At 41.8% G+C, this 144,179-nt stretch overlaps 3 protein-coding genes across 5 annotated transcripts; 2 read left to right on the top strand and 1 right to left on the bottom strand.

Annotated features, from left to right (window-relative positions):
• The first annotated feature begins 60,147 nt into the window (after positions 1-60,147).
• Zdhhc17 (zinc finger DHHC-type palmitoyltransferase 17) lies at positions 60,148-122,734 on the top strand. 2 transcript variants are annotated; one of them, XM_057757594.1, is made up of 17 exons: positions 60,148-60,319; positions 79,486-79,589; positions 86,235-86,357; positions 90,265-90,342; positions 90,855-90,999; positions 95,302-95,366; positions 95,898-96,060; positions 102,419-102,544; positions 105,559-105,701; positions 106,779-106,881; positions 111,088-111,210; positions 112,006-112,068; positions 115,348-115,441; positions 116,492-116,575; positions 117,569-117,726; positions 118,481-118,575; positions 119,709-122,734. In XM_057757594.1, the coding sequence occupies exons 1-17, from the start codon at positions 60,227-60,229 to the stop codon at positions 119,845-119,847; spliced, it is 1,899 nt and encodes a 632-aa protein (XP_057613577.1). In that variant the 5' UTR covers positions 60,148-60,226; the 3' UTR covers positions 119,848-122,734. The 2 variants fall into 2 exon arrangements, with proteins under 2 accessions (XP_057613577.1, XP_057613578.1); XM_057757595.1 differs by lacking the exon at positions 79,486-79,589 and having other exon boundaries at positions 60,165-60,319; positions 119,709-122,731.
• On the top strand, positions 103,771-104,194 carry LOC130866290 (60S ribosomal protein L34). The gene has a single exon (XM_057757596.1). It carries the CDS (start codon positions 103,813-103,815, stop codon positions 104,164-104,166), a length of 354 nt encoding a protein of 117 aa, XP_057613579.1. The 5' UTR covers positions 103,771-103,812; the 3' UTR covers positions 104,167-104,194.
• A 2,129-nt stretch (positions 122,735-124,863) lies between the features above and the next one.
• On the bottom strand, positions 124,864-143,565 carry Csrp2 (cysteine and glycine rich protein 2). Of its 2 annotated transcripts, none has more exons than XM_057757883.1 (6): positions 143,547-143,565; positions 131,601-131,713; positions 128,823-128,991; positions 126,339-126,468; positions 125,649-125,742; positions 124,864-125,164 (listed from the first exon to the last, which is right to left on the bottom strand). In XM_057757883.1, the coding sequence occupies exons 2-6, from the start codon at positions 131,710-131,712 to the stop codon at positions 125,088-125,090; spliced, it is 582 nt and encodes a 193-aa protein (XP_057613866.1). In that variant the 5' UTR covers position 131,713; positions 143,547-143,565; the 3' UTR covers positions 124,864-125,087. The 2 variants fall into 2 exon arrangements, with proteins under 2 accessions (XP_057613866.1, XP_057613865.1); XM_057757882.1 differs by lacking the exon at positions 143,547-143,565 and adding an exon at positions 143,216-143,334.
• Between the last annotated feature and the right edge of the window lie 614 nt (positions 143,566-144,179).

Here is a 144,179-nt window from a genome sequence, read left to right as displayed (position 1 = left end):
ATTGTTTGGCCAATGGTTTAGGCTTCTTATTGGCTAGCTCTCTCTTATATAAATGAATCCATTTCTACTGATCTGTGTATCACCACATGGCCGTGGCCTCACCTCTGTTCTGGTATCTTTCTCCTCATGGCATCTCTCTGTCTCTGCCTTCTCTCTCTCCCTATCATTGTTTGGACTTCCTGTCTAGCTATATTTTGCCTATCCATTGGCTGAAACAGCTTTATTCATCAACCAATAAAAGCAAACATCTACAGAAGGACATCAGGTAGTGGCTGTTGTGACTCATGTGTTGGTTACTTTTCTCTTGCTGTGATAAAAACACCATGAAGAAGGCAACTTATGAAAGAAAGTGTTTAACTGAGCTTTTGGTTCTAGAGGGTTAGAGTCTATTGTGGATGGCACAGCGAAGGCATGATGGCGGAATGACTAAGTACTCACATTTTGATCTGCAAGCAGGACTCAGAGAGCACTCTGGGAATGGCTGGAGTCTTTGAATCTCACAGCCCATCCACAGTGGTGCAAGTCTTCCAACAAGGCCACACCTCCTAATCCTTCCAAAAAGTTCCACCAACCAGGGGCCAAATATTCAAACATGAACCTGTGTCGGGGGGAACATTTTCATTCAAACCCTCTACAACTTGTTCATGAGCTCCTGTGTGCTACCACCTAGGGAAACATGAGTTACACAAAATTACAACCACATATGAAGCTGATGAAAAAAAATCAAATAAATCCATGAACAACAAAGAAAATATGGTTTCCGTTTTTTTTTTTTCTTTTGGCAGAAGACAAAAGTACAGCATCAGCTGGGGTTACAGATAATAAAAACAATTCCGGGCTTGTTTTTTTTTTTTAAACTATGTTTAGAACAGGCAAGTGATATAATGCTGACAGATGGCAGAGAAAGTTTCATTACTTAATGCATTGCTTCTTTTTTAGATAAAGAAAATGTTTTTCAATGTGGGAAGCAGAAAACACAACCAAGTAGGGGCAGATGGAAATGGTGTGACCGTGAGGGATCTTAAATGGAGACAAACTGGAAATCCTTCCACTAAAATCAAAACAAGCAAAAGAGGTTCACTCTTTCCACTCTAGTTAGCACAGTGCCTTAAGTCTTAGCTAGAGCAATACGACAATAGAAAGAGACAGAAATAGTAAAGGAAGTCGTCAAAATATCTTTGTTTGCAGATGATGTGATCCTACACATAAAGGACCCCAAAGACTCCACCGGAAAACTCCTACAGCTGTTAAACACGTTCAACAAAGTGGCAGAATAGAAAACTAACATAAAAATCTGTAGTCTGGTTGGATGGTGGTGGTGCACGCCTGTGATCCCAGTACTGGGAGGCAGAGCAGTCAGGTCTCTGAGTTCGAGACCAGCCTGGTCTACAGAGTGAGTTCCAGGACAGCCAGGGCTACACAGCAAAATCCTGTCTTGAGAAACCAAAACAAGCAAAAAGGAATGTTTCAGGAATATTCTCTCTTTTCAAGCCTTTATAAAGACATGTTGGAAGTCTCCTTTTATTTCTTTCCTCCTCTTCTTCTTTCTCCTCCTCTTCCTCCTCCTTCTCCTTTTCCTCCTCCTTCTCCTTCTTTTTTTTCTGAGACAGGATTTCTCTGTGTAGTCCTGGCTGTCCTAAAAATCACTCCATAGACCAGGCTGGCCTTGAACTCATAGAGATTCACCTGGCTCTGCCTCCATTGTGCCGGCATTAAAGGTATGCATCACCACTGCCTGGCTGGAATTTTCACATAATAAAAAAAATAAATAAATAAAAACAGCTTAAAAAATTTCTCGCAGGCAGATCTCTGTGAGTTCGAGGCCAGCTTGATCTACAAGAGCTAGTTCCAGGACAGCCTCCAAAGCTACAGAGAAACCCTGTCTTGAAAAAAAACAAAAAACAAAACAAAAAAAAAATTCTCAGGACAGCAATATTCCAGGTTGCTGTTGGATCTCCACATTACTCTGGCTTCCACATTGAGAGTGGCTTGCGTTACTGGAGGACATCCATCTCAGAGTCTCTCCACAGGGATCCAGGGCTGCATCCATCATAGCATTCCCACCGAGACCTGAAATATGGCATCTGGGCAAGAGTCAGATCCTCAAAGCAGCACAGTTCTAGTCCCAGAGGTAGTTGGATGACTGTGAGTTCCAGACCGGTTAGGGCTGCGTAGTGAGTGAGAGCCTGACCGAAAAAAGCACCAATAATCCCAGCTGGTCTCACCATGTTGTGTCATTGTTCTCTCTAATGTTGGGGAAAAAAAATCAATAAAAATAATTTTCTAGGAACTGAGAAATGGTTCAGTGATGAAGAGTATTCCTGCATTCCTGCCCCCGACTCTCCTAGGGCCCTAGGTTCAGATCCCCTATATGACAGAGAGTTCCCAATAATCTGTAACTCCAGTTTTAGGGGAATGCCCTCTCGTCGCCTCCATGGGTACCAGGCTCACATGTGGCACACAGAGATATATGGAGGAAAGTGTTCATGCGTATATAGATATTTTTAAAGTAGTAATAATTTCCCAGTCAAAACGTTGGAGACTGTCAGTACCATATACAAAGCAGGGCTGAGCCCCTGGGGAGGGGGCTGCGTCTCTGAATTTGATAAATACTGAATATTCAGATTCTTAAATATTTCCTGCTTGCTCCTATGATCTGTACCTTTGTTTTGTGAATGTTACAAGCAGAAGATAAAGGCTACATTTTTACAGTTCAGTCCCTTGAAGTTACTGGGCCATTCACGCTGTAACAGCCTTGAATGCCACCTGGGAAGGCAGTTTTGGACTGCCCCCTCTCCCCCCAGCAGGAAGTTCAGGAGGTGGGGCTGTTCAGTCCACATGGAAATAAGCTCTCTAGGTGATTTGAGTGTTGTTTTATTTTGTTTTTTGTTTGTTTTTCTGAGAACCACATATTGGGCCTAGGGATATAGCTCAGCGGCAGAGGTTTTGCCTCATTTGGATGAGGCTGTAGGTTTAATTCCAAGCAATACACCTATACACACACACACACACATACACACACACACATACACACACACACGAGAACTAAATATTGCTCAGGACTAGAGAGGTTGAGTAGAAATAGTTAGAACCGAAGGTATCTGTTTCTTTTCTTTTTTTTTAATATTTATTTATTTATTTATTTATTTATTTATTTATTTATTTATTATGTATACAATATTCTGTCTGTGTATGCCTATAGACCAGAAGAGGGCACCAGACCCCATTACAGATGGTTGTGAGCCACCATGTGGTTGCTGGGAATTGAACTCAGGACCTTTGGAAGAGCAGGCAATGCTCTTAACCTCTGAGCCATCTCTCCAGCCCCGGTATCTGTTTCTTAATACTAAAATAATGATTAGTATAAAGGACATTTAAAGTGTTCTTCTCAGGACTATAATACAGTTTTACAACTCCGTCATGTCCCGAGACCAAGAGGATTGTCTTTCCAGAAGTTTGTTAGAAATTTAGAATCAAGGGGGCTGGAGAGATGGCACAGAGGCTAAGAGTACTGGCTACTCTTCCAGAGGACCTGATTTCAATTCTCAGCAATCAAATGGTGTCTCAACAACCATCTATAATGAGATCTGGGGCCCTCCTCTGGCTTGCGGGGATACAGGCAGGCAGAGCACTGTATACATAATAAATAAATTAAAAACTTAAAAGGAAAAAGAAGAAATTCAGAACCAAGGGTCCGCACCCTGACGTATGGAATCTGAACGAGCTTCCTGACAAGGTGATCCCCATGCAAGGTAGCACTTGACAGACTTGATACAGAGAACAGCTTGGAAGATGCTTAATGTGGAATCCATTTTTAAAACGCTAATTGTGTGTGGGTTAAGATCCAGTATCCTTGGCCCTTCAGCATCTGTCCTGTGCCCTAGCTTCTGTAACAAAAGGGATCGGAGCACCATCATTTTCCAAGCCTTCTTTCATCTTCGGTCATCAAATTATTCTTCTTTGAAGTGCCCTCCTTGTCTCCCAAGTCTAGGGCTTGCCTGTCAACAGTTTTCTGCGTCTCAGTAATTTTCCAACATTATGTTCACTGACTTCACGAGCCATATCTAAATCCACTTTCCAGGCGATTTCCAGTACCATGTTTATTTATATCTAAAGCGGGGGGCACTGCTTCCTGACAAACATGTTGACAGGATGGGTGGGGTTGGAACCTAAAATGAAGCTGCAGGGTGTTTGGGTGGGGACTGAATCCATCAACTGTATATCTGGAGTGTGCTGACTCTGGCTTCCTAGTAATACCCTAACTAAGCAGGCGGGAGAATAAAAATCCAGATAGCTACAATATAAATATTAGGAGAGATTGATTATCTTTGGCTTGCAAAGAGCCATGGCAATTTTATTTTTTTCTGTGTGTGACTGTATGTGTTTCTCTGTCTATGTCTGTCTATGTGTGTGTGTCTGTCTGTCTGTCTGTCTGTGTGCCCATGTATGTGTATATCTGTGTATTTTATTCATCTGTAGGACAATGGGGACCACATATAGGGCTCACCTAGAAAAGGTCTGTAAGGGGCAGTGAGAGGTATGTGTTTAACCCAGTGCCTTGCACGTGAGTCGCGTGTGGTCATTATATTAGTCAAATCTAACACAGTAGCTGTGTGAGCCTGTTTCTTTTTATGAAGGTTGGCATATGATTATCAAAAACAGCCTTCTAAATATCAAGAGATACAGGTGGGTGAGTCAGGTGATTTCACAAAAGGAACTCTAGAAATACATATTTTTTTTGTGCCTTTGAGACAGCAGGTGGTAAATCTTGGCTTGTCAATCACCACCCTGGAGGCTATTGTGGACCAGGGGAGCAGGCTCACAAAAACCAAATTGGAGGTTTTAAAAGCCTCCCCAAGAGCAGGTGGTTTGGTTTTTTCCCTGGAGTACATTGTTGGTGACCAACATCAAAGGAAAAAAGATACCGAGATGTAAAATAGTAGCATTAGTAACTTTTTAAAAAAATGGTTTTGAGAACTAATTGGTTTTGAATTAAATTGGCAGATATGGATATTGAAAACTCTGGCTTTATTATTTTGGAGATTTCACACTTTGATAAGTATTTCTTGCCATATCTCTCAGGGAGGAGTCAGAGAAAAGTGCAAAAGGGAGCGGGGGCTGCAAAGGGGTGATGTCCCCTGCTTTAAACCGTGATGGTTAGTGTACGGAAGGCCAGGTAAACTCATCTGTTTGTTACTCATCTCCCTCAAAGAAAAAAGGAGAGGGTGGAAGAGGAGAGGGGATGGGGGAGATGGAAGAGGAGGAGGGGGAGCCCTGCCAAATCTTCCCGAGTTGGCAGAGTTGCTGGTGACTCACCTAGCAGCAAGAACAAGATTGGGAATGAAGACAGAAGACTCAGGAGTGAGAGGCTCCCTTCTTGCATAGACATTGATAGATGGTGTAAGGATAGCTCAGGACGGCGGGCAGGGATCTTTGATGGAGACCACTTGACACTAAAGACAGTAAAACTACAGGCCGAGTTGAATTATATGGCCCCCAAAGCACTGCTTTACCAAGACGGTTATAGTTTTATATCTGAACAGTAACTGTCTCATAGAGGTGAGAAGTCTTGCGTACATCAATCAATCAATCAATAGAAGCCCAGCTGCTAGATGCATGCCTGAGAGCGGGCCATGGTCACCAGCGTGGACTCCAGAGTCCTGCATTCTGGCTCAGGTCCAGTGTGCAGCTATAACCTTGACAGTTCCGTCACTCTCTTAGTGCCTCTGTTTTCTCACCTGCAGAATGGGCATACTAACAACAAGACTTACTTTGTTAAACTTCATGTCATTTTTTTGGGGGGGAGGGCTTGTGCTCCCCAAAGAAAGACCTACAACAGGGAGGACTCAAGCTTGAGCTGAAATCAGCTGATGCCTTACGCAGACTCACAGAGATTGAGCCTGTCCTGTAGGTTGGCTCATATGAGCCTAAAAACAGGTCTTAAAAAGGATTTATTCAGGCCAGGCGGTGTTCGTGCATGCCTTTAATTCCAGCACTTGGGAGGCAGAGGCAGGCAGATGTCTGTGAGTTGGAGGCCAGCCTATGCTACAGAGCAAGTTCCAGGACAGGCTGTTATACAGAGAAACTCTGTCTCAAAACAAAACAAAACAAAAGAAAACAAGCAAACAAACAAAGAAAAAGGTTTATTAATTATATTTTATGTGTATGTGTGTTCTGCTTACATGTATGTATGTGCACCATGTGCTTGACTGGTGCCCATGGACTTCAGAAGGCATCAGATCTCCTCCAACTGCTATGGCTGGTTGTGAGTCATCATATGGATGGTGGGAACTGAACCCAGGTCTTCTGCAAGAGCAACACATGGTCTTAAGCACCATCTCTCCAGCCTTCTGGCAGATCTTATTTATTTATTTATTTATTTATTTATTTATTATGTATACAGTGTTCTGCCTGCATGTGAGCCTGCACACCAGAAAAGGACACCAGATCTCATTACAGATGGTTGTGAGCCACCATGTGGTTGCTAGAAATTGAACTCAGGACCTTTGGAAGAGCAGCCAGTGCCCCTAACCTCTGAGCCATCTCTCCAGCCTCTCCTGGAAGGTCTTTAGAAGGAATAAGAAGACGGCATGGGCTTCTGATATTTAAGGTTAGGTTCATGAGACCCTTTCTCAAAAGAACAAAACCCTTTATGTTGGTATGGGACAATCTTGTTTCAAAAATATTTCCAGTCGCTGTATTTTAACAGCATTGGTTCCTTTGCAATCCTGTGACACTGTTCACATATTATTCTAAAAGGGGCCATCAGCTTCACAGCTCACCCGAGGGGTTCATGGCGTTAGACTTTTTAAGAATTCCAGTCGAATTCCTTGTTTATGGCCCAAGCCATCAGATACTTCAAGGCGGGTTTAGCTCTGTTGTTTACAAACTGAAAGTCCCTATCATTCTATTTCAGGCCAGAACTTGTCATTAAGAAGCAGTGGCTTGGAAGGGGCTAGAACAGGAAATGGGATCCTCCTGCTCCAGAGACGTGCTCACACAACTGTGCTGTTCAGTAGCAGAGTTCCGGTGGGGGAGGGGAGGCCAGCAAAACTAAAAAAAAAAAACAAAAAATAAAAAAAAAAAAAAAACGGACGGACGGACTGAATTTAAAGAGCATCGTCCAGGTTCCTGGGAGTGTATGGAAATGTGGTTGATACCATTATAGGAGTTCCTGCTACCACACAAGGGAGTAGAAATCGTTCGTGGCAGTATGTTCCATGACTTATGTATGTTACCGGTTTTTAACTTCACAGTAAACCGCTTTGGTGGAGCAAACCCAAGTTCGGAAAAGATTTGGTTAACTAACCTAGTTCAACCTAGACAGAGGGGTGGGGGCATTTGGAAAATTCATTTAGCTGGGAAGCTGGATCCCGGGTGCGGTGAATGGTTGTCACGTTTTTTTCGGTGGTCGGAATGGGTGGAGCGATGTGGAGTAGGCTGTGGTTCTCAACCTTCCTAACGCTGCAACCTAATGTAGTTCCTCATGCTGTGGGGAGCCACAACCAGAAATTACTTTCGTTGCTACTTCATAACTGTAACTTTGCTACTGCTAGGAATTATCTGATATGCGTGATATCTGTTCTTGTGACCTCTATGAAAAGGTTGTTCGAACCCAAAGGGGTCACGGCCCGCAGGTTGAGAAACCCTGGGCTAAAGGAACTCGGGAAGTTAGGAAGATGCCCGAAGCACTTAGACCCAGGAAAAAGCAGAAGCCGTTCATTCAGAACTCATATTCCAAATGGTACCCGAGTCTCCACCCCAAGCGTAGCAGACTCTGGGCCTTTCCCTTCTATGTCTTTTCTTCTGGCTGGCTCCCAAGAGCTTCCCAACATACATCTAAATCCAATCCAAATGTTCTCCTCTGAGCAGAACAAACACCTGTCAGGAGTGCTGGAGATCTCTGTCTCTAGAGACCTCAGCTGAGCCCTCTCTGTTCCTTACCTTTTCAAAAACTTCACTCTCAACTGAGAAAAGCACTCAGAGTCAAGTAAAGTCATTCCTCCTCAACTGAGGTCGCCAGCTCATCTGCTCAATCCCACTGGGACGGCTGCGACCTAACTCACTCAGAGAAAAAATCTGAATGCACAATAAAAAATACGTTGAATATTTTCTGCTGTGTGTTTTTCCTTCAAGTGACATGAATTTTGCATAAATTCTGTTTTTACATATATGCTTGTTATTCATACAAAGGTTAACTGGACACACGTCATTATACAAGAAGCATTTCTCAAGCAAATGCCATTCAGGGAAGGAACTCTGGTAGATAAATTAGTAAAGAGGAAATATTCTCTAGCTGTGCGGTGGTGGCGCACGCCTTTAATCCCAGCACTTGGGAGGCAGTCGGATCTCTGTGAGTTCGAGGCCAGCCTGGTCTACAGAGCTAGTTCCAGGACAACCAGGGCTGTTATACAGAGAAAAGTTGTCTTGAAAAACAAAACAAAAAAACAAACAAAAATAGAATAAAAAAAAAAAAACAAGAAAAGAAGCACCTATTCTTTGCCTCAAAGAACTGCTCACTACATGATAGGGACAGACAGAATTCAGAAGTGCTTACAGAGGCTTACACAGTGCTATGACAGCGAGTTTGGGGTTAACAGGAAGGGTCCTTTCCTTCCCAGCTTTGTTCTTCTTTCCTATGGTTAGTTCTTAAAATCATTTACAGCATCTACGATACATGTTTCCTGTACGAGATTTCCAATAAACTTTAACGGATGGGTTGAACCCATGTATTCTCAAGATGACGGACTTTTTAAATAGTTAGGCAGTATTTGGTGTTGTATCTAGGTGAACACTGGATAAATATTTTTGTATGCTATGAGTTATTTGTTTATCCAAATTAAAAGATTATCCAAGACAATCTCTCTGGTGATTCTATTACTGTGCTGCTAGGATTTACCTTTAGAGACGGACGGAGTAGTATTGCCTTGGATCAGTTTCTCTGAACTCGATGTCTTTGCTAGTGAATAGCATCCCTGGATAGGTCATCTCTGAGGTCCCACACAACTCCAGTGTTCCTGCACTTCCTTGATGCCTACCAAGAGAGGCCCCACCTTGCTTGTATACCCACCACTCAGTTTTATAATGGTTATTAGCTTCCATGAGGTTTAGCATTCAGAAAGTGAGTGTGTGTGTGTTTCATTGACTAAACCAGTCTCTAAAAAAAGCCCACATGAAATAAAAGCCCTCTATAACTTTATTAACTGATTATGCCAGCAAGTACCTATTTGGCATAATTCTCCAGGCTTTTATTGAATTAAAGTAATTCTCTCGTGCGTATTAACATTTAAACTTTCAACCCCATCCGTGCAAATTCTTTTCGTGTGTATTTTGAGATGGAAAGCAGATGCGACTTTCGTCTTCAGATGGTTTAAGTTTACACTGTTGGGATGTAAAGTATGAGTAGTATTAAAATGGAAGTTTCTTTCTTAAAAATTCATTTCATCCAATCAAACCGTTGGGTACTTCGGAGTAAAATGGAGTATACGCTGTACAACTCAAGAGAGTTCTTTCTGTTTACAGAACTTTACAAGTGTAAAACAATATAGACAAAAGCATTAACTCTGGCTGTTCACAACACTTCTCTAAGGGAATGGAAAATGGCAGGCTTCAAAACGTTTTCTTTAAAAGATTCCAATTCCTTAATTATTAATAGCGAATGTCTCTGTTAAGTGCCATGCTTTCGTGTTAAGCCAACAATGTGTTTAAATCTGAGAACAAGCTATATGCAGAAGCAAAGGGTCCCCCGCACCCCAGAAGTGTAAGTGGAAAGGGTGTTCTCAGTCTTTGTATCCACCCTGGTTCCTCTAAGGCTGCTCCTTGGGCCCCAGCAGAGATTCCCAGTCCTTCAGAACACACCCAGGATTGCCAGTTGCTTCCCCAAGCCTGTGATTCGGGGCACTGGAAGCTGTGAAATACATAAATGTAATAATAATGACAAAGAAGCGTGATTTGCTGCAGAAGAACTCTGCCTTAGGCGTTATAAAAATGTCATGAGTTATCATATCCCAGCAGGACAATTCTTGAAAAACCTCACACTTCTCTACTTGCTCGTCCCTTGTCATTTTTTTTTAAACCAGGCACTCTCAAGAGAAAAGAGAAACAAACAAAAAAAATTAAACTGCTGTTCCAATAACATTCACGTGCAGTCACCATCAGTTGAAATGATAGCTCTAAATTACCGTGTGAGGTTGACCGGCCTGAAGGGACTCACAAGTATAGTTTGTATATCAAACTTTCTTGAAATTTACAGTCCTGGTAATAGCTACATATGCTGTCTACCGACGTAGATAAAAATAACAGCAGAACTACCCCCCCCCCCGGCCAGTGCTCCCTGTTGAGGGCTCTGTAATTATGAACGCTAAATGAGCTCTAGCGTGAGCTAATAATACCACACTGAGTACTCGAAAGCCGTAATTACATGGCAACTCGATGTGCACTTGGCAAGGTTTCCAGTGTTAGGGAATCTATTGTCAAATGGCATCTGGCAGAGTGAAAAGTCAAATTTGGGGCTTAGAATAATTGGTCTAGACTGAAGCGGGTCAGGGCACACTGTGGCTCAATTAGGGTGCGTCGTATGTCATAGACAGTCAACCCCAGGATGACGAATACGTCCAGCAATAGCTGCAAATTTTAGTTACATACAAAGCCTCTCTAGGCTTGAACACCTGTTACATCCCTGTGTGCCTCAATGCACATAGATTTAAAAAAAAAAATCCAAAAAGAGGGAGGGGGATAACGTCACAGTTAGTTGCTCATAGTGTAACATATAAGTGTGACATAGGACATACGACATGTGATCTGGACATACGTGCAGTCTCCAGTGAATCGGCAACACCACGGACAGCTCTGCTATCTTTAAAAACAACTCCACAGTAGACCAGTACTCTATTGGTTGGTTTGAAATCATTGCCATCTGCCCCATCCTTTTCCTGGTATAATGACAGAGAATTACCTTCACCACGCTGAGTGTTATGGTTAGAAGTTAGTCCTTTTGGATAAAACATTGTGTTTATACAGTGTGCTACCTCTTCTGTGGGCGGTAAAGATGTTATGTTCCTCCAAATTGGTCTTTCCCTCTTCCCTGTGGACGCAGGGAATTCTGTTTCCTTCAAAAGGGTTAATTGCTGTGTTTCCATTGTATAGTTTATCTCTGAATTTCATTTAACTTATGAAAAGCCTTATGTAAGAATCTGCTTGGTAGTGTTTAAAGGATGATTGCTTTAATTTCACCAGGTACCATCCCACTATTCTGGTAGAAATTACTTAAGGCTTCAGTGAATTTTGGGTTTCCTAGGAATGCCTGCCTTCCTTCCTTCCCTCCCTCCCTCCCTCCCTCCCTCCCTCCCTCCCTCCCTCCCTCCCTCCTTCCTTCCTTCCTTCCTTCCTTCCTTCCTTCCTTCCTTCCTTCCTTCCTGTCTTCCCTATCTTTGTTTGTTCTTCCAGTTTTTCTCTCTGAGTGTGTATATGTTTGTGTGTGTGTGCACTTGAGCGTGCGCATACCAACCTTGGATCTCATGTATCAGGAAATGTGTGCCTTGCCTTTTGAGATAGTTTCTCACTAAGTCTAGGGCTTACCAATTAGACCAGGCTGGCTAGACAGTGAGCCATACACTTTACCCACTGAGCCACCTCCCTAGCACCTGCCCCCCTTCCAAACTGATTATTTTCAAGAATTCACCTCTGAACGCATCTAGATTTCTCAAGACCATTGTGAGTCATACCCCACTTCCACAGTCACATGTTTACATAGAAATCTTTTCCAAGGTTTTTTTTTTATCTGCCTGAGCGAGCATAATTTGATTTTGTATATTTTGTTCAGTTCAGGAAATGACGCGTGTGTTTTGATGAAATTCATCCCTTAGCAATGAACCTGGATCATCCAGAAGCAATGATCAGTCTGAGCTGTCAGGTTTGAGAAGGTCACCATTCTGGAAAGCTCTGTGCTTCACTCCCCTCCCCCACTTAATATGGGAGTTTCCCATTGTGAATACTGGTGAGGATGTTGAGAGGTGAAATACAACTGTTGACAAGATAAATAAATAATAAATAAAACATGCTGAAGAACACTGGTTATCACTGCGCTTGCCGAGGTGAAAGATCACATGTCCTGTCTTTTTGGTAACATTGCACGTTCCAAAAAACACTTTAATTATCTATTGCAAAGGAATCCACATATGAATAAGAAAACTAAAGGTAATTATAGGGTTGTATTTGGCAGAATTGAACAAGCAGATAATTGAAATGCAAAGCAGAAACTACCCGTGCCCTTAGAATGGACCAAGTGACTATTAGAATATGCCCCTTGGAGGTTCGATTTGCCATGGTTCTTGTTATATGCTGACCACTATTGTTGGCTTCTCCTCCTCTTGAATTTCAGAAAGAGTACAGTTTCTTTCTCTTTTTACTTTGCCCCTCTCTTCCTTCTTCCTTTCCTCTCTTCCCTCTTTTACTTCTTTTAGAAAACGAGACAGTCTATGAGAAAGGCAACCGATCTGGTAAGGGAATTTAGTAAGAATGCTCAGACAGACGATCCACTCACAAAAATCCAGAACGTTCCCCCGCATCAGCACGAATCAGCAAGGACTGTAATCAGAGATTCTGTGATGTCATTCATCACAGCGAACAACTTCACAGTTAAACCAGCAGTGGGGGGCAGGGGTGAAGAGCGCTGGAGAAGATCATGGAGCCAAAATGCCATGATGGTGAAGGGTACTGAGTGCACTGATGCTTTCTCGGATATCCTCCGAGGTGAGAGGAGGTAACCGAGGGATTATAGATCACTTCCACAAGGACGTGTGACCGAAGGTGCTGGCTTTAGACACCAGGTGCTTAAGGAGGAGAGATACCATGACATAGAAAGAGTCCTCCGAAGACCTTGGGGTTTTACTAGCCTTGCAAAGCCGACTGCACTGTTTTGGATTACTTATCCAATCATGCCCTGCAGTGAGCTGCTTTGGAAGACAGAAATGACAAAGGGCACATAACGTTTCCAGAACACGATAGTAAAAATGATGTCTCTTTTTGGGAGGAAGATCAGTGGAGCTTATGAGTAAGATGTGAGATGCGGGATCAGTGCTGTTGGCCTGTCAAAGGCAGATCGTGGTGCATGAGTATAGTTAGGAGGAAAAGAAACAGAGTAGGATGTTTCCAGAAGGGCGCAGAGCTCTAGGCTCCTCCCCACGCAGCAGCACAGGCTGCCTGCCTCATTTTGAGGAGTTCACTCCTAGTAAAGAGACTGCAGAGTCCAGGGCGTGTGGGTAAAGGACTCTGAGTCCTGTCATGTGGGCGTCTTTCTCGTGATTATTTGCTTACAATCTGTAAATTGCAAATGCAAAGCAATACCATATTTTCACACAGATGCAGGGTATATGTGGCTGACACGCTAGGATGAGTTCTTATAAACGGAATAGGGGTGAATCAAAGAATGAGGAACAAAGCAGCCCTGTTATCAAAGGGCACCCTTACAAAGATTGATGACGGTGGTGTGCTGGAAGTAACAAATCCCCAAACCAGAGCCCATAGGTCTGTCTGTCTGTCTATCTCTATCTGTCTATATTTCCTATATTTTTTTGTTTTGTTCAGACAGTGTCTCCAACTAGCTATAGCTGAGGATGACCTCAAACTCCTGATCTTTCTGTCTACACCTCCTAAGTGCTGTAAGTGCTGGATTCAGGGATATAGATATAGATATAGATGCAGATACAGATATAGATAGTGTGTGTGTGTGTGCGCGTGTGTGCGCGTGCATTGGAACTAAACCCCATGGTTGGCATGCTCATGCACATCTGTGATTCAAGCTCTTGTTAGGCTGAGGCAGTAGGATGGCTGTGAGTTTGAGGCCAGCCAGAGCTAACTAATGAGATTCTATCTCCAAAACAAATGAAACAAAAAACCCACCAGAACTGATCCGTACCTGGGGTAAAGAAGAGACTAGGGATGTGGATCAAAAGCGAAAAAAGGAAAAGAAAGCAAAGGCAGACACAGGTGATGGTGATATACCAAGTAGTTTAATGATAGTGGTGATCAATGACTTTAATCCCAGCACTCAAGAGCCAGAGGCAGGTGGATCTCTGTGAGTCTGAGGCCAGCCTGGTCTACAAGAGGGAGTTCCATAAGTGCCTGAACTATAAAGAGAAACCCACAAAAAAATTCTATAAAAACTGGGGTTGGGACTGGGGCTGGGGCTGAGGCTGCAGCTGGGGCTAGGGCTGGGGCTAGGGCTGGGGCTGAGGCTGGGACTAGGAGATGGCTCAGCTGCTTAGAGCACTTGCTGTTCCTGCAGAGGACCAATGTACTAGGTTCTCAGCACCCATAGGGCAGCTTCGTCTGTAACCAGTGTTGGGGGATGTAAGCCTTCTTCTGATCTGCAAGAATATCAGACATGTATGTAATATACATGCATGCAGGCACTCACAGTGATGCATAAAAATAGATAAATCTTCAAAATAAGATTAAATACACAAGTCCAGTGAGATGACAAGTCCAGTGGGCAAAGACATACATGACCAAACCTGAGACATGTGACATGACACATGACCAAACCTGACAACCTGAGTTTGATTCCCGTGACCCACACAGTGGAAGGAAAGAACCAACTCCTGTAAGTGACCCCACCCACATCCATGCCATTGACCCATCCGTATATACACATAAATAAACGTAATAAAAATTAAGTAAAGAAGAATGTCTGAGAAGACAAACAAGGGGAACCAATCCCTCTGAGTCCTAAAGAGTCTCTTGCCAAACACCAAAGGATGAATTAAGTCTCAAAGGAATAAAAATACATAGGATTAAAAAGATATGGAAATTTAACACCGAACCAAATTTGCAATACCTCACAACTTGTAGTTGGCACACTTCCTTCAGTGGAATGAGATTTCTCAGCAGCTCTGATAGTATCGTTTTGGTAGCAACTTGGTGGGTAGTTGTTATGGAATAGTCTTTTTGTACACTGTGAAGATGTGTTGCTCTCGTTGGTTTAATAAAGAACTAATGGCCAATAGCTAGGCAAGAAGAGGTCAGGTGGAACTTGTGGGCAGGGAAAAAGAGATTGTGGGGAAGAAGAAGGGCAGAGTCACCAGGAGAGGCAGAGGAAGAGGAAATGAATTTGCCATGATAAAAAAAGGTACCAAACTACATGGTAGAATGTAGATAAGAAATATGGGTCAATTTACGTTGTAAGAGCTAGTTAGTAACAAGCCTAAGCTATCAGCTGAGCATTTATAATTAATAAGAAGTCTCCATATAGTTATTAGGGAGCTGGCTGGCAGGACAGAATATTCTGCCTACAGGTAGTAAGTAGTTCCCTTAAATATATGGCACATTTTATTAGTTCTGTGCCAAGGAATTCCAGGAACAAACGCCATCCCCTTCTGAACTATGACAGAAAAATGATTAAGAAAACTTGCTTGCTATAGCCTCAGAGAGCAAGACCACACTTAGGGAGAGAATTACCCAAATCCCTTGGTTTCTTTGGCCCTAGCCCTCATCAAAACAGGCCCTTAGTTATCTCTAGAGGCTTCAGAAAAACAATCCACCAACCAAACAAACACAAACAAGTATTTATAAAGGTCTCTAACCTTTATTTATAAAGGTCCCCATGGTACTTCTCCCATGTGCTCCCAAACAAGGCTGCTCCGTTAACTACTGTAAGATTCGGTTTCTAGTCCTGTGCCAATGGATATGCCTCCCTCTGTCTCTAAGAGAGAGCTGGTCTGTGATGCCCTGTTGCCACTTGCCTGCCTGTGCCTCCTGTGTTCCACTGGCTACTCATCCTTGCTGCTTCCAATCACAAGAGGCTCCCGAGTCTGCATTACCCTGTTAATACAGAGCCATCAGCGAGATATCTTTCTCCCACTAGAAGCTCATCCTTTTACCAAATTTGGGTGGAAAATCTCTTAGCTTTTGCTTTAAATTTCTTTCCTCCAGCTGCCAGCCAGAATGTGGGTCTCCAGGGTCTGATGAAATGGCTGAGCTGAGAACACCATGTAGCGGTCAGAATTTTCCATCTACTTTGACATCTGTTTCCTTTCCCAGCGCAGTTCTCTTCTCCATGGCTCTGCATGTATGCTTCCTGAAAACACACCTCCCTGTTCACCCGAAAACCACAGAGTAAATGTGAACACATGGAAAGATGCTATCACCGTGGGCTGATCAACTGATAAAACCTTCAGAAAAATGTGGGAAGTTTGGGATGTTGACTTTGCTGATCTCATGGCTCAATTATCATCTCTTTGGGCTAGCCTTAGCTCCTTAGATAGCCATTTCATGCACACCCCTCTGTTGGAACTACCATCCTGCGACTAACAGCTGAAAGGACACATTAGACTTTATTAACTGAATAAAACTCTAGTTTCTACCAACTAAAAAGTGAAGAATGTCATCAGATAGTGTCTGGGATCTGAGGGAGAGACTCCCCCATCTTGCCATAAGCACCACTATGACATATGCACTATTTTTAAACTGCCTTGATTTATGACTTTCCTTGTTCTGCTACCATAAGGCTTCGTAAAACTGCTTCCACCCTAGGAACACGGAATCTGGGATGATGTAACTTCACATGTCCTCGGGCATGGTCACTCAAAGTTGGCTTCAGAATAAACTCTTATTCCCTGTGAGGTGAGCACTGTGGGGTTCTGTTCTGCTTTGTGTTTTCTTGTTTCAACAACAGGAGTGTCTGAATTCCACTTTTGTTCGTAGTGGGACACTCTCCAACATAAATTATAAGAGCGGGAAGAGGAGCCTAGTCAGTCCCATTTCCTGTTTCCTGTCACTGCCTCTGGGCGCCAGCTGCCCTACCCCCACCCCACCCCCACCCCAGCTATAGATTAAAGATGGTAAGTTTCATCTGAAACTGCGACACCCACCTATGTTATTTTGGTAGAGAGCGACTTCACCTTTTCATATTTAGGTTGCCTTCCTTGCCCCTTCCTTATCCTAACTCTAGGAGTGTGTGTGTGTGTGTGTGTGTGTGTGTGTGTGTAGGGGCGTGTGTGTGTCCCTGCATGCGCGCACAGTTCCTGTCAAACAAAAAGAGGAAATAGCTATTTTTGTGTTAGGTAAGAAGAAGAAACCAAGGTTATGCCATCAAATGGGAGTGCCAGGTGCAGAAAGAGAAAATAGTTTATAATAGATTATTTTGCTGACAAAGCTGAGGGAAGCGTGAACGCAGTAGATGTCAGAAGCCTTGTGCCTCTTTTGTTTCGTTCATATTAATGGACACTTTGGTGGCTGGTGCTCTCCTCTGGTGTGATCACCTGTTACAGTTCTAACCAAAGTAACTGGTGTCTGGCTCTTGCCTAGAACTGGCCTTGATACCCCTGATGCTAGTTTGAATGATAAGGAGGCTAGAATAAACCCACATGAACGTAATGATGTGGATTTAGGACTTGCCATCAGTGGTTTAATTCATGCTGGCAAATAAAATTTTTCCATCTGCCTAGAGGACATTAAAAGTGACTTACTGGGATAGCATCAACTCTAAGTACCAACAGTGGTGCCTTAGTAGCGTGGAGAAAAGCTACAGCAGAAGACGGTACATTTCAAACAGTGGTTATACACTCAACTGTGAGCTTTTAGAGGCCAGCAGGTGTGAAACCGCTTACACTTCGGCCACACATTCTTTCTTTCCAAGGAGCTATTTATTCCATGGTTCATTTAACAGGCCAGGGTAGCAGGAGCCCTTGGCTGAAAGGAGGGGGAAGAATGACTTGAGCGATTGTCTCCTTGCTGGTGAGGAAGAAAGAAAGGCACTGTATTAATGAGTTCGGCATTGAGGAGCTGAATACATAATTCTCCCTCATTGAAACCAAGAGCAATAATAGCGATTTCACTTGTTCAGAACCTACCTTGCTTCCTTCCTCCTCGGAGGATTAGAAAGGATTGGAGCTTTAACAGATAAGGGGAATCTGAATCCTTTAACTAGAGCGAAGAGGTAACGATCTTTGAATTCCATCAGCGATCCATATTCCCTAAATAGCAGAGAGCTGCTTCCTATGAAGAAAAATGTATACTGGATGGAAATTTTATTACCTGGATATTACATCTGATGGCACCAAGGGCATCCTTTGTAGACGAAGGTACTTCTGCCGAAGGAGGACAGCTTAGCCTCTATCTTTGTACTAATAGATGCAATCAAACAGGGTTTTTGGAATAATGTTTGATTTTTTTAAAAAAATGGGATTGATATCTTAGACTTTTTTTTTAACATGCCAGTTGGACCAGTTTATTCAGGGTTTCAGTTTGACATAGCAACAGAAAAGGCCTATTTAGGGAAAACTAGTTCCTTCTGGTTCATCAAGAGGATGAACAGGACTTCCCTGGCCGTGGTACAAACCTAACATTTCAAGCTCCCCCAAAGATGAATAATCTAGAAATTCATCTAGTTATGCCAATCAATTTCCTGGCCTAGTGACCAGCCCTTAAGAAGAAAGGCCTGCTCTGAGACAGGTCTCACTCAGTCTTCCTAACGCTGCGACACATTAATACAGTTCCTCATGCTGTGGTGACCTCCTAACCACAAAATTATTCATTGTTTCTTCATAACTGTAACTTTGTTACTGTTATGACTCATAAGTTAAATATCCATGGCTTCCATTGTTTCAGGGGTCACTATCCACAGGTTGAGAACCACTTCTTTAAGCACTGCTGAAGAAACAGGTGCAATAATTATTCCTTTAATGAGATGCTTCTCCGTCCCAGAATTCCTGCTCCTAGGGCAGGAATCTTATGGTGTAGCCATGCAGCTTTGTAATTCTGCCTGATGCTCTGGATTAAGTCTGAGCAGCCAATAGCTAGGCAGCAGAGAGATAGGTGGGGCTGGCGGGCAGAGAGAATAAATTGGAGGAGAATCTAGGCTTGAGAGAGGAGAGAACTAGGGAGAAAGGGAGGGAAATACCTGGAACTAGCCAGCCAGCCGTCAGCCATTCAGACAGGGCAGAAGCAGGACAAGTAGGAAATACAGAATGAAAGAAAGGTAAAAAGCCCCAAAGCAAAGTAGACGAAGAGAAACAGGTTAAATTAAGTTATAAGAGCTAGCTAGAAATGAGCATAAGCTAGGCTGAGCATTCATAACTAATAAGAAGTCTCTGTGTCATGATTTAGGGGCTGGTGGCCCAAGAAAGCCTGCTACACGTTGCTTTACTTACTAGAGAGCTAGGAAGATTTACTCTCTGGTTTTACTTTTGTTAAATGTGGGAGTCTAGCTTTCTCAGCGATATATATCTTGTGCTGCTGAGGGGAGCACAGGGAGATTATTCAAGATGAGATTAATATTTCATAGGCATGTTTTAGAAAAATTACAACTGGATTCACAAAACACTGCAATTTTTGTTCACTTAATGAAAGATTTCTGGTATTCCTGTAGCTTCCAATGACTTGTATCTTGAGGGTGAATGTGTTTGTATGAGTGTGTGTGTGTGTGTGTGTGTGTGTGTGTGAGAGAGAGAGAGAGAGAGAGAGAGAGAGAGAGAGAGAGAGAGACTAGAAGTCCACCCCAGGTGTCAGTCCTCAGGTACCATAGCATTCACCTTTTTTTTTCGTGTTTCTTGAGACAAGCTCTCTCACTTGCTGGGACTTGCTGGGTAGGCTAGTTGGGTAGTGAGTGTTATTATTTATAAACATGGAGGACCAGAGGCTGGTCCCACGAGGGGCAGCAGCAGGTAACCCAAGGACTCAGAGGGTCCCCTTGGTGGGTGAGAGACCAAAGCCAATGAGAGACAGACAGATACATCATGCAGAGAGAGTTTGGGTATAGAGTTTATTTAATGGGTTATGGAGGGGAAAGGGAAGAAGGAGGGGGGAAGGGGAGAGAGGCAGTTGTTACCTCAGAGAGAGAGAGCAGGCTAGACTAGAGGCAGAGGTCTACTTGCCTTGGTGGAAGGTGGGGGTTAGGAGTGGACAAGGTACCCATGTGACAGACCAAGCCAGCAGATTATAACAGTGAGCCCCAAGGAAGTCACCCATCTCCATCTCACCAGCCCATTCTACTGCTACCGGTTCAGGGGATCAAACTGAGGGTCCTCAGGCTTGCAAGGCGAGTCTTTTTGACTTACGCTATCTCCATGCCCTCTTCTAGGGATCTTGGTCAGTGGTATTTGAAATCCCTGTCTTTGTTCCTCCCCTTGCCTCTGTGGTTCAACAGTGGGACCTGGCTATAAAGTGGATAGTTTAGAGTTCTTATCTGTCTGTGGTTTTGAAGGTTCTCTCCAGAGATCAAAATTCAGCCAACTCTATGATTTTCTTGGTCCAGAGAAGTGTATTCTTTTTGTTTCCTGTTTTTCATCCCTTTTATCTGTCCCTTGCCTTCTCTTTCTCCCCATCCTCCTTTCTCTGAGAGCTGTAGAATGTTCTGCCTTCCTCTGCTTCCCTTCCCGGCATCCTCAGTTTTCCTACGCACCCTCCTGACCTTTGGAACTTTCTTCCCGCTGGATGAAATACCTGAGCCATTTCAGGGAGATGAGACATGTTGTTTTTAAACCTATTGGTTTTTGACAAGAAATGGTAGAAGCCCATGTTTTACCTCCCAAAAGAAGACCCAGCAGGACAAGAGAAAAATCTTCCATTTTTGTAGCTTCAACATATTAACATATTTAAAGATTTTTAAACAAGTCTTATTGGTAGAATTGATATGCATCAAGCAATTTCTGGAAAATCATTTCATCACTGAGATGTTTCCCTAGCCCTGTGTCAAACAATTTTGAGTTCAGCTTTGCATAGTTCTTTGGGTTACAATGTCTCATCTCTGGTAGCCCAAACCTGTGTGTCAGTCTCTCCAGACCCCCCAGGAAATGGAACATAGTATAAAGCCTCCATGTTCCACACCTAACTAAGATTCAGTTATGGCAGGGACTTGACGGTATTGATTGCCTTGAGATAAATGTGGCCAAGGACACTTAATTGTGACTTGCAGACATACGATGCCACTGTCCTTCTGGCATGGGGAGACGCTGAATGCAAACAGGAAGGAAAATTTCGTCCTTGTTCCCTGTAGAGAATCCAAATAGAGAAAGGAGGTCAGACAAGAGGGTCTCCTTCGGGGTTTTGGGAATGGAACTGGTAAAAGAAGATGCTGCATACACAGGGCTGACAAGGTGGTTCAGTGGGTATAGGTATCTATGACACAAAATTAGCAGGTTGAGTTTGATCCCCAAAACCCTTCTAAAGATGGAAGGAGAAAACCGACTCAGCAAAGTTGTCCTCTTAACACTCAAAGGCACAAATACCACACCCTCTCCCCACACACATACACTTGAGGTGATAGTAAATATTCTTTTTAATGTGTTAGTCACAGGGGTGAGGTCTGGACCCAGGGCTGCTAATACCCGTAAAGGTCCTAGTTCCACAGTCTAGCTCCAGAATGAGCTTCTCCCAAGGCTGTGGCAGAGAAGGTCTCCTCCAGTGTGACTCTATAGCACCCCAGAAACGGATACTGCTCCGTTTCAAATAAAACAATAAAGCAAGGAGTTACTCTGAGACTTTGGCCCTTACCGAACAATATAAAGATTAAGAATATGGTCTTTGGAAAGAGACATTAAAGGTTAATTTCCTGTGCCTTTGTTATGATGTGGAGCCCCAGCTTTTAGATTAATCCTGGCTTTGTTACTGTGAGAAAATAAGTTTCTGTTGTTTAAGCCCCACACCGTGTAGAAGACCCTTAAGGTCACCAAGCAAACTACTATACCCACACATGCAGTGGGCAATCCTGAGCTAGATAAAAGGACACTAGTGGAGCAGTTGGTAACATTTGAATAAGGGCTGTAAATTAATTAATACATCAACAATAATTCCCTAGTTCTGGTCATTGTACTATGACCATGTAAAATGTTAATATTTAGAGGATTTTGAGAACCTCAGAACATTTAAATTCTGATCACTTCCCACTTGATTTGGTTTTTGTTCATCATTTTGTCTTAAAAAAATAATACCTTACAATTTAGATAACTTTTTTCACACAACAATATTTGTTTGGAGTTACCATGTTAATTTTCAATTTCTTTATTTGTGATTCTTTGAGCTTAAGTTTTCTTTTGGATCTAAGAATATCCTTGGCTGGGTGGTATGGTGCATGCCTTTAATCCCAGTACTTGGGAGGCAGAGACAGGCAGATCTCTGTGAGTTCGAGGCCAGGTTGGTTTATAAGAGCAAAGTAAAAATAAAAGAAAAAGAAAAAAAATTTATTAAAAATTCCTTTTATGAGATACCACATAATTTGATCAAGGTGTACTGGATTAAGTAAAATGCTGTAGGTCTCCAAAGTGGCAGCAGTCAGAAGGTCCTGAGAGCAGTCCCAGGCAGGGAGCCACATGGTAGGTAAGAGGCCTCGATGGGGCAGCCAGTCCCACGAGGAGAGACAGATAGATGGACATGCCATGAGACCACACCACAGGTCTCCGATGGCAGCTGGTCCCAGGCAGGGAGCCAGATGGGGATGGTGAGAGACAGAGACATGGATAGGCACGCCATGCAGAGTGAGGTTGGATATTTATTTAGTGAGTTATGGAGGGGGAAGGGGAGAAGGGAAGAAGAGGAGAGAGAGAAACAGAGGGTAGAAGGGGAGAAGTAGGAAGAAGGAAGAGATAGAAGCTGCCTCTGAGAGAGAGAGAGAAAGACCAAAAGGAAGGACTCAGGCTGGAAGCTGAAGATCAGCTTGCCTGGGTAGACAGGGGAGGGAGTGGGTGTGGCTTGTCTCTTAAAGGGACAGAGCAGACCATTGCACAAGGGACATATTAAAATGAAGCTGGAACAGACATCTTCTCTCTGATGGCTGACTTTGCCAGTGGCAGACAGGGCTATGAAGGTTGCTGGGGAGGAGAAATGTCATCCAATGACTGTCGTGCCCTGCTGTGAACTTCGCTGTCTACAATACTGACCCACCTGCAAGATGTACCCACTGCTCCATGATTGTTATGGGGGTAACCAACTGCTTTATAATTGAATTTGATACCTGTTCCACAGAAGGGAACTCATACTGTGCTGTGTTAGTATAGGAAACCTGGCCAAAGCCTGGGGTTAGGGAGGCCGTGGGGAACCTGTTACTGTTGTTTAAATAAAAAGGTGTGATGTCAAACCACCGGCTTCTAGATGCTTACGATTGTATGCATGCACATAGTGAGATTCTGTTTGCAGTGAGTGATGGCTAATATGGAGACTTACTGATATGTTTCAAACCTAGGACAAACAACTGAGGTATCTATTTAACACACATCAAAGTGGACCTGGCCCCCAGGTTCCCCCAGGATCCCTCAGTCCCTACCCAGTACCAGGTATAGATCACTGTATAACCATGTCCTCCACCCCAAACTCTCCAGCCCAGGGGCTCGACTGCCCTTCCCCCAGAGGCCCTTTCCTATATAATCCAGACATTTTGGTTACCCTTCCCTTTGGACCATTGGTCTCCCAGCTGCAGATACCTGGTTTCTCGCTCTCCCTTCTTCCTGACTATCCCTTTCTCCCCCACAAGGCCCAGCTCAGTCTGGTCATCACTCTGGACTCTCCCAGGTATCCCTGCCTCTGACTATATTCTCCCACATGTCTGTAATAAACTTTCTCCACCACCATATAAAGAGCAACCATACCCTTTCCTTTCCTTTTTATTTCTTTTTTTCCATCCACTTATAACTAGTCAAATGGCTGAGGATAAGAGGTTACTAAATGCTCAGTCCTGTATAGGCTGCCTATATTACATACTCTAAAGCTCAGACAACATCACGCAGGAGGAAATGGAGAGAATGTAAGAGCCAGAGGATGGGGAGAAAGCCCGGAAAGGCTGCTGTGCACATGGCACGGCCATTGTACTCATGAACTCATGGCAGCTGTGGTTAGCTGCACAAGACTTGCAACAGATGGTGCCTGTCAACATTCATCTTGGGTGAGGAAGGGTTCAAGAGGATCCACCCCTCCCCAAGGAGTGATAAGCAGTTAATGGTTGCTGGACGAGGGGAGTAATTTTCTTTAGTCTGCTGCTGTGTTCCTGCAAATAACCCTCCACCCATTCTCGTACAAGTGATGAAATTCTCTGGAGAGATGGGTCAGTAGTTAAGAACACTTGTTAGGCTGGACATGGTAGCTCACACCTTTAATCCCAGCACTAGAAAAGCAGAGGCAGCCTAACCTTGAGTGTGAAGCCAAACTGGGTCTACAAAGTGAGTTCCAGGTTGTGGGGATCCTGTATCAAAAACAAACAAACAAACACTTGGGACTCATGCAGAGGACCTGGATTCGGTTCCCATCACACACACTTTGGCCCACAACCTCAAATATCCCAGTTCCAGGGAATTTATCTTTTCTCTTTTGACCTTAGTAGGTGGCAGGCATACATGTGATTCATAGACATATGTGCAGACAAAACATATACCAACCAGGCGTGGTGGCACATGCTTTTGATCCCAGGCAGAGACAGGTGGATCTCTGCAGGTTAGAGGCCAGCCTTGTTTACAGATGGAATTTCAGGACATCCAAGGCACAGAGAAAACCTTGTCTTAAAAAAAGAAAAAAAAAGAAAGAAAGGAAGGAATTGACCGAATACATTATATACATGTATAAAATTTTCAAAGGGTAAAAATATAAATTAATTTTCAAAACCCTTTCAGTGTAAGTTACTCTCACCTAATTTTTATATTCATCATTATTTCATTTTCAGTTGAGAAAGGTAGTTTTTTTGGTGCACATTTCCGGGCTAGTGGTTACTTTCTTTCAGCAATAAGAAATAAATATTATTCTCCTGGGCATGGTGGTGATGCACACCTCTAATCCCAACATTTGGGAGACAGAGACAGGTGGATCTCTGTGAGTTGAGGCCAGCAAGGTCTACAAAGAGAGTTCCAGCACAGCCAGGACTGTTATACAGAGAAACCCTGTCTCTGAATACACACACACACACACACACACACACACGTATTATTCTATTGCATCCCGGTTTGGGGTCTCCTGTTGAGAAGTCTGTGCTCACCTGTCATTTCTTTGAAGTCATCTTTTGCTCTCCTGTTGTTTTTAAAATCTTCCATTCTTGCTGTTCTGCAGTTTTATTACACATTGATTCGGAATTGGCCTGTTTTGATCCCACTGTGCCTGCGGTAACTGTGTGCTGTAGTTTGGACATTGGCCTCCTCTTTTGCTTTCAGGCCAGGAGGTGAGTAGTTTTGCACCCCAGCTTCCTGTAATCACACACTGCTTTATCACAGCCCCAAAGCACTGGAGCCAGCTGGTCATGAACTAGAACCTCCAAAACTACTGGTCAAGATAGATCTTTGCTTTTCTGTAAGGTGTTCACCTCAAGTATTTCTTAGACTGATGGAAAACATGACCAAGTCTACCTTTTATTATCTGAAAAATAATTTAACCATTATCTTTTCAAAAACTATCTCTCTGTGTAATTTTCACTAGCTTGGAACTCACTATGTAGACCAGGCTGGCTTCAAACTCATAGAGGGCTACCTGGCTCTATCTCCCTAATGCTGGGCTCTAAACAATCTTCAAATCTTGCCAGTTAATTGAGTTTGTTAGTTGCTACTCTGTATCTAGCCCGTGCATTGAGTTTGTTAGTTGCCACACTGTATCTAGCCCATGCATTGAGTTTGTTAGTTGCTACACTGTATCTAGCCCATGGATTAAGTTTGCTAGTTGCTACATTGTATCTAGTCCATTGAGTTTGTTAGTTGCTACACTGTATCTAGCCCATTCATCGAGTTGGTTAGTTGCTACATTGTATCTAGCCCATTGAGTTTTGTTAATTGCTACACTGTATCTAGCCCATTGAGTTTGTTAGTTGCTACACTGTATCTAGCCCATGGATTAAGTTTGTTAGTTGCTACATTGATGTCTAGCCCATGCATTGAGTTTGTTAGTTACAACACTGTATTTCCTTTTTATTCACATGCTTTATTTACAGCTTTTTACATCCTTTGTCTGGTATCCAATAGGAGTTGCCCTTAGGTTTGATGTATGGATAACATACACTGACTCTTATTTGTAATCTTATATTTGACCCAGCACTACTCAAGTTCCCTTTGGTTTGGCCCAAGAGTCTGAGCTCACTGCCTCTGTACTGCTGGTCCTCCAGAGTTGTTTCACCTTGGTACTGGCATTGTTTCCCAGGCACCTGGCTTTTGTCTCTGCGATGAGTTAGTTGACAATATTGCACATGATATCTGCCCACAGTTCAAGTTCTAAACACCCTGAAGGGCCTATATTTTATTCTGGATATAATCACTTCATAGAGGAATGTTCCCTCTGAAAATTGAGTTCCTTGGGCTGAGAGATTGCTCAATTGGTAAAGTATGATATGGACAAGTTGGGGTTCCCAGCACGCATGCAAAAAGTGGAGTGGGTCTGCCATCCCATAATATAATCCCAGTAGATTAGAAAAAGAGACAGAGAACCCCCAGAAGAAGCTTACCAGACAGACTAGCCAAAACTGGTATGCACCAGGTTCAGATGGAGTCCTTGCTTCATTATTGAGAGTGATCAAGGAAGAGATATATCCAAGTACACACATGTGCATTCACACACACAAGGACACAAACACATACATGTACAACACACCACATAGACATACAGATGCAAGGGGAGGAAAAATTGAGTTCCTTCATATTATGCAAGGCATTGGTGTCTACTTACCTTTATATTGTATAATGGGTTGTTTATTGTTTTATGGTCATTTTCCGTTAGCAGACTATTAACTTCCTGAGAACAATGACTAGGTTTGCTCCTGCATCTTCAGTGACTGAAAAAATATAGTGGTTAATACACACTATAGCCTGGAGCTTGATAAATATGTCTTGTCTATTATAATGAATGAAATTCACGCCTCCACTCATTGGTTCTCCAGAGACAAATGTAAATCTGAAAGTTTCTTCTGTTTACGTACTGGGTAGGCGGGGTTGCGCCAACAGGACAGAAAGGTAACTGAGAACTTACTCTGGAATGTGATGCCCACTCCACCTCATCTGCTAAAATGGAATCATCAATGCCATGGTGGCAAGAGGCTGGGCCTTCTGGGAGATGACTATCATGAGGGTAGAGGTTTCCTGATTGGAAACAGTCCCCTTGTAAAGGAGACTCAAGGACCAAGGCAGGAACCCAGTGACAGAGGCTTGCCTAGTGTATACAAGGTCCTGGCATAGAGGAGTCCCAGAACAAAAATAAGAAAAGTTATTTTAGTCTTGTATTTGTCCCTTTTCCTCTGTAAGCACACACAAAACACCATTACTTACAAGAAATTTGCAATGACATAAGATGCCAAATCTGCGGATTCCTTGATTTGGGGTATCCTGGCCTCCAGAAATATAAAAAATGATCCTGAGTATTATAGACTCCCAAATGGAATAAGAAAGTATTATAGTCACACTTGTAAATGCATTGCAAATAAGGAGTATAATAGCAGGGTGTGCACAGCAGTCATATTCAGCGTCTATAAGCCATGCCCATCATATTCACTTCACTCTGTGAGCCATCATGGGGGACAGTCACTCACAGAAGAAGCACTGTGCCCAATTTGAAGTTTTAGAAAAACTCCAGTGGCCAGGCACTGATGGTGCATGCTTTTAGTCCCAGCACTTGGGGGGCAGAGGCAGGCAGATCTCTGTGAGTTCAAGGCCAACCTGGTCTACAAGAGCTAGTTCCAGGCCAGCCAGGGATACATAGTAAGACACTGTCTAAAACAAATCAAAACAAAACTTTTTATTTATCTATCTATCTATCTATCTATCTATCTATCTATCTATCTATTTATTTATTTATTTTTGAGATGGGGTTTCTCTGTAGCTTCGGAGCCTGTCCTGGAACTAGGTGAAGGAGTTTCTGGGGTTGGCTTCTGCTTTGACTTTAACGTGAAATGCCCCTGTAGGCTCGTGTTTTAAGCCCTTCATCCCCAGACAGTGGCACTGTTGAAAGACTATGGTGTTTGAAGGCTATAGCCCAAATCTGTTTCTATTATCTCTGCTTCCTCATCCACCAAGAGGCAAGGAGACCCACCACGACGTGAGCTGAGCTTCACGCTGTGAGGAGATCCTCGTGATCGATTTCAGTTCTTTTGTGGAGTGGGTGCCGTGTTCTCTTTCCAAGATTCCTTAACCGAGCAGATGGTAGGAAGATCTGGTGGTGGTGGCATTCCACACCAATACTCGTTGTTAGCGTCAGAGAACTACTTGCTAATGTCTAAGTCTCCCCTCAGGTAAAGGCCAATGGTAAATGACTGTCTCCTTCCTTGCTTCAATTCAGGGCCTCGGAAAAGTCACCCCAACCCCACAAGTCCTTTAGGATCAGCTGAGGCCTTAGGAGCAACTGTTTTACATGTTGGGTTTTTTCTTTGCTCCCCTTACATAGGTATCTCCAGAGATCACTTCCCAGTAAACTTTCTGTGTGCAGTCCTGTCTCAGGGTCTGTTTCCAAGAACACAAATTTAGAGGTTTGTGTATGTGTGTGTATGTGTCTGTGTATGGATATGGGAGCATGTGTGTATGTGTGTGTATATGTGTATGTATTTGTCTGTGTATGGATATGGGAGCATGTGTGTGTATATGTGTGTTGTCTATGTATGTGTCTGTGTATGGATATAGTAGCATGTGTGTGTATTTGTGTGTATATGTGTATGTTGTGTATGTATGTGTCTGTGTATGTATGTATATGTGTGTATGTATATGTGTATGTTTGTCTGAAGACCGAACCTTGTGCTGGCTAGGCAGCTGCTCTCCTACTAAGCAACATCCCAAGACCCTTTTTATTTTTTATTTTTACACAGGGTTTTACTAATTTGCCTAGAATTGCCCTGAACTTATCTTTAAAAGCAAGCAAACAAACAAAAACTATCTTTCTGTTGTGTGTGTGTGTGTGTGTGTGTGTGTGTGTGTGTGTAGAGGTCAGTGGACAGCCTCGAGTGTCAGCCCTGCCTTTTACTTTATTAGAAATATGGCCTCTGGTCCACTTCTGGCACCCCACTTCCACCTTCGTTTGCTCCATAGTTGCAATGTATCCTGGGATTGCAGTATGTGTTACCATGTCCGACCTTACATGGGTCCTGGGGATCTGATCTCATTTCCTCATGCTTGCATAGCAAGCACCTGACCTACTAAGCCATCTCCTTGGTTCCCTTGAACTAAGTCTTTAATTTGTAATGCTCCTGCCTCAGCTTCCCAAGTGAATGCCGTCGGGTCTGATTTTTGAGGTTCTTCTGAGGTGAACCCATTCCTTTCCTGCCTCCTCTCATCGCTCATTCTCCATCGTATGCATTCCCCTCTCAGCTGCCTACAATGGTGCTCACTGCCTGACAGATCAATTATAAGCTCTACCTAGTAATGTACTTGTGCTTTCTTCCTGACTCATCCCTTCTCATTCTCACAGACTCATCTGGTCTTCCTGGAAGCCTAAATATTAACCCCGTCTGAGATTCGTTCTGCTGTGCTAATATGCTATTTAGTATACATGCACACTCCTTGACTATGGGTAGAGTTACAACCTAATAAATCTGTGCAAACTGAAAATAAGTATCGTCAGCCAAGGATGAGTTTAATACATGCAACCCTGGAAAAATGAGAGCTCAACAAAGAATGTTGGCTATTTATCCTCATGATATTGTGTCTGATTAGGGATTTGCTGATGCTGCAGTCCAGCTTCTGCAAAGGGAGCTTCCCTCTATATTAGTAACTTCCTAGCTCGTACAGTAGGGAAAGCCAGATGGCTAAGATCAGACAGACTGCTGCCTCCAACTACAAGAATGACCCGAGGACAGTTCTAAGGATGAAGTGATATTCACCGGGAGAGGTGGGATGCTTGTAGCTGGGATGCTGAGATGTTTCTTTTCTGGTGGCATCATCAGTGGATCCCCAACCCCTGTGATGGTCAGAAGTTTGGAGGGGATGGAAGAAGAACAACTGATCAAATGATGTTCTAACCTGTGCCAGGTGCTCATCCCAACAGGACAGCTGGAGTATACTTTATTGACTTGGTTTGGGGGAAGGGAAATAAGGTTGGTCTTTGGTAGGAATCTCTATACCTTTTCTTTTTTTTCTTTGGAGGCGTAAGTCATAAACAATCCCACACCAGTTTGGAATTATGATTAATAGGGTAGTATTTATTTAAAGGGGAAAAAACTTACAGATCACCGTCCCAGACAACAGCCCTCTGCGCAATCAGGAAGAAGTCTAGTCACCGGAACCGGAGCAGGAAGTAAAGAGAGAGCGAGGAGGGAAGTAGCCGCTTTTTTAAAGCGAGAGAGACCACGCCCCAATGGGCTGGTATCTCAGCGGCTATTGGCTGGAGGAGCGTAAGGACCTCCTGCAACACCTCCCCCTTTTGTTTAAGTAAGAGAGTTCTAAACCTACTATGAAATTATATACAATAAGTACAAATATCCTATTCTAACTAGCTTATGTCTTGTATAATAAATAGCTTGGCCAAGTCATGAGTGGAAAGTAACTACATTTATATAGTCTTCAATCCCATCGAAGATCTGAGAAGGGAAATAATGTTACCTGAGTAATTAGGAAGTGCAATCAAACAACTTCCAAAACATGCAACAAATCACAGAGACAACTAGCTACCTGGGCAATCATCCAAGGTCACGTTTGCAGTGTTGAAGCCACCAACTTTGGCTAAGGCCTAACATAACTGACATACCATTTTCAAAGGCAAGAAACTTGTCAAAACTATCTTACCTTGTCTTGGCAGGATATGACAGTCCTGTTTTTTCCATTCACAGATACTCTGTATTTCTGTCAGTGGTTGAGGTATGGGCATTTCTTTGCCCAAAGGGCAGTTCAGCCAAGAAGAAAGGCTCCAGGTGGAGTGTCTTTGGTGCTCAACATTCTCTCGGGAATAGAGTGGTGTTGCCAGGAGCAATTGTGTCTCACTACCACAAAACTCTGAGTTAGATTAAAGGCCATTTTCTATAGCTCTTTGAAGAGGTTGAAGATTATCTATCTATACTGAGTATAACCTCTATGTATCTAAAGAACCTGATTAGTCTAATTATAAATGACAAACTTAGAATACTATTGATCTATATAATTCTCAATACCTATCTAACTTAAAGACTAAGACAATAAACGACTGTGAAAGAAATGAGGACAATGACCTCCAAATATAAACAATGTACAAATATACATTGCAGTATGGTAAATATATATCAATACACAAACAATATGTAAGTATCTTAATCAGAGGTAGAAATGTACACTGTAATATGGTAAATATATACAATATATATATCAATACAATATATGTCAATACATAAAAAATGTTTTTAAACAGAGGTAGAAACATGCATGCATACAATAGTCAATTATGATTAATAGGGTGGTATTTATTTAAAGGGGAAAAAACTTACAGATCACCGTCCCAGACAACAGCCCCCTGCGCAATCAGGAAGGAGTCTAGTCGCCGGAACCGGAGCAGGAAGTAAAGAGAGCGAGGAGGGAAGTAGCCGCTTTTTTAAAGCGAGAGAGATCACGCCCCAATGGGCTGGTATCTCAGCGGCTATTGGCTGGAGGAGCGGAAGGACCTCCCACAACACTTCTTGTCCTTTTTCTTCTTGTCTATTTTTTGTTGTTGTTTTGTTTTGTTTTTGTTTTTGTTTTGTTTTTGAGACAGGGTTTCTCTGTAGCTTTGGAACCTGTCGGGGAACTCACTCTGTAGATCAGGCTGGCCTCGAACTCACAAAGATCCGCCTGCCTCTGCCTCCTGAGTACTGGGATTAAAGGCATGCGCCACCACCACCCGTCTTCTTGTCCTTTCTAAGTTTCCAGTATTGCTCTTGTCATCATGGCAGATTGGGGAGGATATGACAGGAAGAGCCCTTAATTCTGTGGCTCAAAGTCACTGTGGAACTTGAAGCACAATTATGGCCTCTTTGTTCCTTGCTGCAAAATGCAGAATCCAGAAAGCAGCAAGTTTTTTTTTTATTTTTTTTAAATATTTATTTATTTATTTATTTATTTATTATGAATACAATATTCTGTCTGTGTGTGTGACTGAAGGCCAGAAGACCCCATTACAGATGGTTGTGAGCCACCATGTGGTTGCTGGGAATTGAACTCAAGACCTCTGGAAGAGCAGGCAATGCTCTTAACCTCTGAGCCATCTCTCCAGCCCCCAGCAAGTTTTTATTATACATCTATAATCCAGGTACTGAGAGGCTAACTTAAGTCTCATGTTCCAAACTCACTGGTCCCTTGGCCTCACATGGGCTTAGAGTCTCCCTCTGGCCAAATCCACCACGGGTAGGACGTGGAGCCATAGAGCATCAGCGGAACAGGCCCCTACTACTGTTATAGTAGGTAAAGTCAGTGGAGGTGACTGACAAGGGAGGGGCCAGGAAAAACATTGGAATCCTTGTTACAGGTGTTTCCCCAGGAAGTGCGTCAGATTTTTCTCAACTATTTACAGGATATGAGTTAAAATTGGAAGATGTACCAATAATGAATGGAGATGCAGTCTCTCAGCTTCTTCAGAGAGCCCTGAGACTCTAACTTCTTGAGGATTTTCATAGCAAGGTTTGCCCTGAAGAAGAAATGCCTGGGACTGATGGGTGGTCCATAGCGACTTATGTTTGTTCTTTTCCTTATATTAGGAGAAAACCACACCCACATCAGGAATCATATGGTTCGGTGGTTGATGTTTGTTTGTCCATCTGTTGATTAATAATGGACATCCAGTAGCTGAATCTTGGATAAATATAAACTAAAATGTATTAACACCCTGTCTAAGTCAGCCTGGTGAGTGGTACAAAAGCCTAATATAAACAAAAGCAGCAAGAGCGTTCTCTCCCCTGCTAGTAAGTGTGCAGATAATAAAATAAGCCAGTCGTGGTGGCGTACATCTTTAATCCTAACACTCAGGAGGCAGAGGCAAGTGGATCTCTGTGAGTTTGAATCTATCCTGATCTACAGAGCGAATTCCAGGATATCCAGGACTATACAGAGAAACCCTGTCTTGAAAAAAAAATAAAACGAATAAACAAATATAAAAGTAAAATAAAATAAAGACAATTTGCCTCATCGTAGCCCAGACTTGTGCACTCTTCCTTAAGGGGTCTGAACCCGGAGTGGCGAGACTTAGTATGTAGTCATAAGACTACATGTAGTTAACTGAAACAGTAGAGAAGTTTGCAAACCCTCTGTGAACGTTTTCTTTGGGGAAAAAAAAAGCACATTAGAACAGAGACATACCTCAGGGCATGGCCAGGTCCAGGAATTTTAGTAAGTTAATTGTGAGTTTCAGAGAAGGTGGGAAATAGTTATTTACAGATGGATAGATTTACAGACAGATTTACCTGTTACTAGTGCAGATGATCAATAATAATATGATGATAATAATAATGATAGACTATTTAACTCTCCCAAATACAACTAAACACAAAACATCACCCAATTCATTAGAAGTCCCAGCAGAGATGGTAGCTCCTTGACGTGGTCAAGAAGGAAGAGGCAGACAATTGTGTAGAATTGGGAAACTTGGGCCTCAATGGGGTCAGGAATAAAGAGGCAGACAATTGTGTAGGACCGGGTAATTGGAACTCAATGAAAGGGCTGAACTTCAGGCTTCTCACCCAGGGAACAGATTGGTTAGGTAAATTTTGGGCATAACAGTTTGGGGTTAATTGGCATACTGAAGTGAAAGTTTTGATAAGGAAGTCATGATTTGATCTGGGAGCTTTAACCAAGTGTGTCTCAGATGATCTCTTTTGCAAGGAGTCCCTGAGGCAAGCACTGAGGTTATTTACTGGTTTATGGTCTTCCCTTCTCTGGGCAAGTTTTCCTGGAACAAATGATTAAGTCATATTGACACAGGCCGTGCCTGTTTATAGACCTTATTGTCCCAGTAGATCACTGCAGGTGTCTGAGGTTCGTTCTCATGAGCATTGCTAACAGAAGGAAGTAGCCTAAGCAGAGAAATGCACCATGTCTACCGTCTTGAGTTCTGTGCTCAAATGTCCTGCTACCTCCCTGTTATCTCCTCTTGGATGTACTATGTAGTTCTCAAATTCCAAACAAAACGCATAGCAGTTCCCAGAGAGAAAATCCTCTTAGATTCCCCATTCCAGTAAGTGGTAAAACTACCTGCTGAGTTAGGTAAAGTCTCCCCCTTCCTTTGCAGCCCTACATACCATGATGGGTCCAGTTGGTAGGACCGAATTCAAGCACTTAGTAGAGTCAGTGTTAGGATCCCAGCTCAAGCCGTCTTTACCTCTTACCCTGAAAGCAAACAAACCATCACTCTCTAACATTCCGCACCAGTATTTTCATCTTTCCTAGAAGGTGCATACCTATTCACACATCAGGGCTCTTGCATGTGTCTTCCTTGTCTGGATTATCGTCCCTCTAAATTTTCCTGAGGGTCCTTCGCACTCTGAAATCTCCTCCTCTTGAAGTTATCTTTTTTGAGTCACTCTAACTCAATGGCTCTCAACCTTCCCAACCCTTTAATACAGCTCCTCATGCTGTGGTGACCCCCACCTGTAAAATTATTTTGATTGCTATGTCATACCCATAAGCCCGCTGTTGCTATGAATCATCATGTAAATATCTGATATCTGTATAGGTGGCCCCTACGAAAGGGTCATTCGAGCCCCAAGATCCCACAGGTTGAGAATCTCTATTCCAACTAAACTCAATTCCCTTCCTCCATTGTTGGAGCCTATTGCTTGATTTCACTTATTTTGTTGGAGTTAGAATGGTCTGGAGCTATATTATTCTTAAATTTGTTCCTTTGTCCCCATCTCTCTCGACCCAGCAAACACAAACTCCATCAAAACAGAGATCTCGTCTACCGTGTACCAGACCCTGTGTTCCCACTGCCTTGAAAGGAACTTGGTACGTGGCTTTCTCAAGAAGTAATTGTGAAATGACTCATGGAGATTTTTCAGGTAAAAGGTATTGATTTAGATGGATAGCAGTATGGATTAGCATATAAATTATTTAATAAGTAACTACCATTTAGTGGAACTATAAAGATACTAAATATATAATCATTTTATCTGCACTAATGGCTTAACATGCTTAATTCGTCATTTGAAATATGTTTAATGCCAGTTTTCACCCAGTGAATCCCAAGGATAAGTGATGAAATTTGCTGCACTCCTTGAAGAAGCAGGGAGATGAGAGGTTCAGGGAATACCTGAATGCATGAATAAACAGCTCAGCACCAAACCAAAATTGCTAAAAAAGGTTGCTTCAAATTTTTGAAAACCTGCTCAATTGTATATTTATTTTTAAAAAGGCAATAAATGTCAAAACAGTTTTTTGGAGGTTCCTGTGTGCATAAAATGCTGTTTCTGCTGAGTGTGGTGCCTTGAAGTTCCAGAACTAGGGAGGCAGAAGCAAGAAAAGTTCTGGAACTTCAAGGCCAACCTGATTTACATAAAAGAGTCCCAAACCAGTCAGAGCGATGTATTGAGATCCTGTTTCAAAACATAAATTAACAGGAGCTGAAGAGATGGCTCAGCAGTTGGGAGTGTGCACTGTCCTTACAGAGGCTCCAAATCCAGTTCCCAACACTTACAATGGGCCATAAGTTCCCAACCTCCATAACTCCAATTTAGGGAATCCCATGACTCTGATCGTCTCAGGCACCAAAACACATACACATCCCCCTCTATCTCCTCTTTCCTCCCCTCCTCTCTCTCTCTCACACACACAGAGACGGCTGGCCAGCTTACCTCCCAAAGGTGGGTCGGTGGTCCCTGAGTGGGGGCCTCGGTTTCCCGGCCAATGCACCAAAATGAAAGACCCCCGAAGGATGTCTTTTTTCTGGAGAGACCCCCTACCCAAGGATCAGTCGAGACCACTCGTGCGGATGCAAACAGCAAGAGGATTTTTATTCTGTCATGACAGGGTCCCTCAGGTTTGGGATATGAAGGACATCCACAGCTGTTACAGCCCATCTTTTAAAGCAAAAAGCCACAGAGACAAAGGGGGGGGGAACCTGTCCAACTTATTGGATTGGTTTATTTAAAGAGGCTATTACCAATAATTAGCTGGAGAGTGATTGCCAGATCAGATGAGGTAAAGAAAAACTTTTAAAGATCACTTTGCCCCTTCCCAGGGACTAAGTCAAAACATCAGTAACTGAGTCAACACCTAAGGGTTATCATGCCCCTATTCAGGGAGATAAAAAGTTTTTAACATCTCAGTACGTGCATGCATAGCTGTTATGTCCTTGGTTCCCAGAAGAGGTGAAAAAGTACTAAAAGTCATCAAAAATGACTTTAAATTTTTTTTAAAGTTTTACATTTTTTTTAGGGTTAAGGGGGCTTACAAATGTATTTAGAGTCTTTCACTTAGGGTTTGAACTCCTTTCTGACAACAATGGACAGTTGTTGAGAAATTCAAGCAGCCCAATAAAGTAGCATGATCATATATGTGTGTGTGTATCTAATACATATATGTGTATATTTATAACTCCTCTATATACATTTATTAATATATATATTGCAAACAGTGGCTGGTCCGTTAATATCTTAGAGACTGGTTACGGGTTAGAGGTTGGCACAGTGGGCTATAGGGAAAGAAACTGGGGAGGGACATCCAAGAGATGCCACTGTCAAACAGACCAAGAAAGGTGGCAGCCAGAATGAAGAGAGCTTCAACAGAGAAGGGGCACTGATGAGCACTGAAGTAGAGAAGAAATAGGGCCAGCAAAGACAATAGAGTACCTATCAGGGCACAGGAGCGACCGGGGTTAAGACTGGCTCCTAGAAACACAATGAAAGCTCACAGAAGAACAAAACAAACAAAAACAAACAGAAAAGAAATTACCCTATTATATATGTTTCTCTTTAATTCAATTTATTAGCATTCTAAAATGCCACCTATAGTAAGAATAGATTGCAGATTTTCATTACTGGCTAAAATCAGTTGTATTTTTTGTGGTTTTGTATGCATGTGCTATATGTGTATGTATGTGTTTGCATATGCATATACACATGAGTGTGTGTGTCTGTGTGTATGCAGGCCAGATGTAAAATGTCATCCTCAATCACTTTCCACCTTATCTTTTGAAGCACTAAGCCTGGAGCTCACTGATTTGGTCAGGTTGGCTGTCCATTTATCCCCAAGGATCCACCTGTCTTTACCTTCCTAGTGCTGGGATTACAGATGTGCACAGTTGTGCCTGTCTTTCATGTGGATCTGGGGACCCGAACTCAAGGCTTCAGGCTTGCTGACAAGGACTTCATCACCCAAACCATTTCCCTAGTGTTAATGGTGTTTTCTATCGCAGTATGCATGAGGGTAGTATCACAGCATTGAGATTAAATTAATTTGTTATAAAAGTAGTGTGTGTTGATATAAATGTTGTTGCAAGGGAAGATCTGAGCCCTTTGACATCAGATATGGAGCAGCAGGATTTGGAGTTTGTCCTGCTGCGTTTGGATCTTGCTTTGGTTCTGTCTGCCCTCCCTTTTGGAGCGGTAGTGCATATGCTGTGCCATCATATACTGGAAATACATACTTTGCTTTTTGATTTTACAGGGGCTTACAGTGAAGAGAGTGGCTTGAGTCTTAGAAGATACTTTGACTTTGAAAAAAAGAAAACACTTTTTTTTTTTTTTGGTTTTTCCAAACAAGGTTCCTCTGTGTAGAAACCTACTCACTGTAGGCGGAGTTTTTCTATGTTGACCACCTGCTTCCAAATAACCAGCAGCCGCTTCCCAAATAACTGACTCAGAGACTGAATATAAAGTATAAATGCTCGGCCAATAGCTCAGACTTGTTACTAACTAGCTCTCACAACTTGACCCACTTCTGTTCATCTCTGTGCTTCCCTGAGACTTGTGGTTTTTACCTCATCCCATCTTGTGTGTCCAACTCATTCTCTAGCTGCTGTCTCCTCTGCCTCTGCCCTTCCTTATCCCATCAGTCTCAACTTGGCTTTCCCACCTCACTGTAACTTGTTCAACTATTGGCCAGTCAGCTTGTTTATTGAACCAATCATAGCAACATATATTCCCAAAGTATACAGAAGGATTATTCCACAGCAACTCACTCTATAGAGTAGGCTGGCCTTGAACAGAAGAGATCCACCTGCCTCTGCCTCCAGAGTGCTGGAATTAAAGGTGTGGGTCACCTGGCTGACTTTGGACTTTTAAACTGTATTGAGGATAAAAGACGATTCAAACTTTTGAAGTTGGACTAAATGCATTTTGTATTATCATATGGCCATGAGGCTACGGGGGTGGGGCGGGGGGGGGGAGCAGATCAGGGAGAGGAATGCGCCAGATTGAATGAGAATGGTCACCGTAGGCTAACATGTTTGAATGCCTGGTCTTCAGTTGGTAGAACTGTTTGGAAAGATTAGGAGGTGTGGCCTTGTTGGAAGAGACGTCTCACTGGGGGTGGCCTTGAGGTTTCTGAAGAGTGATGCCATTCCCAATGTGTTCTTTGCCTCCTGCTTGGGGATCAAGATGTGAGCTCTCAGCTGCCGCTCCAATCATCTCCCTCCCTTCCCACCCACCACCATAAACTCTAACCCTCTTGGAATCATAAACCAAATTAGTTTTTTTTTAATCTGCCTTGATCATGGTGTTTTATCACCCTGTAACTAAGACAAATTATCCTTTTCTTTCTTCTCATTTAAATTCTACTCTGCACACAGATATGGTGGCTCACACCTGTAAATCTAGCACTCAAGGGGCTGAGGCAGGAGGATTGCCATGAGTTTGGTCAACCTAGGCTATCTAGTAAATTCCAGGCCTTCCTGGAGTTTATAGAGAGATCCCATATCAAGCAAGCACAAACAAGCAAACAAACCAATAAACCAATCGTCCACTTTGCAGAACTCACCGGCTCTTCTCTGTCAACTTGATGTTTAAGCACACATGAAATCTGCCCCCTCCCTTGTGGTCTTCCATCTAGCTTTCTCCACCTCACGTTCTGTGCCTGCCGTGCAACTTTCACGCCACAAATGTCCTATATTAAACTGCTTCCCTACTGACAAACTGTTAGAGTGGTTTTGGATTTTTCCTGTGACAAGTTGACATAGTAAATAACTTTATACTCCGAGCTCTTGCATGCTCCTGGGATGAATCTGTAGAGCAAATTTCTAGAAATGGAGTTTCCAGGTCAGAGACTAGATGTGTTTGAAATTTAGATAAATACTACAAAAACTGTCATCCAAAGGGCTTATGCTAACTTGAATTTTTGCCAGCAATATATGTCTGAGAGGGTCTGTTCTTAATCTTTTCCAATCTGTTAATAAGATATTATATAGTATCCTTGCTTTAATATACAGTTCAGTATAACCCTGGTTGAGACCTTATCATTTATGTATAAACTGTTTATATTTCTTTTTGTCTGAACTATATTTCTTATGGCTGGATTTTGTTTTTTATTTTGCAGATCACTTCCAAGGAATAATATATATGCTTTTGAATTTCGTGGAGACTTTAGAAGTTTTTAAAGCATGCAATTGAATTTAGAATTAGATTGACAAGCAGATCATATATAATGGATTTTTTTCATATGAGAAAATATACTCCGTTCACATTGGTCCCCAGGGAGTCTTCTCTTTCCCACAATGCAAAGTTGCAGCCTACTTGCCTCTCCATTGTTCTTAATATCCGGGAACTGCAGTCTCGGAGAGTCACATGCTTTTAAAATTCACTACCTCTCCACAAATACTATATAACAATATGATTTATTGTAGCCTCGAGGTTCAAACAATATGAGAATTACAGAGAGCGGGTTGCCTGACTATCACCAACACAGTTAGCAGCTTATGAGAGGTTACGTAAGAAAGAAGACACAAAATGATGATGTGTCACACTGAAAAGCTGGGCTCGGTTCAGATCTTGAGTGCAACTGTGAACGAAACAGAGGCAGCCAAGAGAAAAGTCACCAGTAAAGGGGAGAGTCTGAACATGGAGTGCCTCGTGAGGATGAAAAGAAGGTCTTGTTTGGGGTTTGATAAAAAAAAAAAAAACAAAAAAAAAACAGGATGAATACATCTCCAACGTGGTGAGGTTCCTGAGTGTGACAATCACCGGATTCGGTTTGTGGGTGTGTTGGTGGTGACAGGTTTTCTAGTGATCTTAGGAGCCTGACTCAAACGAGCTATGGCTAAAAAAAGAATTCCCTGGATTATGTAAAAGGAAGTTAGGTGACTGACCACGTTCAAGCCCCAGTGCCTAGAACTGGCTCTTGGGGCTTTCTGGTATCTTCCAGCTCTCCCTGACAGCGTTAAGACTTTCCTACAGAGCAACAAAGAGATGTTAGGTGATATCGTAAATGCTTTAAATGTAGAGTGAAAACATATGTCATCTGTATTCTTTCTTTCTTTTTTTTTGGTTGTTCAAGACAGGGTTTCTCTGTAGCTTTGGTGCCTGTCCCGGAACTAGCTCTTGTAGACCAGGCTGGTCTCGAACTCACAGAGATCCGCCTGCCTCTGCCTCCCGAGTGCTGGGATTAAAGGCGTGCACCACCACCGCCCGGCTGTATTCTTTCTTTTATTTAATAAAAAATATTATTAAGTTTATTTCCAGAGAATCCAAACTTTATTGCCTTTACCTACGCCAGGATTTCTTTCACTTTTGCCATCTGTCACCCCCTCTTAGACCGAGAAACTTTTAACATAACTATGGATATATGGTTATATATAACAAGTTCACAAATCAGACATCTGCTGATAGTAAATCATAAAGAAATATTTTTTTTTTTTTTTTTGGTTTTTCGAGACAGGGTTTCTCTGTGGTTTTGGAGCCTGTCCTGGAACTAGCTCTTGTAGACCAGGCTGGTCTCGAACTCACAGAGATCCGCCTGCCTCTGCCTCCCAAGTGCTGGGATTAAAGGCGTGCGCCACCACCGCCCGGCCATAAAGAAATATTTTAAAGCAATCTTTGTCGGCTGTGGTGGCACACTCCTTTAGTCCCAGCACTCAGGAGGCAGAGGTAGGTGGAACTCTCTGAATTAGAGTCCAGCCTGATCCACAGAGTGAGTTCCAAGACAGCCAGGGCTACAAGTGTGAGAACCTGTCTCAAAAAAGAGAAGGGCAAGCAGAACAGAACAAAATAAAAAACAACCCCATTCTTTGGTGTGTCTACAAGTTCACCATTTATTAAGGATGAAGGTAAGTTTCCCCCTCAGTGAGATGAAGAACAGAGTCCAAACACATGTGATTTGACACGTGCTGGGGAGGGTGGGTGGGGGATGGTAGTCTTTGCTTCCATAGTTAGACAATGTCGTAGTGATAAGCATGGACCAGTTTGCACACATGCCAACTGGTAACACAGTTGTCCTGCACCTGGGCTGGGCTGCCTACGGCAACACTCACCCACACGGCAGCTTGTGTGTAGAGAGTCCTGTCACTTGGCTTTGAATTCATTCTGGTCATGGGGTGTTCAGAAGCCTTTGACTCTTGCCAAATTATTCACAACCATCACATCCAGTCACGTGATCCCATGTGGAGTTGAGACCCACGGATCAAGAAACTTATGCTCAAATGACTTTCTTGATCTATTTTTCAGCCTCTTTCCAAATGTGAGTACTGCAGTCGATTCCAGGCTACATAGAATTTTTAACAAAAAAATAACAAACAAGCAACCAATGGTTGCTTATGTCTATTAACTCAACCAATATTCATGATCAAAGCCACCTTCTTTTGGAAAATACATGGCTTAGGGCAGAAGAACTCTTCTAAGCAAATTAGCAAAAGAAAAGAAAGTGTAGAGTCAGCTAAAACCTGCCCTTGCTTTGGTTCAATTCCCCTCTCATCTCTTCGTAAATGTACACATGCTGTCTTCTATGTGACAGTAAACATCATGCTAGGTGCTTAAGATAAAAAGATACATGCATACACATTTGTATATGTGTGTGTGTGTGTGTGTGTGTGTGTATATATATATATATGTTAAATATTTAAGTTTCAGCCGGGCGGTGGTGGCGCACGCCTTTAATCCCAGCACTCTGGGAGGCAGAGGCAGGCGAATCTCTGTGAGTTCGAGGCCAGCCTGGTCTACAAGAGCTAGTTCCAGGACAGGAACCAAAAGCTACAGAGAAACCCTGTCTCGAAAAATCCAAAAAAAAAAAAAAAAAAAAAAAAAAAAAAAACAAAACAACAACAACAAAAAAAATTTAAGTTTCATTTGGACATAATTTCAGTTTTTGTCACAGTATCTGTTCAAAGAACTGTCATATATCCTTCATATCTTCATAGGTTTTTAGTTTTCTCAAATTCTAAGTTTATCATCATTTTATTTGAGAATTTGAGAGATTTATGTTCTCCTACCCCTAACATGCCATCATGTATTTTCATAAAAACAAGGACCTCTTTAAATGAACCATAACGGAACAAAGCAGGAAATAAACATCCATGTAAAAGATACTGTTTAACCTATAGATCAGACTCAACGTTGGCCAATTGTCCCAATAATGTTGGTTTTAGCAACACAAACCCTTGCTCAGATATCACATTTAATTTTTGTGAAATGAATTCCACAGACTTTGTCTTTCCTAACAGTCACGTTGGGGGCTGGGGGTGGGGGTGGGGAGAAAGGAGCACGAGGTGACCATTTTGTGCAATGCTCCTTACTTTGTTCGTCAGACATTTCTCCATGGGTAGATTTGGGATCTGGCTTTTGGCAGGAACACCACAGAAGTGTTGAAATCTTCTCAGTGCTCACGATGCCAATCTATCCCATGTTCCTATTTTTAGCATCTGAGCTAGGTGGTAGGCAGAGGATGAAAACTAGGCTGTAGTCTGTTCGTGCAGCAAGGGAGGTGGGCATGTGTCTACCGTCTTTGATTTCTTCCTCACATTTTCCTGGTGCTCCCTTTTGCTGTGTCTTTGGTGCCACAGTGGCTGTGCTCAGTCTTGGCCTTGCCTCAGTGGATGGAGTAGCTCTTGCATTCTACCTGAGTCTTCTTTGACCTAACACAGAACGTCTGGCCAAGCTTGTCTACTTACTTTTAGCAAGGGCATCCTATGGACAGAGTCAGGGAGTCGGCCTGGTGCTACCTTTGATCAATGCAGAATAGAATCAACAGGTTGATCATTGTGGCCTCTTCTGTGTCACGTGATTTGTCCTAACAATTCCGAGGAGCAATTTATACAGGTCTTCAAAAGTTCCCAGCAGGATCGAGCTTTAGGTGCCAATGAAACACACCCATTGGAGTACTATCTTCTCCAATGTTTACCCTCGTTTCCTATGTTGTTCTCTTTAGTCATTTTCCAAAGGAAACCAATTATATGGAAACGCTTGTCTCAGAGTCTGTCTTTCGGAGGACTAAGGCATTTGACGGTAGAAGTAGAGTGGGAAGCAACTTCCCTACCCTACACCAGAAGGGTTCTGGTACTAATGTCTCACCTGTCAGAACCCTTCCACAGCTGGCAGAAAACATGGGTGGGGCTAACCATGTTGTCAACCATATCACTAAGACTTTCATTGATAAATGTTTTGGGGTAAGGTTCAATAGTGGGGTGGTTTGAATAAGAATGGCTCCCATAGGCTCAAATATTTGAATTCTTAGTCACTAGCCACTATTTAAAGGATTAGGAAATGTGGCCTTGTTGGAGGAAGAGTGTCACTGGCGGTAGGCTTTGAGGGTTCAAGAGCTTGTGCCAAGCCCAGAGTCTATGTCTCTCTGCTTTCCCCTCTGTCTATGGATGAGGATGTAGCTTGCAGCTACTGCTCCAACACCTGCCTGCATGCCACCAACTTCTCACCAGGATGATAATGGACTAAATGTCTGAAACTGTAAACCAGCCCCCAATGAAATGCTTTCTTTCATAAGAGTTGCCTTGGTCATGGTATCTCTTCCCAGCAATAGAATAGTGACTAAGAAAAATAGGAATGTTCTTGAAAAATTGAAGTCAATGGTAATTACTTTTTAGATGTATTTATTTATTAAGTATACAGCATTCGGACTCCATGTAGGCCTGCATGCCAGAAGAAGGCACCAGATCTCATTATAGATGGCTGAGAGTCACCCTGTGGTTGCTGAGACTTGAACTCAGGACCTCTGGAAGTGGTGTAGGTGGTCCTTCTGTTTATACTGCCTTGGCCTTTTGATAGGGCAGAACTTAGGTAGGCGGGGAAAATAGAACTGAATGCTGGGAAAAGGAAGGCAGAGAGACAGAGAGACGCCATGGATCTGAGATAGATGTGCTGAATTTTACCTGGTAAGCCACTATCATGTGGTGATATACAGATTGATAAAAATGGGTTAAATTAAGATGTAAAAATTAGCCAGTGCTCTTAACCCCTGAGTGATCTCTGCAGCCTGGCAATGGTGATGATGAGATCTGAGGATTGGCTCACTTTTGCCAAGGGAGCAATCAGATGAAAAAGAAAAGATGGGCTCAAGTAATCAATTTTCAGTCCTGGCCAGGCCATGAAAGCAGAAAGTCTCTGCTTTACTTTTATTTCCACTATAAAACACCTTGACCAAAGCAGCTTGGGAAAGTGAGGGGTCTGCTGTTCATTTTACAGTGCCTGGTTCTACATCGTCGATCATTGCTGGGGAATCACCGTGGCGGGAACTTGAAGTAGCTGGCTATACTACATCCATAGTCAAAAACAGGGAGAAATAAATGCGGGCACGCTGCTAGCTTGTGCTAGCTCGATTCTCTATTCCTAGACAATTTGGGATCCCTGCCTAGGGAATGGTGCTGCCCACAATGGGCTGGGTCTCCTCAATAGTTGATGCAATGTTTTGACATACATGTGCCAAAGGCCAAACTGATGTAGACAATTTGTCATTGAGACTCTCTACCCACGAGATTTCAAGCTGTTTAACGTTGGCATTCAAAGCTAACCATTACAACCTCTGGGCAACCTTTAAAGAGATGTTTGTCTTCCATATCCATAGAGCAAACGGTGCCAGTCATCAGACCCAAAATGGAACTGCATGGTAACAGAACTACATTTAGCATTTAGCCTATGGAATTTCCACTCACACATTCTCCTGTGCTCTTTTGGCATAAACAGTTCCCTCTGCTTTGCCTAGACCAGTGGTTCTCAACCTTCCTAAGGCTGCCACCCTTTAATACAGTTCCTCATGCTGTGGTGACCCCCTCACAAGCATAAAGTTATTTTCGTTGCTACTTTATGACTTTAATTTTGCTACTGTTGCGGGGCAGTGGTGGTGCACGCCTTTAATCCCAGCACTCGGAGGGCAGAGGCAGGCAGATATCTGAGTTCGAGGCCAGCCTGGTCTACAAGAGCTAGTTCCAGGACAGGAACCAAAAAACTAGGAGAAACCCTGTCTCGAAAAATCAAAAAAAAAATTGCTACTGTTATGAATTGTAATGTAAACACCAGATACACGGATGGTCTTAGGGGACCCCTGTGAAAGGGTCATTCGACCCACCCGCCCAAAGCAGTCTTGAGAACTACCAGCCTAGAGACTAGTCTGCTCTTGCCTGAGGGTTTTGCACTTACCTCTGATGCAGTCAAAAACAGTATCACTTGTTTGAACAAAGGTATGAGGAAGATCTGGATAGTAGTAAGTGGAGGACGGCAGGATATAAAAGTAGACCACATTATTATTGACAACATGGGCTTTTGTGATGGAGGAAGGACACCTGAGTTCCTGCTAATACACAGTTGGGAAGGGTACCTGAAGCAAGGATGGGATGAAGGGAACTTGCCAGTGCCTCCCTCCACTTAAGGAAAGTGCCCGAGGGTTAAAGGAAGTAGGATTATGGAAAAAAAATAAAATATAAGATCTAAGGCCTACAGCCTAACTGTATTTCTCCTAAGAGCCCAGAGTATCGATATATTAATTCCTAAGGTAGAAATTCCGTGATGAAGGAGCCATTGACTTCTTTGGGATAGTCAGTGGTGGCTGTCTACTGTACTCGACAGTAAGAGGTGCTGCTGCAGAACTGGACTGCCTAACAATGAATCAATAAGCATCCAGACTAGCAGAGGCCAGATGGCAGCCCTTGACAGACAGAAAGTGGACATAATTACAATAATGAGCCACAAGGCCCGAGTATCAACCCACGTGTCTCGCCCACAGGCTTCTGAGATAATGACTAACAGACCCGTGGGCCTCTGGGAAAGCTAAATGAGCATCCATCCACTGGAGGGCTGTTTGACCTACATGTGTAACTCCAAGGGTGGGCAGCTGGTGAGCAGAAGGCCCTCCGCTTGCTGTTTCCATGGCAGCCCCTTACCCACTACACAGCTAAGCACACTCTGACCTGGCGCCCATCACGTGAAGGGGAAACTGAGTAAAGTTCTTGGAGTTCTAGCACAAACACATATCCTGTGTCTTCCTCCAACAGTTTCCCAAGGGATGTGTATCCATTTATAGAGACAGCCCATTGAGAAAAGGGAAACGTGCAGATGTTCCAAGACTGACCTGGCATCATACTGAGAAATCAGAAGCACTGCCGTGACCTCCAAGCAGAGAGGGAATTCATGGAGACCAGATGGCCCAGGCTCACCTCACAGTGGTCCAGTGGAGCCGGAGATTCGTCCCGAACTCAACACTTCTAAATGCCAAGTTGTAGTGTTGATGTAGCAACCGGCAGAATTCTTATATTGTGTTCCTTATTCTAAAGCAAAGATTTATTATGATAGGGGGAAAACAGAATAAAACAAACAAAAGAAGTGCACACCACTGCTGGGCAAAACAATAAATCAGAGCGACAACAGTGCAGGAGGAAACAGACATCCGTCTCTCCGTGAGAGACTTACGTCGTGGAGATTTGTTGGTCCTGATCACATTCTTGTTCAAGTCAGTTATTTAGCCTGCTTGGCTTTTGCAAAAAAAAAAAAAAAAAAAAAAAAACAAAACAAAACAAAAAAAAAAAACAGCTCTGTCAGAGAAAATCATGGTTGGCTACTGGAAACCTAGCCTCAGAACAGCTAATTTCTGCTGCCGTTCTGGGGGGGGGGGGGTCTACTTACTATAAAACGACAGAATAGCCTTTGGTTACCTGGTATGAGATTAATGCTCTAGGGAATAGATTCTTCCCAGTCCTGCCAATAACGAGGGACAAAAGCTTTCACGTAGAAGGGAAGGCAGTACATATGCACTCGACTGCCACAGAAGTAGCTTAATATTTCTGTTCTCTGTCACAACTTATATAGTTCACAGGACTTCGAACAACTTGGAATTATCTTATGCCAGGGACGTGATGCTGAGTGGGATTCTCAGTGCAACCACCCTGAATGACAACTATAAATGGGTAAATGCCACAACCATCGCTCAGTAAGGCGAATTGCTCCATGCGCTTACATAAAGAGCCACCTAACCAGGGAGTGGTGAGGAGGGGATAAATAAAATCCAAGCCTTGAGTCGAAACAGCAATAGGCCAGCCCTTAGGTGGGTGGAGTAAACAGACAAAATGCTGGGAAAAAGAAGCCGAATGAGGAGTCACCATGATTCTCCCACTCCAGACAGACGCAGGTTAAGATCTTCCCTGGTAAGCCAGCTCATGGTGCTACATAGAATATTAGAAATGGGTTAGATCAATATGTAAGAGCTAGCCAATAAGAGGCTAAAACTAATGGGCCAGGCAGTGATTAAAAGAATACAGTTTCCGTGTAATTATTTTGGGTAAAGCTAGCTGGGTGGCGGGACGCAGCCCGCCACTCCTATTACAACAGAGTAAAAGCTAACTGGGTGGCGGGGACGCAGCCCCACTCCTCTTATTACAACACAGCACCGAAAGCTGTGCTTGTTCCTCTGTCACTAAGGAACTGTCTGCTTCGCTAACACTGCCCCCTACCACCTTGAAGGCCCTGCCACACACTCGCGAAGGCTACAATCAGATTGAATAATACACACTGTATTAGACACCTCATAGCCATTTTGTATCCATAGTTACCAGTTGAGCCAGGACGACACATGATCACTGCAGTAGGTATCTTTTGTTTCCTACCCTAAGGCTTCTTCTCTAGGCAAACGTAACAGTGTAAGAGCTCAGACAAAGAGTAGTACATTATCCCTTCTTCTTTGAGCAAACCGGTCTGAGTTCTGGATCCTGTGACTCCAGTAGGATCCGGTCTCCGCTGCCTGCAACAGGAAGTGTGTTCTGTCATGTAGTGCACATTTCGTTTTCTTTTTACTGGTTTTTACTCTCATTCTCCCATCCCCAATTCTTGTTCCCTGGAATCATGTCACCAAGTGAATAAATGCGAGGAAGCCCTTGTCCCTGTCTTTTCTTTCCAGGGAACCCTAGGAAAGATAACAAAGTAAGGTGGAACTTCAGGGATGTTCTGTATGATTTTTCAAAGGCAACAACACTGGAGTTAGGCCTTAAAGTTTCAAGAAGTTGGCCAGGCAGACATGAGGGAAGTGCATTCCGGGTAGAAGCGACAACAGGAATAAAGACTAGGAAAAGTCTTAGTGAGATCAGAGAATTGCAAACATTCCCCTGGAATGGAGCATCATAATCATGCGGTTGAGGTGTCAAGGACCACTAAAGGAGGAGATTAGCAGGGATCAGATGCAAAAGACTATGCTTACAAAGTTATTAGGGGCTCTCTCTTGCAGGTAACGGTGTTTAATAACTATGCCTGTCACTGCCTCACTCCTTGTCTTGAGACTGAAGCATTGCAAACCGGCTCTCTTTCCAGCATCAAGACGTTTTAAGCTGAATTTGCTCTCCACCAGTCGAAAGTTCTAGATAAAATCAGCAGACAGTGCTGATTTCTATCTGATCCATTTATTTTTCCTTTCCAGTATTTCTGGGAAGAGCTCAATTTCGTTTGTCCTTACTGACCACATGGTTTTGTGCGGGAAAACGCTGTGTCCCCAGTGGATACCGTGAGTGAGGGATGAGTAAACTTTTCCAGTCAGTAGCCAGATTAGTAAATATTTTGGTTCGTGAGCCCCATGGTCTCCCACTATCACTGTTAAACTCTGCTACTGCAGTGTGATAGCATCCTTTAAGATGCTTTATCTGTGGACACAGAACTTCGTGGTTTTTTTTTTTTTAAGCCTTTTTCAGCATCACAGCACATTGCAATGGTACCTCTAAGGCTCCTATGGATACAAAAATCTATGAAGGCTCAAGTAAAATGGCAAAACGGCATAGTGTCTGCCTGTAACCTGTACACATCCTCCAAGAAGGCTTGTCATCTCTAAATTGTTTGTACTGCCAAATACAACATAAACTCTAAACAAGTAGTTATATATCATTACTTAAGAAATGGCAAGAGAAGTGTGTACAGGTTCAATACACATGGAATTGTTCCTTGTTAAATATTCCCAATCCTAGGTTTGTTGACTCCACAGACATAGAGCCTAAAGACACGGGCCAGTATTCAGAAGGCAGAGACAGTCAGATCTCTGTGAGTTTGAGGCCAGCCTGGTCTACAAAGGGAGTTCCAGGGCAGCAAGAACAACATAGGGAATCTGTCTCAACAAACAAAATCCAAGCCAAACAAAAAGTATGTAAGATTGACTATTTCCCATTTTTTCCCTCATTTACAAATGCAATACCTGGAGCTGGAGAGAGAATTCAGTAGTTAAAAGCGCTGGCTAATTTTTCAGGACACTCCGTTTCAGTTCCCCGCTCCCACATATAACCATCCAAACCTCCAGTTGCAGGGAATTCTTCTGGCCTCTCTGGGCATCAGGCATGCATTCAGTGCATGTACATACATGCAGGTAAAACTCTTAAACATAAAAAATAAAAATACAATACCCATAGCTCATGGTCTGTGCAAAAGCAGACAATGAGGGCAGATGTAGCCCATAAGCCCAACCAGTCTCCTGTGCATTCAATGTGGTTTCAGTTCTTTTGCTAACGATTGGTTTAGCATACACCTGTATTTAAGTCTTTTGCAATGAGATCTGCAAGTGCTCCTTGGCTCCAAAAGGAGGCATACGAGGAGGAACAGTCTTTTTACTGCCTATATGAGCTGCTGTGTCATGAATATACACAGCTATGTTGAGGACATGAAATTTCTCACTTTTATCTGAGAACTGCAAAGCAGAGAAAGCGATCTCATAGAATCTTTATCACAGTACCGAGGTGTTGACGTAACCTGAAAATTACTTGGACCTTCAAATGTCATCAGATTGTTGCACTTCACTGACCCTAGATTTCTTGTATAATAGGGTTCTTACTACAGAAGCCGCCTTAGGGGTTGGAAAGACGGCTCAGTGGTTAAGAGCACTGACTGCTCTTCCGGAGGACCCGTGTTCAATTCCTAGTACCCACACGGCAGCTCACACCTGTCTGTAACTTTAACTCCAGGAGATCTGACACCCTCACACAGATACATATGCAGGCAAAACACCAATGCATGTAAAATAAAAATAGATAAATCATAAACCACCTTAATCAAGTTTTCTGTTGCTTAAAGCCAATACTTTTCCATTGATAAATGATATAAAATACCTAAGGCAATATAATGTAAATCATTATAAACATTGACTTTGAAATATATCTTAGAATGAATAAAAGTGTGGCATATTTTGCACAATTAAAATATTATATTTTCAGGATACATATGCAGAAATATATATATGTATATACACACACATATATGTATGTATATATATGTACTTCTCAGTCTGAGAGATCTGTGACGCAATTTTATCATTGCATAGATGGTACAAATTTTTACACAAGTAGGCTATATGGTATACCCCCTAGGATTGCAATGAAAAAGATGTGAGATTGAACTGTTTAGAAGAAATTCAGCAATCAAGCACAGCGTCTGGGAGATGCACGAGGCAGCTGAAGGGGCACTTGGCACGCCGCTTCACTACAATCCTGCTTCTTATAAGAGTTGTGAGTCCATTCCATGGAGTTGGAGAGGTGGCTCAATGACTAAGAACCCACACCACGCTTCCAGAAGACCCGAGTTTGGTTCTCAGCACCCATATTGGGCTGCTAGCAACCACCTGTAATTCAGCTTGAGAGCATTCAGGGCCTGGTGTATACACACACTTTTAGAAACAAAAATGAGCCCTTTTAAAAAAAAGTGTTATTAAAACAACAATACAGTATGATACATTGATAAACCAAGAACATAATAATCTCTTATCACTATTTAGTATTAAGCATATAATCATATTACTGTGTTTCCATGCAGCTGGCAGCATAGTTCATACAACATCACCACCCACACTAGTAACACAGTGCATCACAAACATACAATGGTTACAATGCCACTAAACTAGAGAAAAATTTCAGCTCCCTTATGATTTAACAAAACCACTATCATATGTATGGCTCCTCATCAACCAAAGCCTCTTTATGTGTTTCAAGGTTTTAGAAAGACTACGATCAATCATAATGAACTCTGGGAACTGCTGTTAGGTAAGTAGGGAGGCAAAGAAACTTAAGCTTATTTGTTTTCTTGTTCAAAAAAATTAAAGTATATGCACTCTTTCGATACTTTAAACACTGTCCAGTCTGGTCTATAAAGCGAGTTCCAGAACAGCCAGAGCTGTTATATCTAGAAATCCTGTGTTGAAAAACCAAAACCCAAAACCAAACCAAACGAAGGAAGGAAGGAAGGAAGGGAGGGAGGGAGGGAGGGAGGGAGGGAGGGAGGAAGGAAGGAAGGAAGGAAGGAAGGAAGGAAGGGAGGAAGGAAAGAAGGAAGGAAGGAAGGAGCTGAGAGATGACTTATTGGTTAAGAGCACTTACTGCTCTTCCAGGTGACCCGGTTCAGTTCTCAGCATCCATGTCAGGTGGCTCACAGCCACCTGTCCCTCTGTTTTACATTGCCTCTTTTGGTCACCTGTACACACGTTGGATATACTCACCCAGACACATAAGAAAATAAAATATTTTTAAATGTTTTATTATAAAAAGAGCAAGTTTTTTAGAAAAATAACAGGACGAACTGCTGACATGGATTGGTATTTTGAATTGGATCCTGTGAGAATCTAGGGATTAATTAATTGATCAATTAACTTAGAGAATGATCTCACTGTGTAGCCTATGCTGACCTTGAACTCTTCCTCTTTCTGCCTCCCTTCCTGGGGGCTGGGATGACACCTGGCTTTATTTTATTTTCTTAATAGGGTACCTTCAGCCATTCTACTTGCTCTGTGAGCGGAGCTTAGGAAGGTGCACTCCAGAACACATAAGTGTGTTTCTATACACCAACAACAAATTGTCTGGGAGGGAAATTAAGAAAATAATCCATTTATGATAGCCATCAAAAAGAACAAAATGGGAACTTTAACTACGGAAATGAAATTAGGGTACACTAAAAATTACAAGTAATTGATGAAAGAAATTAAGAAAGATATAGTTGGCTGGACAGTGGTTGCTCATACCTTTAATCCCAGCACTTGGGAGGCAGTGGCAGAGGCAGGCAGATCTCTAGGAGTTAGAGGCCAGCCTGGTCTACAGAGCAAGTTCCAGGACAGGCTACACAGAGAAACCCTGAGACAGACAGAGAGAGAGAGAGAGAGAGAGAGAGAGAGAGAGAGAGAGAGAGAGAGAGAGAACTAAATGGATAGATTTTCAGGAGTTTATTTTTGGAAAAATCAACACTGCTAAAATATCTATACCACTGAAAATGATATACAGATTTAAGTACAATACTTAAGTATTGTCCTTAGGTCACAGAATTAATGTCAGAATTGGGTCAGAACCCAGCAACTCTGTCTGACTAGCCTGGAAAACCTGTACAGAAGCATATTCAGATTTATTAAATTACCTCCTAGCCTGGTACACTCCTTTGATCCCACCACTCAGGAGGCAGAGGCAGGTCAGTCTCTGTGAGTCCAAAGACAACCTGGACTACAAAGCAAGTTCCAAGTCGGTCAGGACTACACAGTGAGACCTTGCCTGAAATAAAAGATTCCTGCTTCCAAATTCCAGTTTACTCTCAGGTAAAGAGGATAATTTAAGAAGAGACCGAGGTTCCTGCCATAATATGTTCCTTTAATAACAGAGGCTTGTCGAAGGGTAATGCTGGAGAACTTTCTAAAAATGACCTCATATCCACTAACAATCTGCAATACTTATCCTAATGAAGTCCTGAACACAAATACTAACAGGGGTCCAGCAAGGCCAAATCTTGTCACCCTTAGTACCATTGCTGTGGCTCCTTCCATTTCTAAACTAACTATGCTTGACACAAAGATCCATCCTACCCTAGAATCAGGGATGGCATGGTGGTTTGAAAAAGAATGCCCCCCCCCATAGGCTCATATATTTGAATACTTAGTCACCAGGGAGCGGTGTTATTGGAAATAATTAAAAGGATTAGAAGGTGTGACCTAGTTGGAGGAAGTGTGTCACTGAGGGCGGACTCTGACACACTTTAAAAAGCTTCTAAAAGCTCAAGCCAAGCCCAGAGCCTCTTTCTCTGCCTGTGGATCAGGATGTAGCTCCTACCTACTTCTCCAGCACCTGCCTGCATGAGATGCTTCCAGCCATCATGATAAGGGACTGAGGCACTGAAACTGTAAGCCAGCCGCAATGAAATGCCCTCTTTTAAAAGAGTTGCCGTGGTCATGGCGTCACTTCACAGCGAAAGAACAATGGCTAGGGAAGAAGTGCAGACAGTGAACGTCAGGTGGCTAGGACCACTTCCTCTGCAACAGCCAGAGTCATAGCTTCCTGGGTCAGCGAAGATGTCCGGGCATCAGTTCTGTAGCCCAGTAGTCACTGAGGAACATACATGTAACTAGCTGTAACATACATGTAACTACATGACGACAAACAAGAAGCATACAGGGGCTGGGTAGAGGTGGAGAAAGGACGTGCGGGAGTATGTAAGAACACAATGCTACTTTCAGCTGCTTTTTCTTAAAAGTTTAGTTATAATGCGTATTTTGTCTCCTCCTAAATGGGCTTCTTTATCATCAGCTACACTCATTCCACATTTCTCTTTGACTTTTCCAGTTTGATTCAGGCTCAATTAATGACTAATACTGCATATGAGGGGGAAATGGTTCACACTTCATCTAAAGCAGAGCTGTAGAGTATTGTTTTGCGTGGGTCCTTGCCTCAACCCAGTTCTAAGCAGCAGTATCTTTTAGTTCTACTGCTGGAGTTCCAATGACACACAGAAATCTGCACAATGGCTTATACGGAAATCTTATCATTAATATACTTGATAGAATTCAAAGCATTTTGATTACATAACAGCATTTAGCCAGTCCAAATAGTCTAAGAAGAACCAGGATGTAAGAATTTTAAGATTAAGAGTATATTTATGTTATGGTTACTATTTCCAACATTTGTGCAGGAAAAAAAAATATTTAATCGCCGTATCTTATAATAAAAAATAAAGTTACAGGGTGCGATATCAGTAAATAAAAATCACTCGTGAAGTTGGGTTTGGCGACTCACAGATGTAACCCCAGCAACTCGGGGAACTGAGGCAGGAGGATTGCTCTGAGTACCAGGCCAGCCTGGGTTACAGAATAAGGCTGTCTCAAAACAAAGAAAGAAACATACATTAGTGTGTTCCTATACACTAACAATGAACTATCAGAGGGGGAGATTAAGAAAATAATACCATTTATGGTAGCCATTAAAAAGAACAAAACAGGAACTTTAAGAAGATGAAATTCTAGTACACTAAACATCATAAGTAATTAACGAAAGAAATTAAGAAAGACATAGTTAAGTGGATAGATATTCATGGGTTTATTTTGGAAAATTAATACTGTTAAAATATCCATACTACTGAAATTTATGTACAGATACAATGCATTCCTCAAAAGCTCAATGACTTTTTTTTAAAATAAAGTACATGCTTTAAAAAGAATACTAAACTTAATATGGGACCACAAAATCTCTACATGTTCAAGAAGCAGGGGAGACAAAGATGTCCCTGGGAAAATATTCCACAGTCATAAAGAATAAAATTTGATTTATATTTTACACAAAAATCAATTCAAAGTGAGATGGACATGCAAGACTTTGAAGTGCACAGACTGCTGGAAGAAAGCGTATGAAATCTTTTAGACATGGGGCTTGGCAGTGATTCCTCAGACATAACACAAAAGCCCAGGTAGCAAAGGTAAGACCAGACAAGCAGGACTATGCTGAACTAAAAGCCATCTGCTTAGCAAAGCAGCCAATCAACAGAGTGAAAACTCAACCTGCAGAATGAGAGAAAACATTTGCAAACCATGCATTTGGGGCCCATATCCAAAATAGGCAGGGAATTCCTACAGGTCGAAGGAGAAACCACAGACAATCCCGTAAGAATAGGCAAAGCACGAAGCGTTTCTCTAAAGATATGCAAATGGCCAATAGTTTTATGCCAATAGTTTTTATGTCAATAGTTTTATGAAAGATGCCCCAAATTGCTAATTATCGTCAGGGATATTCGAATGGAAACCACAATGAGCTATTACACACTTGTTAGGATGAACACTATTAAAAAGCAGCTAAGCACTTACCTGTAATCCCAGCACCCGAGAAGTGGGCAAAAATCATGGGTCTAAATAGTGCGTTTGAGGCCAAGTTTGGCTACAAGAAACTCTGTCTCAAAAACAAAAAGAAAGCAAACAAACAAAAAGCCCACCAATAGTAAGTGTATAAAGTAATGAATGTGGAAGTTTCTCCAAAAGTGAAAATAAAACTACTCGGTTCTACCATCCGGAGCCTCTAATCAAAGGACTCTATATTCTACCATAGACATTTGCACAGCCAGTTCTACCATCCCGAGCCTATAATCAAAGGGCTCTATATTTTACCATAGACATTTGCACATCCATATTTATTGCAGCTCTATTCATAATAGCAAAGGGATGGAGACCGCTTAGATATACAAAAGAGATGAATGGCCAATGGAAACATGGTATGTCTACACAATGGAATTTAAATATAATCATTAAGAAAATCGAAACTATGAAAATTGCAGGAAAATGGGTAGAACTGGAAAATATTTTATTAAGCCAGTTTAGGATCAGAAAGACAGATAACGTATGCTCTCTCCCATATGTGGGTCCCATAATAGCTTCTCATTGTTAAATATGAGTATGGAGGTGGGAGGAAGTGTGGGCAGAGGACAGGAAACGAGAGAATGATCAAGGATGGAAAAAAGGAGGCTTTAAGGGAGGGGTGTAGAAGAAGCAATAGAACACACGAGATATGAAAACAGAAGGAAGATGATAGGAGCTGAAGGCTGTACACCAGGGAAGCAGGAACGAGGAGACGGGAGAGGAAGCAATGGGAGGGAAACTACATATGAAAATGTCAGAAGAAAACCACCACTCAGTAACCTAATAAAACTCTAAAAAGTAAAACCAACCAGATTTGGTTGGTAAAAACTGACCAGATACAGAAACTTTAAAAAGTAATCTATTTTTAAAAAATTACATCATTTGATGTGAGAAGACCACTTTTAGTCCGGATCTTTTGAGGTGGGAAGATCTATCTTTAGTCTGAGCCACACCTTCTGCAGGTAGTCTAAAGGATGTGGAAGAAGGAAGCTTGCTTTCTTTCGTTGCCTCCTTGCCCTTGCTGGGGCCGGCAATACCATTCCTTCACTGACATTACAACCTACTTCTTCAGAATTTTGGCTTGTACTTAAGATCAGCCAAGACAGCCAGCCTCGTGGGATGAACAGCTACTGGATTCTTGGACCTTCCATTGGTAGACAGCCAGTATGGGACTAGCTGGATCACAGCCTGTAAGCCGTTCTGATAAATCCCATATTCTGGTTTCCATAGTGAGCACACCACTGTGCATTTCAATCAATTGTTCCCAATAGCCAAGAGAGGAAGGACATGTAAACACTCTCTGAGGGGTGAATGGATGACACAAATGTGCTAGAGAAGTACAGTGGAATATTGTTCAGTTCTTAAAAAGAAGGAATTGCTATCCTATACAACAACACAGATAAACCTTGGATTGCGTTACGTTAAGCAGAAAAAGTCAGTCATAGGAGGAACTACTCATGCTTCGACATCTATAAGGAATATGAAGACAGGCAAATGGATAGAAGAGGAATGGCATGGTGGTTGGCAAGAGTTAGAATAGGTAAAGAGGAGGTGCTGTGTAGTGGGCATAAAGTATAGGATCTAGGGATCTGCAGCACAACACTGTGCCTCTAATTAACAGTGCGGTACAGTGCCGTTAACGATTCAGGTCTCACATAAATGCTTTCACCATTATTTTAAGACACCACTGAATAGGGGCTAGAGAGATGGCTCAGAGGTTAAGAATATTTGCTGCTCCTACAGATTGCTTCCAGAGTTTGCTTCCGAGAACCCACATCAGGGCTCACAGCCTTCTCTAATGCCAGCTGGAGAGGCTGGTCCTCACGGGCAGCTCCACTCACGTGTGTCTCACATGCAGACACACATACCTACACATTTTTTTAAAAGCACCTAATAAACTAAACAGTTCATGGTGGATAATTATAACAGAAGAAATAGGGGATAGCAGTGGAGTAGAAGGCAGGGAATTTCAAGAGGCTTCCAGATGTAATTATGTTACAGCCTGGTTCTCTGGCTTTAAGGAGGTTTCTAGGCTCCCCATCGTTGGCTACTTGTGAAATGGTGAACTTGGACTAGAATTAGGTGAGGGCTAAAGCTGTCTCTCAGGTTACCTGTGAAACCAGATCTACCCTGCTGGAGCCTATTCCTTCCAATCTCCCTGTCCCCCGCCCCCACTTCACTTTTCTCTCCCTAACAGATCAATACTTCTCTTTCAACTTTGTTCTTTCTTATCTATGAAAGCCATTCTTGCGTCATCTGTGCAATCAATATGCTCACTTGCTGTACTTACAGTCCCTTGAAATTATTATCTCAGATTCAGGCTGTGTAGATAAGAACCCTGTAATTACCAAGGTGGCGTCCGCTCAGCGCCAACAGCCTCGTTTTGGACCATGAAACCTAGTCCAATTGGATATTCTTTCCCAAGACTAGCTGCCCTTTTCTGTTGTTAATGTTTTGAGACAGGGTCATGCAATGAATTCCAAGCTGGCTTGTAAACCCTCTATTCCCTCTGGAGTGTGCCACCCGGTGAAGATGAGAACGGCTGCTTTAACTCCTGGTTTGCCAGTTTGTACTCTAGTAATTATTTATTTCAGCCTTATTGTAGGAAGGAAGGCACGGATTGTTCATTTTCGGTTTCATTTCCCTTTCAGCCCCTTTTAGCATTAATCGTTTCCTCTGTAAGTTGGAGGTTTCTCAGAAGTTATGTATACAAATGTCTCCGATAGGTAACCAGATACAGGGAATGAATAAAGGAGGTCTATAGGGGATGAGCGAGAAGGCTCAGGGAACCTACGTTCGAGACTTATTCACTTCTTTCAGAGGGGGAAGGTTTATTTTGGTTCATGGTTTTGTAGGGTTCAGCCAGTAATCTTTGTCTTTACTTATTGGTTAGACAGAGCCTCATGCCGGCAGGAGCAATCAGGAGGAGGAGGTGGTTCAAGGAATGGTGGACAGAAAGCAGAAGGAGCCAAAAAATCTACATTTTAAAAAATGGAAACCTCTTGATTTACTTAACTTGGGCATCTAGTTAAGCTATATTCCGAAAACTACCAAACTACTATGTGGGCTAAATGGCAGGGTTTTTTCTTTTTTTTCTTTCTTTCTTTCTTTTTTTTTTTTTTTTTTTTTTTTTTTGCTGACTCAATTTGGCTCTGATTCTTCTTCTACCAAAGCACCTTGGAAAGCCAGGGCTCCCACGGTGAACAACCCCTTTAGGAATATTCCCACCGTGCCCCTGCACTAACACTTCTAATTCATGGACACTCATGGAACGTTTTTGGGTCTCCATGCCTATTTTCCTCATTCATTCCATTCACTGTGGGATTTTTGTTTGTTTTAACGCCATGGCCTCTCAGCTGTTTCTTTCACTCGACTTTCTTTACTCTTTTCTCTAGATTTAATTAACTGCAAAAAGAGTCTGGGTAAGAGGACGCGGTCCGGAATATTACAATAAGAAGGATTCTGTCCATGTTGACTGAAGAAAAAAAATAAAAATTGGCGCTGTAAACGGAGAACTCAAAATTCTGTTTAGGTTTGCATGATTCCTGGTTTCTGCCGGGACTAAAAGACTGAAAATCGGTCCGTGCCGGAAGGAAAAGCCGTGCTGAGAGGACACACAGATCGTCTCTTTTCCCTCAGCAGAACAGCAATAAAACAGCGTATTCATCCTTTTCTGAGCGATCGCTGCTCTTTTACCACCGAAAACTAACTAGGTCTTCTTGTCGTTTGCATTTATTACGGGGAGCGCCCAGTTATTAAACTGTCCTAGGCTCATGATCACATCCAATGCCTTGCTATTCCCAGTTTTTTCTCACTTCCTCAGAATCGAGGTCCAATCCAGCTCTGATCCAAGCTCTCCCTAGACCCTCCTCAGAGTCTTTTGGCGGGAACCTAAATTTTACAAAGGGGTTTCCATCCCACTATTCTTTATTCCTCTCCCGTGCCTTCCTCCCGATTTACAAATAAATCTATTTTTGTCTGATTGCAGGTTTCTTTCTGGTGATCTTTGCCTACTTGCCTTTAACTGGTTACTATCAGGATCTCTAATTGGTCATGTTTCACGATCACTCTCTGCTAAATGTGCCCAGGCGCTGTAGAGATTTACAATTCCTCATAGCCCAAATCAGAAACAAATCCTTTCTACAATTGTTCCACCAGTTCCCCCTGCCCCCCGGCCTTAATATCCTCTTAAAGATGGCTTTAGTCATTTTTATCTAGGTCATACTGAGAGCTTTCAGTTCTGAATTCCTGGGTCATATTGAAATGTAGCAGATTGGGGGGGGGAGGGGGATGTGTGGGGCTTTGACCTTGTGAAACAATGATTTAGAAATATACTAGCTCAATACCGAAGAGGGCAAGACGGGATCACATAACAAAAAGCTTTTCCAGGAAGCCAGGTTTTGTCCTTGTTTCTTCGGGTGTCCCAAGGTACAGGTAGGGAGGCGAGGGGCAAGATGCATCCTCGATCCCGGGGGTCACGCCCGAGGCCCTCCGATCGTCCCCAGGAGGGGTCCCGGCCCTGCACGGCGCAGCTCTGGCGCTCGGTCCTCCTCTCCATCGAGCCTCCTTTCCCCGGGTGACCGGAGCCGAGAAGCAGCGGCCAGCGAGCCGGACCCGCCCCCGGTCCGCGGCGCCCACGCCCAGCGCGGTCCGTTGTCCCCGGCGCAGTGCAGCAGAGAGCGCACACACTCCCTCCCGGGGCCCGGACCGCGCACGCGCGTCGGGACCCGCGCCCTCGGCGGCGGGAGGGGCTACGGGGGCGTCCCGGGGGCTTTAGAGGGGGGCGGGGGAAGAGGAGGAGGAGGCGGCGGCCGCGTCGCCCTCGTCGGGGCTCGCGCTCGCCCTCGCGCTCGCCCTGCGCCTCGGCCGAGCCCCGCGAGGCTGAAACGCTTTCTCCCGGCATGCAGCGGGAGGAGGGATTTAACACCAAGATGGCGGACGGCCCGGATGAGTACGAGACCGAAACGGGCTGCGTGCCCCTTCTCCAACCCGAGGTGAGGGACCGGCGGCGAGCGCCTCTCCCGGGCCCCGGGGCCCGCGGTGGCCGCTCCCTCAGGCTCGCCGTGAGGGCGGCGGCCGATGCGTCCGCGCGGGACCCGGCGGGGAGGGAGGCTGAAGGAGCGAGTCCAAGCAGGCCCGAGCGCGGCGGCGGCAGCGGCGGCAGCGGCGGCGAGCGGATAACGGGGGAGGAGATAGCGGGGCGGGCCCGGCCGGGGCGGGCTCTGGGACGCCGTCCCTGGCGGTGCCTGGAGGACCCGGGGTGGGGAAGTGGTTTGGGTCTGCCTGGTCGCCGCGCTGTTGGTGGGTGCCGAGGCGACGGGGGCCTGCTGACACTTCGGAACCTCGGCGCGAGCCCCTCGGGCTGGCTCCAAGCCTCTCCGGGGGCGAGGCGGGAGCCGATCCGCTTTGGATTTCTGTCCCCTCTCCATCCTTTCGTCGCCGTGGAGGACACTGTCCTCTCCGTTAGTTCTCTCGTGGAGTGGGAGGGGGGATAGTAGTTGCTTGGGCGAAGTGATGCCCTGCCAGGATATGTCATAGCAACCAACTCGGCGCTCAGGACGTCGAATTTTCGGTGTTTGAGTATTTGCCCCCAAGCCATTAAAATTAAAAATAAAAATAAAAATAAAGGAAAAAGAGGGGTCAGAACTTCGGGATTACCCCCCACCCACCCACACATACATGCTAGCTTGTCAGTACAACTGTTTTAGGAAGGTAGACTGCAACACGTTCCCCACGGTTTCTTTTGTATCTTTCTCATGAAAAGTGCACGTCTCCGTCCCAGCTCGGTCACGTTCTGTAGTTGTTTACCTCCCAGTGTGTGGCCGAGTTTGTGTTTAGTTAAGACCTCGAAGCAGTTCTGTACGCATTCGGGGCACGGTGAGATGCGGGGCGAAAGCCAGGAAAGAGGAGCACAGCTCCCCGCAGAACTCAGATCGTGCTTTGAGGTTGAGTTTTGTGCACACATCTGCGGTGTTCACTACAGGGCGAACCAAGGTGGTTCCTTTGCGTGAAATTGATTTTCTTTTTGGATTTTTTTTTTTTGTACCTTGCGAAAATTGTGAATAACGGGGACCACTGTCTCATGTGTTCATTCTGCGTCATCGGTCATCGGCTCATTCATAATTTTATTACACACACACAACAAAACACATACACAAAACTAGAGTTTCTTAGAAATGTATGCCTGGACAAGTCTCATTAGAAAAAGTTATTATGCAGTAAGAATAAACTTTTTAAAAAAATTGAAGTGGGAGAGCCAGGAAGGATGGCTCAGTGGTTTGAGGACCCGGGTTCAATTCTTAGCACCCACATGACAGCTCATGCCTGTCTCTAACTCCAGTTCCTGGGGATCCTCACACAGACATCCACGAAGGCAAAACACATAAGGTACACATAAAGTAAAAATAAATAAATCGTTAAAAAATGGAAGTGGTAAAATCTTAGAATTGGCATTAGAGACATTTCTTTTGGTTTGCACTCAAGCCCTAAAAATATGTCCAGAAAGTTTTCAGACGTTGTGCTGTAAGTGTGGTTAAGGAATATTTCTATTCATCTGTTCCTGATGGTGTATTTCAAGCACTTAAAGCGTTTTATATATTTTAGAGTTCGGTGACAGGGCAGTGGTTTGGAGGCGGAGAGAGGGGAATGAGGAGTTGAAAATTAACCTTAACAGTACAATGAGTTGAGGCCAAGTTGGGCTAACTGATACCCTATCTCCAAACCAGACTATAAACAAACAAAACAAAAAGCTTTTTGCTTTGTAAACATGTCTTGTTTTTTTTTTTTTTACCCTAAACATGATTTTGCAGGGCGTGGCAGTTCACTCCTAGTACTTGGGAGGCAGAGTCAGGAATGTCTCTGAGTTTGAAGTCAGACAGGTCTACATAGCAAGTTCCAGGCGGTCTAGGGCTATATAGTGAGAACGTGTCTCAAAAACTTTTTAAACTTGAGCCTAGAGATTGCTCAATAGGACAGAGAGCTTGAAGTTTAGGTGTCATCAGTTTGTTATTTAATAGATGCTATATTACTAGAAAGTCAACTTCCCTCTTGCTCGGTTTAAATTGGTATGGTATATATTTCTTTTACCCAGTAAACACAAGGCCTACTAGTTTCAGTTCTGGAATTCTGGGGACTGACTGACTGAAGAGGTTATTTTCTGTGTTAGTTTCTCGCACCTGCTGTAGATCTGGTGTTCTGAGCCTTCGAGTGTGGTAGCAGAACAGGGCATGCTGTTTCTCTTGAGTTTGTGAAATTGGATGATGATGATGACAACACTTAGCTGATGGGCTCTTGGGTCAGAATGACTGGGGATTACATACAAATCTGCTGCTTCTGTTTTATTTCCTCCTCTTTCCGCTCTTCCTCTTCAGGTAGGGTGTCTTGTAGCCTAGTCTCTACCCAAGGTAACAAAGAATGACCTGAGTTCTGGCCCTCACACCCTGCACCGTGCTCGTTGTGTGCCTTTAAGTGTGCTCTGTATACGTTAGGCGAGCACTCTGACAGTGGAACCTCATTCCCAGGCCTACATTCCAATTTGGAATCCTCAGCAATTAAATGATATGAAGTAAAAATTTGTTTAAGCTTCTATTTGTGCATCAGAAAATTTCACAAAATGGTTTCTAAGTATTTGTTATATAGAAGAATTATTTGTAGGCTAGAGAGTTTAGCTGTTGCCAAACATGGTAGAACACAGCTATAATACAAATGCGTGAGGAACTGAAGCAGGAGGATTGTGAGCTCCCTGCTAGCCAGAGCTACAAGGCAAGACTGTCCCAGCCACTTTAGATAGAAAGACTCTAGATAGATAGACTCAGCTATTGCCAAATTACCAATTTCTATGTAAACTGCCCATGTCAAAACCTTTTTTAGACAAATATGGACAATGAAATATTTTAGAGGTTTTTTTTTTTTTTTTTTTTAAGAAAATCTTAACTTTTTAGATGAAACACCATTTGTTTAGTGAGTCAAGTAAATACTTGTTTACTAGATTTGGACCGGGTGTGGCACTGAATTCAGAATTGTGTGTGTTTAAGATCAAGAAGAGGCACTATAGAATACTGATTAAAAGTGAGTTTTGCTGTTCACTATCATGGTCAAATTATATTTACCTCATTTGTAAAGTTGGTTTGCTGTTACCTACCTTTTAGAGTCCTTGTGAGCATGAGTCTTAGGCAAGCTACACATTTGGACTGACCGGTAAACCTTCTGAAGGCCATGAATACCACGGTGTCTCCTGAAAGGGAAGTTGATATCACCACTGCTCTGTTGAAATAGGCGACAATTCATTTGATCACAGAGGAAGAATTAGAGGATATTTGGAAATAGATAAACTGCCCATCTGTGGAGTAGGGCTGGTCCTGGCTTGGTAACCCCGAGTTAGTAGATGCTTAACTGCTCCTAGTTTTTTTGCTTTTCAGATAAAGAGACTAGCCTAGATGATCCCCAATTTCTCTTTGAACTCTGGTGTTCTGATTGAAGTTGTGATTTTTTTTTCAGGGTAATCAACTTGAACATCTAATTGTTGTACACACAACACTGTTTTAGATCATGTGAGTTAAAATAAAGTGAAATGTACTGTTTTCCAGAAAGTAATACTCTTGTAAGGAGCATACATATCTATGAAACACTCTGTGGATCCAAGTCAGTGTTGAATGGAGTAGAAGAGCCTGCTAGCAGCGTCAGGTCCCCGTCACTCAGAATAGCTGCTGTAAGACTGGGAAAGGGACAGGGAGCCTGTGCTGGTCTGCAGTCCAGCTTCTCCTGATTCATAGTAGCCTCAAACCAGCTGAGCGCTTCAGCAGACGATCACAAACTCTTTCTACCTGAGGATCCCAGGAGCTCTGCACCTAGATGATCTGGGTTACTGCTTTCTTCCTTTCCTCCCTCGTCTTCCCCCAACCTACATAATGTGTGTGCTTTTTAAGTGGTGATGCTTAATTTTATATTTGTTTTTAATAATTTTTTTTCTCATGACTTGTTGTGGTTGACTATTGAAGTAAAGCATCTGCTGCCTTTACAGGTTTCCTTCTTAAAGGGTCCTTTCAGGCCTTAGCGATGATTCTGCTGTTTTCCATTTGTGCTTTTCATCCTATTATATATGCATTTAGAGATACATTGTTTATGTGTATAAGTTAATGCCTTGTTTTAAACAATACAGGAAATTTCTTTCAAAGTTGTTTTCTTCTGTTAGGTTATTGGCAGCTCTGTCATCAGATTCGGGTTTGCAGACATTAGGTAGGACGTCTTTTCTCTTTTTTTAAGCTTTTTTTTTTTTAAATTGGGTGTGGTGGTGCACGCCTTTAATTCCAGCACTTGTAGACAGAGGCAGATGGATATCTTGAGTTTGAGGCCAGTTTGGTCTACAAAGTAAATTTCAGGACAGCCAGGGTTATGCAGAGAAACCCTGTTTCAACAAACAAACAAACAAACAAACAATGCTTATTTTTATTATTTATTTATGTGCATGTGTTTGTGTGAGTATGTGCGCATGCGTATGGAGGCCAGGTGAGTGCAGCAGAGCCCTTGAGCTAGGCTGAGCTATGCCATGTGGGTGCTGGGAACTGAGCATGGATCCTCTGCAAGAACTGCAGGTGCTCTCAACTGAGCTGCCTTTCCTGTAACCACTGCTGTAAACTCAGATGATGGGGCCACGCCTCACCAACCTCTGATTTAGAAGATGATACATAGAAACTCCCAGGAAATTTATGTTAAAGAACATTTCAACATATTGAAAGCTCTTAACCTCTCATATCTTAACTTTATCGTAACTTCATGGGGGAAGACATGGGTTAGACGAAGACTATATATTTAAATCGGAAGGACAGCTTTGTCACAGGAAACCTGCTTCCATACAGAGTTCTCTAGAATAGGGGTTTATGTTGTATTTATTTTGAAAAAGTTCCAAGGGGATTCTTACAAGTACCCCTTCATTTTATCCTCCCATCTTCAATACCCATTTTGCTATATGGGTAAAATCGTATACAGGAAGAGAAGGGTACTAATTTGACATGTAATGTGTGAGACATTATGCCAAGTTCTTTTAATGTTATCGTCTCCGTGTGATACATAATAACAATAATTGCTAACACTGACATATAATAATGAGCTAAGCATTATTCTAAACTTTTTACATATGTGTTTATTTTCACTGCTTTTGTGTGTCTATTTTACAGAGAGATAATTGATGTATTTGGAAGCCATACTTGCTGGTAAAATGGCAGAACTACATGTAAATCAAGGTTGCCCATGTGTTTATATCATACTTAAATGTCTTAGAAATGACAGTTACAAAGTTGGTTGTGGTTTGGTAGGCACTAGCTATCCGTTGTTGCAAATGCCTTTGACTATGTTGTTTTTAATCTTTTATTCACTCATTCATTCATGTATTTACTTTTAGCTATTTTAGGTTTGGTTTAAGTTATATCGTATAAAATTGAGCAGGAAGTACAGGGAACTCCCATATCCTTTTTGTCCCCACTACTTTATAATTTTCCCCATTATCAGCATACAGCAACAGAGGGGTCCATTTGATAATGTTTCAGCTAATGTTATGAGTCATTGTCACTCAGAGTCCATACTTCTCACTCTTGGGGTTGTACAGCCTCTGGATTTTAACAGATGTGTGTTGACCATTAGAGAAGACTCCCTAAAATTTTTTACTTACTGTGGAGCAAAAGTCACATTAAGTAGAAACCATACTTCAGATTTTGTTCCCTGGGCAACAGTGTGTTGTGATATGTTTATAGCTATGGCCCTGGTCAATCAATGCTCAGGCTGGGCGTGATAGCTCACATCTTCTGTAAGCCCAGAACTCTGGAGGATGGCAAGTGATTATTGGAAATTTGAGACCAGCCTGAGTTATATATATGTTCCAAGCCAGGTTAGCTTACATTAGATCTTGTCTCAATTCTTAAAAAATGGAATACTACTCAGCTCTAAAGAAAATACAGCAAAATTTGGAGGAAAATTGATAGACTAATATATAATAATTAAGTTCATACAATCTCAGGAAAAATGTATATTCTCTCCCAAATGCAGGATCTAGACAACAATAAAGGTATATATGTAAACAAGTGTGCATGTGGATACAGTATACCATGTAGAAATGAGAGCAAGAAAGGCTAAATAAAGGCTTGAGGAAGGAGTGAGTGCAGGTAATGAACATGAGTTATGAAGGTATATAAAGCTGATTGTTTTTTGTGAAGTCTGTTCAGATTTTTTATTTTTGGTGATAGATTTCTGCATAAAAATATATTTGATAATGAAAGTACCAAATCCAATATAAAGCAACACAACTTTCATAGAATGACTACTCTAAGTGTATATCTATTGACTGAGTCTGGTTAATGGTGTGTGATTTTTTTTTGTTGTTGTTGTTGGTGGTGGTGTTTTGTATTTTTCTGAGACAGGGTCTTACATTGTAGCCCTGGCTATTCTGGAACTCACTGTGTAAGCAAGCTGGCCTCAAACTCACAGAGATTGGCCTGCTTTTGCCTCTGCCTCTGCCTTTCCAGTGCTGGGATTAAAGACATGCATCACTACACCCAGCTAGCTTGTGTTGTTTTTTATTTGGAAGTTTTTTTACAATAAAGGCAACCAATATGCTATATTTGATTTATTGAGGGGCGGGGGTACTCAGACACATATGTATGCATGCATGTGTGGAGAACAGAGGACCTTAAGTGTTGTTCTCAGGAACTGTCCACCTTGTTTCCTGAGAGGGGATCTCATTGACATGAAGCTCAGTGATTAGGCTAGGCTGCCTGGCTGAAGCACTCCAGGAATTTTCCTGTCCGTGTCTCCCCAGTGCTAGGCTTGCAGGTGCGTACGTGCTACTTTTTTATGTGGGTCTGGAGATCTGAACTCAGGTCTTTGAGCATTTCCAGCCCTTACTGCATTTTTCAACTTGTGATGCTGTTGAGTTTAAAAGAACATGGCTACTTATGACCCAAATTCATGTTTTCTTTCTTATACAGCAAAGGTTTGACTAACCAAGCCATCTTCCAGCCCTGTATAACACAGTTAAACTTACAAAATTATAGAAATGGAGAATAAATCCATGGTTCCCAGGGATTGATCAGGGTAGGACAAGTGGTGCTGGTTTTTTTTTTATAGTTGAAGAGTCCTGCATCATTGTGTGCATATCTGATAGAAAGATTTGTTGCCAGATACATTCTTGTATGTAAAACATCACATCCATTGCTAGAAACTCTGTTCTTGGGCAAATTACTCTTACTTTGAGTGCCTTGATTTTCTTTCCTGAAAAATGAGAATAATAGAAAACATATGTTTTAAGAGCTTCTAATGAAATTGAATGAGTTGGGTACTAAGTGCTGTAGGCTTAGCATTTCCAAACTCTGAAATTGAGATTTGTGTTGTGCAGTGAATGGTACCGTTTTCTTTGGTCATGCTGTAAAAGGCTAGTTGTCAGCCCTAGTACATGGGCTGTCTTTCCTTGTTCCTGACAACATAATGTACACCTACAGCCCCTCATTTCAGCCAACAACCCACTGAAAGGGTATTTGAGAACGTAGGATTCTCGGCTATGCTCAAACTATAGCTAAGTTCTAGTAAGAGCAAGAAAACTGCAGCATTGGCACATGTGGACTGTAGCTTGGAAGAAGAGCCCAGAGGCAGTACGTCTTCAGAAAATGCCCTAGTCCCTTGTTTTTGGTGGCTTCTAAGTGTTAAACAGTGAAGGAGAGGAGAGCAGACATTGACCTTGAAGACTTAGTACAGTAACCAATTGTACTTTACAGTGGGAACCTCTTTGATTCTTTGAAACTATCTGTTCCAAAGGAAACTCCACTCTTCAGTTTCTGTCAGGTAGAAAAAGCCAGCATTCCTCAGGGAACTTGTGAAGCTGTTTGGTTCCCTTCAACAATCGCTCCTACAGATGGCTATCTGTAGTGCCTGTTAGTATACCAAACCGTGTGGTAACCTTCAGGTACCCTCCATAAGACAAGTAGGTAGCTCTTCTTACCTTCTCCTGACTGTTTTCAACACCTCCAGCTCTGGAGCTCCGTCTTCCCCCACCCCCAGGCTCCTCATTTCCCTTATAACCTGTAACCCTGCTCTTGTTCCTCTGTCTGGCGCCTCATTCCCCGCCTCCACGGCCAAGTCCTAACTACTACTTTCTCTCGCTGCTGTGAACTCTTCCTGACGCCTTTGGCTGTTCTCTGCCTCTTATCTTCCATCAAGACCTTCCCCTCTACGGTACCTTGGAGCAGTCCTGTCCTCAGTTTATAGTCTCCAAATAAAGTTTAGAATAGCACCTAGGAAGTAAAATTAGCTGTCAAGTATTCTTTAGCTGTTTGCTTTTAAAGGTTTTATTTATCTTTTGGAATTCTGTGTCATTTTAGAATTGCGATGAGGGTTGTGCATGAATGCAGGTGTATCAGAACCCTGACGCTGGAGCTACAGGACTTGGGAGTTTCCTTACGGAGGCACTTCTCAACTGCTGAGCACTGATGGCTCACCTCTAGCCTGTGAAATTAGTTTCCTATGCATTTTAAGATGAGTGCACATGGATGAATATCTTGCTTTTTTGTTTTTGTTTTTTACTTTGAGATTTTGTTTGTTCATGAATCTTCCCTGAAATTGTAAATACTCATGACTCTTCAGTGTTTTGTAGGTCCAATTATGAATAAGTTGTAAACATTGAATTCTTTGGAACATTTGAATATGATAGTGTATAGATAAACAGGATCTTGTTTACTAAGAAAATTAACTAACTTGATTTAAAAATTTCCATTGTTTAACTTTTTTGTGTGTGAGACTAAGTCTCATTTAAGTCAGGTTAGCCTTGAATTTGTGGTGTTTTACGGAGGATGACCTTGACCTTTTGATTGTTTTGCTTTGCAAAGTGCTGAGATTACAGGTGCTCCACCACCCATCATTTATTTCTGATTGAACCCAGGGCTTCATGCACATCAGGCAAGCACTCTATCAGCTGAGCAACGTCCCCTCTTGTTTTTTTTTTTTTTTTTTTTTGTGCGTGTGTGTTATTGAATGTAGTCCAAGAAAAGGAGCATAATTCTGGGGGAAAATGGAACCTCCTAGAGCCTAGCAGTATAACACAGCTGACTCAATATGAACTTAAGCTTTTTGAATGATCTATCGTAACATGTGATCCGTTCTGTTTTATTGGATAGCATATGGATATTCAAGATATGAAAATTTTAAACCACAACTTTTTTAAGCATTAAGAATTAATGACATAATTATTGTCAAAAACGTTAACTGGTATGAAGGGTGTGTAGTAGGAGTCCTGCAGCTCCGCGTCCCCAGCAGGCGCATGCTCTTCTCTGCAGAGGTAGTACCATTACTGCTGTGCAGTATGCTGCGAAGCTCTTTTGGGCAGATACAAATATTTCAGGCACATTCTTACATAATTTTCTTGTTAACATGTAAGTAGTATAATATGTTTTAAAATTTGTAGTGTTTTTCTAAATGCTGTTGGGCATAGTTCTAGTTCAGAGTAAAATAATCTCACTTTTATGGTGTTTAGACCTGTATTTTTGCATGCAGTAGCCACTGGGTATAGGGCTGTTTGAAATAAGTAAAGTAAAAATTCAAATTTTTGCCATAAAATATGTCATCTGCACCACGGGACGGTTTGTGAGTCAGGCAAGGAGCTGGAGATTGAAACACACACACAGAGACAGACAGGCAGGCAGGCAGGCTGGCAGGCAGTCAAACAGACACTGCCTTGAAACAGGAATATTCCCTTTATTGTATTCCAGGGCAGCTTATATAAGGCTCTCCTTGACTAATGGCCATGCCCTAGCTCTTGGGATTTTTCAGCTGCAAGCCCATCAGAAACCACTCCCCTGCCATCAGGAACTCATGAGGGTCTCATGCTCAGAGCAGCTGCGAGCACAAGAAAACAAGCTGTTTACTCCGGTAGGCAGGGGTCATAGAAAATTCAGGGTCTGAGGGTCTGCAGTCCCCAACAATAAAACTGAAAACTTGAGTGTGTATTACTTTTATGTGGCTAGCAGCTATTCCTTGGCAGTACAGAATTAAGGGCTGTGTCTTAATAATAGCACAGATTCTGTTGGATAACATCCACCTATATAGATTTTCTACACTTTCTACATCTTTCAGAAACATCTTCTGGGGGCTGGAGAGATTGCTTAGTTGGTAAAACTTTGCTGTGTGTGCAAGGATGAAGACCTGAGTTTACTCCTTGGCACCCATGTACAAGTTGGGCTCAGTGGTATGTAAGTGTAACTGTGAGCGTGGGAATCAGAAATATGATTCCCAGAGCTTGCCAGCCCGGCCAGTCAGTCTAGCCACACGGTCAGCTATAGTGAGCTCCAGGTAACGCGATTCCCAGGGTTTGCCAGCCAGCCAGTCAGTCTAGCCAAATGGTGAGCTCCAGGTCAGAGAGAGATTGTTTCAGAAAGTAATGTGGAGCGGCTGGAGGCATGACTCAGTGGTTAAGAGCAGTGACTGCTCTTCCAGAAGACCAGAATTCAGTTCCCAACACTTACATTGGGTGGCTTACAAGCCATGTAGCTCCAGTTCCAGGGAATTTGGCACCCTCTTTTGATCTCTTAGGGTGCCATACATAAAAATAATAAATCAGAAAGAAAAGATGGAGAGCAGTTGAGACAGATCCCCGTGTTGTTACCCTTTAGCTACAAACTATCCACAAATGTATTACATGAATGCAATTATGTAGTATGTAGCCATAGAGGATTGATTTGATTTTTTTCACTCACCGTAATTCTTGGAGATTTGTTGGGTGTTTGTGGTATGCATTCCCTTTTGTTATTGACTGCAGTTTTATAGTATGACTATACCATTTTGTACATACATTATAATTACCTGGGTTGTTTTTAGTTTTCAGTGACTATAAAGAAGGCAACTTTAAATATTGTGTGCATAAATTTGTATAAACATAAATTTTTAATAATCTGGAGGAAATATCCATGAATGCGGTTACTGGATCACATGGTAGTTTTTCATTAACTTTTTAAGAAATCAAGATGTTTTCCATAGTGACAATGCATTTTACACCCCCTCAGCAGTGTAGGGATGCTAGAATCTCTGCATCCTCACAGGTGTATGATGATGATATTGTATTATTTCATTGTTGTGGCTTCTTTCCAATTTGATCTTGAGATTATTTTTGTGATGAAGTTAAGTTGTCCTCTGTAGGAGAGCCCTTGCAGGGATACAGGGTAGTAGGGTTAGAGTCAGGTATATGCCAGGAAAGACATGCATGTATGAAACAAACAATTAGTAGTAAGTATGAGAGATTAAAGGGTGAACTGGAAGTGGGGAAAGAGAGGAGACACTTTTGATGCCTTTATTAAGGATCATGGATATGATAGTGTTGACTTCTTGCTGGGGAAAGGCAAGGTTGTGGATTTGCTAGTTAAAAATTTAAAATGATTGAATGCGTGTGCGGGTGCATGTGTCACAGCACGTGTGTTCAGAGGACAGGGTTTGAATTCCAGTTCCCAGGCTTACCCAGCAAGCACCTCTATCTGCCAAGCCATCTGCTGACCCCGTTCATGAGTATTTTAAAGCAAACACACATGGATGAGGAGCTTATTTACCCGGTATTGACAACTGACCATTACATTTTATCATAGTTAGCAGCTGTGGGTTTGTTTGATTTGGGGTTAGGGAATAAGGAACAAGCTTGCTATATTGCAGTCACCCAAGTAGAGAAAGTTTTAACTAGGCCAAAGGTGACAAGGTATGATTTGGTTTCAGATATTTTATGTCAACCCTAAAAATAGTTGTTGAGGCAACAATTCTATTAAATTATGACTTTTTTTCTGCTCTTTTTTTCCATGTATGTTTTTACCCTTGTGTGTGTGTGTGTGTTACTGGTTGCCTTTCTTGATTGTTCTCCACCTTATACATTAACGGAACTCAATATTCAGCTAACTTTTTGGAGAAACTGCCCGTTTCCCAAGTGCTGGGCTTTAAAAGGCAGGTTACCATATCCTGCTTTAAGTAAGCAATCACTTTATCTACTGAGCCATTTCTCAGCCCCATCCCTACCTTTTTTTCTTAGTGTCTTAGTTAGGGTTTCTATTGCTGTAAAGAGACACCATGACTACAGCAACTCTTTTTTATTTTGTTGTTTTTGTTTTAGTTTTTCAAGACAGGTTTCTCTATGTAGCTCTGGCTGTCCTGGAACTCACTCTGTAGACCAGACTGGCTTCGAACTCACAGAGATCAATGCTTGCCTCTGCCTCTCTGAGTGCTGGGATTAAAGGTGTGCATCACCACCACCTGGCCACAGCAACTCTTATAATTGGGATGGCTTATCATTGTAGAAGTTATCATCATGGCAGGACATGGTGGCGTGCAGGCAGTTGTGGTGCTGGACAAGGAGCTGAGAGCTATACATCTTGATCTGCAGGCAGCAGGAAGTGAACTGTGTCACTGGTGTAGCTTGTGATGCTCTCCCCTCAGCACCCTGAGTGTGGGTTTGGGGCTGGTTATGGGCAACCACACCCTTGGACACTTTCAGTCTATCCTAATATTTACAATGATAAAGCTTTTGCCTGTTAGCCATTTCCTTAGTGTGGGAAGTGGCTAACAGGTAGTTGCTTATGATACTAAATTATGATATTAAATGATAATTTATTGAATGGTGATATATATTAAACTAATGATATCAAATATCCCTTCTCATGTATATTTTCATTCCTGTATCTTTGGTGAAGTGTCTCTTGTCTGCCCTAGTTTACTGGGCTGCTGCTGTAAGATAACAGGCTAGAAGGCTTAAACACAGTGCCCCTCCTCCCAGTTTTGGAGGATAAAAAGCACAGAGCTAGATTAAGCTGTCGATAGGATGCTTTCTCATGATGTATCTTTCGCTTTTAGATGTTGGTGGTCTCACTGCCTTTTTTAGTCTGTATTTTTTTAACATTTAGTTTTATAGTAAGTTTTGAGTTAATTTTATATAATTTGAATTATAAAAACTGGTTTGATCTTTTTAATCTTAATTTTTGCCCGTGGATGCCTATTTCAGCAAATTATCTCCTCTGCTGAATTGTTTTTATATTGTCAAAAAATAGTTGAGCATATATGTGGGTTTTATTTTCTATTGTTTTTTTTCTATTTCCCAGGATTCTAAACTAAACTCTCACTGTTTTGGTAGCTTTTGCTGTATGATTATTCCTAAAAACGACTTAGAAAATAGCAGTCACCTTCTTATATAAATAACCTTACTGTAGCCACAAAGATTCTTGGGGGAATCTTGGTAGAAACTGTATGATAAACTTGGGCATCTTTATGATGGATATTCTAGTCGATGTATATGGTTTATATGTCTGTTTATCCAGATTTTAATTCTTTCATGAGTTTTTAACTTAAAATGCTACATATGTCTGGCTATACTGACTTGAGTCCCTCATTCACTGACATTTCTTTTTTCTTGTGCATCTTCAGTTCTTGGCTTTACCATACCATTTCTACTAGTGAAAAAAGTCCCAGTTTTGAAAGCAAACCAAACACTATTATTTTTCCTAGATCTATTTTTGGGCTCACTTCTGCTCTTATTTGTAACAAAACTTCCCTAAAAGAGTTGTAGGTATTCTTTGTCTATAATTTCCTCTGTCCATCCGTCTCAAACCATTTCCAGACAGGCACAGGCCCCTTTGTCGGAATAATCTGACCTCAGTGGTGCTGAGTCCCAGGCCACCTTTCCTGTAGTGTGATGTTTGCTTCGTAAGCTTTCTTCATTTTGCTGCAGGGAAATAGGAACCAAAATGGTAGATTTGGGTGTTTCTTAGTCTCGCCAAATGAAGAAATCTGATCAATCTTAGTATAGCGGAAGGAAAACAGTTGGGTTGTTGGTGAAGAGTATAAGTTGGTACTACTACCCTGGAATACAATTTAATGATGACATTCCAGAAACTGAATCATTTCATCTGTAAGTGTTCTCCTAATCTGATAAAAACAATTAGCCTGCATAACATCAAGAAAAATAAGCAGTGCCCAGTAGGACCATGTTTTTTGCGTGATTTACCCTTGAGTGAAGGAGAGCTGTCAGTGCTGACACATGGCAGAAAGCTTGTGCTACTTTTTTGTGAGAGACACACTCCTCTGATACACCTGTGGAGGGTAGGGTATTCAGGACAACTTTTCTTTGCTCTCAGCTTGTTTTTTGGAGCAAAAGCACTGAGAACAGGATCTGATAAAGCTTCTTGCATTTTAAAGGGAGAGGCTGAGATGCTGAACTTGTAGGAAAGCCCGCACTTGAATATCTCCATAGCTATTCAGTAACTGAGAGAACTGCACAGTGCCAACTCTGCACCTTGGACTTTGTCTCTTCTCTAACTTTGTTTATCCTCTGGTCAACAGGAGTCCCCAGCCTCCACGATAGTGGAAGCAATAACTCTTACCTCTGAACGAACGTTTTTGCAGAGCTGGCATCTTGCTTTTAGCAAGCAAGCACAGTGATTCTGGGTTTCTGAACCAGAAGCCTAAAATAATAAATTTATGTTGCTTTAAGCCACTAGGTTTGTTAGAGTAGAGATAACAAACCGACATAATTCCTCCACACAGTGCTTAATGATTTGTTTGTATAGTAATGGGAGCTCAGGTGCTGTCTAGGTGCCCGAGGGAAACAAGGGGAAAGGGAAAGTGATATTTGAATAGTGAGTTGAAGGGTTTAAAAGTTGCCTAAGCCCAGTACTGTTTCTAAGTAGGATGACTAACATGAGCTAAGATAGAAGAGCAAGGATTTGAAAGTACACAGCATACAAATGTATAGGAGGAGGAGAATGGTAGATACAATTGAAAAACTTTGAAAAGCGTCAGCTGGGACAGGTTCATGGAGGATTTTATATGATTGGTAAAATGTCATAGAGGAGGAGTCTGGACAGAATGAGAGGGTGTTCCAAGGGGGGGGGGTCAGAGAAAGGAGCCAGTGAGGATTGGTTTAGAGAAAAGCATTTTGAGCTTTGGGATCAAGAATCGAGGTGGAATGAGTTTTCTAGCTAGGATGTTCCAGTAGGTAGAAATAAATGACTTTTAGCGAACAAGAAAGCCAAGGAATGTAGCTGAGTGGTAGAATATTTGTTCTACATAAAGGGGGCACCACTAGTGTCCTCCCCCATCGGACAGGAAGGAAAGGACGAGCTTGTGGGGGTGACAGAATCAGGAGGTGCTGTGCATCAGTTGGGAGGATTAGTTGTGTATCTAATCCTGTTATTTCTTGCATAAGCCTTGCTGATTGAACTCTGCTGCATATTGAACTAGATGCATAATGCCTTTGCTTAATTCTCAGAGAAGTGAGTTTTACATTCTTCAAAGAAATTATTCATAATAAGGATTTTAGCCCTGTTTCTGTACCACTCCGATGACATTTTCCTGAGTTTAAATAACAGTGTTTGCATGTATATAACTCTTAAGTTTTCAAAGAGAAGACAGCTTTTAATTCTTAAAAGGTACTTTCTCAGAGTCTTTCAGAATCATGTTGTATCTGACCCAGTGTTTTTGAACCTGTTGGAAATATGTTGAGGACTTGAGTTAGGATGCTGGCGAGTGCTGTTGGTCAAGGAGGAAAAGAAGCTCCCAAGATCATTTCCGTCCAATGAGCTGTATTAAAAGAATGCTGTTCAGAATCTTGAGTTAAGAGATAAAACTGATAATTACTCTTAAGTGAAACGCCAAAACACAGCTCTCATCTGAAAAGGAATAAGAAATAATTTATTTTAGATCTAAGCATGGCCTGGGAACACAAATCCCCCAGACACCATGTTCTAAAATGTAACAAACTTCACCAAGTTTATATAGAACTAGAACAGAGTCATAACTCCGGACTTCTTTTCTTTTTTCTTTTATTTATTTATTTATTTATTTATTTATTTATTTATTTATTTATTTATTATGTATACAATATTCTTTCTGCGTATATGCCTGAAGGCCAGAAGAGGACACCAGACCTCATTACGGATGGTTGTGAGCCACCATGTGGTTGCTGGGAATTGAACTCAGGACCTTTGGAAGAGCAGGCAATGCTCTTAACCGCTGAGCCATCTCTCCAGCCCTCCGGACTTCTTTTCAATACGTCAGTGGAAGCGTCAAGAAAGTGGGTTCAACAAAGCAGGGATGTCTTTCCCATAGGCCTCAGATGCTATCTGATGTCATTCTTAGTTTGGGGATTGATGAAAAGAAACCAGGGCTCTATTCATACAATCCAGAAGGCTTACCTGATAGTTAAAAGGTGTTAGGCTTTGTAGAGAATTACGTTGTATGTAGCTATTTAGGGAGCTAAGCTAGTCTAAGATAATTTGTCCGTGGACCTGCAGCATTCTTATGCTGCACATCATTGATAAGAATCAGTCTTGTAAAATGTTTAGCATAGGTGACTTGATCCATGAAAATGAGAAAACAATACCATGTATTTTTAAGAAATTAATTTGTACTTTAGATTATTCAAAGAGACATTATTCTAAAATAATTTTTTATATATGGCCACATATAAGAAATCTATAAATATAAATTAGCCAAAGTATATTGTGGTTACAACCATCGCTAAAATATAATTAAGATTTATAGAGATCTATTTGTATAGTATTTCCCCAAATAAATAGTTCTCATGTTTCTGATAGATAGGATAAACTAGATTTGCTGTAGCACATACATTATGGGGTAAACAGTGGCTGCTTTCAGACCCAGAATGACTATTTTTACTCTTTAAAAGGACTGCTGGTATCTGTGACACAGAAAGTGAGAGTGAAGTGTATATTCTTCATTCATATTCAGTTAAAAATAAAAGCCTAGCCGGGCGGTGGTGGCGCACACCTTTAATCCCAGCACTTGGGAGGCAGAGGTAGGCGGATCTCTGTGAGTTCGAGGCCAGCCTGGTCTACAAGAGCTAGTTCCAGGACAGGAACCAAAAAACTACGGAGAAACCCTGTCTCGAAAAATCAAAAAAACAAACAAACAAACAAACAAAAAAAAAACATAAAAAAATAAAAATAAATAAATAAAAGCCTATCACTTACTCAGACTTCTTTCAAATGGCCAGGGTTATACAATCTTACTGTGTGCCTGAGAAAGAATATTTGGTCAATAGCATTAATAATTGCAGTTGTATTTAAATATAAAAATTGAGAGCAGATAAGCCCAAGAAAAATATTAATGTGTGTAACTATTAATCGTAGAATGTCAGAAACACACTGAAGCCACCAATTAGCGATACTAAAAATGGGACTGACATCTTTAAGTGAGAAAATGAGTAATATCTAATATTGTGTATACAAGTCTAATTCAGACATGTTAAATGAATCTCAGGACTCCAGTAGAATAAAGTCCTCATACTCCAAAGAATATTAATAGGAACATTCAAAAGTAATGCAATAGAAAAATACTTATTTTTTTCTTTCTTTCTTTTTTTTTGGGGGGGAGGGGCGTCCTGGGACTGACTTGTAGACCAGACTGGCCTCAAACTCAACAGAGATCCACCTTCCTCTGCCTCAGTGCTGGGATTAAAAGCATGTAAACTGTTACTTTAAATAGGGAAGAAATTAAAAATAATATCCAGTACCATGGAAAAGTAGTTAATAATGTATTGTTGATGGGATTGCTAGTATTGTCCTTCCATACCCTCTTCAAGAAATGTTAAATGAGTGGAAGCTTTTCTGTTTGTTTTCTGTTGTTGTTTTGCTTTTCTGAGACAGGGTCTTTCTAGTGTCTGATTTTGGCTGTCCTGGAGCTTATTATGTAGACCAGGCTGGCCCATGGTCACAGAGATCCACTTGCCTTTGCCCCCCCCCCCCCCGTGTTGGAACTAAAGTGTTTTCAATACGAGAAAAGAAAAAAATCCCTTCTATTCTTTTATTTTCTTTAAGGCCACCAGTATAGATGCACATGGTGGCACATGTCTGTGATGGGAGCTCTTGGGAGTTAGAGGCAGGAGGATTGTGATTTTTAGGTCAGTTTGGGTTACCTGATGAGTTCCTGTCTTAAAAAAAGGGCACCAGTGTCATGCTAGGCTCTGCTCTGCTGGACAGTACTCACAGATATGTGTTCCTGCCTGTCATAGTTTAAAGTCTAGCTGTGAGGGGAATATGTGGAAAAGGAGTTCAAGACAGCATAGACAATGCGGTGCGAGTGTGTGGAGTGTCCAGGGAGGTGACGCTGCAGTGCATTGCAGTGTGCAAGTGTGTGGAGTGACCAGGGAGGTGACGCTGCAGTGCATTGCAGTGTGCGAGTGTGTGGAGTGTCCAGGGAGGTGACGCTGCAGTGCATTGCAGTGTGTCAGTGTGTGGAGTGTCCAGGGAGGTGACGCTGCAGTGCATTGCAGTGTGTCAGTGTGTGGAGTGTCCAGGGAGGTGACGCTGCAGTGCATTGCAGTGTGTCAGTGTGTGGAGTGTCTAAAAGCTGCAGTGAAAATACTAGGTGATAATATTTCAGCTTTAGTATAGTAAGTTTTTGAGGCTACAAGTTTGTATGGTCTGTTGTTGTTAACTGAAGTATTATAGGAGGCATGACTGTATTCAGGCAGATAGACGTTCTGTTAGAGCTGTTTATTTTCTTAGACAGGTTTAGGAAAAGCTAGTATCTGAGAATAGAAGTTTTTTGTTGTTGTTTTTTTTTTTTTGTTGTTGTTGTTCTTTTTTGTTTGTTTTGAGACAGGGTCTCACTGTGTAGCTCTGTAGACCAACTGGTCTTGAACTCATGGAGTTCTGCCTGCCTCTGCTTCCCAAGTGCTGGGACTAAAGGTGTGTGCCACCATAGTTAGAAGAAGAATGTTCTTGCATATTATATTCCTCTAAGAGAGCAGGTAAATCCCTTCCCTTTGTTAGTGGGACGTAGCATTGGAGCTAAGGTTATATTAGAGTAAGAGAAAAGTTTGTCACAAGAGAATGAGAATTTCAGAAAGATGTGAAGAGTCTGTGATACAAAAGACAATTGCTAATTTGTAATTTCTAACCTCAGAGCTTTTTAGTTTTTTTTTTTTTTTTTTTTTTTTTTTAGAGCTTTTTAGTTTTGAGCTGTGTGTACAAGGGGAAGATTTGTTTGACCATGCTTTTTCTCTAGATTATGGATTTTGAGTAAGCTAAACATACAAGTATTTCAATAAGAATATTTGTTAAATAGAACAAAAATAAAAATATTAAGCTATTTTCTGTAGTTTTGCTTTTCTTGCTTATGTACTTTTTCTCTTTAACAGGAAATCAAACCACAAAGCCATTATAACCATGGATATGGTGAACCTCTTGGGCGAAAAACTCATATTGATGACTATAGCACATGGGACATAGTCAAGGCTACACAGTAAGGTTTTTGTTGTGATTATTTTCTTCCTTGATATTCGTTTTAAGTGAAATATGAATATGAGTTATGTATTTTATTACCTGAGATATGTCAGTATCTCAGTTAAATTGCTGTAATTCCCATCAGCTGTTATCTTTTGCTACTTAAACTTTCATGGAAGTTATTATTTTACCTTAAGAATATTCAATGTGAACAACTAGAAAACATTTCCAACTTTAGAAGTACCTTTGAGTTAAAAAAATAAGGGTATATTCCATATTCCCTACCACTCAACCAGGTACACAGATATGATGTGGGATGCCTCTCTGTATGCTGTGTATATGTTTTATTACCATTTGTTAATAAAGAAGCTGCTTTGGCCTATGGCAGGGCAGAATACAGGTAGGCAGGAAATCCAAGCAGAGAGACAGGGAGAAAAAAGGCAGAGTGGGGGAGCTGCCGGAGGAGTAAGGTGCTAGAGCGTTATCAGTAAGTTACGGGGCATGTGATGATACACAGCTTATTAGAAATGAGTTAATTTATATGTAGAGCTAGCCAGTAAGAAGCCTAAGCCATCAGTCAAAAATTATAATTAATATTAAGCCGCCCAGTGATTATTTCATAAGTGGCTTCATGGAGTGGCGGACGGGAGAGAAACCAGACAGGAAACAGACAGGACAGAGAAAAGACTTCCAGCTACACAAATACAATGCAGTTAATTATTATATATGCATATGTATATATATATATATACACACACTACGGGGGCTATCACAAAAATGTTCAAAATAATGATTTACCATATGTCAGATTAAATTGGTCTTTGAGACTGGATAAGAAAATGATGACTAAGAATATTATAATTCAAATCATATAGAAGTTGAATACAGCAGGCTTTTTATCTGCAGACATAAGAGGAACATGAATTGAGTCCCTCAGCACTTTAGAGTTGTCTAACAATTAATAGTCACAGTATACTTACATTGTTCATGTTTTTCTTGGTCTTTTTGACCATTTATATATGTACTTCAAGAAGAAAATCCACTAGCAAATATGAATTATATAAGATAATATATTCATTATATTTTCACGCATCCCTATACTGTACTTTAACCCTGTACTGACGGTCTTATTGTCCTTCTTCCCCCGATCTTCTTACTAATAGGTTTCTCTTCTATTTTCTTTTTAAAAGTCTAGATATTGTGAATGAGAGGGGGGAAAGGGGTTTTTTATTTTGTTTTTGTTATTGAGACAAGAGTCTCACTATGTATCCTTGGTTGGCCTAGAAGTCACTGTGTAGTCCAGGCTGTTCTCAAACTCATAGATCTGCCTGCCTTTGCCTCCCAAGTATGGGAAGTAAAGATGTGCACAACCATGCCCTGCCTAAAAGGTTATAGTCTAATGTGTCAAGTTTCTAGAGCAGTTTCATACATGGGAAATGGAACATTAAGAACGTGTTATTCCAAAAATCTACCCCTCTAGCATATTGACTGGTTTGAGTTAGAGGTACTTGAGAAATATCAGACGCAGGAAGATCTCTCTTGATTTTTTCTCTTTCTACTTAAATGTTTTTATTAGCATATACTGATTATACATAATGAAAAGTGTGTGCACGCCTGTGTATATGAGTGTGTATCTGGGTGTGTGTACATGTGTCTGTGTGTTACAGAATGAGTTTCATTAGGATTGTTTAAAGGAACATAGGTGATGAGAAGAAAACCTCCCCCCCCTCCCCCCCGCCCGTCAACATTAACTAACTACCTGTTAATGTAGAGGTCTCTGGAACCTCTCCAGGACAGGATTTTTTTTTTTTCCAGATATTTCACACCAAGTTTTATTAGAAAATAGAGAGAAAATTCTGAAAATATCCAGATTGAAAAAAAAAATTCAACCCAAGGTTAAAAAGGGCATAGATTGCTCCAAGAAACTTGTGAATGAGGAAAAAGGGGGAGATATTTTTTAAAGAAGAAAAATTATTTCCTCCTTAGGAATTATAATACTGCTTGACCAAGTTTTTGAAAAATGACCTTCTCTGGATCCTCTCTCAAAGAAATGTGTGTGGATGGAAAAAATAGAAGCGTGGGAGAAGCAGAGGCTTCCCAGGGTCATGGCTAGGGAATGCAGGACAGGATGTTGATGCAGGTCTTGTGCAGGTAGGCATAGCTGCTGGGAGTTCTCGAGTGCATGGCTGTGTCATGCCCGAGAGCCAGCATCCCACCTCATCCTCTATCTCTCTGCCACAGTGTTCCCTGCTCTGTGGAGAGGGTAATTCAAAGTCTGACTCATGGTGTCTTCGGCAGTAGGGTCTTACCGTCTAGGTTTGTTGGGGGACCAACTGCAGTGATAGTAACAGTAGCCATTATTGTTTTGGGCTCCTTAGTTGATTTTTATAGTGAAATACTTAATACCTTTCTCATTTGTATAGGTATTTTTCTTTGTGGTTTCCATGGCTATTATTCTTAATATCCTAACATTATTATAACTTCTTTAATTTGTATTGATACTATAGAATTTATAGAAATTAATTTTAATGCTATACAAAAATGTATCATGGAGCTGGGAAGATGGCTCAGTGTTCAGGTTCTTGCTATCAAGCCTGTTGGCCTGAGTTCCAACTGTGAGAACTGATTCCTGCAGGTTTCAAAAGATGCGCTGTGACACACTAAGCATGCAACACACTAAATACAGTCTATAAGGTATGACTAGCTTTTCCCAGTACCCCTTTGGTTGTTGATTTTACAGCGTGTGTGTATGTGTGTGTGTATTTTTCCCTGAAAACGGAACATTCGAATTTAGAAATATAGTAACCATGGAAATCAGACACTCCCCTCTTCTCAAGATTTGCCGCTTTTTTTGATTGTTATCAGTGATTTTTCTCAATACCTCAGCCCGAATATAAATTTAAGGTCCTCTTGGATCTTTCTGAGCATGTGCCCTCCCTGGACATTCATTGTCACTTTTTAATTTTCCCACTATATGCAGTTTCCTTTGAATGACGTGGCTCTTATTGTTACGTCCCAGAAGAGAAGAGAAACACAAAGGGGAGCGGAAAGGGCCAGTGGCCTCTTGAGTCAGAGCAGAGTCCTGCCAGCCTGAGGGAGGCTGGGGTGTGGCAGGTGGAAGGCTGAGCAGCAGCAGCAGCAGCAGCAGTGGGCACTGACACCCCCCCGCCCCCCGTGACATCTCAAACGGCAGCCAGCCATCCAGCCAGCGTCCTTTTCACCTTCCCTGGTTTTGATGTGTTGTTTTGTGGTTGCTCCTGGAACAAGCTTATGCTGCCTGCTGGGGGTGGATGTTGATGATTTGTGTCTGCTGCTGTGCTATAACCTGAAATTAATCACAATTTGATACCCAAGAATTTGCCAGGAAGTTGGAAGTGTCCGGTAGATTCCAGAGTTCCAGGATAATTAGAGTACACAGATATCACCAGTGCAGGAACTCTTTAAGTAGATAAGTTATTTCTGGTGCTTCCTGTTCTACCATCCTCCAAGAATCTTTCCTTGTCTACTTATATTTTCCTTATAGACTTTAAAGCATGAGGAAATAGCCAGTGATTTTTGCATATATTAAAAATGTTTTTGTGATCATTTACCATCGTATTCAAGGTGAGATTCTGTTGTTTATGCTAATATGCCTAGAACTGGGTCTGGTGGTACAGACCTACTTGGGAGACTGAGGCAGGAGGATTTTAAGTTCAAGGCTTGTCTCAGGCTAGCCTGAGCAATTTAGTAGGGTCTTACTGCAAAATAAAAAGTAAAGATAGGGCTAGGGATGGCCAGTTTCAAGTTCTTACAAAAGTATGCTAGATCATAAACTGATAGTAGTGATACTCAGGGTCTTTCACCAGACACTTGTGCAAGAGAACAGCTAAAGATAGCAATGTCCTCCTCATCTGTTCCTCACTTAGGCTGTGCTCTGTGTGTGTGTGTGTGTGTATGTGTGTGTTTGCACACATGCATGATAGAACCAGGGATGGAGCAGTATGAGGTCTCTAGAAATATACCTATAGTTTGTTTCTCTATTAGGTACAGTATAAATACAATTAGAAGTGCTGCTGTTTGCTTTTAGTGTCTTCTTACTGTTCATTCTGTCTCTTAACCTTGTCTTATGGAGGACCTTTTTGAATTTGACTAAGAAATTATTTGGGTCTGGTGCCACACACCTTTAATGCTCATGCTAGTGCTCTTTGCAGAGGGTGAGGAAGGACAAAAACCCCAAAGAAACAAAAAGTAGAAATGTCAAATTTATGTGTTTAGTTTTTATGTTATATAATTCCAGAGATCTAATATTTTGGCTAGGAAATGATTGTGTGTAGATTGATGGTGTGTTGTGTGATATTTTTATTGTGTTCTGACAAATACTTGCTAGGAGTCAGAGGGCGGAGCTAGCCACTAGCTAACCAAAATTAACCATAGAGGTTTGGAGGACTGTAGACATATAGGAGACAGGAAGTAATAAGGCGGGCTGAGAGGGGATCTGGCCTCTTTTTGGAGGAAGGAACAGAAGAGATAGGAGGTCACTGGGGACTTCTTCCCTGCTTCTCTGACCTTTCAGGGTCTTTCCCTAATAATTTGACTCACGATTTTTTATTGATAAATAGTAATTGGTTAAGGCTTCAGTGGAGGATTTTTGGTGGCTTAATGTACTGTTTTTTTTTTTTTCTTTTCTATTTTTGTTTATCCTTGAAATTTTTCCTAATAAGGGGTAGCAGGGGTCAGGATGGTGGTGGCTGGAGAGATTGTTCGTGGTCAAGAGTCTACTGCTCTTGCAGGAAACCCAGACTTTGGTTCTCAGAACCCACATGGGATGGCTGTAGCTCCAGCTCTAGGGGGCTGATGCCTCTGTAGCACCTGTACACATGTGTGCATCCTACCACACACATAATTAGAATTGATAAAAGAAGATATTGAGGGTCTGGCTTGCCACCAAGCCTCACAACCCAAGTTCCCAAGTTCTATATTTTGGACTCACAGAGAGGAAGCAGAGAATTGATTGCTGTAAGTTGTGCTCTGATTTCCCCACGTGAACCATGGCATACCTATACATATGCACACAATAAATAGAATAATTAAAAACTTAATTAAAAGTTGTTAACTTTGGGGGCTGGAGAAGTGGCTCCTTGGCTGAAAGCGCCTGCTCTTCAGCAAGCCGGTCAGTAGCATTTTCCATGTCTGTGCTTCAGTTCCTGCCTTGAATTCCTGCTCTGACTTTTCTTAATGATGGGCTGTAACCTATAAGCTGAAATATGCCCTGAAGCCTATAAACTGAATAACACCCTTCTATTCTCAAGTTGCTTTTGGTCAGTGTTTATTTAATCTCAACAACAAGCAGCAAACTAAAACAATATTACTAAAATGTAAATGTTTTCTTTATGCAATTAAAACCATTATTTTCTACCTTTTCCTAATTGATTAAAAAATCAAAGCTCCGTTTTCATTTGGATTATTGACTTGGCTTAATTTTTTCTTATGACTTTTGTTCCATTCACAAAACTTTCTAATAGTTAAATAAATTGACTTTATACTTGGAAAATACTTCTAAATGAAAACCTTGGGGCAGGGGGTGAGGAACAGGGGCTCTCTTGATCTTTCAGAGGAACTGGGTTCAGTTCTCAGGACCTACAGGGCAGCCCATAATTGTCTGTAACCCCAATTCTTGGGGGATCCAAAGCCCTCCTCTGACTCCCAAGGTTATAGCACACACTTGGTAAATGCACATGCATGCAGGCAAACACTGGTCAAATAAAAATAAATCTTTAACATAGTAAATGTTGATGCTCAGGGATGAGGGTCAGTCTGCGCTTGCCTCCCTCTTATCAGATATGAGCCGCTGCTCGGAGCTTTCTCGTGGGCGTCCCTCAGTTATTAATGGGCTGACTGAGTCGCAGGACTTTCCACCCCATTCCTACCCCAGCACAGAGTTTTACTTTCCTTCAGGATTATCAGCTAGGTTTATAAATTGAGAATCCTAGTATTTGTATAAAACAGATTTTGTTCATGGTATTCCTCTAACATCTTATGTAGTCCCTGTTATTTTCTTATAATTTAATATTTTTTAGCTTCTGTTTAGTTTTAAAATCTGCATAGTTTTGTGGACTAAGTTTTGATATAAAGAAACTGGCTAATTTTGCTTTTTTTTTTCTGTCTTGAACCTCATGAAATTTTACATTATTACAAATGAAACATTTTCAAGTTGCAAAAAAGGATTAGTTAGTGAAAGATGTTGAAATGTTGTTATTTTCAAAGTAATATTGTTTGTTTGTTTTTTCGGGACAGGGTTTCTCTGTGGCTTTGGAGCCTGTCCTGGAAATAGATCTGTGGACCAGGCTGGTCTCGAACTCACAGAGATCCGCCTGCCTCTGCCTCCCGAGTGCTGGGATTAAAGGCATGCACCACCATCACCCAGCTATCAAAGTAATATTGTATGTTGGAAAATAGTTTTAATTTCTAAGTATGAAAATGAAGCATCAGGCCAACCAAGTGTGATGTCACACGTGTAATTCCAATAACTTGGGAGTTGAGGCTAGAGGTTGCTGTGTGTTTAAGGCCAACCTGGACTATCCCGTCTCAAAAAAGAAACAAAAAGCAAAAAACATTACTTCTGAAAATATTGTGCTCAACTTTAAATGCTTTAAGTACTTGTAGCATGACTTGTTCTCTTTTCTAGGTATGGAATATATGAACGCTGCCGAGAATTGGTGGAAGCAGGTTATGATGTACGGCAACCGGACAAAGAAAATGTTACACTTCTTCATTGGGCTGCCATCAATAACAGAATAGATTTAGTCAAGTATGTGTTTTCTCTGCTTCTCTTTAATAAGCTTTAATTAATAAGGTTTTCCATTACTATAAAGTTACTGAAAGTAATCATCATCGGAACTAACGATTTCTAAAATCCATAGCGTCCATGGTGTATATTCTGTTTACTTTGAAAGAAAAGAACTTATGTTTAACATCTATTGCAAGCTTACATGAGTTGAGTCATATAGAGTACTTTTCCACGTTTCCTTTTTGCCATTATTGTTGAAATAACTCCATTTGCGATGTAACATTTTTTATGAAGTAGAAATCTTAATAAATATGCTATCTGAGTATGGATTCTAGATGGGGAAAAGCAAGTCCTAGGCAAAAATGAAGCAGTGTCCCCGAGGGGCCGCGTCCTGCAGAGCCTGCCCTTTGCTCCTGACATTCTCAGTCTTCAGTGTATACTCTTGTCTGATTATCGTTTGTTAGGAAGTTTTTTATTTCATCTTTATGAAGGAAGCTTTCACATGAACGAGAAATCTGGGTTGATAGATTTTGTATGTTTTGTTTTCTCTGTCTTGCCCATCCCAAAGGTCACTGTGCTGTGTTCTGGTTTTTGTCACTGTTGAGAAATTCCATTTACCATTGCGCTTTTCAAGTTTTGTTTTGTTTGATTCCCCTAAGATTTTCCACCTCTCGTTCCTGTAGTCTGACATGAAGAATCCACAAAGTATGAATTTCTTTTAATTTCCCCTAAGATTTTCCACCTCTCGTTCCTGTAGTCTGACATGAAGAATCCACAAAGTATGAATTTCTTTTAATTTATCTTGAATAAGAATTCAAGTAATTTTGATTTTATGGGTTGACGTTTTTAATCAGAGTTGGAAAAATCTTTTCAGCTGTTGCTTTTTTTAATTATAATTAGATATTTTTGGCCTTCCCTTTCTTCCTCTAGCCCTTCCCATATACCCCCTTTAGTCATTGCTTCTTTTTTTAAACTAAAATTACAAATTTTGGCCATTCCTTTCTTCCTCTAGTCCTTTCCATGTACCCCCTTACTCTCTCAAACTCATAGCCTGTTTTTAGTTACTTAATTGAATAATTTATTTAATTTAAATAAAATAATTATTCTGTATTTAATAATTACTTAATCGTTAATTATTTATCTATGTACATTTCAAAATAAATAGTGCAACCTGCTCAGTCCATATAGTTAAGACTTGTTTTTAGTTGGGCGGTGGTGGTGCACACTTTTAATTCCAGCATTGGGGAGGCAGAGGCAGGTGAATCTTTGTGAGTTTGAGGTCAGCCTGGTCTATAGACTTGAGTTCCAGGACAGCCATGGCTGTTAGACAGGGAAACCCTGTTTCAAAAAAACAAAAAGGAAAAACAACAGCACCAACAACAAAAACAACAGACTTGCTTTTCATTCCATGGTTTGTTTTGGTTTCAAGACACTTGCATGTGTAGAGTGTGTGTTCTTTGGCATGGGGGTGGATTATCTGTAGATAGCTGTTTAGTTCCTTTGATGAATAATGTCGTTTAATTCTGATGTTTCTCTGCTAATCTTTGTCCAGATGACTTTTGCATTGGAGAAAGTGGGACATTGAAATCACATACTGTTGATGAATTGATGTTAATCTTTGTCTTTAATTCCTATAGTTCTCTTTTTTTATGAAATTGGGTGCATCAGAGTTTGGTGCATATATCTTTAGGACAGTAATGTCTTTATGGTTAATTGTTCCCTTAATTAGAATGAAGTGTCCTTTATCAGTTATGATTAGCTTTAGTTTGAAGTCTGTTGTCATTTATTAGGGTATTGACCCTGCTTGCTTCCTGTCCTCCTTGCTTACTTGGAGGACTTTTGTCCATCTTTGTACTCTAAGGTGGTGTTGAATCATTATGTTGAAATTGTTTATTGTAGACAACAGATGTATTTTTGTTTTTTGGTCCATTCAGCCAACCTGTATCTTTTGATTGGAGAGTTGAAGCTATTTTTATTTTAAGTTATTATAAAAGATGTATGTTGAATGCAGTAATTATGTTGTTGGCTTTGGTGTTGCTTTTGTTCTCAGTGGTACCTTGTGTTTCAGTAATTATAGCTTCATTTTTGTTGTTGTTGGTGGTGTTGTCATTTTTTTTTAAACAGTCTTGTTGGCAAAGCTTAATTCTTTAAATTTTTCACTGAAATTTGGTAACATGGACTTATTTTTGTTAGTTTCTTTATAACTTCTTTTTAAAGTATATAAAAATTCTTTTTAAAAGAATAATTGATTCTATGGGAGTTTCAAATCATGCACCCCAATTCCTCACACCCACCCCCATATCTTTCTCTCACTTTTTCAGTGCCCCCTCCACAAAAGAAAATGAAACAAAGCAAACAAGCACACAAAAACAAGAACAAAACAAACAAAAACAAACCTCTCTGCTTCTCCTTTCCCACCTTTCCAACACCTCTTCGTTTATGTGGTGTGTGGGGTCCTCAGAATATCGTGTAGTAAGCAGACCCTTACCAGCTTCACTAGCAATGCTCATTGCAGGGAGTGACTGGGCTGCTTTAGGGCCCTTGGTTTCTGGTACACCATCATCACTGGATCCTCACTGGAACTCCTCTGGAATATCCCATGGCCGTCCTGAGTCATGGAGATCCTAAGGGCCAGTCTCTTCACAAGCTCTAGTAGGCCTAGATGTGCTAGAGGTTAGGGTGGGCCAACCCAAGGCCCAGCCGTAGCTGAGCTGGTCATTCTCGGCCACTGGGGTTACCCACCTTAGGCTAGGAGGCCGTGTCACCTCCCCTACGCCCATGTCCTCAGGGTCCTGTACACCCTCGCCTATAGTGAGGAGTGGGGCCGTCTCTCCCAAGTGCTGGGGCCAGCTCTCCCCTGAGAGTTGGAGCCAGCTCTCTTGCTGAAGTGTCCAGCTAGAGGCAAGGCCAGATTTCCCTGGGCCTGCAAAGGGCAAGGCAGGCTCAGCATGCCCCTCTGATTTAATTTCACATGATTCCTAAGGACCCCTGGGGTGACATGGGCCACTGACATCAACACAGACCCTGGCTACAGCTGGACCACAGACCCAGACATAGCAACTCTTTTAAAGGAAAACATTTAATTGCACAGGCTTGCTTATAGTTCAGAGGCTTAGTCCATTATTGTCATGGTGGGAGGCAAGGCAGCATTCAGGCAGACATGGTGCTGGAGAGGTGGCTGAGAGTTCTACATTTTATGTAGGCAGCAGGAAGTGTTCTCTGGGCATGGCTTGAGTATATATGAGACCTCAAAGCCCGCCTCCACAGTGATGTACTTCTTCCAATAAAACCTCACCTCCTTATAGTGCCACTCCCTTTGGGGCCATTTTCCTTCAAACCACCATAGGTCCTGATTATTGTTGAGGGCTTCCTCTTGTAGGGTTCAAAAGAAGAAGGAACTTGGTTGTTAGGAAACAAAGTTCTAATTATCATGCTTAGTTCTTCCAACTTTTGCTCCCAGCCCGTGTCCCTTCCATTGATACACCTGATTTCGACTCTTCGTGTCTAATTATTATGCTAAGATGGTAAATGGGGAGTTCTCCCCAAAGTTCAGTTTGTCTTATTGTGTGTATACTCAAACTCGTTCACTCTGGATCATAAGCAACAAGAACTGCTGACACAAGCTTTCTTACTGATTGTATATACTATTCTTGACTCTTGTGTGTACAACTACCAATTCCAAAATTTTGTGTGTTGCTCAGATCCTTGTGATTGTCTAATCACCTTTTTTTTATATGGTTTCTTGGCATTTTTATAGCTTTAAAATCATTTCCTTTTTCTAGAAAAAAAAGTGCTATGTTTAATATGAAATTCTACTAAACACTTTTTATCTTCAAAGGCACAGAATTGATCGATAGCTCCAGTGGGAAACATTTTATTTTTCACATATCTAAAGTTGAAGATGAAAACTACAAACTTTATTTTACAGATACTATATTTCGAAAGGTGCTATTGTGGATCAGCTTGGAGGAGACCTGAATTCAACTCCATTGCACTGGGCCACAAGGTTTACATTTACTTCTACTTCACCCGTCCCCTTGGCTCCTTCATCTTTTGTTTTTAATGATATGCCTGAACTTGATATAGTTAATCGTGTATTTATTGCTGCCTAGTGTTGTCTTCATTGGAAACAGAGTTACAAGCTGTCCTCAGGGAAGCGAGCTAATCCAGTTCTAAAAGTTGATTACATTTTGGATTAGTAAATGTAATACTTTGGAAGGGTGCACGTGTTTACAGTTAAACAGGTTAGTTCTTGGGACTTTTAGGGTCATATTGGAATGAAATTAACATAGTAATTATAATATTTAAGGAGAAGTTAAGATTGTTTTCATTAAATTATCGAGGCTTTTGTTCCATTTAAAGCTTTCAAAAATCATACTCCTTTAAAGGTCTTATTTTAAGGCAGCTTCATAAAATACATGATTTAACTGCCTGCCATTACCTTCTCAAGTGTACTCTTTCCACAAGACTGTCTTTGAAATAACTTTATGTTTAAATGTTTGTCTTTCTATTTTTTAGACAAGGCCATTTATCCATGGTTGTGCAACTAATGAAATATGGTGCAGACCCCTCCTTAATTGATGGGGAAGGATGCAGCTGTATCCATCTGGCTGCTCAGTTTGGACATACCTCAATTGTCGCTTATCTTATAGCAAAAGGACAGGTAAAAAAAAAGTCCTAATAGTGTGTGTTTTAATTAGATGTTCTTAATGGCTTAAATGTCTGCTATTCTTAGGATTACATTCATAACACGTGGAAATACTTAAGTACTGTTTTCTGCTGTATGAAGACAGTAAATAAATGTAGTTATTTTTATGAGTTTTTAGTGTACTTAAAAGGAAATATATTCTCAAATTAGATAATATTCTGATAAGTTGGTTTTTAATTTATAAGTGTGATAGAAATAAATAGTAGAAAGTAAGGAAAAATTCGTGATCTATTAATTTTTTTCCTTCAACTATTTCCCTTAAATATTGTCTTAGGTTTTCTATTACTGTGATAAAACACCAAGACTGAAAGCAACTTGGAGAGGAAGGGTTTTAGTTTACTCACCTTCATACCACAGTCCATCCTCAGAGGGAGTCAGGAGCGGGTGCTGGTGCAGAGCCATGGAGGGCACGCTGCTCCCTGGTTTGCCTCTCGTGGTGTGCTCAGCCTTTCTTAGCACACTCAGGACTACAAGACGATCAGTGTGCCACAACCCATAGTGAACTTGGCCCTCCCCTGTCAATCATTGATCAAGAAAACACACCACAGGTTTGCCCATAGGACAGTCTGATGAGAACATTTTTTTTTTATTGAGGTTCCCTCTTCCAAACTGGCTGTAGCTTATGTCATGTTGACATAAACTAACCAGCACAATCGACCCTTTGTCGACTTGACATAGAATTATCACAGTTCAACTAGAATCTTTTCTTTCTCACTTGTCCCCAACATAACATGTTAATATTATCACAATATAAAACATATTCCAAATTTCCAAAATCCCAGTCCTTTAAAAATTTCACACTTTAGAAGTTGTATCTCTTTAAATATCTAAACACTCTCTTAGATATCCAAGGTCACATAACATCAGGCTCCAATAAAATAATAAAAAAAAGTTAAATACTTTCTGACTCCAAATAGTAAGAACTAGGGTATGGTCACCACCTGGACAAAGGAAAACCAGAGTCTAGCATTCAGTGTGAAGAGAGCGGGGTTGGGCATCTGGGATCCACTCATACCTTTTAGGCTCCTTCAACGGACTTTGCACAGCCTTCCATCTCTAAAGTGCTGTAGTCTCTGGTGCAGCTGGGCCACACTTATCAGCCTCTTCTGGCCTCACTTCAGGGTCCCCAGTCCTGCCACACAGTGCCAAGCCTCAGTTGTTCTCTGTGACCCCTTCATGCCTTCAAAACTATTACTACCTGCATGGTACACCACCATCTTTGACTATCAATCAAGTTCAGCTGCCAGTATAAGATTGCACCTCAGTCTTCTCTAGACCATAGTTTCTGTGTGCTGATCTTGAGGACACACTTCTAGATTTACTACCTTCATTATGCTGGTCTCTTCTTAATCACTGCTAATTTCTCAGGTCTGACTAACCAACATAAATCATTCTAGTAAAACAAAGCTTTCACTTCCGTGGTGCTGATCTCTTGTTAACCACAACCAGCTGTTCAGCTCCAGCCGAGTAGAACCACAGAGTTTTAAAATGTTGCATGTCCTTACAGGTTCTTTAAAGGACTTGTAGAACTTCATCTGAAGTTTCTCCATTGTTTATATTTTTTGAACATTCTCATCTTCCACGCTCCCACAGAACAGCCTCAGCACTGAGGCTCTCAGTGCTCAACAACTATTCCATCACAGAGGACAGTATCACCACAGCCTCCCAAACATGATCAGGTCTGTCACAGAAGTACCCCAAGGCAGGTACAGTTTCTGTCTCAGTTAGTGTCCCTATTGCTGTGATAACACACCAAGACCAAAAGCAGCTTGGGGAAGAAAGCGTTTATTTTGCTTACCCTTTCAGGTAACAGTCCATCATTAAAGGGAGTCAGGGCAGGAGGCTGGAGGCAGGAGCTGATGCAGGAGCCATGGAGGAGCACTACTTACTGGCTCATGCCTCATGGCTTGCTTGGCCTGCTTTTCACCAAGACCATCAGCACAGGGTGGCACCACCCACAGTGAACCGAACCCTCCCAAATCAGTCATAAAGAAAATGGACCACAGGCAAGTCTGGAGACATTTTCTTAGTTGAGGGCCCCTCTCCTAAAATTACCCTTGCTTGTGTCGTGTTGACCTCAAACTCGCCAAACATTGGAACTTGTCATCTGAATTCTTGTAAACTTCTGAAGCTAATTTTATTGACCTATTATATTCTGTTTTATATTCTTTTTTCTTTAAAGATTTATTTATTTATTATGTATACAGTATTTTCAGTGCTCTGCCTGCAGGCCAGAAGAGGGCACCAGATCCCAATACAGATGGTTGTGAGCCACCATGTGGTTGCTGGGAATTGAACTCAGGACCTTTGGAAGAACAGGTCGTTTTCTTAACCACTGAGCCATCTCTCCAGCCCTGTTTTATATTCTTGAGGAGAATGATTTAATATGAAACAAAACAAAACATGTTTCCTTTTTCGGCTGCATCAAATGGTGCAGTTTCTGTCAGGATCCGTGGGATTTAGGTTCTTGGTGTGCATCAGTAATCATAAAATCACATTAATTACATTAATTATATACCTATTCGTCTTGTTATGTATGCTTTTATAATAAATACATTTTGTTAAGAGAAACACCACCTAGGTTTTCTTCTGCTTCTTTTTTTTTCTGATAGTATTAAAATCAGAATTTGTTGTGTGTATGTTTCTTGTGTTTTGATAGAAATAGCTAGAGGCCTGTTCTTAGCTGGGATACTGGGACAGCTAGCCCACTGCCTTCCTTGATGCATTGTCCAAACTTTACAATACCGCTCTTCAGCAGGGAAGTAGACTTCTTATATGGAGCCTCAGAATTCCCTGAAGAACACATACAGAAGCTGTTCTGTTGACTTGAACCTACAAAGCAGCATTTCTTCTGTCATTGAAGCTGGGGCATCCTGCCTCGTGTTCAGTGTGGGCAGCATGAGAATGGGAATACTATAGGAACCGTCTTTGGAAACTGTCAGAGGAGATTATCCTTATTCTGGTTTCTCATACCAAGGCTTGGAGAATTTATATTTACTTATTTTTCTTTTCCCTTTTAGCTGGGAAAGAAAAAATGATATAAAATTTTGAGTGTTCGTTATCTTTTTGTTAATGCAATTGATTTGGAATTTTGGATCATTTCATTAGTCTTTTTAAAATCTGGGGAAGTAGGTAGGTTATAAGAATATTAAGGGAATGAAGCTGAGCGGTGGCTCCCTGTAGAGCACACTGCCGCACACAGGTAGAAGCTGGGCTGTGGAGGTAGTCCTGCTGTTGGGGCCATTTACTCTAGCTGTCCCTGTCTCAGGAAATCAAGTGGTGGCTTTAGAGGAAGACAGCCGATACCTGCTTTTGACCTCTACACCAGCAGATGTGGACAAGTGTGCTTGTAGAAACATACATATCGAGCACACAAATGAGAGGGACACACACAGATGCATGCAAATCAAACAGTGCTGAGTGTGTTGGCACTGCTTGGCAGGCTGAGAGGCAGGAAGGAACACTACCACAAGTTTGAGCCCAGCCGGGGCTGCATGGTTAGTGCCAGGCCAGCCTGGACTATAGGGTAAGACACCATCATAAAATAGAGTGACCCTTGAGGAAAAAAGTAACCCAAAGATCAAAGAACAAAACTTCACTAGTATGGTATTTTTTTTTAATATATGAAAGATAAAATATGATGGTCTAAGTTTTTAAATTAGTTTTTTCCTGAGTAATTTTTCTGCGTGAAAAAGCAATACATACTTAAAGTGTTTAGACATAATATTGTGTAACTTAATGGGTATAATATTTATAAATACCTAAAAGTTGTCAAGGAAATTAAGATATAAAACTATATATCTTCTTCCCTCTGGAAAATGAAAACTACAAAACAGTGTCACATAGCAAATTTCATCTTGTGAAAGATTAGTAAAAATTGTCTTATTTTAAATTAAGATCCTGTAATAATAGTGTTTGAGGACCACTTAGAATTCTAAAATATCTTAAATATAAAACATATTACATTAAATGTTTTTTAAATGTAAATTTTACATTAAATGTTCTTTTTATATTTTATGTTAAATATTCTTTAAATGATCTTTGAATATAAAATATTAAAGGGGAAGTCTGAAAGCATAATTTGTAAACCAGTTAGACTAATTAGTCATAGAACTTAGGTTCAATTTAAAGTTAAGAGAGAAGTTTTCAGGAAGCATTCTTGATTAATAGTAATGTTTCAGATTGTATAATGTATACATTAGATGTTTTCAACTAGTTTTGGTTAGGATCTTAAAATTCTGCTGTCTTTATTATCAGGATGTAGATATGATGGATCAGAACGGAATGACGCCTTTAATGTGGGCAGCTTATAGAACACATAGGTATGTAACCATCACTTCAGCATAACACTCTGAAACACATGACTAGAGAGCAGCAGATGCTACACTCAGTGCTCTGGAAAGCTCCTGCAGTAGTGACTAGTGCAGAACAGAAGTAAGCCTCTTAATTCTGAGAGGGCAAGAACAGTTGACTTTTTTTTTAAGGTAATTTACCTTTTCATGTGATCACACTGTAAAGTTTTATGTATTTACTTTTCAGTTATTTTAAATCATTTTTTATCAGTATGAATTGGAATGAAGTATGTTTTATTCTTTAAATGCGTAGGTGTTAATTACATGAATTCTTAGATTAAAAGTAGGGAAGTTGGGACCAAGTATGCTGTCTCTTGGCACCATATTACTTTATATAGGGTTGCACATTATTTAATTATTAATTGTAATATTAAGAGGCTAGAATAGATGTGTTCCAGGATGGAATGAGAATGCAGCCACAATCAGTATAGTCTCTGTAATGATTCTGATAATTGAAATTAGGGTTGTTGTTGTTTGTTTGTTTGTTTTTTTCCTTTTCAGTGTGGATCCAACTAGATTGCTTTTAACATTCAATGTTTCAGTTAACCTTGGTGACAAGTATCACAAAAACACTGCTCTGCACTGGGCAGTTCTAGCAGGGAACACCACAGTCATTAGTCTCCTTCTTGAAGCTGGAGGGAATGTGGACGCCCAAAATGTCAAGGTAAATACGTATTGCTGTTGAAGGAGGAGGACACTGATAGAGTCTTCATAAAGCATGTGGTTTTCTTGTTTGCTTTGTTAGGAGAACTTTTTATGTAGTTTAATCATTTGTTTCTGTGAAATAATTTGTTTTAAAAACTTGTCATATATTTTCATCTTATATTTAAATATTTTTAGTTTTAGGTGGCCTTTTATTAGGAAATTGTACTGGATTTTAAAAATTACATGCTTCTAACTTTTGTAAATGAAGGACAATAGCTTTCTAGTTTATAGTTACAAAACCCATTATCCTGTCAGAGAATGTCACAGCTGCTAAAATCACTTGTTTGTAAAAGGCTGGCCACCTAAGGTGAATGACTCCCAGAAGCCATCCCTGTGGAAGGAGAGCGTCAGCTCCCCCAATGTGTCCTCTGACCGTCCTGCATGCCATCATACCTTCACACCATCTAACAGCCATAGGAGAGACATCATTCATAATAAATTCTAGTATTTCTTTGACTTTGTCATTTTAGTAACTTATTTCTTTAAAGAATAAGACTTAAATTCGATTTAAAAAAAACTTTTATGATGTTTATAGAGTATATCACAAGTTAACCCAAGATAAGTACACAGAATTAATCTAAGCCAAGTACAATTTAGTATGTACACTTGAATTTGGGGAATTTATAGGCATCATAAATTGTCTATGAACACAAGGTTTTGCTGAGGGACTGGCAAGGTGACTCGGGGCAAGAGGCGCCAACTGCCAAGCCCGATGACCCGAGTTCCCCTTTCATGACATGGTGGAAGGGACAGCTTTCAAGTTGCACTTCAGCCTCCACGTGTGCTGTGTCATATGTTCGTGCACATGCAAACACAGCATAAATAAGTGTCAAAAGTTGGTTCTCAAGTTTTTGGTTCATCTTTTGCATTCTTAAAGGCTTATGATCCACTGTGTCCTTTAGCAGTAATTGGAATAGCTACAAATACTGTCAGGAATCACTGTCTTGAAAATGGTTTTAAGGATTAGCTGTAATGTGTAGTATTTTCTGAGCCATGTTTTATAAATGCATAAAGGATATATGCTAATTAAATGTAAAGGGAGCTTAAGCTAATACTAACCTGAAATAGCCAATCAAAAAGTGGGTACCTCTTGCTGGATCAAGGCATCTCTTTATGTTCTGGTGAAAATTCTTCCTTTCCTGGGTTACTTTAAGAAGAGAAGCTTAGTCTATTAAAAATGACTTGTACTGTCTTTTTTTTAAAAACTTTTATTTCATAGCTTAGGGAATTTCTAGAAATAGTCTAATTACAAATTTTGAGTTTAGTTTAAATATTATAAACTATAAATTTGATAGATTTTTCTTTCTACTTTTTAAACTTCTAAGTCTTTTTCCTACCCAGGATAATCAGAATGGTTCACTAAACACGTGGAAAAGGGAAAGTTGGTATTCCATCATACTGACATGGGATGGGTACTTAGCAAATATCTATTGGCTAAAACAGTGAAGATTTGCGTAGTCTTCAATTTTGCTTAAACTGACATTTATGACAGCCAGTGTACTGTTCTGCTACTTTAGAAATGTTAGAGAAATGTTTGTCTTTGCAAAAAATTCTTAACACTGGCTTTAGTGAACTGTGCTTAGCCCAGGCCAAAAGAAGGATTCCCCTTCTTTTTTTCTTTTTTTGGTTTTTCGAGACAGGGTTTCTCTGTGGTTTTTTGGAGCCTGTCCTGGAACTCACAGAGATCCACCTGCCTCTGCCTCCCAAGTGCTGAGATTAAAGGCGTGCTCCACCACCGCCTGGCAAGGATTCCCCTTCTCCTTCTTTTATCATTTGCCTTCCTTTCCATTTCACTCTCCTTGACTTCTAGATGTCCAGTCTTGAGGTTCATGTACTAGAAGTACATTTCAAGAGTTTGCTTACATCACTGAAAAAAAGAACCAATTTCTGTAAGCAATTAATTTCAATTTCCTTTTTCCTAATTGCCATATTAATGCATTTGACTTACAGTATACCAAATAATTTATGAAAGCAAGATGGGTATATGTAATTTGAAACCAGTGCTATATTCACATAAAACGATAGGACAGTCCAGTCGTGCTCTTTAAGTATTTGCAACATAAAAATTTTAACATCTTCTAAAATAATTAATGAAAAGTTGTGGTCCCTACCAACCATTGCATTAACCTTTAATGTTGGTAAGATAGAAAAGTTTATAATGAATTTCAACAAAAAGGTAATGATAAGAGTAGAGGTATTGAAAGTATTCACATAATGTTTAGGTTTTTTTTTTCTTTTTTGTACTTTATGTTCAGGCATATTACCTATGTGGAACCAAGATCAGAATACTTTGTAGAGTCTACAGTGCCAAATGATTGATCTTACTAACGTCCCTATAGACATTCTGTTTAAACTCATGCCTTTTTAAATTGTTTTATCTGACACAGATTCACTTTTGCCTATTGTTGACTATTGTTTAAAAAGAAAAAAGTCCCCATACCCATACAAGAGACTGAATCCAGGTCTTGATGCACGCTAGGCAAGCATTTTACCCCTGAGTTATACACTCTAGCCTAGCAATGTGATCAAGTAACGCCTTCTGGAGAACAGTCTGGCTAAAGGAAATAATTCATTTGCTCAAGCAACATTTATAGCTTTGAGGGAAAAAATATCTCTGTCCACTTTAGTAAGAAAGATTTTTTTTTGTTTCTAAATGTTCTTTTCATACAGTTAAAAGGAGAAAATAAGAATAAAATGCTCTTTCTATTAGGATCTGTCGTTCTCTGTATACTTGAAGTGTTAGTCACCACTTCAAATAGAAACCATTTTTTCCCTTTCATTCAATAAATATTGGTTCTTTGGTAGGTTGTCTCAATGTTCAAGACAGATTAAGGTCTGTGTTGTCTCAGAACATACATTCTGTTGAAGAATAAAGTAGTAAATTCATGATCAGATGCAGTTGAGTAGCAGGCTGAGGTAGTGCTAGCCATATTATGAGAATTCCTCGGGGATGATGTTTTCGTGGATGTTATGAAGAGAAGGAATCAGTTTGCAGAGGTAAATGGTCAGCAGGTTTTCCATGTGAAGAAGTACAAATACTGCAAGGCCTAGGAGGGTTGGATGCTGAGTTTTAGGGGTGTTAGCTGGGTTTGGCTTAGAAGTACAGATGAGCAAGAGGCAACTTGAGAGGCGTATAGATGCTCAGATTAGATGCTTAATTGTTGTTCAAGTCTAGGACACAGGAGGGTGTGTATAGACTGCCATAGGATGTGTTTTTTGTCTTAGAGACGATTTTGGTTGAAGCAGTCATTGAATCATTAAGATAATGGAGAGATTGGAAAGTCTGTTAGACTGGTGGTTTTTCTTAGCCAAGGAGTAGAGATGGAACTAACTGAAAGGATTTGAGATGATATTTATAATATTTTCGTGTAGGGACGACACGGCAGATCGTATTTGAGAGTCGGTGAGGCAGCTTCTATTTTAGCTGACTTGTCTCCTGACGCACGCTGAGGCTGTGAGTGCTGAAGGAAAGTCCTGTTTTGAGCTGAGTGAGATAGAGGTTCACTGGTTTGTTAGCTTTGCATGAAGGGTGCCTTTTTCACTGTGCAGTAGAAAGCTCATTATTTAGGTCACTGCAAATTTTGAAAAGGAAAAATTCATTGTAAAAGCCTCAACATTATCCTTTATCCATAATTTTGACAATATTTATTTATTTCTGTTTTCATTTTAAATACTAGGAAAGATCTTCTTAATAAAAATGAATTTTAGAGGCTGGAGAGATGGCTCAGAAGTTAGGAGCACTTGATGCTCTTGTAGAGGACCCAGGTTCATTTCCCAGCACCAACTCTCCAACTCCAGGGCATCTAACATCCTCTTCTGACTTTGGCAAGCACCTGGGCAATCATGTTGTGTGTATATATGTATATATATACACACTAATCCACATACAATAAAATAACTATATCTTTAAAAATATAAAATAAAATTGAATTGTAAGGGTAGGCTGTGCCTTTTAAATCTATAAAATGTTGCATTCTTCAACCAAGATCAAAAACATTTTCTGTGCCATAATTATTTAATTATTCAGTCCTTTCCTGAAATAACTATTTTAAAAACAAGATTAAATTTCTTTTAAATATATCTAGGTTAACTAGAAATTGCTTCTGTAAATTACTTGTTTGGGAAAGGAATTAGATTCCTTTAATACCTAAAATAAATTTCTTCCATCAAAAAAGACAACTTATTTTGAAGATTACTTTAACAATAGATAACTTTAAAATATTTTAAAGTTGATATTTAGAAGGATAAGAAGCAGCCAAATACATCAAAGATCTAGGATGACATAGACCCATAAACCCTTAGACTTTTAAAATATTATTATGACAGCATTTTGGTGGGGAAAAAGATCATTGGCTTTCATTGGATAAGTATCAAAAGAATATTACAACCACAGCACTAAAGTTATGGTTCAATATTAACCATAGGGTAAAAAAGTAATTTGTGTTCTAAGAAGAAACAAATTTGTTAATTTTTAAAGATTTTATCATGCAGTTGTAGTTATAAACATAAAGTTAGAAATTTTAATTTGGGAAGAACAATTGACCTGAGTGACCTAAGCATGCCCAGTCCTTTCTTTCTAAAACTGTCAGGATGTCAGTAGACAGAAGGTCTCTTGGAGCTTCTTGGGAGGAGGTGAGAATCCTTGGAGAATGTAGTTGTTCATTAGCTCTCGAATACCTGGACCTCGATGGTCTCTACCTAGTGTTAGTTTTGACAGTGAGATTCAGTCCCACTAAAGCATAACTTCAAGTGATCTTCCATCTTAGCCATGGTCATTTGACCAAAACCCCTGAAAAAAATGCTGTTTACACCAGTGACATAGTCTATAAATACTCCATGTGACTTCTTCCTCATGTAACATTTATTAATATTACTTACGATTTTTGCTACAGCATGGAGTAATCAAATATAGACTTGATTCTGAACCCTGGTTTTAGTACAACTCTTGAATTGTTTGTTTATTTTGCCAGCTGAATAAAAGAACTATACAAACATGGTCAGATGACTAGAGGAGTTGAAAGGTTTTTAAAGCTCCCTCAATCTTTCTGTCTAGGCAATCCTTAGGTGTCACATGGCCCTCTAGTGGAAGGGGTGCTCAGCTGGACCGAGGCAACTGCAGGATATTCTGGGAGTTGTTACCCAAGGGATTGCTATTATTCAGGTAATATTTATAGTTTGGATTAATTAGCTGGTTCTGAAAACTTAGGTGATGGAATTCTGGAATAAGCAAGGAATATCTAAAATAAATATCCCTATTTGTGGAAGGGTCACCTAGATTAGCCCGTTCCTTATTAAATACCATTGGGTTTTGTATTAAAAATCTGCTTGAGCTTTTGAAAGAAATTTATTGTTGTTGTTTGTTTGTTTATAATTCTTTGTTGTGGTATGTATACTGCTGTATGGTAGTGTTATGCTTAATTTCTGTTTTTTTTTTTTTTTTTAAAAAACTGTGTTCTGTACTTAATAAGTACCTTAGTACTCCCTGTTTCTTTAATCCACTATTTTGAAGTAAAATTTCAATTTTTTTAAAAAAAATAATTTTAGGATCATTCTTCAAATTTTGGCAGTTTTAATTTATCTTTTTTATTTAAAGAATCAGATAAATAGAGGACATTAAATAGATCAGAAATGTAGGTGTCTAATTTACAAAAGAAATACGAAATTTAAATTAATAAAAGTTAAAAGGAGCATCTAAGACTAAGTTGTGTACTTCTTGTTTCTTACTTGTTAGTGCACTCCTGGCATTCTTGTTTGAGTATTAAAGGACCTCGTAGTTTCTAGCCGGGATGCAGCGATTCCTTCCCATTGCTCTCCTGCTCTCTGGGAATTCCTCTGTGGTAGATGAGTTTCTGTAGGTTGAATGCCAGGACAGTGGTTGAAGTAGAAGTTGACTTGCCTTTTCTTTCTGAATCTCTTAAGACTCCCACCATCACTGAAGTAAAACAGACTTCTGACAACCTGGTACAGTGTGAGGATTTATTGTTAGTGAAGCTGTAAGGATTGTGCCTAACTGAAAAGCCTAATGATAGCCTCTGATCCAGCAGGTCCTAAAACACCTACTTTTTGATTTGCTCTGTAATTTGTCAAAATGCAAGCAAAAATAGAGTCTATAGTGTAAGATGAAAAAATGTATTTCCTGTTGTGTTTTGAATGAGAAATGATAACAGGTATGTAATGATTTAGATTTTAAATTGATTTATATGATGTCAGAAACCAAATGAATTTGGTCAATTTATTTTAATGGAATTTCTTTAAAAGGTATTAATGAAAATATTAGTTTTCTTTTTAATGTGAGTGTCTTCTATTTACATTACCAGGGTGAATCAGCACTTGATTTGGCAAAGCAAAGAAAAAACGTGTGGATGATCAACCATTTGCAAGAGGCAAGGCAAGCGAAAGGGTACGACAACCCATCCTTCCTTAGAAAGCTGAAGGCCGATAAGGTAACTCGTGACTGAAAAGCTTTCAGTCTTCAATCTGTAGCTTACTTGGTGTAAATACCTTAATTTTTACATTCCCCACTGTGATGTTTAAAGGATTACTTCAGCCAAAATAAAATGGAGTACGTAGCAGTTTCTTGTCTGTGTTGTATGATACTCAAGGAGGATGGGTCCTGTAGATAAAAGCACTCCATGTGCACGCGCATTTGCTAATGTGACAGCGCATTGCAGACCATCTCAGTCTCAGTGTGAGTCTTTAAGTGAGTGCTATGGTCTGATGAGCTGAGCTGCTTGTTCTTTGTGATACAGGGTAGTGTGGAGAGAGAGAGAGAGCTTCCAGTGTGGGCTGTTTCGTAGAAAGTCCATTTTCTTCCACAAGCCTTCAGTTTTAAAATTTATGACTGTTGGCTTAACTGTCTCCTTATAATAGGATTTTAAAATTTAAAAACATGTTCCTAAACACAGAGTCTGTGTTCCTTAGAAAACGTCATTTCCATAAAAAAGAAGATATTACTTAACTGACATTTAAAAAAATGTGCTTAAATAATTAAATAATAGCAGTATTTTTTAGCTTGACAATAGTCATGTGAGTGATATTAGTTGTTCTTTGTTATTAATTTTGACAGAAAATGGAGTATTAGTAGTGGTAATACTAAAGTACACAGAGGTTAACATGATCATCTGCAGTGTGACAGAAACAGACGTTTTGATGAAAGTGTGGTACACTTGAAAGCAGAAGCTCATTTGTGTATAAAAATTCAAGCTCCCTGATCAAGTGGAATGTCCCTGGTCCATCCCATTGATGTGATTATAGCTGTGTTTAGAGTTTGCCAACTTACACTCATGGTCTGTAACTTCACAGAGAAGGATAATGAAATTTTTTTCATGCCTTGTTAACACTTTCAGTCATTTACTAGCTGATGTAGAAACTTACTTGTTTTAATTTCACTGTCTTCTGTGCTTTAGAACACCTTGTTCCACACCATGCGGTGAGAATAACTTGTCTTACTCTAGAAAGTGCTGTGATCTTTGATTTTGCTGAATGTAAATATTCCAAACTTTTATTTTTTTCTATAGGGTCAGATGAAAGCTACTTTTAATTTAAAGATGATGATATATTAATATATAAAGTTCCTTACTACCATATTTAAGGTTATATATTTGGATATTGTTTCTCTATGAAAAGAGAGCTTTGGGGGCTGGAGAGATGGCTCAGTAGTTAAGAACACACAGTGTTGCTCTTCCGGGGACGGTGCTTAGAGGCACTCAGAATGGTCCAGCGTTTGACATACCGTCGTAGGCTCTCCTACAACACAGCCTCCAACAAAACTAGGCTGTCTCGAACTCCTGGCAACAGGATTGTTTACCTTTACACCAAGAAGGTTGGAAAAGCACCTAAATCAGCATGCGGTGTGTGCCCGGGCCGACTCCGAGGGGTTCGTGCTGTGAGACCAAAAGTCCTCATGAGATTGTCTAAGACAAAGAAGCATGTCAGCCGGGCCTATGGTGGCTCCATGTGTGCCAAGTGTGTCCGTGACAGGATCAAGCGGGCTTTCCTTATTGAGGAGCAGAAAATTGTTGTGAAAGTGTTGAAGGCACAAGCGCAGAGTCAGAAAGCGAAATAAATGTGCGGCTTTTTAAATAAAAGGTCAAGGCTTGGTCTGTGAAAAAAAAAAAAAAAAAAGAACACACAGTGTTCTTGCAGAGTACTTGATATGGCAACTCACAGCACCCTGTAATTCCAGCCCCTCTAGCCTCTAGAGACACCTGCAGTCATTTACTTCCTTCTGACACTTAAAATGAAAAAAATAAAAAGTAAATCTTAAAAATGAGAGAAAGAGCTTCAAGGGCTGGGGAGATGGCATGGCAAGTCGATTACTTGTCTCCCAAGCCTGAGGGCTGGAGGTTGGATCCCTAGAATCATATCCCACAACCCCATGATCCCAATGCACCAGAAGAAGGGGATCCATGGAGCAAGCTGACTAGTCAGAACAGCAGAACAGTGAAGAGGCTGTGACTCGGTACGTCAGGAAGAACACAATAGGGGAAGACAGCTGACCCAGGCTGGCCTTGAACTCACAGAGATCCGCCTGCCTTTGCCTCCCGAGTGCTGGGATTAAAGGCGTGCGCCACCACCGCCCGGCTATACATCATATTTTTAAATGAACTGCATAGGTACAATACCTTAAACAAGAATAGACATACATATACAGTATGTATATTTAATTTTGTACATAAATACAGAAATTAAATTTGTATCAATATGCCAAAAAAACCATACCAATATAAAACAGGTTCATGGTTGTCTTTTTAATCCTATATTCCTATATCCCCCATAAATAATGACGAACATTCATAACCCACCAAATAACCAAAGTAATATCCCACAATAACCTATTCTTCCATTCTGTGGTCTAGGAAACCCTGCTGATTGTTGTTGTTTTGTGTCCACACACGTTTACAGACATGGTACATGTGTAGAGGTCAGAGGACAAGTTTTGGGGAATCAGTTCCGTACTTTCATCGTAGGTTTCAGGGATCAGACTCAAGTGGTCAGATTTGTGTGGCAAGTACTTTCACCCAGTGAACTATCTTTTTGACCTTGGTTTTACTCTTTATTTCATTTTATAGTTTTAATATGCTATTAAGTTAAGCATCTTCAGTTTTATACTACATGATAAAGTTATGAGACCGTACGTAGTCATTCTGATTGTAGTTAGCAAAGCCTTTATTAAAATGTTAAGTTACTTTCTAACTAGCCGTCTTAACCTGTCCTGCTGTTCGTTGTCTTATGTCTGGCTGTGTAGAACTCAATCCCACAATTTCAACTTCTATTCTTATTTTCCACAATTTTAAAAAACTCCTTTTTAGGTGTTGTTTTTTGTGTACTACCTGAACACTATAGGCAGATTTGAGGGCATGAATTTTACTTTTGGTTGCATACTTTTATCAAGATAGCTGAGGTTAATGTTGTCATTTGAAACATACAAATACTTTGTAATGTTTGTGTTTTACAGGAATTTCGGCAGAAAGTAATGCTAGGAACTCCATTCCTGGTTATTTGGCTGGTTGGGTTTATAGCAGACCTAAATATTGACTCTTGGCTCATTAAAGGGCTCATGTATGGTGGTGTTTGGGCTACAGTACAATTTCTTTCCAAGTAAGTATGTTAACTTGAAATTTATGAAAGAACATAATTTGTACCTTGTTATGTCAAGTTAATATTTTCTATGTTTAGAATATTGTCTTTATTGATAATTTGTGAAATCTTTAGGTCTTTTAGCATTATTAAAATTATTCAAAAGATCTTTTAATGATAAAATTGTAGCATATGATTTTTGAAGTGAAAATAGTTAAAATATTCTTAGAAATAGTTAAAATATTGATTTTTAGGTAATTATTATATCTACTTTGCTATAGGTATTGCCTTTCTTCATTGGCATTAAAAGCAATGGGCTCTGACTTTACTAGCAGAGTGGACTATCATCTGTGCAATCTTGAAGCAAGCTTAGCCTTTTAAAAATCTTTTCTCTCCTTGCTTTAAGCACTGACCATTTCCTTTCTTTTTAAGTCTTTTTGCCCTAAAAGTTGCCCTGTTGAGCAAACCCAGGAAGGTGTCTGACCCACATCTTCCTGCCTCACTTGCCTTCATTTAGCATCTCATTTTCACTGGAGTTTTCGAGAACTAGTCGTCCACTGGTGTCAGTTCTCAGAAGAAGCTGGTTGGTTCATCTGATAGTCGGGAGCTCTGACAGGTCACTAGGAAAACAGCAAGACTACTTGGTCTGCATGGTTAAAGGGTTCTGTTTGTGCTGGCATTTATCAGTACTTCTTCCTACGGGAGTATTAGAAGTACAAGCCTGCAGTTGCAGTGAGTCAGCCAGTTCATCTTCCTTGAGAAGATGTGCCCGTCCTTAGCTGAATGGGGTGGGTTAGGAGGGATGAGAAGCCTTGTCCTCGTGTGCCAGAACTGTAACGTCCTTGAGTAATGTTCTGATGATGAAGTTGCTGTAGACTGAAGTGCAACAAGCTGGGATACACTGACATTCTAAAGTCGCAGCGTATGTGAAATATAGTTTAGTTCTTGGTAGGTTAAGAGACTCTTGCCGAACTAATTGTTACTGTGAAAACAATCTCAGTATTTAAATACCTTTGGCTTTGTAATTTTATTCTCTATTCATTTTATAATGAACTTTAGCACTTATTTTTTTTTTTTTATAAAATGTATGTTTTACAGGTCCTTTTTTGATCATTCAATGCACAGTGCATTGCCTCTTGGGATATATTTGGCAACCAAATTCTGGATGTATGTGACATGGTTCTTCTGGTTTTGGAATGATATCCTTTGCTGTAAAAGGATGTATTTAAATGACAGCCCTTTCCAAGCAAATGTTTGATGATTTGTCATTAGGACTGAGCTCGTGATTTGTTACAGTGAAGCAATATTCCTAGGAAAACATGAACTAATATAAATAATGCTTGTAAATATTTATATTTAGCAGGTTGCTTTTAAAACCTGTTTTTAACAGCCACAAACAATATCAGCCAATGTTAACTAAGTTTTAAAGAAACATTTACCAGACCTGAAGACATGGCTCAGGTTAAGAGAACTGGCTGCTCTTCTAGAGATCCTGAATTCAATTCCTAGCAACCACATGGTGGCTTACATCCATCTATAATGAGATCTGGTGCCCTCTTCTGGTCTGCAGGCAGAACACTGTATACATAATAAATAAATGTCAATTAAAAAAATGAACATTTACCTATATCTTGTAAGCCAATGTTAATTCCTTTTCTTGATGGGAAAATTTAAGCCTTAGGACCCCAAGGCCATATAGATAGTCTTTGGTAAAACTAAAATTGAAAGCTGTCAAAGTATTTTAACTTTTATCAGACAGTTCCTATCAAAATTTCCATGCTTTAATATTCAACTATTTTCTCTAAAGACCCCTCCCCCATGTTGTTTGCAATGGGGTCTTGTCATAGAGCACAAACTCTAATTGAACTGGCAGTCCTACTGTTTCAGCTTTCTAACCAAGTAGTAGGATTCCACAAGGATTTTCTTAATCTCACTTTAAAACAAAAAAACAAAACAAAGAAAACTTAGTAGGTAGTGGTTAATTTCCTTTTACACATACTGACTCTCTTTTGCTTCATTAAAAACAGTACTATTATGTATCAGCATGTATCATGTGCTAACATCACCAAATTATCAACATAAAATCCTAATTTACTATTACTGTTTATTTTTTTATTTTTGAAACAAGTGGCTGTCCTGGAACTCACTAGGTAGACAGGCTGGCCTCGAACTCATAGAGAGCTGTTCCCCTCTGCTTCCCAAGTATTGGGATTTAAGGTGTGTATCACCACACCCAGCATAAAACTTTTTTTTTCCCTAATTGAAGACAGTGTTTCTCTGTGTAACAGTCCAGGCCTGCCTGTTCTGGAACTCGCTTTGTAGACCATACCGGCCTCAAACTCACTGACATGCGCCTGCTTCTGCCTCCCAAGTGCTGGGATTAAAGACGTGCGCCACCACCGCCAGGCCATAACATACTTTTTAAAACAGTATAATTTGGGATTGTAAGTACACTTGAACTTGTTTACTGCATCATGTGGCTTGTTTTGTTTTGAGGTTTTATGATGTTGCCCAGCCTTCCCTGGAACTCTCTTGTCAAGGGCATTCTGCCTCCACTTCCATGGACCTTGGACTGTAGGCCTGTGCCACTGAGCTCTTTTTAAGTTCTTAGTCTGTCCTCTAACTCGGCAAGTTCGAAAGGAGTACTCTGTACTTTTTCAGTACGTTCTGCGCGTGAGACCGAGTGTTCTGGCTCTCCAGGACACTCTCGCATTGCCTCAGCTCAGCGCTGGAGAGAACTGCTAAGTTTGCTGCTGTTTGATGTACTTAGCAATTCCTCCTGGTGCATGTCAGTTCTCCCTCGTCACTTTGTAGGTATGGCTATGTGTGTACTGGTTTGGGTTTCTTTCTTAGACATTAAACCTTAGTATCAGTATGTACTGCCTGAAAGTCAAAAGAACAATATATTTTTTAAATCAGCATTTTTACTTTTAAAAGAGCTTTTTCTTCTACCCTTTGTAAGGTTGGCATTTAGAAATGAATCGTGTGAACATGCAGGTGTACGCGCACACCCACCCGACAGACGCTAGCTTTCGGGACCAGGTCACCTCTAGACTTGTACTCATAGTAGCTGGTCGTGAGTGCATCTCTCTGGTTCTGCTGAAGCTCGGGGGGTGCACAAAAGATCAAACAACCAGATAGAAACTCATCTTTATTCCAGAAAGAAGTCATTAAGATCGAAGATTTTCTGGGTATGGGGAACACACACCTCTCTTCACAGCATTTCAGAGGCTGAGGTAGGATTGGGAGTTTGAGGGCAGCCTTTTTAGGCTGTGTATGTGTTTGTTTTTTCTTAGTTTATGGCTATAAAATTGTTTTGTTTGGTCTCAGTTGTTTTCTTCTAGATGTGTCCCTTTTATTTGTCTTACTGCCTTATCCTTAAATTATTTGGTAGGGTTCATAGTTAAACTTAAAATTTACCTTTTATTATTATTGTGTATGAATGAGCACAGCAGGTTATGTTCCTGCCATGGTACATGGTAGGGGTCAGAGGACCACTGCTGGGGCTGGTTCTCGTTTTCTCCGCTGGGCTATGTGGATTGAGCTCAGGTGTTCATGTTTGTACATCCCGTGCTTTTAACCCACTGAGTCATCTCACTGGCCCTTGAAGTTAAATTTAATTATGGAACATTGTTGGTTCATTATTTGCTTTTTCCTTAGGTTGTGTTTTCTTTGAGACTGGATTCTTTGACTTATAGCTGCTATATATCCTTCTCTTCTTTGATTTTATTTTCTTGAAAGTATGCTAATGTAATTGTTATGCCCTCTCTCTTCGTCTTTCATCTTCTCTATGATTAACTGAAGTGCATTTATCCAGACTTTCATGTTTTCTGTGATCAGCTGTAGGGTAATTGTTGGTGTTTTCTGTCCGCTTTGGTGTCAGGATGACACCACATCCCCGTCTGACCTGGCTGCCTCCATCCACCTTTCTTTGCCCAAGAGAAAGGCTTAGCTGTGAACTCCTGCGCAGGAGCCTGTTAGGGTTCTGCCTGAGGTTTCCTTCCCGACACAGGGCTGAGCTGGGATCACCTGCCGCAGCCACCCTGAAATGTTAGTGGTGTCGAGTTCAGTCTCTCTCACTGTGGATGCTAAAGCATAAAGGCCTACAGCTGTGAGATTAAGAGAATGCTTTCCACATGAACAATCGCCAGTCGTTTCTTGGTGCTGGTGTGAAAGGCAGGCAGTGTGTCACTAATGGGCTATAAATTGGTATCGCTTAGCAAGTGCTGATGGTGAACCTTTCCTTTCCCCTTTGTGCTTCTCTTGGATTTCATGTGGTTGTTTGGTGTTCAAACACATGTAGGATTATTTCATTAAAGTTCCTTTTATAACTGCCTTCATGGGAAATATAAGCATTGCATGTACATCTTGTTAATTATTTCTGCAACGCATCTTGAAAATGCTATTGAGTAAACCAGATATTCTGTATTTCAGGACTCTTACTGCCTTCGCAATTTATTTTTTATAGTTTTTAATTCTTTTATATTTATAAATGCCTGGTATATTTGTTGTATTTTTATTAGGTAAAACCTCTCTATTTTAGGAAGGTTTAAAAATATGTTTTCTAAAATTAACATCAACTTAAATATGTTCAAAAAAGGCAAAGGAGAAAATTTATTGGCTTTCCTGTAGTTAAGTGCACCCTTTAAGTATATAACTATGCTGTTATCCTAGTTTTGATCTGCTTCTGTGATCCCTCAGTAAAACACAACTTAGACAGCTAGAGAGATGACTCGGGTTATTCTTGCTGTACTTCTAGAAGGCCAGAGTGTGGCTTCTGGCACCCAGGTCATGATTCCAGCTTCAGAGGATCCAGTGCCTTCACCTGTCCTGTGGGCACTGCACTCACACGTAGAACCCCCCACAACACACAACGCGTGCGCGCCTGTACACACACACACACAAAACCCCCCACAACACACAGCCCCACACCTCCCCCTGCCCCGATACAAATGAAAATAAATACAAATCAATAAAAAGAAAAAAAATCCACCAGAGAAGTATACACAGGCCAATCTAATATGATAATCCCTTCTTGGGACACTTCTTTATAGGGACACTAATCATCACAGATATCTGAAGAGGTTCCTATTTTTGGTGTAAGAAAAAAGTATGTATCTAACTTTGAATGTGAAAATACCTTCATTTTCTCAAAAGCAAAATTGATCTACTGAATTTTTTTAATGTTTACTGACTTGAAGTATCATATAAGATTTTGCGACATAAATTTATTAGAAAGTCATATTTCATCTTTTTGTGCTTAGTTATGAACACTATGGGAAAATATATTTTGGTTTAGAAAAGCTCACCATTTTTGGTTGATAGGTGCTCTTGTATGGTAACACCATATGGATTATAAACCTCTATGTAAAAACTTTTGTTTTAGATTCCTTAACTTTGGATACATCTCAACTTTTTATTTATTCACCTTCCTTTCCTCGCTAATAGTGTTGCACTTTTCTACAATTTTGGAAAGTCTTGGAAATCAGACCCAGGGATTATTAAAGCTACAGAAGAACAAAAGAAAAAGGTGGTGATGTACCCAGTTGGCTGCCAGTTTTTCATCCCTGATAGGAGAGGCTTAGATAAAAAGGAGGAAGCTCTTAGAATTAGTGGCGTTCACCCTGGTGCCCTCATTATGCCTGGCTTCACAGTTTATGACAACTTCCTTTCCATTACCAAGGGTGCTCTGGTTGTTTGTAGAGATCAACATCTGAAACAGCTCTTTAACCTCCACCCCAAAGGATGCTGGGTGAATTACCTGTTAAACTAGAAAGCTGTAAACTTATAGTGCCAAGTCCCCATTCCAGGAGCCAGAGTACTCTGTATGTGACTGATGTAGGGAGTCCTTTTCTGTGACATGGGCTTGAAGCTGAATTCATGTAAACTCTTCCATCAGTGTAGAACCGGACCAGGCATTTTAGATTATTTCGAGAGCAATTGTAGCTGGTGTGGGGAGCAATACACCTGTAATCTCGGCACCTGTCTACCCTACAGGAGACCCTACCTCAGCACAAAACAAGAAAACAAGTCAGAGCTCATTTGAAAAGGAAACAAATCTTAATGAATCGTTCCTGCTCGTGATTAACTGATCTTAACAAATTCTGTGGTCTCCTCCCCTTTTTGGTAGACTGTATAGAAATTGTGCTGATGTTTTTCGATTTTCATACAGTAATGAAATGGCAAGAATGAGTCAGGATATCTTATTTGAGCTAAAAGAGATTGATAAAGATGGCACATATGTTGATTCATAGTAACAGCAAAAGAGGTGGTGAGCATCATTCAGTTTTGAGTAAAAAAAGTGTTTTGTTTTTTAAATTTACAGACAATAGTTGAACTTGCAGAGACTGGAAGTCTGGATCTCAGTATATTCTGCAGTACCTGCTTGGTAATATTTATTATTTTATCTTCGTTCTCTCTTCCTCCTCCTGACAGGATCTCACGTAGAGGGGGTGCTGAATATGGGAAAGAGACCTCCTCCCCCAGACTCCCCATGCATCATGCAGTCTGGGGGAGAAGAGGGCGGCGATGAAGGAATGTCTGCCTGGAGTGTGCCTGTGCCTGGTAGCAGACTTGACTGCACACAGAGCCCTGCTCATATCTGTTCTCATTCTCTTTTATCCTTTAAAATGCATAACCTGCTACTATTTAAAATTGAAAGCTTGAGTACAGCCTTTAAATCTTGAGTTTAAAAATTACAGTGTAAAAATTCCATAGATTATTTTTCAGATAACACAGTCTTGTAGCAGATACAATTTGAGTATTTACTTGGAAGTATCGATGCAGCTTGGAGTACTATATTGTCATTAAGTTTAAAAGTGGTCCTTTAAAATTGTCAGACATTAAGACTTGAAATTTCTTTATGAAATATTAAAATATGATAACATAGTCACAACTATTTTATGTCTATGACTATGTTATCATAGACATTTTAAATTTAAGTTTTTGCTTCAATTTTTTAATAGAATTTGTGAAAATACTTTAAACACTGTCCATTTAAACACTGCCAAATCATACATGAAACTAAATGCATTTAAATTATATGCTGCAAGTAAACTAAGGTCTTGTTATTAGTACATAATAGTACATAAGTTAATAAAGGAGTTGACATAGCTTAAGCTTATAGGAAGGTTTTAGACAGCTTGATTTTCCATTTGTAAATGAGTGCTCAAAGTGCACACTGCTCTGCTTTGGCAGTGGTTTTGTGCCCTGACTGCGTTCTTTTGCACATTCAGTCATTATTTTACAAGGATGGTTAATGCTGTCTGGGATAAGATCCCCTAGGGGGTGAAAGAACTGTGGGTAGGCTCCTGTTTGGGTCCTCCCCAAAGCCCCTTGGACACATCACAGACATTTAAAAAGTTATTAAAAAGGAAAACATAACAAATAGGTATCCAAGACAGTTTTAAAAAATTCACCCACTTTCCTCCTCCTCCTCTCTCCTTCTTTGAATTCTTGGCCTCTTCAATTTGGGATCCAAACTCCTCTCCCCCAACACATTCATGATCGTGGGCACATGCACTCGTGCACACACACATGTATACACACTTAACAGCAATGGTCAACACATGTTCACATCCAAAACCTGTAAGTTTAAACATGCAATTTGAGGTGGTGGACATCTGGAGTCTACCTACTAGAACAAGGCAGCTGGGGACAGTTGGACCCTATAAAAAGCTGGTGTGTGTCTGTGTCTGTGAGTGTGTGTGTGTGTGTGGTGGGGGCACACTCCACAAGATAAAAAAGTAGAGAAAAAACCAAACCAGAGAAACAAAATAAAAGGTTCACTCTTGTTGAAATGCCCCAATAATGTGTATGTGTGATGGGGGGAGAGGGCTGGGCTCTGTCACCCAAGAACAGGTACCACAGGGGCCAGTGTGATTGGAAGCACGCCCTGCCCAGGGTGAGGTTAGTACATTCACACTTCAGCACCTCACACTCCATCCTAGCTCAGGTGAGATCACCTCTCAAGTCTCATCCCTCAGGCTGGGCCTGGGGAAAACAAGTACAGGAGGGTCTCTGGGACTCTCTCCTACCACCCACTCCAGTGTAGTTCTTGGGGTTTCTTTTTGTTTTTGTTTTTCCTCCCTAGAAAATAACAACCACTACTGGCTCTGACAGAAAAGTGAAATCTCTAAATATTTATAGACCTATAAGTACTTCTGCAAGTCCCATTGGGAAGGAAGGTTAGGGGAATAATGGTTGTCAAGAGGAAGGGAGGGGGCCAGTGGCCAGACCAGAGGCCATCCTTGTCCTTTCCTGTCAGAAAAGGGGCGTCCCCACCTGATAGAAAATACCTACTTGCCTGCCTCCATATACTCCAGTAAGCCAGGTGTTTTTGTTTTGTAGCAAATTGCTCAGGTTTTTTTTTTTTTTTTTTTAGTGGTGTTGCCTAAGGGACAATGTAGCTGAGCGCTGGAAGTGGGGGATCATCCTGCTGCCTTCTAAGTAGATTTAGTCACGTCTGTGAGAAGGAACAGCTCATTCTTTTCTTTGGTCCACAGATCACTCTTACTGGTATAAGAGCTTCCTACTACAGTCTACTTTTTCCTGGTTACCTCAGAATAGTATCTAACCTGTGCAAAGTAGTGGGGAAACAGTAGTGTTTTCATTGAAGCTCCGGTATGGCCAGTGAAGGATCTTAGGACATTTGCTTCTCTTGTGGCTTAATGGCTCTAGCGCTTGTCATAGCTTGAGCAGTGGAGTTGGAGCCTTTGAAGAACAAACACCTGTACGTTTGTTTGTTCCCTCAGCTGATTGAGCGTTCACAATACAGGGAGAGGTACTATACATAGCGTTTCAGTGCTTGTAAAACCCAGAGCAATGGCTTTTTGTTAAGAAAGAGTGACTACTGACCTTTTTTGTCTTCTTCCTTAGATATGGTTCTAGCAGGGGAATGTTGAACCTCATTTGAGATGGCAGGAGGCAGTTAACAAGAACACTGCTGTTTTTTGCTAGATTTGTTAATTTGGGGAAGGCACCTTCTTTTAAAACTTTCTAATTTGAAAGGCTTTTACTTTTTTACTCTTTGACTCAGTTTTAACATGGCCTTCCTTTTATCAAAAGAAACTTGTATTTAATAAAACGGCAACCAGCATCATGACCGTTACTCAAATGAGTTTTCATGTAGGCTTTAGAAAGGCTGGTGTTTGTATTATTTGGAAATGTGAGCGATACAAATTGTGTAATCATTTCTTGTAACAAATTGGTCTTTATTCTTACTTTCTGAGAGTTGGGTCTCGCACAGTTCTCAGTCACGGAAGAAACAGTGTTCAAGCCCAGCTGTTACCTTTTATATAGTCATTCTCCATTCTCTCCTTTTAGAAACTGTTTTAAGATTTATTATTATGGAGTATTTTACCTCCATTGTTGCTATAGATTTTGTTTTGAACAAATTAACAGCAATTTTCTGGTTTTGTTGGTTTGGACATGTTTGTATAATTCTCAGAAGACACAGTGCTGTCTTTTCACAGTTGTATTTTGAAAATGGAAATGGTGAGTTTTTCTTGTCTTGCTTTGGAGACAGGGTTTCTCTGTGTAGTCCTGGCTGGCCTCGAACCCACAAAGATCCGCCTGCCTCTGCCTCCTCAATGCTGGGATTAAAGTCATGCGCCAGCTTTTTTTTTTGCAGTGTTCTTCATAGTACTTTTAATATGTTTCTTAACAGATTCGGAAGCCAGTGAGGTCCAAACACTGTGGTGTGTGCAACCGCTGCATAGCAAAATTTGATCATCACTGCCCGTGGGTGGGTAACTGTGTAGGTAAGTTGTGTTAGCAATCTCTAAGTAACTTGTTAATTTAAGTTACTTTAGGTGACTAATGAAATACAGTATTTAAATATAGTTATTTTTTAAACATTTTTAAATTTATTTATTTTTATTATGTGCACTGGTGTTTTGTCTGCATGTATGTCTGTGCGAGGATGCTGGATCGCCTGGAACTGGAGTTAGAGACAGTTTATGAGCTGCTGTGTGGGTGCTAGGAATTGAACCCTGATCCTCTGGAAGAGCAGCCAGTGCTCTCAAACCACTGAGCTATCTCTCCAGCACCCTAGATATTCTTACATCCCACACACTTCCTAAATTAACTTTTGGCTGTCTATATAGTAACTCATTGAGATACATGTATGTGTATGAGCGTGTGTGTGTGTGCGTGTGTGTTTGCGAGTGCAAAAATCATTCGGGAAGAGTCTTAACTGTCTCCCTGTCCATTCTTTATGGTGTAAACGGTGTCCTCTTTCCCATTGAGGGATGATGAAACTCATCTGACGAGGGAGGTAACACTTTAAGCATTGAGCTGGAGAAAGTAAGGCAATAGTAATATCTGAGAAGGCATGTACAGAGGCAGAGAGGATTCCACACTTCATGCTACTCGTGCAGTCCGAGAGGACTGAGTCAGTGATCAGAGGTGGCCTTGGAGACTGAAGGGCTGATAGAAAGGAGGTGGTCACAAAGACTGCATGACTCTTGAAGAAAAAATCGTGATTGTAAGGGTTATAAAGGGAGATGGACCAGGTGTAATAGGACCTCACACCGTAGGAGTAGGACTGAGAGCCATAACTAGGTTCTGTGTTATGTGTTCCCTTGCCTTCAGAGTGAGATCAATACTCTCATCATGTGAGTGTGACTCCAAGCATTCTTATTTTAAAAGTTTTATTAAAACAAGTTTCTTGGAAACCATTTTACAGAATAAGTAATACATGTATGTGGTTAATTGTCCACGTTGTATTGTACCTTTCTTAGCGTACCCGGTGAAGGTGTGTTACCAGTTGCCTTTTCTTAACTAGAATAAATTACTTCTGTGTGTTTTAGGTGCAGGCAACCATAGATACTTTATGGGATACCTGTTCTTCTTGCTGTTTATGATCTGCTGGATGATCTATGGTTGTATTTCTTGTGAGTACATGTAGTTGCTGCCTTCCTAAAACACAAATGTTTGTGTACTTAGATTACATTTATTGTATTAACAATTAATAAAAAAAAAAAAGGAAGGAAAATGTGTCCAGTGTCTAGTACAAGCAAGCAGTGCTCAGCGAACTGCCTTTTAGTGTGAATGTCCCTTGTTGGTTTACTAGCCACGGTGGATCCCGTGGTGGTGGTAGCTCTTCTTTCCCATTAAACAGTTGAGAAAGCAAACTTACAATTCAATTTGCATAAACTTGAAATACTTTGAAATGTATGGTATAAATTATTGCTGTGTTAGCAGATATCAGGAGTTACTTTGTAAAGATCAATTGTCACTCATTTTATCTAGACTTAGTGCTTTGCAAGATTAGATAAAGTGCTGGTTTCTGAGCTTCTGTACATGTCAGGTCTAGCAGAGTGATGCTTTGGGTCCTGGTTTAAAAATCAACCTGAGAAAGACTTGCCACCTGCAGAAATAGCAATAAATAAAATGATAGAATAAACAAAATCCCCAAATAGAGATGAAGGGAAAGATTTGGTCCAAGAACTCACCTAGTATCCAGATCAACATACATACCGGAGAACACTGTCCTACCAACCTAGGTCATTATTTCTATTAATAATTCTTGGTGACAGATTTTGTGCTAGGCATCCCACCTTACTGAGGTGCTGGTCATGACTCCTGTGCCCCATTCATGAAAACCAGCTCATGGATCTTGTCTAAAGGTAGTGTTCTCTCCAGCGCTGGGAATAATGCTGTTTATTCTTATCAGGCAGGAGGTTCTTCTTAAGTTTGGCAGCTGTTTTTCGTAGTTTTTGCTCTGCTAATTTTTTTGATGTGTTATGGAATTACTAAGACTATAAAATCATTTGCTATTCTGTCATGAATTAAATCTAGATGGTTAGATCCTATTCCTTAGTGGTTTCACCATAACATCTGAGGTGAGCAGAAGAGTAATTGTGTCACCTCTCTCCTGAGTTTAGACTGGGGCCTTCACTGTGAGACCACGTACACCAAGGATGGGTTTTGGACATACATTACTCAGATTGCCACATGCTCCCCTTGGATGTTCTGGATGTTTCTGAACAGTGTGTTTCATTTCATGTGGGTGGCCGTGTTACTCATGTGTCAGATGTACCAGGTATGTGCAAGTACCTTTCTCCTTAGTATGTTCACTATAAAACTTGTGAAATTTCTCTTTCTAGACTCTCTGGCTTGTTCAAGATCAGTTTGCCTTTTTTCTTTTTTCTTTTTCTTTCTGCCTCATAGTCTGCTTTTAGAATACTTGGCAACTGGACATGTGTGAGCTTGCATTGTGATACTATTGATTTTCTCTTCATTTTAACGACACTGTTTTATTATGTACAAATACTAGTATTTATTCAACTCTTTAAGGAATCTCCTCTCTTTGGTTTTGGGGATCTTTCTGCCTCAGCTTTTGAGTGTTAGTATTACAGGCATATGCCACTCGGCACTCATTTTAAATGAAACTGTGAAACTGTGTTCATAGTGTCTGTTGGTATATGTGCAGTGTTCAGTAACGTTTTTTCTTTCTCTCTCTGGTTTTTTTTTTTTTTTTTGGTTTTTCAGGACAGGGTTCCTCTGTGTAGCCCTAGCTGTCCTGGAACTAGCTCTGTAGACCAGACAGGCCTTGAACTCACAGAAGTTTCCCCAAGTGCTGGGATTAAAGGCATACGCCACCACTGCCTGGTTAACCTTTTCATATTTAATTGGCTGCTTTTCACAATTGCAGTGATATTTTGTGAACTGGCTTGATGATCTTCTATGAAAAACCAAGCACAGATTGTGTCTTTTTATTCTGTGTTAGACCTCTTGAGAATTTTGTTTATATTAAATATTCAGAGGATAACAGACTGCTTTTTCTTTCTTCCTAGATAACATGTTTAGGTATTACTACAAATGAAAGAATGAATGCCAGGAGATACAAGCACTTTAAAGTCACAACGACATCTATTGAAAGCCCATTCAAGTATGTATATATTTATAAATATAATATTGTCCTCTGTTGCATGTTTTGTTAGAACACAAGCTCAATCATGTTTAGTGACCTCATCAAAGGGAAGTGTTTTCTGTAGAGCAGCATCTGCAGTAGGGCGTTTCTTAGACTAGATTTTATTATTACTGAAGGTAAGGTTCTTGTTGAAGTGGCGTTAGTTTATCATAACACCATGACCTAGAATCTGTCACATTAACTGAGTATACATTTATATTTATAAATATAGTAATTTATTTTATTACCTTAATATATATATACTATAAAATTTTAACCTCTCACCTGATGCTTAGAAGTAGTAGTGCCCTAATTTCATGAACTATTTAAAGCTGCATTTTGTGTAAACTATTACTGACCCTCAAGCTTCTCTGGTATGATTAGTTATTGTATACTTCTGGAAGGGAAACCAACTTTTACATAAATGAAAACTCGGACTGGAGAGATGGCTCAGAGGTTAAGAGCATTGACTGTACTTCCAGAGGCCCTGAGTTCAGTTCCCAGCAACCACATGGTTTTTTATAATGAGATCTGGTGCCTTCTGGCATGCAGACAGAACACTGTATACATAATAAATCCTAAAAAAAAAAAAAAAAAAAAAGCCTCTTATGAGAGATACAAGTATTACCTGTAAGGTGTAAATGAACTGCTTTTCTAAGTGTTACTGAAGACAGAAAGCCCCCAAGCTCGCCCTGACTTTCTTTATACATTGTTACTTTTATTAAAGTCCATTGTCAAATTCATACTGTGTATAATTAATTTTGCATTTACTTCTTTTCCCAATTTTGGACGTAGTTCGATTTATTGGCAAAGGGCCAGTAATCAAGGAAGTGTGTGGTTTTGTTTGTTTGTTTTTGCTGGTGTGTGTGTGTCCATGTGTACATCTTTTAGAAGCAAATAGTATTTAGGGCGTTGGAGTGAAGTAGTTGGGTCACTTTAAAGTACAATTGTATAGTGTTTTAAATTAGCAAAAATAAGATAAATACTGGTAGAGCTGAGGAGAAACATGATCACCTGTCTATTTTAAGCTTAGGAGAAAATGTTAACATGAAAAGTTATATTAAGTCATTCGTACTAACTGAATTCTCCTTTCTTTTGGGGTCTGATTTTAGCCATGGATGTGTAAGGAATATTATAGACTTCTTTGAATTTCGATGCTGTGGCCTCTTTCGTCCTGTTATCGTGGACTGGACCAGGCAGTATACTATAGAATATGACCAAATATCAGGATCTGGGTACCAGCTTGTGTAGCAGTGTCTTTATCCTATGAAACAATATTACTGAGTGGTGCCTGAAGATTGTGTCTGTCCGTGTCTCTCTCTCACTCGAATCCACATCATTGGAACAAATAGCATGCTATATGTAGGGCTAACAGTGAATTTTATGGTCTTTTTTTCAATACTTTTACTAACGAAAGCAAACATGGACAGATCACACTGCCACTTCTAGGAAGAATAAAGATCATAAAAAATGATTTTCATGGTTCTTAATGTAGGAATTCATAGCATACTCAACTTTTTGGTTTTGTTCTCATAACGTTTGTCATGAAAAAGTGAACTTACTCTGTTACTAGAGATGGCATACCGAGAGTACATGTTGTTATAACGGAAGCAAAATTGGTGTTAGGAGGCTAAATTGTATTATGCAGTACTTAAGAGTATTGTATCTATTCCAGAATTGTCATAAATTGATGACTAGTATTATGTACATTTTAGATGTACATGTAAATACTGTGATGAAAATCATGTGGTTTTATTAAAGATCTACTGTACTGTGTTCTCAAAGGCACAGGGAAATAATGTTCACGGAAATGTGCTCGCTGTTCAGTTACACCAGCTGTCGCACTGCTGGTCTCTTCTAGTTCAGTGAAATAATTTCTAGAAACCTTGCTTTGAGGTCTCACGGTCTGATAATAAAGCACTTGCATGAGTATACTAAGTCATAATATTTTGTTGACATTTAAAGCCCTACTAAGTGCATGTTACACTGCATAGAATGTATACTAGCAGATACCGTCCAGTGAAGCTAAATTAGGATTTAATTTCATGTGCAAACAGCCCAATTTTTTAAAGAGTTGAGGTGGATTTTCAACAAGTTCAAAACAAATAAGCTAATGCAAAATTCATATTAATTGAGATAAGTGGATATGCTTCTTTTTCAATTCTAAGCTGAAAAATAAATTGTAGACAAAATAATGGAGTCTCAGCTAAAGATGGAGCATGATCTCTGTACATAGCACATGTGAATTAGTGAGAAGCTAACGGGACATTCATTTCTTTAATGACCGATCAGAGAGTAGAATTTAAGCCCCAGGGTTGTTTTAATTTTTCCAATATTGAATATGTTTTGAAGTTTGTAACGCTTTCTGAAACAGTCTTTGAGTCTACTGTTCAATGTGATGCACTGATCAAGTTCTGTTGCAGCATTTCCATACCCTCCTGAGTGACTGTCACTGCTTCCATGGCGTTGTTTACAGTGAGACTGGGTTTAGTCCTCTTAAATGCTGTAGCAAACTGTGGTTCGAGCAACCTGTGGGAGGGGATAGGGGCGGGGGCAGACTGAGGCAGATCCTAGACCAGTGTAAAGAATGTGTATGTGTATATAAATAATTTATCAAATAGTTTTCTCTTTGTGTCTGTATGTATTAGTGTTTTTAAAGCTGCTCATTTCATTTTGTCCAACCAAAAAGAAAAGGGAGATATTAATGAGCTTCTAGTGATGTTCAATATTACTGTTAATAGGCACTCTACCTTGCAAGTTCACTGCATGTCCAGTGCTAGGTAAAATTAGTATTCCCTGTAAAATACTGGCTACAGGTATTAAAGCAATCTAGTGGTATACCCGCCCCTTGCCTTAGTAAGAGGAGCAGTGAAGATGTATATAGTTGATGTTCAGTATTTCCAAGTACTACCGTTTTTATAGTAATTTCTTTGACCATAAGTCACCCCACCCAAAATGACCCTTATTGTATTTAAGGTTTCAATATTAGATTGGCATATGTACTTTATTTTTGAAAAGGGAAGAGATGGGTGTGGGGTGGTCATAGCATTGTACCATTTTGTCATAGGATGTAAAAAAACTGGTTAGCTGTACAAATGTCTCTGCTAGTTTTGGCTAATAATGGGGGGAAATTTAGGTAATTTTTAAATTCAAAGGTTATTTATAAAATGCTAGGATTTGTTTTAATTTTGTATTTCGAGTCACTTCACATGAAGACTCAGTTGCAATTTTTATCAGATACATTTTTATCAACAGTTAAAGACTATGGTGGTTCTGTTTGAATATGAATGTTGTTACCATGTTTTCTTTGTGGTACAATATTCTTTCCGTATAGAAGAGATGCTTCTCAATAAAGCAGACAAACCCTGTAGATGTGTAATTACGTGGGAAATATTTACAAGGAGATGCTTTTAGTACTAACCATTTCATGGTCTTCATGACGTCTGCACCAGCACTGTCAGATGGTCTGGAGGCACCCGTGCATCTGCTCGTTCCTTACTCTGTGGCTTGTGTGCAACAGTTTAACCCGCTCGCGCTCTCAGGCCGTGTGGACGTGGCCCTCTGGGGCAGCTCTTACTGCTCTGCTGGGTTCTCAGCTCTGGACGTGAATTCTTTGGAGTTTTTTCATCCATATTTTTGTTGTTTGTAGTTTATTTTAAATACTAGGCATAAAAACGCATCTTACTTAAGCTATGAATGTTTTTATTTTATATTTTCTTTATTTATAACTGTGCCAAGTATTATTTTGCTACTTACTGTGTTACTCTGTGAAAAGTAAAACTTGTAAAGTGTTTAATAAATTAGTCCTCCTTACATAAATTAAACCTGTCAAAATTTTGTAAAATATTAATCAAAATAAATATTGACTCTTAAATGTGGTGTTTGATCAATTTACTTCGAAGAAAGCGATGAAACTGATATGAAAATATTCTATATTTCTATCATAATCAGATTGGAGTCGAGTGCTGCAGGATTTTGTGGGAATTTACATAAGTGAGTAAAACTGGTGATATTCTAAACTCTGTGTGTGTTCGTTTCTCAAAAGGAGACTTTTTTTTCCGTATATTTTGGATTCTGGAGTTAATGAGGACCTCAGGAAATGTATGAATCTGGATTTTGATTATAAGTATGTCTAAAGCCTTATAATAAAATGTTGCAAAATGATACTTATGAAACTTTGATTCTGGTCACTTCAGGTGCTAGGCATGACAGAAAATTTAAAAGGCAAAATTGTGGTGAGACTCTTGCCCATCATTCATGTGTTTCCTGCAGTCTCAGCGCCTGGACTCAGGAGCAGTCTCAGGTCATAGTTTGTGATATGGAACAGAAGTGCTCGAGGGACAGCGATTTGCACTCCACTCCATGGCATGTGCCCTTCATTGCTTACCACCAGCCCTTGCTGCGGGAGGCCTGTTCTGTGATGGGGAGCCTGGTTCAGGTTAATTATCTGAGGAATCTGAGCTATCCTGGGTCAAGGCTTGTTAGAAAACCGCCCTTAGCTTCATTCGCAAAGTGCTTACATGTTTGTTAAATATATTTGTAACTTTTAAAATAGAAGATGTGTAGTTGTGAGTAAAGCACCAGTGTTGGGCTAGTCACACACTCCAGGAAGCCAGACTCGCTTAGTTTCTGTTTACTAATGACTATAAGTGAATCTTTTACTTTGTTGCCCAGGCTGGAACTTGGAATCCACCTGCCTCTGTTTCCCAGGTAGCAGGGATTTTAAATCACCACACTTTGCTTGATGAAGTTTTAATAGATGACATTTTGATAATTTTTTGCATTTATATCATCAAAAAGGTTCATTGTGGCTTAGATATTTAGATTTAGTTTTTACCAAATTTGCAGCTGCCTTGGTTCTGTCAATTTAGTTTTACTGAATTTGGAAATTTCTTAGTCATTCTTCAAGTATTTTTCTGTTTTCCCTTCTCAGGATATTTCAGTTAGGCAGTAGGCAGTGCCTGCTACTCACTGGGGTAACAGGGTAGCAGGTCCTGTTTATAGGGCACCAACTTCCACGGTTGTTGAAATGCTTTTCTCTGTTTACATAATTTCCATCACTAGCTGATAATTTTTCCTTCAGGGTCTAACCTTCCATTACTATTAATTGGTATTTTCATCTTGTACTTTGTAGTTTATTGCTATAATGTCTGATTTGGAAGTTTATTCTCTTCTGTACACTTTGAAAATATAAAGGTGTTCCTGGCGTTTTTCTCCTCAGCTGTCTGCTGACTTTGGTGACTGGGTGGTCCCATCCTCATTACTGATGGTGTTTTCAGTGGGTTACCACCTTCTTTCATGCCTAGTAACTTTTTTATTGCTGCTAGATTTTTGTATTGTGTTTTGAGCTTTGTTATGGAATTCAGTTAAGTTATGTGGAAAAGTTTGTCTTTTTGTCTTGATTTTAAAATTTGTTAGGCAAGGCCAGGCCACTGCTCAGTTTAGTACTAGCCGTCTGTGTAAAGTGCATTATTAGCCAAAGCCCCGCTATGCCTTGCTTACAGACCTTCCTATGGGAGGAATGGAGACCCTGCTCCCCCACGTGCGCAGCCTTGTCCTAAGGGCAGTGGGACTTGCGGAGGCCAGAGGCTGATATGGGGTGTTTGCTTTGATCACAGATGAACCTGGAGCTCATCAGTTCAGCTGGGCTAGCTGGGCAGTGAGCTCAGGGACTCCTCCCACCAACCCCAGGTTACAGACTGCAGCAGCTTCACCAGTGGGTGCTGGGGACCTGAGCACACTTGTGCTTGCACACTGACTGAGCCAGCTCCCTAGTCCTCGGTGAATACCCAGGTGATACTAATGTAGACGATTTCCACCTACGCTTTGGGGAACTGCCTCAACAAAGAAGAGTAATGACCAGCAGCCTATAATGGGCAGAAGGGAAGAGAAGCTGAAGTGCCGACGGCCGGCTCTGAGGAGCTGAGAGGGTGATGCCTGGCAACCATGAGTCAAGACATCTTGACAGATAAAAAGATCTGCCCCTGTGTATGGGTGTCGAGCATGGAAACCTGCTAGTGGCCACACCTTCAAAAGGGCATAGGCCACTCCCACCCCAAGCTACTCCCAACCAATTATTCTCAGAAATAAAAGATGATTTTTAAAACCTTTTTTCAACTTGCACAGTGCAGGTGTCAGCCTAGTGCTTAAATTGTCTGTCTATTTAACACGTTGATGGTTTTGTGTCCACCGGAGGAAGGAACCAAGTGATTTCCCACTGAAATCACAACAACTCTTCCAGAAGGTTAACTCAGAGAGGCACCCAAATCAAGCCGAAACTTTATTTCAAACGTAAAAGAAATGCTCTTAAATGCTAGTGAATCAGCGAGCGGGGGCGCAGCGCTGCCGGGTCCGGCCTGCCTGTGCAGGGAGAGGGGTGGACGCACAGTGCCGCAGGCTGGTGGAGTTTCACAGTAGTGAGTGCCGTAAAGTCATCTGTGTTTGGTAGTGACGAGTCGGTGTGCGCGGGGCTTCGTTCTGGGTTTACACCATCACTGAGCATGAACAAGGGCCCCTGCTCCTTGACCATAGCCAAATCCCTTGGGCCCAAAGTTCTTTGCATAGCACCCTACAAAGGAGAGGGAGAGTGGTCGAGAGGTCATTAACGGTTGCTGCCATTGCTTACCACAAATGTCCATACATTTCAAAGCAAACTGTAGACTCTGTCAGAGGTCAGCTTAAGATACAACGTGTGCTTGTTACAAGCACCCTTGTGTGCAGCAAGGCCAGGAATTGGCCACGGCAGTTAAGATCCTGCTGAGTTACAAGCAAGCCCAGCTAAGTTATATGTCTGTATGCTTGGTTTAAAGCAGGAAGTCAAAAGACCGTTGGGGAGGCAGGGCTCAGCCTTGGGAATGCGCTACCTAAGCGCTTTACTGTTGGGCCAGATTCCTAGCCCTGGGGGAGTTACACACAGGACTGGGAGGGTCCGGTCAGCGCCACGTACACCTCTTGCCTCAGTGACACTACACTCCATCTCTTTGATATCAGATGCCTCATTAGCCTAGAAGGTTGTACGCTACCCAGGAAGAGCCGAAACAAAGGAATTTTACCTTTACAATAGATTTCACCTTCTTTCTCAGTCAGAGTTGTGGATTCGAGACTCTTCCCACACTTGGCACATCGGAAGCAGTTTTTGTGCCAGGGCTGGAAGAGACAGATGTGTTAGGACATCCAAGAGGCCTGTTTCCTTTGGTCTGATTAGTGCAGCAAATGGCTGGGGAACATCAACCCACAAGCAAGTTCCCCGTGCTAGACCTGACCCTCCTGGGCAGCACAAAGGGCTGTTTGCCAGCGAGCAGGCTCTAGCCTTGCTGCAAACCCAGTCTGCTGCTTTGAAGTTAGCACCTTCCTGACTGAAACTCTAGCAGCTTGAAGGAGCTAAGTAGTATTTTTCCAGGGCCAGGTATCTACTGAGCATCCGATGGACTGGCCCTGATCGCACTGCAGAACCTGTACCGAGCCGGGTGGTCACAGTTGGGCCTTTTAAAATAGAGAAATGATGAAAAAGAGTTTCTTTAAACACGACGGTTAAGCATGGCTATTGCGTCCATAAATTAGTGATTCCGGTGGAAATTCAGTTGGAGAAGCTTAATCTTAAGCCGGAACACATTGCCTAAGTGTGAAATGGAGCCGGGTGTGTGTGTGTGTGGGGGGGGAAGAGTGCAGGAGGTAGGGGTGGGGGGAGTAGGGATGGGGTTGGGTGAGGGGCTTACCGTTACCAGCTAGAAATGGCAGCTTACCTTTCCAGCTCCGATTATCTTCTCGGCAGCGTAGACAGAATCCCCACACCTGGAACACTTCTCAGCACCTCCATATTTCTGGGCAAATTTAGAAGTGTTTGGATTTGTTGTAGGCCTGTGTGGCTGAGCACTTGAGGAAATGGAAAAAGAATGAGGCCAGGTTTCCCCAAATGTCCTCTTAAGCTTAGGAGGAGCACTAGCCCCTGGCAGTGTCAGAAGCCTGCAGGGTGCCGCAGCGCAGGGGGGCAGCAGGAAGACGTAATAGCCCAGGTGCTCGCAGCTGGACGAACTTAGCCTGTGTAGGGATTCATTGGTACTAGCAAAAGGCAAGCCCAACCGGGAACTTAAGTATCTTTCCCAGGGGGTGAACAGAATTTACGAATGCCATCCCTAGCACCGCCTTAGTCTAAACAGTTTTTCTCCCCCACAGTCGTCCACCCGATCACTGCTAGCTTTGTGCTTGGCTGGAGTTAAAAATACCTACAAATGCACTGGCTGCCTGAAGTCATTCATAGCTGGGAAAGGAAGGCATATTTTACAGATATTTGCTCAGTATATCTCGGTCAAGTGTGAGTCAACTATTTTCTTCATGGGAAAGAAATTCTTCTGGAAATTTCCCTGCTACTCTTGTTTTGCTTTTTACATTTCCTTGTGGCAGGATGGTATTTTTGCCACCACTTACAGGTTATAAGGGTGAATCATTTTAGGACGACCGTTTTCCCCAGTCATAAGCAGCCACACTAGAACATGCAAAGCATCCTCTTGGCCACAGGTTGTCAGGTGGGCTGCAGGACAGCCCTGCACTGTAATACACTGTTAAAGCACACACATAGCCATGTAAAATCTTAATATCAAAATGCTGGGTTTTTTCATTAAATAACTTTTCATCTCTCTACACTCTGTTTTTGAGTCACGAGTTTTCTACAAGAATTGTTCCATATATACAGCAGTCTTTAATTGTGTGTGTGTGTGTGTGTGTGTGTGTGTGTGATTCAAAGTATGAATCCACAGTATGGTTCTTCAGTTGTACCTAATGGTGTATATTCAAAACATTTCCACAGCCTACTGATAGTTACTTTTTAAAAAAAGGTGATCCTTAAAAACTTACTAAAAATGACATCTAACACTTGAAGATTAGAGTCCCAAGAAAAAATTTACAAATATATCATTAAGAAGTTTATACAGGCCAGGTGGTGGTGGCACATGCCTTTAATCCCAGCACTCAGAAGGCAGAGGCAGGCGGATGTCAGAGTTAGCAGCCAGCCTATCTACAATTAGTTCTAGGACAGCCAGGGCTACACAGAGAAACCTTGCCCTCCCTCCCCGCCTAAAGAAAAGAACTTTACACAGATCAACTCCTGGGCTTTTAACAACTTCACAGGATGTGGATACTTCATATTACAAATAAAAGGGGGACTCGGATGCTATTTACTTGCTGATTGGCTAAAATAATTAAGTCGTAAGCCCAGCCTGAAAACACTGGCTGCCTTAATGATAGTGTTCTTTACCTTGGTGCTATCTCTCAAGGAGACCCCTGTGAAGCTCTTTAATCTGTGTATTAAAAGGCAAGCCTTGGGTGTTGGGTCATTAAGAGAGGCTTCGGGGAAAGGAAGTCCTTAAACATGGTCCAAAGGAAGAGCAGAACATGGCCCCGCCAAGACAGAAGAGGCAGGGGTAGAGCGGGACTTTGGGCATGCGCACAGCTTGCTCGCTGCTGGAAAGGAAGAGAAACAGCAGGAAGAGAGCTTCTTGCGTCCTCGTACTTTTCCGATCAGGGCACAAATACTGACTTTGGGAGTCTTGGATAGATTTAGTTTTCACTGACTAGGAGTTTTAGAGGTAGCATGTATCTTGAAAAAAAATTTTTGAAATTGAACCTTAGGAATCAGGATTGCGCTTAAAAGGCGAGTGTAAAAAGTACAGCACATTTTAACAGTGCCTGCAGGGGCTGTAGTGGCGGTTCCTGGACCATACTGGAGACCTAGTCCACAATCAGGGAAAGAGGAACGAAAGGGAACAGGGAGAGGCAATTCCACATGAAATTACCCAACATGAAATGAAGCAGGAAGTTGTTTCAATTTTTACGTTAAGGACAGTAACTTCCTGAGGAAAGAGTGACTAAGGACTTTCCATGGGCCGCTCAATTGCATATGGGAACCATCTCATTATTCAGACACTTATTTCATGATATTTGATCTGCAGAGTGCTATGGAATGTTAATTTAAGTCACTTTCCTTGAGACTTACATTTTTCTGATAAAACCACGGCTAGAAGTCCCTGCAATACACACTAAGACTTTAAGTTCAAAACTGTCAACATCTTGACGTTAGAATGTCACAGGGTTTACATTAGCGTTTGGTAGAGGTTATAGTACATCTTGCTTGCTTAGGTTAAGCTAAATATGTAGACACTCCCAGACTCCTGGCACCCGAGCAATAGCAATGGTTCTACCCACTTTTAAGACAATAGCAAGCTTTCTCTTACCTCTCTGGCTTGATGCCCAGCCTCTCGCCGCGGTCCATGTTGAGCGTGCCAGCGCCCTGGCCATAACCATAGCCTTTTGGGCCATACTTTTTTCCATAGCAGGATTTGCAATAGATCTCGTCATCGTGAATCGCCACCGTTGTGCTGTCTAGATTTTTCCTGCAAACCACTAAGTGGGGGAAGTTAGGTTTTAACCACTGTTTAACGATCTGTGTGTGCACGTGTGTGTGTTATATAAGATATAACATATATATCTTAAAACAGTGGGTGTGTCCAAATGGCAAAGGCTGTCTCCCTCCTACAGTTTATCCTATGGTTTCCCAAAGGTCCAGCAGCCCCTTCACCTACAGATTCAATAGCCTTCCTCTGTGGTATGTATGATACCTGCTTCACAAGAATGTCAGAATTTCTGATGCTGAAATTCTGCACAGAACCTGCCTGTTGAGAGCAAACCTTCCTCTCAACCTTTAGCACCCATTCTTTCTGCCTTGACATAACCAAATGTTTGCCTCACAACCCGATAAAGAACAAGAGCAGTGAGCGCCTCAGAGTTGCCTCTGCAGCCCTCTCTCTCCTAAAAGCACATTCCAGATGAATATTTAAATCCAAAATTCTAGATTTCGTCTGTAGTCTAGAATGAGAAAAAAAAAAAACCCTCATTCTTTCAGCTTCCCTGGCAGGGATGAGCGGGTCTGAGACTCATCAAGTGGTTTATCAAGCGGTTTGAAGCCGGCATTTGTTTTCCCTGTCTCAAAGGAGAATGCATTCTTTCTTGATGGATAGCTTACCACAAGACATTTCTACATACCCCACTTCATAAAACTGCCAAATGTCATCATGCTTTATGCAGACATTAGTTCACTTTCTAAAACTTCAAATCAGCTTGAGGAGGAAGAAAAGAAAAAAAAAAAAACCTTGTGCGGGAACTCACTGGTGGCATAGTCAGGCAGCTGGAAACTAAAGCTTAGTGGAATAGAGAGGAATTTTACCCCCTTAAAAAGGTGGGGGGGAGGGGAAGCAAGCAAAAGAACAGCTGGCTGGCTGGCTGCTTTGCCAGGGCTTCTAATATCTTAGACTAAGTGCTCTCTAGAAGAATAAATGGCCATTACTATGGACTTTAGGCTCAATGCTAAAATGTAATTGCTTAGAAGATATTAACCTCCAGCCCTTAAGCCTTAACACAGCATAAGTTCATACAAAACCATGTATGTTAGGGCTGGGGATATCGCTCACAAATAGAGCACTTGCCTGGGAAACACTCGAGACGACAAACAGGAAAAACGCCCATTCATGCTAACGTTACCCCAGCACAGGTTTAAAACCACCATGTGCTGTTGTCGGCCTCAGCCCTCGGCTCTGCAGGGAATCCTCACAGAGCTGCGGGTGACCCTGAGCTACCCTGGAAGGTTTCAGTCAGCTGAGTATTAGGAAAGAGTAAAGCTGGCCAGCGAAAAACCTGACAGACAGCAACTAAACACTGATTTTGTTATTGGGGCTTAACCTAAAAGAAAATGAGACCGATTTCTAAAGTCTTTGCATTTTAAAGTTTCAACATTTTGCTTAGTTCCGTGCCTCTTGAAATACAGATTCCCTTTAAAAAGAAATCACAGAATGGCCTCGGAAAAGAAACAGTTCGACCAAATCTGAGGAACAGCCATTATGAAGTCACAAAAAAGAAAACAAAAACAAAACAGGCATGTGTAATCATTCTCCTTTTTGCAAGCACAGTTCTGTTAGTTTTTTTTTTTTTTCTGGGAAGCAGTCATGCTGGGTATACATTGGTCCAGACAGCTTGAATGCTGGCATCCATAGAAGCGAGACAAGCCACATTCGAAAGCGTTTTCCTAAAGTTTAAATCTTAATTAGTGTAAGCAGCTTTTGGAGGCATGGTCTCAATGCCTCCAAAAGCTTGCTATGTAGACCAGGCTGGCCTCAAACTCAGAGATCTGCCCATGTCTGCCTCCTGACTGCTGGGTTTAAAGGTCTATGCTACCACGCCTGGACCAGTAGATTCATGCTTAAGATGTGGACTGTGTATGTTAAACTGTGTTTACCGTACAGTACTCTCCATGGGGTAACACTGTAAACAAGGCAGGTCTCTGCTCACATGAAATTCTTCATTAAGGAAACTCCCATCATTTGACTCATGGGGAGGAGGCTTTCTCAAGCCATGAGGCTATGGCTTGGAAGCAGGCTTCTCTGTTCCTGATTCTTATTATGGGGTGTTTACTCTTCAGAACACACAGATATATGTCGTTGTGCGTCATACTTCCTACCATGCACCTAACAAACAATGATAATTCCCATCATGCCCAGAGGACACTTGGTGACCTGTACTCTTCTCCCAAATGAAGGGTACCAATAACCACAAGTAACTAACAATACCATAGAAGGTCAAATGTGAGCTTCCGTAGAAACAGCTCAAAGCCTCTGGTGTGCTAAGAACATGTCAGAGAGGAGCCCAGGAGGAAGAGAAATGGGGAAAGATCAGCTTACTCATCAAAACCAAGCCAAGCACACAGGGTGTGCCAGAAACTTCGGTAGCTGCCCCACTGCCCAGCTGCCACCAGGTCCTCACTGAAGCAGGGACACAGGGTAACAACTGCAGAGGCCAAGTGGCCAGAAGAGAGGGCGGGGCACTCGGTGTCCTAAGACTAAAACGTAAAAACCACTTGACACTCTAAACTATCACTCTTAGCTAGGGTTATTTCCCCTCCAAAGGTAAACCGGAGCTTTTTAGACACGGCTTTTGTAAAGACGAAGGGGGACCATACTCACTGCACAGAAAACAGCAGCGGTGGAAGCTCCGCCCATCGCATTGCACCTCCTCGGCGTGGTACACGGTCCTCGCGCAGGCCCCGCACTTATTTCCACCGCCCCAGACAGGCATTCTGCGGAACAAAAGATGCGTTAGGATGCCCTGCGCTTGTCTCACAAGTTCCCTACGGGCTGTTTAAGCCAGGAGACCGCGTAGGTCGTGCTCCTTCATAAACCACGTATTTCAAAGGCCTGCGTCCTTTGAGCATAGCCCCATCTCTCCCAAATTATAGCTCTCATTAGGAAACGGGCCCAGGCAGTCTCTCTTTTCTAGGAGACAAAGGACTTGCATTCAGTGGAAGAGTCAGGTCACCAAAGTAGAATGCAGAATAAGCCGCAAGAATCCACAGGAATTAACCCGGGGGCGGGGGGGGGGCGCGACGGACAGACACTGCCCCTCCCACGCCCACTTCTTAATGAACCCTTTAAAACCTCAGCTGGAAATCTTAGAGTCATCTGCTACATACACGTTTAGTTCAGGGTAAAGACATTAATTTCTTTACAATGTAAAGTACATAAGCGATGAACATGCTTCTATGCGCCTGCTAGCGTTCATCCAACGACAGCTCGCATCGCTGACTGTGGCTAGGACAACGGCAAGCATCGAGTCCCGCGGATGGCTCGGATGGCTGCCAAGGAAGATGTGGTGCGCTTCACTGACCCCAAAGTCCCCTAGTCCAGCCAACAGTTGGTTTTCCCACCCTGGCAGGTTTGTCAGGCCGACAGAAAATGCGACCAAGTCCCTCCTCTGCAGGGACTGGAAGTATGTGGGGACAATCTACAAGCATGCTCTGCTGTGATGGGAAATAGAAGGTTAAGCCCGAACCGCTTATGAATTACAGACAACATCTCTAATCCCCCTTAACAAAGTGGCCTCCTGGGACAGCGCTAATGGCCCGACTTCTGAATGCCAGCATTCTCAGCTGTCTGAGCCAGTGCACCAAGTCAGCCTGCTGTCTACCAATGCACTGAAACAATCCCTTTTCCCAACCCCCACCCTTTCCTTGGCTTTCCCTTCTGTGAAAGGTATTTAGAGCCGTTTGCCTGCTGCTAAATTCCTGGGTGTGTTTCTTCCCTCTCTAGGAAATGGCTGGTTACAAAAGCTGACATTTCCTTACAAATATAAACCTAATTAGAACACACGGAAGTCCTGATCAGTGGGGGAGGTGGGGAGCTTCCATCTTTAACATTGAAAGAGGATGGGTTCCTTAGAGCCATTAAGGTGATTCCAGAACTCTATACGGTTTTCCAATGAGACCTTTATCATTGCAGTGGGTACCTTGTCCCTCTTCTGGAAATACCACCCAAAACTTCGATCCAGAGTAGCATAGAAAGAGCATCCCTCTTCAGTGACAGAGTGACCGGTTCAAGCCAAAATTCAGGCGAGCATTTGGAAACGTGATTATATGGTTACCGAGTGACATGAGTGTCCACCAGACTCCTGGAATTTCTGGGTGGCAGCTTTAGGGACTGGTTCCTAGCGGTAGGCACTTGGCTTCTGAGGGTTCCACTATTAACACTTACAGAGGGAACAGGTTAGTTCTCCCAACAGAGGGCTGTTACACAACACCTCTCTATACGAACACACACACCTGTTTACTCTATCACTTTTCTGCCACACATGGGACAGGGCGTAGCTCTGTGGTAACCAGCCCTAGACTTCACAGCCACCAGGAGTGTCAGCCGAAACAAGCTCCTTGATAGTGTAATCCAGCTTCAGGTATGTGATACCAAAGGAAACTAGACCAAAACAAAGAATGAGTGTACTGCCACGATGGCCAGGAGTGTGCACAGGCAATGAACTCATCTTGAGAATGACAGTGCTTCTGTTTTAGAAAAACCCACTCCTGGTGCATGATAACAGGCCACCAACTGGGCCAAGAAACGGAGGCAAGGCAAACAGATCCAGCGACGACGGACAGTGTGGGGGCTTAGGGACAGACGCGTATCTTCGGCAACAGCGAGAAAGGATGAGCCCCACGCCCCAAGGCGGGAGGAAGGCTTACGTGCTGAGCTAGACAAACACGGGCTCTGGCCAACCAGAACGTATCTGGACTTTCTCAAAACACTGACATGTGCCGTGTCTGCTAAGAAACAATCCGGATACCCTAGCGTCTTTGTTTGGTCTAGTGTCTCCTATAGGAGCTTGGGATCATGCCAGAGTCATTCGCTGAGGCAGACAGGTCACGTCAGTAGGATTTCTGTGTAGAGCATCACCACACACAGCCTGAGTGCACTCACTTCCGCGGCCTTGGCTCTGCTGGTCTTAGCCTGTTTGGGGCTGCTGTAACAGATTCGGCCTGGATGACTTGTCAAAAGCAGAAATGTATTTCTGGGAGTTCTGAAGGCGAAAAGGTTCAAGAACAAGACGCCGGCCGGCTTGGCGTCTGCTGTGGGACCCTGGTCTCTGTTTCTAAGACAGTGTCATCAGTACAGAGACACTATCCTTGCATAGCAGAAGAGCAAGAAAGGAAACCCACTCCCGGAACCTTTTTATAGTGGTGTTAATCCATTTAGTCCTCAGTGTCTGTGCAGGGCCCTGCCTCCCAGCACTGTCGCAGAGGGGACTGGGTTACAACACGCATTCTGGACCAAAGCAACCACTCACACTATGGCAACCCTCAACCAGGTATGAACACCAAACCTCTTGCCAGGCCAGTTCAGTGAGAGGGGAACCCAGAACCGTGCTTTAAAATGGGGTGCTGGCTACCGTAAACAAAGAGCCTAAGGAGCCAACAGAAAGGAAGAGAGACATGCGTAGTCTCTCAACCCCTGATCTGGCTATACTCCAGCTCCTCCTGATCGCCTCACTTATATGAGCCGTTAAATCTGATTTTCAAGCCATGTGAGATCAGAACCAGTTCTATGAAGTGAGCAAGACCAACACTCCTCCACACAAAAACAGGACCAACATCACTCGCGACCACTAAGTCCAAAGGTATCGATTTGCAAAAAACCAAAGCAACAACAACAAAACAAACGCTACTTCCGCCCAGACAGGAATAAAAGCATTCCATGGGTCTACAGCTGTTAAGGGCTTGCTGTGAAGCCATCCACTCGGCCTTTCCTCTTGATGGTGTCTCATCCTTCACTGTTTCAACCCTGCTTGAGACTTACGCCTGACTATAAACCCAAGACACAAAATAGGAGCAAGCTCCATCAGCCTGCATTGGCTCGCCTCTGAAGTACCACCAGTGATACTGAGTGCTCTTGTCTGGAAGGTTACCCACTTGGGTTCTGCAATGATCACGGGTGCAAGAGGCATCTGCCCAAGGTTCCCTCATGAGTCCTAAGGAGTACAGAGGTCTAGTCCAGGTGTATAGGTGATCGCTTGGCTGCTGAGGCACTCCTACGATCAAGGTGTGTCCCTCATATTAAACACACACAATTCCATCTCACCCTGCTCGCCAGCTTTCTTTGATTGTGTTATCCATCTTTGGAGAGGTCTCAATGAGGAAACAGCAAGACCAAAGTCCGATTAAGTTGTCCTTGAATAACATTCAGACATATTTAAAAAAAGAAAGAAAGAAAGCCAACTGAATATTTATGTTGTTCTTTCTCTCCAATGAAAAGCAGTCTGAATTTAGTTGTCTTAAGGAGTTATGTCCCTTTCTCTATGTGGTAATGGGGACTTTAAATTCACCACTAAGTCCATCCTCCCTTCCCTGTGCGTCCACAGCAGCCAAGTGTGACTATGTCTAACTCAGGAAATACCCAGGAATTTCAGGAATATATTCTGTTCCTACGTCAGTAGCGTTCCCACTTCTGCCACTTGTTCATACGGCTGTGTCTAACATTAAAGTCCCTCCCGTCTTAAGGGCTTCCGTAAGGAGTTTAGAAGAATCTTTTCTCTAGTGTACGCAAAAGCATCACCAGAAAGCCTCAGTGGGATTTCTGTACTCAGTTTCAGGACCGCAGATGGGCAGCAGAGTCAGCTGCGCTTCCTGCCCTGCGACCCTGTTTTGTATGTATACCCATTCTGCAATAGAGCAGGGAGACAGGCTGGTTTGGACTTTTGTGTGTGTGTGTGTGTGTGTGTGTGTGTGTGTGCAATGCTGGGCTTGTCTTATAAACTGGAAAGGGTACTTTTCTCACGACCAAGACACTGCCAAGATAAAATCCGACAATCAGTAAGAAAACCCTCGGAGCAACCTCCCAACATCATAGCGGCACAACCACACAGTCGAGGAAGCCCTTAGCTGATCCGACCGTCCCTTGCCAACCTCATCTCTGAACATTAAAATGAGTAAGTAGAACAACGGTCCCACTTACAGCACTGGCTGTCTACAGAAATGAAGTTCAACTTTACACGTTTGGTCTGAGCTCCCACCTACAGGACCTGAATCTGGCAGGTTCTAGAATCTAGGTTAACCTTCCGTTTCTGTCACTCTTGGCGTCACCGTGCATATTTTTAAGAAAGGCAAGGCTTCATTTTTCCTCCGAGCCTTTGGCTGCGCTTCTCTACAACAGCTGCTATTAATCAGAGCAGGCTGGGTCTGCGCTGAGCAATCTGGGCTGCGTGCCTTTCCCCGATCCTGTGGGCTCATTTACAGAATGTCGAGAGCGCAAATTAAATCCCTCTTCCCATACGTCTTGCGGCGCAGGCCAAACACCGGCCTTTTCGGCTTGGCGTCGTCTTCTTGGGTTCTCACTTAACTTCCAAGATGAGAATTTACCCATTGTATTAGACTGGCTGAAATGCACATGTGAAACCTTTCCTTCCTGCTTCTCCTAGGTCTAACGCGCCAATCCAAATCTGAGAGACTTATCCTTCTGAGCCATGACCGGAGGCTAAGTCTGACTCACCTGGTGTGAAGTTGCCCTTCTCTAGGTAACTACTGAGACCTCCAAAGTGACCACATGGGTCAAGTCATTCATCATGTTTGCGTGGGATTTTTTTTTTAGACCTATTTTTACTTCATATATTTGGGCGTTTTGCCTGCACAGATGTCTAAGCAGCACATGGATGCAATGCCTGTAGTTGCCAGAAGAGGGCAACAGATCCCTGAAGCTGGAATTAGAGCTGGTTTGGGGCCATCTTGTGGGTCCTGGGAACCAAATCCCAAGTGTTCTTCACCAATGAGCCATCTGCGCCGTGGGTCAAGGCATTCTTACACTGCTGGCTCTGTAGTTGGCACCCAAGAGCCGAACCTGTGTGTTTAAGTGGACGTGTCCCCCATTTGGGAGTTTGTAAGTCACCTGATTTGACACTAACGTCTTGGCGTGGCGCTGCGCATAAATCCAGATTTTAAATGCTTCCCCACGAAACATTTCGCCGTTACCCTAGAAACCTGGCTACTGTCTACTCTCTCAAAGGGGGAATTTTTCACAAACCAGCCTCATCCTGAGCCCCATTTGGGGAAAGAGGGGCTCGTTAAAGGATATCAATTAGTGCTACCGCCCTAGTACAACGGCTGTTGGCAAAGCTTATATTTGAAAGCTGTTGTGAAACAGAGATTAGACTCACCGCGTCCCAGTCTCAAGACTTCTTTCTGCTGCTGCTCCAGCTGGTAAACACAGCGGAGCCAAGAATGGCTCCTTCGTGTCTTGGTAACCCGCTACCCGTTCCATCTGGCTCCTTCTAAGAAAGCCAAATCTTCACACTGGCCCTCCAACACTAAACCCTGACTGAGTAATCATGAAGTGTGGCCAACACGGCGTCTGCCATTGCTCTCCTGAGAAACGGGGACAGCAGTACCTTCTTTGCAGGGCTCTGAGAATTAGTAGGAGAAGGTTTTCACAGCGGACACCCAAATGACCGTGTCTGGCTTCATTTCACAATATTCAACTTTCGTGTGGGTTACTAGGAACTGAACCTCCCGCCTTCCACATGCTAGGCTCATGCTGACTTGTATTCCCCAGCCTAATACTCACTTTTTACAAGTTTTAAGACACCAAGTGGTTTTAGCTGGCTGGGAACCTGCTCTTAGCTTGGGAAGGCCTTCAACTGTGATCATCCTGACACAGCCTCTCAAGAAGCTGGGATGTTGGGCCTAGGCCACCAGGCTGGGAGGAGTGTGTAAACTGCATCACAAATACTCATCTGTCCATTCTCTCTTTATCCTCCTAACCCTTGCCCATGAGGGCGCTTGACCTCCCCTCCTCACCCAGCTCACGTCTGAATTCATTACTGTATGTAGGTTCCTCTGGGGGAGAGGCGGCTTCTAAGTGTGCTATTATCTGTTCTTTAGGAAACAATCTAAATATAATTCCACAACTACATCCTGGGGGGCCGAAAGTGGACCTCACGGAGCACCCGCGTCACAGGCATGAGATGTCAACTTTGGGCAGAGCACCAAACCAAACCAGACCAAGGCATTATAAACCATTATACCACCTATTGGTTTAGGAGCTGGAGATAAAGAGTTAGGGGCTAGGAGAGATGGCTCACTGAGCAAAGAGTCGGCTGCGCAGGCATGAGGAAGGACCCGAGTTCAGGTCTCCAGCACCCACATAAAAAGGTGGTGGTGCCATCCCAAAGTTAGGGGTGGAAGGATATAGGCTCTCAGGGACTTCCTAGCCGGCCAGCCCAACTTAAAAAAATGGAGAGCTCCATGCCCGGGGTGACCTTGTCTCAAAAACATAAAGTACACAGCAATAAAGATACTATTGACCAAGGGCAAACACCCCCCCCCCCCCCGCACACACACACAATTACATGGGAGAGTGTTTCTTAGAGACTTGGTCTTTGGCGGCAAAGACTTGTACACAGGCTGGAGAGGTGACTCGATGGTTATAAGCACTCTTCCAAAGGACCTGGGTTCAGTTCCTAGCACCCAAATGAGAGCTTACAACCTTTTGTAACTCCACTTCCAGGGATCCAGCACCTTCTTCCGGACTCCTTGGGAACCAGGCACACCTGTGGTATACATACATACAAGCAGAATATCCATATACGTAAAATGATTTTTAAAAGTATATAAACAGGGCTGGTGGCACAACACAGTCCACAAAGTGTCTGTGGCACAAGCTCACATGTTTACAGCACACACACACACACACAGACACATAAACTATATAAACAGATTTCTTAGCATGATTTTAATTTTACTGAGCTGGTAAATCAGTCTTATCTTGCATATCCATTGACAGTGGATTCTCTGAGGAAGATTGAGTTCAGCCCAGGTTGTGCAGTAAAGGTTACTGTAACAATGTCTGCCATGGAAACTGAAGTACACATGACCTCGAGACCTCTTATTGACACTCTGGTACAACGCAATGAATGAGGTTAAGATTTGGAATACTTGGGTCTGAGAGCTAGTTACCACCTCTGTGATCCTAGCAACGTCCTTAACCTCTGAGCTGCGACTTCCTGAACTGTAATTTGGAAAGAGAGGAGGATTTAATGAAGCAGCATGTGGAAAGGGCCTGGAAAAGCATCAGCAACTCCACTCAGGCCCCCTTTTCTTCAGAAACACTACTGGGCCTGGATATGGCACCAAGTTCAACTGTGCGTGACTGCTGAGGTCACTGAACTCCAAAGTAGCAAAGCAGACTCAGGTTTTGAAGCTATCCCTAAAACAACCCCGCTTTTTATTTTTGCTTATTCCTTTTTCCCCCCACAAGAACATTAAAGGTTGAGATCATTCGAACCACCGAGAGTTCTCCGTCTTTGAGTTCCCACATGGTACGCACAGGAATCTATTCCTGCCCACCCAGAATTCACCCATTCAGTGACGTCAATGCACACTCAAACTGTGACTTTCCAAGTCTAATCTCACCTCGGAAAGAAACCTCCTTCACCTGAATAAACCCGGCCTCTCCATTTTTAAACAATGTCCACACTGCCACAACGCCTTCAACGGGAGTACGACAAAATCCTCGACGCGGATGTGAACGGTGCTTGCCCAGTCACGCGCTATGGTTAAATGCAGCTACGCTGTAAGCTTGGTAATCTCTGGACCCCAACATATGCCAGAGCAATCCGCGGTCAGGGAATATGACCCGATTCTCCACGACTCAAACAATTCATCATCTTCATGATCTTTACACGGAGTGAGACCTTGTTTAGATGCCGAGATTCCTGTTTATTTGGCAAATGACTAAAGGTTGATTCTATCTTATCTGCTAGTTCTCTTATTTTAAAAATGAAAATCATGCTTATTTATATCATAAAGCAGTTCTGCAACTAAACAATATATGCAAACCCCTTACTATAGTGTCTGTTACATAGCAGGTAGAAGTAATTATAAAATTACAAAGGCTCCTGTAATATTTACCATATTCATTTATGTTAAATAGTTTATTAATTTAATAATCCTCACGACTGAAGTAGGCTTGACCATGATTCCCATTTTATGGATGGAAACTCTGACAGATATTAACTATGAATCCACTATGAAAGCAAAGTTACCGGTTTGACTTAGAACACCAACAAAGCTCATTGCCAGCCACAAAGAAACGGTGACACTGTCATCTATGGCTATGGCAAAGACTGTAGTATTTGCTCTCATGGATTCGATTCTCTCTTCATTTTTCTCTAGTGAAGCCACTAGGAAACCTTCCCTACAGTTAACTGTCACGTCCCTTCACCTGCATGTATCATAATCTGCCTGATCTTCAATTATTAATCCAAAGCAATTAGTACTGTTGGCACAGGATCAAAAAATGCGAGTAATTCACACACAACACACCATGGTTTGTTCTTCCTCTATGGCTTACAGCAATAAAATTTAACAATCAGAAATTGTGCCTTGCTTCCCCAGAATGCGAATGAGAAACTCTCCTCTAGACCTTGATTTTTAATGTAAGAAATACAATTCCTCTAAATCTGAGGACTGGTTAACTGAGTCCTACACACTGTATCTTATAAATTTAAAAGGTTTTGGACCAGGCACTGTAGCACATACTTGCAATCCCAGCTAGTTGGGAGACTCTGGGAGGATGATCTAAAGTTCAAGGCCAGCCTTGGAAACTTTGCAAAACCATGTCTCAAAATGAAAAATAACCCCATTCAGAGACCTTTCTTAGTACTCACAAGGTTCTGGGTTCGACCCCCCAGGACCACAAACAACACAAAACAAAAAAGCACACATTTGGAGAAGAGTCCAGATACTTCACAGGACTGAAAAAAAGGCCCATGTCACAAAAACAGGATCCCCAGGAAGTCAAGGCACAGAGAGGATGCCTGGTGACCCAACCAATGGAACCCAAGAAGTGGCAAGCAAATGTCAGTCCAGGCAGGGATGGAGCCTTGAGGAAACTTCTGAAGGTCTGCAGGGGGGGAGGACTGGGAGATGCGGTTCAGGTGGAAGCTCTCTCTTGACTTCCACCAAGAACCATTTCATTTCAAGTTTCAGAAAAGTGCAGGATGTGATCTAAAGGCATGAGGAATCCAACACACACACACCTGGGGATGCACATTGGATTTACACACACACACAGACACACACACCCCTACCTGAAGCTGCACATTGGATTTACACACACACAGACACACCTGGAGCACACACATGCACACACGCACATACACATACCCCTGGGCTGCACCTGGGATTTACACATCACACACACACACACACACACACACCTGGACCTTGGATTTACACACACATGTGTGTGCGCGCACACGCACACACACCCCTACCTGAAGCTGCACATTGGATTTACACACACACACAGACACACCTGGAGCACACAGATGCACACATACACACACCCCTGGGCTGCACCTGGGATTTACACATCACACACACACACACACACGGAACTGCACCTTGGATTTACACACACGTGTGCACACACACGCACACACCCTTCTCACCTCCCACCCTTTCACTACTGCACCCCACCCCTAACAAGTATGCTATTACACCCATTTCATAAGAGGAAGTAACTGAGACCAGACAGTCAGTTAACTTGTGAAGGGCATCAAACCCTTCCCCACTTCGTTTCTACCCTCCCCATGCTGTTTCCTCTCCCTTAGAGGTCTCCTTCTCTTTATTTCATGTGATTCATCATATTTGTAACAGAACAAACATTAAGGAGTTGAGCTCTCCGTAGCGATTTATTGGCAGGGTTATGCCTGGACCTAGCATATCATTTTCTGCTGTGCCCCTCCTCTGTATCAACATTTACGCTATCTTTTGACGAGGATACAATTTTCCTCAAGCCCACAATGGTGCAGTTTCACCAGGACAGTCCTCCAATCAGTACTGCTTTGAGTGTGGTCTTTAGCACACTCCCTGTCAGCCAAAGTTTTGAAAACACTGGGAGGGATCTGCTAACAATTTATGGCAAGAACTTTGGACAAAATCTGTTAACGAATACCTCTTGGTTCCCCACACCTGCACCTCATTTTCTCCTTCCTTCTTTATTCAGTTAACTAGTGTGCTCCAACCATATTCAAGATAACTAAACAAACAGTGCTCCAAGTGTATATCCCAGGAGTCCTTGGGATATACCCTTCTATGGCTACCTGGTTATAAAAAGAGTACAGGGGACAGAAAGTCTTGAGAAGCGGTGATGGAATTATCAGTAACAACTACAAGAGAATAGGAATAAATATCACTCGGATGCAGTTTTGAGATTGTGTGACTCTTTTGAAATCTACCTTTTAACTTTTTTGAAGAAGCTGGGTACAAGTATCATGCACCTTGTGTTTGTCCTTTTTGGATTCTTGATGCTTATGTAAGCAGAGACTTAACACAGATTAGGAAAGTCGAAAGTCGATAACTAAACTATTTTTGGTGCCCAAGTTAAAAAATTACTACAACCCGTATGTTTTGCTTTCTGTATTAAAAGACATTTATAAAGTAGAAAAATGTACGTGGTTTGCAGTCCAAACAAAACAGGTCAAACTTTTGAGCAATCGTGTAAACAAACGCAATTCAACGTCCTGGCTTCCAAGGGGGCAGAAGTTTCGAGAGCATTCCCCTCCATCCCAGGAATGCCTACACCAGAATCGAGCTCTGAACCCAGGTTGTGACTTCTAAGACCGGCTGCAGCATTTCTTAACCAAGCTGTTTTGCATTCCCGTTTGTCCCTGAAAGGTAGAAAGTACCGGGGAAAGCTAGGAATGATCAACTGGAATTCCACTATGGTTTCTTCTACATTTAAGATTCCGTGATGGTGGGCAGAGACCACCGAACAAAGGCGATGGCCAGGAGCTCCGTTATGCCGCAGGGGAAGAACTGGGGTTTGGGTATCTGGGGAGGCGCCAGCCACCCCAGAGTACCTACCTAGTTTCCGAAAAAGTCGGCTGGGCTGCTCATCCACACACTCCGGGTACAGGACCGCGACCCGGAGTTTCTAACCCCCTCCTACCCAAAGTCATGGGAGAATCGCCCCAGGAGGGAACCTGAGGCTTCCAAATGAAGGATGGGCGGCCACGAGAAACTCCCCAGCTGGCCTCTACCCCAGAGAACAGGATCGGAAATTAAAGGTCACGGGGGATGATTTACCTGCCCCAAGGACACGAGGTCCCAGGGCAGGGATGGCCATAGCACACAGCAGGCGTGCTAGAAGGACCCCGCAATGGGACAAAAGTAGGAGGATGGGTGGGAGCACCATCAGGAGCAGGGGTGGAGATGACAGGGACCGCTCGCAGGGCGGCGGGCTGGCTGCCTAGGACTCACCCGAGTGGGAGGCGGGAGCACGCGGCGGGCGGAGCTAGCGAGGACAGGACAGAGGAAACCCTCGAGCGGACACAAAAACCAGCCGGGGGTCCGCGCGCCCGCCTTTAAAGACTCCCAGAGGGGCGTGGTCTCGCCCCGTCCCGCCCACCTCCCGGCCACGCCCCGCGGCTTCTCGGCGGGCCTCCGCCCCGGCGCGCTGAGCTAGGTTAAGGCAGCGGATTCCGAGTCCTGGCCGAGAGACAAAAGACCGGAATCCCGCCTCTTCCTGCGGCTTCCCGCGCACCGCACCGGCGTCTCCTCCCCTCTCCTCCCCATCCCTTGTCGTTCCTACCCTCCGCGTCTGGGACTTCCTGAGCCCGGAGCCACCGAGGTCGGTGTCGCCCCTCGGGGTTCCCGCCACCCTCTAGGTGGACTCCCGGGATGCAGGACCCCCCGGTGCAGGATAGTCTCCGGTCGGAGTTCCAGCATCTGGAATCCACAGCTTTCCTGTCGCGAAAGAGCAACTTTCCTCATCTAGACTAAACAAATGACGTTATGAAAACACCTCATTCCCCAAGTGTTTTGCTTTCCCCACCACTCGTGGCTGAGGGGGAAGAAACCCACAACCCACGCAGAAACCCTGGCGCCACACGGCTTCGGGTTTCGGTTTGCCATTGTCAGAAAAGCCCAAGGAGGTCGCTGCCAGCGATGACAGCAGAAAGAACCTAAAACCTCGTTTTGAGAATGACTGACGTATTGTTTTAGACAGAAAGGTAAATAAGCCATTTCTATTTGGGTTGCATTCTAGGACTTCTGGTGATCCAGTTCTCTGGCGCCAGTAGTGGATTGGCCTAAGAATTTGAAGAATGGTGACCCGTTAGTCAATGCTCAAAACTACTCCCTCCTCTCACAGATCAATCACCCCTTCCATCCAGGCGCGACGCCGCGCTATTAACAGGGTAGTTGATTCTTTAGTGGGGGCTAA

This window comes from Chionomys nivalis, chromosome 25 (genome assembly GCF_950005125.1).
Source record: "Chionomys nivalis chromosome 25, mChiNiv1.1, whole genome shotgun sequence".
Taxonomy (NCBI): domain Eukaryota; kingdom Metazoa; phylum Chordata; class Mammalia; order Rodentia; family Cricetidae; genus Chionomys; species Chionomys nivalis.
The sequence above is the reverse complement of the archived record's forward strand: the minus strand, read 5'-3'. Positions and strand labels throughout refer to the sequence as shown.

Excerpts from the sequence above, each read along its gene's own strand:
- Zdhhc17 (XM_057757594.1), top strand. The coding sequence starts at position 60,227 with ATGCAGCGGGAGGAGGGATTTAACACCAAGATGGCGGACGGCCCGGAT. Across the intron at positions 111,211-112,005 it reads CAGAAGAACAAAAGAAAAAG|ACAATAGTTGAACTTGCAGA; the intron begins GTGGTGATGTAC and ends TTAAATTTACAG. Across the intron at positions 115,442-116,491 it reads GTGGGTGGGTAACTGTGTAG|GTGCAGGCAACCATAGATAC; the intron begins GTAAGTTGTGTT and ends TGTGTGTTTTAG.
- Csrp2 (XM_057757883.1), bottom strand. The coding sequence starts at position 131,712 with ATGCCTGTCTGGGGCGGTGGAAATAAGTGCGGGGCCTGCGCGAGGACC. Across the intron at positions 128,992-131,600 it reads CCGCTGCTGTTTTCTGTGCA|TGGTTTGCAGGAAAAATCTA; the intron begins GTGAGTATGGTC and ends TCCCCCACTTAG. Across the intron at positions 125,165-125,648 it reads AGGTGAAATCTATTGTAAAG|GGTGCTATGCAAAGAACTTT; the intron begins GTAAAATTCCTT and ends TCTCCTTTGTAG.
- LOC130866290 (XM_057757596.1), top strand. The coding sequence starts at position 103,813 with ATGGTCCAGCGTTTGACATACCGTCGTAGGCTCTCCTACAACACAGCC.